General features: G+C 40.5%; 2 protein-coding genes across 4 annotated transcripts in view; both read right to left on the bottom strand.

The window, feature by feature from the left end:
* Positions 1 to 36,581: 36,581 nt before the first annotated feature.
* SLC38A1 (solute carrier family 38 member 1) lies at positions 36,582 to 100,533 on the bottom strand. Of its 2 annotated transcripts, none has more exons than XM_068560471.1 (17): positions 100,010 to 100,533; positions 87,998 to 88,112; positions 83,446 to 83,651; positions 73,646 to 73,721; positions 73,239 to 73,354; positions 51,276 to 51,349; positions 49,735 to 49,827; positions 49,347 to 49,428; positions 48,282 to 48,364; positions 46,839 to 46,897; positions 46,601 to 46,717; positions 45,275 to 45,354; positions 42,062 to 42,162; positions 39,445 to 39,563; positions 38,782 to 38,923; positions 38,582 to 38,679; positions 36,582 to 36,795 (listed from the first exon to the last, which is right to left on the bottom strand). In XM_068560471.1, exons 3-17 carry the CDS (start codon positions 83,565 to 83,567, stop codon positions 36,694 to 36,696), a joined length of 1,464 nt encoding a protein of 487 aa, XP_068416572.1. In that variant the 5' UTR covers positions 83,568 to 83,651; positions 87,998 to 88,112; positions 100,010 to 100,533; the 3' UTR covers positions 36,582 to 36,693. The 2 variants fall into 2 exon arrangements, with proteins under 2 accessions (XP_068416572.1, XP_068416573.1); XM_068560472.1 differs by lacking the exon at positions 36,582 to 36,795 and adding an exon at positions 37,064 to 37,106.
* Positions 100,534 to 142,836: 42,303 nt separating this feature from the next.
* Positions 142,837 to 144,179, bottom strand: part of SLC38A2 (solute carrier family 38 member 2) — a 14,146-nt gene continuing 12,803 nt past the window's right edge. For both annotated transcript variants that reach the window (XM_068560469.1, XM_068560470.1), the window contains one exon: positions 142,837 to 144,179. This exon is cut by the window's right edge and continues 1,689 nt beyond it. The gene's annotated coding sequence lies outside the window, so the exon portion shown is untranslated.

Consider the following 144,179-nt stretch of genomic DNA (forward strand, 5'->3'; position numbering starts at 1 on the left):
CAGGAGTGGGATTGCAGGATCATATGGCAACTCTATTTTTAGTTTTTTAAGGAACCTCCATACTGATTTCCATGGCAGCTGCACCAATTTACATTCCCACTGACAGTGTTGGAAAGTTCCTTTTTCTCCACACCCTCTTCAGCATCCAGCATTTGTTATTTGTAGACTTTTTAATGATGGCCATTCTGACCTGTGTCTTCTTTTGGGGTTTATTTTTCATTATTTGAAAGTACATTCTTCACTAATTTTTTCCCAAGATGATTCATGCTTGATAAATTTTTTGAGTCCTTACATTTACAAAAATGTCTTTGCTTTCACACTTGAGTTATATATAGTTTGGCTAGGTTAAAATTTAAGGGTCAAATTTTTTCCTCAGAACTTTGAAGATGTTGTTCCAATTTCTTCTTGATTTCAGTATGATTGATGAGGTGTGATGTTAATATGATCATTGTTCTTCTGTAGATCATCTGTGTTTTACGCTCTAGAAGCCTTTAGATTTCCCTCTTTATTCTTTTCATTGTGAAATTTCACAAGGATGGATCTAGATGTAAATTCTGTTTTTCATTTGTCCTACTTGGAACCTGGTGGATACCAACATGAATATCTTCTTTCTCTGAGAAACTTTGTTTTGCTAATTCCTCATTTATCTCCTCTTTTACATTCTCTCTGTTCTCTCTTTCCAGAACCCCTATCAAATGGCTCTGGGAATCACTGAGTCAGTCCTTCTTGTTTCTTAATTTTTCTTTCATATTCTCTTTGTCTTTTCACACTATGTTTTTCTTTGTTTGTTCTTTTGTTTTTTTTGTTTTGTTTTGTTTTCTGTTTTTTGGGTTTTTCTTTGTTTTGGCTGTGTTGGGTCTTCGTTGCTCTGTGTGGGCTTTCTCTTGTTGCAGCGAGCAGGGGCTACTCTTCGTTGCGGTGCGTGGTCTTCTCATTGTGGTGGCTTCTCTTGTTGTGGAGCACAGGCTCTAGGCGTGCGGGCTTCAGTAGTTGTGGCACACGGGCTTGGTTGCTCTGCAGCATGTGGGATCTTCCCGGACCAGGGATTAAACCTGTGTCCCCTGCACTGGCAGGCGGATTCTTAACCACTGTGCCACCAGGGAAGTCCCTCCCACTATATTTTGAGAGAATTCGTCAGCTTGGTATTTCAAAATGCTGTTCATATGTGTCCATTCTACTATTTAGCTCCCAAATTGACCTTTTAATTTTGATGATCAAATTTTTAATTTCTACAATATTCAGTTAATGATTTAGTTATAATAGCTTACATCTTTCCAGAGATATTTTTATGCGTATTCTACAGTCCTCCGCTCTACCAGCTGAGCTATCGAAGGGTGCACTTTATGCGTATTCTAAAAGCTTGTAAGCTCTTTTAACTCTGTTCAAGATATTTTATTTGTTGAATTTGGTCTTTGTTTTAAGGTGTTAGTTTTCCCCAAATGTTTGCAGAGTCTTAGTTGTTTCATCTTTTGAGAATCAGTAAGTTTGTCTGTTCTATTCAAACACTGTCTATGTGGGAGTGGCAAGATGTTCAGGGATGCAGGTTGGTACTGGCCATTGGGTTTTTTCCTCATGTAGCTTCTCTAACCCTTAGAGGGCACTCTTCTTGGTTTCTTGGCCTGCTTCTCCAGGCCCAGGGCACAGCTTCACTGATTTAGCTTGTGGGTTAATACCACTGTTTTTCTATATCTCCCTGTATCTTTCAAAGTCTTACTGGCTTGTCCACTGTCTCCTTCCTGCTCTTCGCTGTAATTTCCCTAGAGAAGGGGAGAATTGGATGGGAGGTCTCTGCTATTCTCAGGTTGTATTCTTTGTTTTCAGTTTTTTTGTTTTTAACCATGTTTTAGGAACTTGGGGAATTACAAATCTCACGGAAAAAAAAGAGAATGTTTAACCCAAATGTTGAGATTCTTTCCTCTGACCCTATACAGTTACTTCTTTAGCCTCAAGTGCTACTTAAAACACAGGACATGAAGTTAAGAAAACTGATATTTGACTTCCAGTTCTGCCACATTTCTCGGTGTTGCGATCCATTTTTGAACCTCAGTTTCTTCATCAATAAGTTAAGGATAGTAAGAATATTTGCAGCATATGTTCTGTGATGATAAAATATATCAGGAAAGTGAACATACTTTGTGAGCATCAAAGAGCTTCTCAAAATCCATTATTCATCACATTAAATGATGCCTCCTCAGACCTTAGGTGTGTATGGAGGAGGGTAGTAGGAAATAGGAGAACATAAGGTGGAGGAAGAGGGGACTGACACAAGCTCTTGCCCCGGACTTCTGTTTTATAATCACTGCTTTCAATTCCTTAGAATTCCTAGCACCAAGATTTTCTGTGTGTCACATTCAGAAGCACTGCTTCCCTTATGGTATAAAACCTAGCCAAAAGAATCACTGAGAAGATTACCATTTATCTAGAGCTGATAACTGGTTATGGAAGAGAGGGCATAAGGGATGGCTGTTGATACTCAGATAAGATTATAAAATTACATTAACTTTCTCCTAGGACTTCATCAAAGTGACAGTTTTATATGTATCTTGCCCTCAGTGTAGAAGAACTTGGAGTTACCTAAAGTTTCAATCTGAAAATATCTTCTATAAAGAGAGAGGGTTTTTTTTTTTTCCCCTCAATGATACAGAAGGGGTAGAAACATAAACACTTCAAAGGATCTGAAATCCATGTGGGCTGGAGCCCCGGTCAGAGTCCCCAACAGGGTCTTTCTCCTCCGAGGATTCTCATGCTCTGCCTTTCTCTAGGGAATGCATTTTCCCAGCCAGTTCAGCCCAAGATGTGCTGCAGTTACAGGTGCTCACGTTGAGGCTTAATGTCAAGAGGTCCAATGAGTATCGAAAATACTACAATGCAATGGATAGAGAGATTTCCTTCCAGCGCACTTTCATGTAGGTTATAATAGGTGGCCTCAGCTAAGATTGGAAGTCTGTATTTTACTTCTTGATGAAAATAATTTTTTGCCAAAATGTTTTCTTCACGAGTGCGAAATTGTCTAGCCGAATCAAAATGGTGCCATCTGCCCATGCGTTTCTTATGTGGGTGATCATTGTTGTTTCTTAGAGAGGAGAGAATGTGTGTTTCCCTCCATTTTTATTCTTCAGGGATTATTCTGTCATACAGGATTCAGCATGGTTTACCCAGCACTCACTCACTCTTCTTAGGTTCAAATAAAGGATGCGTTTGGGCTAAGGTTTCCCATATTTTAAAATGGAGGCACCTAATGATCGTCAGGATTTGGGGAGGGAGTAGATTTAATAGACCAGGAGAGACTAGACACCATCTGGGGCTATTTTCAGCTAGATCAGCTAGATTGTTATTGACCCAAAGCTGGCAGCTTTTCTGTAGCCTGTAAATATGAATATAGTGAGCTCAGCCAGTTCTCAGAGGCAGGTTCTCATATTGTTGGACATTCCAGCAGTGGTTCCCAGAATGTGAATTTCATGAACAAGTACAATTAAAAATAAAAGAAGTATGGAAATACAAAGAAGACCAAAAATGTTAGAACAGAGGTCAGTCCTTTAAATGGAATAATTTCAAATATATGAAAAACTCACTATAATATCCTTAATTTTCTCATTTTTTCCCCTGACCAATGAAAATTAGATCCTGGGTCAACATATACATAGATGTCTGAGAAACAACTGCCCCTAGTCCTGCAAATCTACTTCAAATCTTTAAAGAGCACCTACCATGTGGGAGCAAAAGGTGAAAAAAACTCTCCATTGTAAACATACTTGTGTAACTAATTATTCAGATCACTTCACCAATAATGTCTTACTTGAATTCTTTTTATTTTTTAATTTTTAAATTTTTTATTGAAGTATAGTTGATTTACAATGTTGTGTTAGTTTCAGGTGTACAGGAAAGTAATTCAGTTACACACACACACACACACACACATATATATATTTCAGATTCTTTTCCATTATATGTTATCACAAGATAGTGAATATAGTTCCCTGTGCTGTACAGTAAACCCTTGTGGTCTATCTATTTTATATATAGTTGTGTGTATCTGTTAATCCCAAGCTCCTAATTTATCCCACCCTCCTCCTTCCCCTTGGGTAACCATAAATTTGTTTTCTATGTCTGTGAGTTTATTTCTGTTTTGTAAATAAGTTCATTTGTATCTCTTTTTAGATTCCACATATAAGTGATATCATATGATATTTGTCTTTCTGTGTATGACTTACTTCACTTAACATGATAATCTCTAGGTCCATCCATGTTGCTGCAAATGGCATTATTTCATTCTTTTTATGACTAAATAATATTCTTTTAAATAAAGGATGTCTTTGTGCAGATATAATCACTCATAAAGCTATTTTTGGCTATTGTTTCAATCATAAGTCTGAATGACCCTGAGGTGAATAAAAGGGTAAACATTTCAGCATCGAGTGTTTTCTTATTCAAGCTGATGATTAGAAACCTCTGTTTGCTGAAAAGGCAAGAAAGATGAAGTAGGAAGAAGAGTACACGTACACCTAGGTGTGCCTGTTTCTTTGCTGTTACATAGTATGTGTAACTAAGAAGCAAGAACTCAGATAAATGAATTGCAGTCTTAGGGCGTGCTCCGGAAAAGCCAAAACGGCATTTCTCTTTTGTCAAGACTGGAAATACGCAAAGAGATTGCCCAATTAAGGAAAGGTTGACTGAAGTTGAGGAAGGTTTCCCTGTTCCTGCCCTTATTGCTCAACAAGCTTAATAGGCTACATGGGAGCAGGGCGGAGGCTGGGTGGGGAGCAAGGGACTGCTTCATTCTAGGTATTATTGGGTAGCTGCCAAAGACAGTTAATAAAATAAAACAGCTCAGGCGTCTAATGCCATGAGGTACAAGACTGACGTGATGTTGATGCGGCTCACAGTTGTAGTTACAGCAAACTAATTACCATACGCCTAACTTCTAGTTATATACAAGGGGCCATTTGTGCAGCATCTAGTACTTTCCATATTATCTCACCCTGGAATCTGCAAATTAATAGAGGTGATATATTATTACAGAAAAAGATTGAATCTGACGATGATCTCAGACACTGAAGGAACCAGCTGTCCCACAGCACACGTGATTTTTCATGTTTCTTGGGAACAGGCGTTCTTATACTTCCACTGTCATTAACTTTTCCTGGTGAGCTTTTGCCCTGCTGGCCCTACTTATGTGGCCCAGCAGCCCACAAATCTGACGTCACAGCATAACGCTCCATGCCCCGGCACACTTCCCTGGTGAGAATCTACCCAGCTTCGCCTCTTGACTGTATCAGTCTCTGCCAATTGCTCTTGTAAAAAGAACTCCTTTCTAAAGCACGTGGTTTGTTTGGCTTTTATACAATGGTCTAGTCACAAACTCTCTGTGACAGCTCCACCTTGAGTATCCCCTTTGGGAATTCAGAAGAGCTATGGTTACATTTGGACTCTCTTTAACTACAACATTCTTTTGGCTTTTACACTGGCCCCAAACCTGGTATAAACAGTGATTCTGTACTTGCTGAGTAGAGTTTTCTCGTCCGTTTCTGTTGTCAACTCAGAGGAAACATGGGATATGGGCCCACAAGTAAGATCATCATCATGATAATTGATAACCTGTATTCCAGGCTTACTGTGCTAAGCGATTTATAATGTGGTGTCCCATTTATTCCTCCACAACCACTCTATGGGGTGGCTATTATTATTCCCATTTTATGGTCAAGGAAACTGAGACTGAGAAAGATTATACTTTCTCCTAGACAAGCCATTTGTCCTTGGGTCATGTGGGAGAATCCTGGAAGAGAGGACCAGGCATTATGTGTGTGCACACACACAAACACACACACACACACACACACACATACCGTAGTATAGCTTTGCTCCCACTCAGACATGGTATCAGTGCTTGTAAGGGCGTCTTTGCTCTGCTTAGGGCACCAAGTAACTCCAAGAGACAGCCTTTTCTTGATGCCTCACCTGGTGGTGGGCGGCACTAATGAGCAGTTTTGCTCAGGCCAATTCTCCACCACAAGAAAGGAACTTTGCCTCTATCCCAACCACCTAAGGACCACTCTCCAAAAGGGAGGCCAAGGCAGTTCCCTAAAAGGCAGGGCATGCTGGATGCCTCTTTGGACAGGATGAAAGACATATTTCCCATCTTCTTCTTCTTTTATGTGGAGGTTTGATCTAAGGTTTTGCTTACAGGCGGTGCCGTGGCACTGGTGTGTAGGTGAAACTTCCTTAAGAGGACAGCCTCCTTTGTCAGTAAATGCTTCCCTTCACCCACTTGACATATAAGATGGACCCTCCTTACCAAATTCCTCTCTGTAATAAATGGTGTTGTGAGGTTCTAGTCTAGATTTAATACATTTCCAAAGTAGTCACTCCCCCACCCAAAGTCAGGAAAATTGGACAAGTAGCCATTTTTACAAAACGATTTTGAGAACTCAAAACTAGAAGTCTAATACAGAATAAATAGAAATTCCAAAATGACAAACATTTCAGCATGCCTTTCTAAAATGATGTTAAAGAGAGCTCTTTCTTCTAAAAGCAAATGAGTTCTGAAGACACAGGGTGCGTTGAAATGTTCCTGTTCTCTGGAAGGGTTTTGGAATTCTGCTTGATTGTCAGAGGTAACTGGGATATTATTTAGAAAGTGAGATAATCCAGTACCAAAAAAGGGTCTGTTTAGAATTATCTCAGTGTCTGCTGAATTCTCTTTAGCTTCAATGATAAGAGAGGTGAACTTGGCAAAAAGAGCTTCCTTCGAAGGCCCCTTTCTTGAAAGCTGAATCACTTTATTTTAGAGAGGAGCTGGAATGATAGGAATTCTATTACCTAAATTTCCTCTATTGAACCTCTCTTTAAGACATATTCTGGAAAATATTAAGATTATCTAATTATTTGTTAAAATCAAATTTATTTATAACTTTTGGAGGAACTTCCTTATGATATGACCTTACACCTGTTTACTGCTTAGTCAGTGGGTTGCAAGGTGTGAACAGAAAACCAGAATGGAGTCAGTATTGCTAAGAGAGCCCTCTAAAGTGGAGATTGCAGGCCATTGAGGAAGTGTGACTTATGCACATCTCAGTACAAGTGGAATCTGACATTTTGACCACTTATTGTCTTAATGCAGGCATCCAGAACATCTACCCAATGTTCGAGAAACTCAAGATACTTATCAGACCCTTACCCTAAAATAACTCATGACAGTCTATCCATTAAGGACAAGTATTTCCTTTCTTGTGACAAAAATCCACCTCCATGGCTTTTTTCTTTATAAGCCGCTGACTCTTTCTCTTCAGAATACTTTCAGTTTTACCTGAATCAATGTCTCCCAAATTGCAATTATTAAGACCCGAATAAACTCTTTTCTTATTTGCAGACTTTATGTTTCTTGGTCAACATTAAATAGTGTCAGACAAATGGGATACAGAATGACCTACCCCATCCCCTCCAGCACCATCACAGATTCAAGTAAGGTACCTACAAGAGTCCATCGTACTCTATTGTCCCCCGGGTGGTCCCAGGTCATGGCGGTGAGTCCTGCTGTACCCAAACCGCCTGTCCTGGTAGAGGTTCTAGTTTATTGGAGTGCCTCTATTGCAAGCTTCTGTTCTGGTGAGTAATTACTCTTAGAATAATGGGAGGTTTACTCTTTAAGGGTAAGGTTACAGAGCAGCATCTTTCTGGAACTTCTGATGGTTTTATGTACAAGAACTATGGGCCCTCCTGCAAATATTTGTCTTGCTGGATTATGATTACCTGGAATGATTTACAGTTAAATTGGCGACTTGGGGCTCCTTTGAAATTCCAAAATTAGTCTATTTGTGTAGTCAATTAGCAAAAGGTTGCAAGAAAACAAGAATGGGAAGCCTATGTCAATGGGTATTTTGAGGCCTCCAAACATAATAATTAATCCACTATTGCTTCCTTAGAGAAACTAACTTACAATTATCTCGAAGGATTTCCAAACTGGAAAAATCCTCTGAGGCTTCTGAGAGCTCTCTCTCTCTCTCCAGCTCCCTCTGTTCCTTCCTGCTCCTCTGAATGTCCACCGTAACGCTCTCCTTGCTCTCCATCTTTCTCTGAACCTCCTTTTTATAAAATGGCGATTGAGTTCCTGCAGAAGGTTAGTCATGCTGCCTCCACCTCCCACCCCCTGTAATGACAGCCTCTTTTAAAACCATGTGTGATGTAGTTGGATGGGTGGATTAGCCTATGATGGCATTGAAGTTATATCTCACACATCTTTGCAAAACTGGAAATCCAGCCCTACAGGCAGTTCAAATTCCACCCATTCCTTTTCATCGATCCCCACACCTCCCTTATTTATTTCAAAACTATTGTAACCTCTCTGGGAACTCTTATCTAGACCATCTTCAATTCCTAAGACTGGAAAAAAAAAAAAAAAGGAGGAAAAGAAGTCTTTTTAAACACAAAATGCTAAAAGGACTCTCTTGCCCAAACAGCTTCCTTAAATTTCTTGTCAAGGGCCAATACAGATCTTAAAAGTCTTCTCCACAAATAGTAAAAGACTTTAGCTACCTGAGTGAGTAGACTTAATTTATTCCAATTGTTATTATAAGCTGATGAGTTTTATATTATACCTGATTCATGATGAAAGTTTTAAAATGAAAACTATGAGATCTTTATGCCTACCTGTATGCATGTATGTCTATATATGTACATTATAGATAGGGTATTTTTAACCTCTGGATGGTGTTGCCAAAATTAATTTGTGAAAGAGCTTTATTTAATTGGCTTAAAAAAGCAAGTGCCTATATAAAACTCTCAGAACTGTAATAGAAACTAACCCAAATGAATTTCAGATTCATGTCATCTGGGAAAATATTTGGTGTTAAAGCCAGTTTAAGTTTCTTGGTTTAATTAATATGAATATGTCTTTAGAATTATCAACATTAAGTATAATATTTTTATTGTACCTAGGTTTACTAAAAGGCAAATAAGTTTACATTATCTGTAATAAAATTTGTCTGCAAGAAAAATAATTTGGGATGATGAATTATCATAGGCAAATTAAATGTAAATGGGATAAGAGTTTTAGGTGAACTCTTTAACAATAATTATGTTTTATTGTATGTCTACTTAAAAATAGTTTCCCCAAATCTTTTTGGTAACTTGAAACTTCAGAGTTTTGTTAAGTTAAATGATGGGAATTCATTGAATGCCTAGGTCATTTCCAAATAAGATAAAATACTGAAATATTAATTGCTGAACAAGTCTAAGGTTACCTACTTTTGACCTCTTATTACAGAAAGACTAAATGTGCCTGGGTCTATTAGTTAATATGTATACCTTGTGTGTTATTGAAAGATTGTATTATGAAGTAGCATATGGTTCTAAAAATTATAAAATGCATTTGTAAATTCGCCAAGCCCCAAAATGTTAATACAGTTCACAACTGTTTACTCCTTTATTTTCACTAAAAAATTAAGATTTCAAAGAATTAAGAATCCAAATTAATATATGTAATTAAAACTACTAGAATTAATAAGAAAAACCTTCCATGCAAAGAAATTTTTTTAAAGGTATAAGGAATGGAAATGCATTTTGTTAAGGGAAAGGAAAGTGAATTTGTCCCAAAGCTGGCAATTTCTAAATGGGAAAGAAAACAAGGGACAAATAAAATGGCCATAGAAGTTGTAAAAGGTTTGTTAAAAAAAAAAAAAGGAATCTTTAGGAAGGAATTTTATGTGTGGTCAGAACTTGCTAAAACTGGAATAAATTTAATTAAGCAAATGAGTTTTAAAATCAAAAGTAAGCTGGTACAAAATTTAAATTTGGTTTTTCTCTCTGTTTTTTTTTCTATTGGCCTGCTTTTGATAATAAAAGATTATGAAAGGTTTTGTTTGTTTGTTTGTTTTGTCTTTTCTTTTGTTTTGCCTTCAAGTAATCCACATTAAAAAAAAAAAAAAGAAACAACAGAGGTTTTATGTCTTGTCAAGTTAATCTCTTATGTTCTATGTTCTTTATCAGGTCTTTGAATACTTAAGTAAACCTTGTCCTCTGGATATTAAAAGAGCTAAGATTTCCTCAGAACTGTATTTTGAACTTTCTGTATTTGCCTATGAGGTCTTTAACTGTTATTTTGGTTAAACGGATTACTAAGCATTGTTTCACAGGGATCTATGATCCTATTTGACCAAGTGTTTAAAAAACTTTTGATATTTTTGACAAACGTCCCCAAATCAAATTCTAAATGAAGTCTTTTTGACTTAGAACTAACTTTGAGATATGAGATGTTTCAGAGGGCTCTTGAACTATCTCAAAGATATTATGGAAAGGGAGATTTTAAGCTAATTAGGCTTATTTGATATGTTAAATTACATGGGAAGCATTGTCAAATAAGAAATGATACTAAGCCTTCTTTATGTTGTGTCTGTAAAGGTATATGTTATAAGTGTTTCATAAACTATGTGAAATTCCTGAAAATCTGATATGTCCTGGTATAATGTCAGTCATAGTTCTAGTTATTAGTTTTAAATGTTGTATGCCATAGAAATAATCAAATTTTCTTGTCAATTGCATTGTAACCAGATCTTTAACCATGCCATTTTATGTCTTTTAGCATTTGTAGGCAGTTATTGTTTTACTCTGATGTTTTTGCAAAAACGTTTCATCTTCAAGAAAATTCATAGAAAGGATTTTTTGACAAATACAGGTTTCTGATAACTTTTGGATCATACCACTGAAATGGGTAAAAAATTACAGATGCCTAATAGAAAAACTAATGGCTTCATAAAACTGCTAACAAAAGGTCAAGGTCAAGAACTAATTATAATTATAATGACTTTTTGTTTTAAACATTGCTGGTTCTTTTATGTTTTGCTTTTCCAGATTTAAGGAAACTTTTTCTCTCAAACTATCTATGATTTGCAGCAATTTGATAAAGTATACCTTTGTAAATGAAGATGAAACATTTATCTCTTTCTCCCTACCTGATCCCTCCAGAATTCAGAAACTCTTAGTAAGTATTCTTATTTTCACGGCAATATAGTTATTTGCATAAGTTCAATAGGAATCCATTCTCCTTATAACAGGACATGATTAGAAACATTGGCTATATTACCAAGGCTTTGACTTTGAGTATATATAAACTCAGATATGATCATGCAGCTTGAAGGAACTAAGATTGACTTTATGGCGCCAATAAAGCCCCTTGGAGAAGCAGCCTGGTACCTTGCTTGCAAGATTCCCAACATCCTAACCAGGTGAATAAGGATGGTCACTTCCTGGCAGGTACAGGAACCTCAAGATATTTGGCGTACCTCAAGAAGAGAGTAATTCACCCAAGTCTATAGGTATTGCAGACAAAGTCTGATGGAAAGTACTTGGACTGGCTTTCCTGGCCTCAAGAGACTATCAAAAATTCAAGCTAAGATTCTTTAAGAAAAGTTCCAACAAAGCAGATTTAAAAGAGCCTATATGATCAATCGCTGTTCTTATTACACTTATGTAAATAATCAGGCCAAGTTTATTGAAACCAAACTTATTTTGTAAGCAAATAAGTCTTAATTTGACTACTTTTGGTAGAAATTAGGGTTAGTTTTGAGAGAAAACTTATGTTTCAGTAATACACATTTGTGGGTATTAGATTTTAGTGCTGTTAATTGTCTTCGAGGTTTTGGTATTTACCTGTAAACTGAACCAGGTCCTAAATCCTTCTAGTTTCCTCCAGTATGTGGCTATGATTCTCCATACTAATGTTTCCAGTTTTTCTCCTTGGAATCATTGAGAACTAAAATTGCCCTTTTTCTGAAGCCATGCAAGCTAAAATTGGACAACTTGATAAAAACCTCAGAGAAATCACTGTAACTGCTCATGTATAGACAATCCTCATGACTGTTGCTGTATGAGAAATTCAGAGAGTTTACCTAAACACCCGATGACATCATCAGAGACATTTCAAACTGCAAAAGATGCTTTGAACCTGACATTTAGAGATCTTTGTCAGTTGGCTCCCCTCTGGACTTGGTGGCTTATAGAGATCTGGATTGCAACTAATTATACTGATCATAATTCTAACTTGTTCACTCCTTGTTGTTTTTAAAATGTTGATACTTTGTATTTCTTGTTGTTGTACTATGATACCTTCCACAGGAATAACGATAGCTCAATGTCTGGAGATGATTAACCACTCCTATAAGATTCCTCCTAATGAAGAATCATGAACTTCTCCTATTTTGAATGCTGTCTAAGACTCACTTCCTAGATGGCTCCTTGTTCAAATGTGGCCATAAAGTCTCTAACAGCATACCTCTCACACAACCACCTTTTTCTCTCCTCCATGGGCTATGACTCTCTGGGAATGAGACTTCTCAGTGCTGGGAAGTAGATGCCTATGCCAAATAACCAAATGGTTGATCATCAATGCTTTCTAAAGAAAGATCTTAATCAAAAGGGGGAAATGTGAAAGGAAAATAAAAGTGGAGTCAGCTCTCTAATATGTGGCTGGGAGGCCACTGAGGACATGTGACTTATGCATATCTTAGCCTGGGTGGAACCTGATTTTTGAACACTTATTGTCTTAACATACGCATCCAAAACAATGTTCCAGAAACTCAAGATACTTATCAGACCCTTACCCTAAATAACTCATAATAGCCTATCCCTTAAGGAGAAATATTTCCTTTCTGTGTGAGAGTACAGCCTCATGGCTTTTACCTTTATAAGCCCCTCACTCTTACTCTTCCCTAGAATATGCTTTAGGTTTTATCCAAATCTGTGTCTCCCAAATTGCAATTCTTAAGATCCCAAATAAACTGTTTTCTTATTTGTAGCCTTCTGTGTTTGTTGGTCGACAGAGGGAAGCATAGCCAAGGACTGCAGTTCATTAATGCATTGTTCCATTAAATAATGGATGATGTTATAGATAATAGTCTGCCTAACATGATTTGGTCTTGAGGTAATTGATATTGAGTCATATTTTAGCTTTAAGTTCTGCTGTGTTCCTATATTGGTGTGAAACTGTCCATTATCTCCAGAGGCAATCCTTAAATTTGAAGGAATTATTGGTCTGGAGTTGGAAGCAGGCAGCTTAAAAGTTCAGCAAAGGCTTAACCAGGAGAAAAGGGCAATTTGTATGCCTGGTTAGGATATGGATTGGTGATTCTTATCCCATACCTAAAAGTAAGTGAAGTAGAATAAAACGGGTCACAGAAATTGTTGAACCAAGTAAATTCCATCCATGACTTCTTAATCAGTCCTGAATATGTATTCTTTTCAGAAAAAAATCTTCTTTTTATGTTTCTAAAGAGTGAAATTTAAAGGAAGAGACACAGAATAAAAGATGAAATAGTATAGACAAATTAAACTAGGGCAAAGTAAGTCCCTTCACCTATGGTAGTGGTTTTCAAACTTTAGTATGCATCAGAATTCTCTAGGGAGCTTAGTGAGTATGCAGATTCCTGACCATACACATGGCTTAATAGATCTTGGGAGGACTCAGAAATTTACATTTTTAAAAGACACCCAACTATTCTCATTCAGGTAGTCCAGAGATCATACTTTGAAAGACAATGAAGCCATACAAGGAGAGATTAATGTTGGCAGATGGCTAATACAGCGTTTCTTCAGGTAGTGAAACTTCATAGTGGATGGGCAGACAAGCCTGAACAGAGAAACTTTGGAACCCATTTTTGGGCTGGGGCTTGCATACTGTTTCATTCCTTCTGGGTTATAAAAACTACATTCAGGAAAAGGTAGGGGGCAACAACAACACTCTACATACACACACACATCTATGGTTTCTAGACTTATTATTATCTTCTACAAATATATTCTGAGATGCTTATTTCATCATTAGTAAAGCCTTTCTTTAGCCATGTCCATGAATAAACCTTTGACCTTTCTTACTTTCTTCACATCCAGATTGCGTAGAACACTCCAAACTCCAACCAGCACTGACAAAGGACCTTCAGTTGAGCCTTACACTGCTCCAAGATTGAGAGAAGCTGCTGGCTTTTTTTCCCCTTTCTCTACATCTACCTCTCTGCTTTGACAAGACTCCCCTATCCAGGTGCTTCGAGGTAGACTCCATCTATAATCTCTGACCTGAGCCAGTTCATGACCCCATGTTTTTGAGATTAGCAGGGTGCAAACAGATTTAGGTTCCTACCTCAAACCAGCAGAACTTAATATTTAAATCACCTTCCATTCATTCAATAACATTTGAGTGCTACTCGATATTTGAGTGCCTACTATGTACCAGGTATTGTTCTAAGCACTTGGGATACATCAGTGAACACACTAGAAAGATCCCTGACCTTGCAAAGCTTATATTCCAGCAGGGAATAACAAACAATAACAACAACAATAAACATTATTAAGGCAGTAATTGCTATGAGAAAATGAAAAAGTAGAGCAAGGGATGTGTGTGTGTGTGTGTGTGTAAGTTGCGGTATTACACAGAGTGATCAGGGTAAGCCTTATTAAGAAAGTGAGAATTGTGCAAGGATTGAAAGAATGGGAGTGAGTTAGCCAGAGGATATTTGTGGGAAGAGCTACAAACAGCAAAGACCCTATGACAGAGATGTGACTTGCATGCTCAAAGAGCAGTCAGGAAGCCAGTGTAGCTGGAACAGATTGAACAAGCAGTATAATAGAAGGAGATAAAATAAGAGGTAATAATGGGGAAAGTCAGGAATAACTTCAACATTTTTGTCTGATCTACTAGGAGATGGGAGTTGATATCAACTGAGGGAGGGAGGGCGGGCTGTGGATGGAACAAGTTTAGGGAATAAGGGGAAATCAAGCAGTTTGTTTTGTAAATGCCAGACATCCAAGTAGAGATGTTGGGTAGGCACTTGAGTATATGAGCTTGGAATTCAAGAGAGATATAAAATATGGGAATCATCAACATATAGATTTTATTTAAAGACATGGGACTGCTTGAGGTTATAAAGATGTAAATGAAGAAGAGGTTCAAACTATGATCCCTGGGGTGCTCCAAAATTAAGAGGATAAGTTAAGAGAAGCAAATAGCAAAAGAAACTGAGAAGAAACAATGAGAGAGGTAGTATGAAAACTAAGAGAATGTGTTACGCTGGAGAGTATTAGGGAGAAGGAGACAAGTCAGGTTGCTGACAGGTTAAGGTCTGAGGTTTGACCATTGGAATTAATATTGGTGACCCTGACAAAAGCAATTTTGGTGGAGTAATGGAGGTAAAGCCTGACTGAAGCAGGTTCAAGTGGAATAAAAGGAAAGTAATTGGGGACAGTAAATATAGACAATTATTTCTAAGAATCTTGATACAAATGGAAAGGAAAAATGGCAGTTGCTAATGAGGAGTTAAGAGAGGTGTTTTGTTTTGTTTAAATTTTTATTGGAATATAGTTGATTTACAATGTTGTGTTAGCTTCAGATGTATAGCAAAGTGAATCAGTTATGCATATACATATATCCACTCCTATTTTTTTAAGATTCTTTTCCCATATAGGCCATTACAGAGTATCAAGTAGAGTTCCCTGTGCCATACAGCAGGTTCTTATTAGTTATCTATTTTATATATAGTAGTGTGTATAAGTCAGTCCCAATCTCCCAATTTATCCCTCCACCCCCTTATCCCCTGGGGACCATAAGTTTGTTTTCTACATTTATGACTCTACTTCTGTTTTGTAATTTGTACCTTTTTTTTTAGATTCCATATAAAAGCAACATCATATGATATTTGTCTTTCTGTGTCTGACTTACTTCACTCAGTATGACAATCTTTATATCCATCCATATTGCTGCAAATGGCATTATTTCATTCCTTTTTATGGCTGAGTAGTATTCCATTGTATATATGTACCACATCTTCTTTACCCATTCCTCTGCTGATGGACATTTAGGTTGCTTCCATGTCCTGGCTACTGTAAATATTGCTGCAATGAACAATGGGGTGCATGTATCTTTTCTTTTTTAAAAAAATTTTTATTTTATTTTATTTTTTTAATTTTTGGCTATGTTGGGTCTTTGTTGCTGTGCATGGGGCTTTCTCTGGTTGCGGCGAGCAGGGGCTACTCTTCATTGTGGTGTGTGGGCTTCTCACTGCAGTGGCTTCTCTTATTGTGGAGCACGGGCTCTAGGCACGCAGGCTCAGTAGTTGTGGCACACGAGCTCTAGAGCGGAGGCTCAGTAGTTGTGGCACACGGGCTTAGTTGCTCTGCGGCATGTGGGATCTCCCTGGGCCACGGCTCGAACCTGTGCCCTCTTCATTGGCAGGCAGATTCTTAACCATTGCGCCACCGGGGAAGCCCCGCATGTATCTTTTCGAATGATGTTTTTCTCTGGGTATATACCCAGGAGTGGGATTGCTGGGTCATATGGTAGTTCTATTTTTAGTTTTTTTAAGGAACCTCCATAAGAGAGGTGTTTTCATGGCTGATTTTTAAATGGTAGAAATATAAACATGCCTGTATGACTAATGAGAATGACCCAACAAAGAGAAAGAGGATCAATACTATGGGAGAGACAAAGGAAAACTGCTAGAGCAATGTCCTTGATTAGATGAGAGAGTCTAGGTCCCGTCCACAAGTACAGAGACTGGCTTTGTAGGGAGTTCAGATAGTTCACCTGTGGTAACAGGCAGGAAAGCTGAGAATATGGGAGGTGATGCTGATTGGTGGGTACATGAGATGGTGTGATGAAGTTTAGGGAAGTTCTCTTCTGATGCTTCAATTTTCTCAGTGAAGCAGGAAATAAAATCATCTCTTGAGATTAGAGAGGAAGATGGGGTTTTGGGGTTTCAGAAGAGAAAATGTGTGAAAAAGTTGTCTGAGAGTGGGAGAATGAGTGAACTTGTTATAAATGGTGCGCTCATCTGTAGCCAGTAGGGGCCCAGTTGTGGTTCCTGGTCATAAATTTAAAGTGCAACTTGTCAAGAGTTTGTGGTTTTTCTCCAGTCATATTGAGCTACATACACAGGTGCAGGCACAGAGTAGGTTTTCAGTTGGATTTAACCTAGGGAGAAAAGTGAAGTGACTCTCAAGAGGAGTTGATTGAAGACAGTTTAACGGAGGGACAGTCTTCAAAGGTGTGGACAACATTAAGGGAACCAACAAGGATGATGAGGCACCCTAGGGTTAGCAGCAGCAGGGAGCCATTGCTCCCCCAAGGCTGAAAGGGCGAGAGGAGGCGTGGTCATCAGAACCCCGTGAGTGGTACGGCTGCAGGAAAAGAGCTTGTCGATCTGGAGCTGTTGCCTTAGAGAAACTCAGCCAATGCTGAGCTGCAGACTGACAGGAAGGGAGAAGGGAATTGATACCCCTACCTCTCTTTCTCCTGCCCTCCACTCTCTTACCAGTTGCCTCTCATTGCTAACTGGTAGCTAAAGGGTAAGGAAGCCATGCTGAAGCATCTATAAAGGGCAGCTCCTAGTGCACAGAGCAGAGGGAAGAAGGATGGAGAGCAGATCAGAGAAGGATATGCGGCCAGACCAGAATTGTGCGTTTGCTAGATGAGTACACTGAAGTGAGAAAGAGCAAGTAAGTCAAACCAGTACATAAGAGAGTCATTGTAATTGTTGCCTGTGGGACTCAAATGGGTAAAGAAGGAAGAGAGGACATGCAGGGCATGAGGGACAGTGAGAATACAAGGGAATCGCCATCTGGTGAGGGTGAAAGATACCTGCTACTCAGGTAACAGAAGGAGTGATGATAGGAGGGAAAGGTAGGAGGCGGTGGTCAAATAGTGGGATGCATGGAGTTGAGATTATGGAGGAGTTGCTGTTATTGATAATGACAAGGTCTAGCTATTAGGACGTGAGTGAGTGGGTGGCTGGGGTAGGGTGAAAAACAAAATCATTGAAGGTGGGGAGGTCAAGTGACTAAAGGGCCAGATCCCCTGGACTCAGGAGCTCTTTCCAGACCACCACGTAGTGTTATCACTAAGCTGGGCCTCCTGTGGCTCCGCCCACTTGAGCCTCAATTGATGGCACTGGCTTATGCCTCATCCTGGTTCCTAAGTTCCAGTCAGTACCCTGTTTACTACTGTGGTCCCCTCTAGAACTAGAGACTTGCCCTAGAGTCCAGTACAGTTGACTGAGGCACTACTGTCTTTGGAGAAGTTTCCTGGCTGATGCCTATGGCTGTCCTGACCTGGGAAACACTTCTGATTACCTGTTGCAGAGTTTCATCACTAGAAGGTCCCTGGCCACTTTCCCCTTGGACCCTGTGGCTTTGACAGATGGCTGATCATGACTGAAGCTGGTGTGACGCTCCCTCTGGACCTCCCTCCCCTCTCCACATCTTCAGAGTCAGCCTTGGCAGCTGGGTGGATTCCCGCAAGAGCCTATCTTCAAGTAGAATTCTCTCTACCTCCCTACCTGTCATTATGCCTGAGTCAGAGGACCGAGTTATGAAAGTATCAACACTACTGAAGGGAGGATCTATAGATGGATACAGTAAAAGTGACAGGTACTAGTCACATAAGCAGCCTTTTCAAAAGTAATCGTATGTCCAACTCCAAATTTGCATATCTAGAGTTTCCTTCATAAATATTTTCTTTTTGATTCATAGCTAAAGACTAAGCACTTTGTTAACTTTTCTGGCAAAGGAAAATCATAAGTTAAATATAAAGCACATGATATAAAGCAGAAATAGCTTTCAAAACATACTGTAATTCTTTTAGAGCTAGAATTATTAGCTCTTTTAGAGCTAAATTTTAAAAGAAAAAAGAATGTCAGTGATACTTTGATACTTTGACAATGCTGGGAATGAGGTACTTCTTCTACCTGACATAATGAAATGAGGAATCTGTAGTCTGCTAAGAATCAGTTAAGAATGGAGACTAAGAAAAATACTCAGTTTATAATAGTGACAAAAACTATAAAATTCTTAGGAATAAATTTTAAAAGGAAGGTATAAAACCTGTATGAAGTGACTGTAAAATCTTTCTGAAAGATGTAAAATAAAATCTACGTAAATTGAGAGATATTTTTGTTTGGGATGGGAGAAAGACTCAATATTTTAAAGTCTATTATTCCCAAATAAATAAGATTAATGTACTGCCATTCCAACCTGACTTCCAGCAGGAAAAACCTGGGAAAATTTATTTTAGAATCAAGATACAAGATTAAATATCTGAAAGTAACTAAAATTTTTAAAAGAAGGATTGAGAGGGGCTTGCCTTACCAATTATGAAAGCATGAAATGACTGTGCTAATAGTCGTTAGCACTATGTTGTGTAACTGAAATTTGCTAAGAGAGTAGAATTTAACTGTTCTCTCTCACATACACAAAAGGATAAATATGTGAGGTGACGGGGTGTTCATTAACTAGATGGGAGGTATCCTTTCACAATGTATATGTATGTCAACTCATCATGATATTACACTTTATCTTACGATTTTATTTGTCAATTATACCTCAATAAAGCTGAAAAAAGAGGGCTTCCCTGGTGGCACAGTGGTTGAGAATCTGCCTGCCAATGCAGGGGACGCGGGTTCGAGCCCTGGTCCGGGAAGATCCCACATGCCGCGGAGCAACTGGGTCCGTGAGCCACAATTACTGAGCCTGCGCTCCTGTGCTCCGCAGCAAGAGAGGCCGCGATAGTGAGAGGCCTGCGCACCGCGATGAAGAGTGGCCCCCACTCGCCGCAACTAGAGAAAGCCCTCGCACAGAAACCAAGACCCAGCACAGCCATAAATAAATAAATAAATTTAAAAAAAGCTGAAAAAAGAAAATGCAGTAAGTTGAAAACATTTTGAAGACAAAAAATAACAATAAAAAAATAAGACAACTGTAATTCAGATGGTTTTAGCACAGGATTAGAAAAATTGACAGGAAGAATAGAAAGCCCAGAAGCAGATCAAGATATACTTGAGAACTTAATAAATAAATGGACAAAGAATGGTTTGTATAATAAATGGTGCTGACTTAATTAACCATTCATCTTTAAGAAAAGTTCTACCCCTACCTCCCATATACACACAAATATACTTCACATGGATTGAAGACCTTAAATATTATAAATAAAATGATAAACACATTCAATGAAATTTAAGAAGATATTTTCATTACTTGGTACGAAGAGAGAATTTCTTTATAAAGACTAGAAATACAGAACAACCTAAAACCATACAGTAAAAAGAACTATATTTGACTATATGAAAGCAGAAAATAAAAGGATTCAATATATCCCAAAGTCCCAAAACAAACATGAGAGACTGGGGAAAAGTAAATATTTTATAACACATGTAATAAAATGTTCTTTTGTCCTTTTTACACAAACTGATTTTTAAAAAATCCTATTGAACAAGGAATAAAGAATATGAACAGGTATTTTATAGGAAAGGAAATGAAAACTGCTAATAAATATATGAAAAAATGATCAATTTTATTAATAGTTTAGAAATTTAAAATAAAAACAAGATCCTATTTCTTGATTACCATTTGGCAAAACTTTAAAAGAGTCCCAGTATCCAGTTCCAGTAAAGATGCAGAAAAGGGGCAGATATATGTTATTTGTGGGTGCATGGATTATTACCAATAATTTAGAAAGTAATTTGGTAATTTCTATTAAAATTAAATAACCATAGACCTTTCGGCCCAGCAATCTCACTTTTGAGATTTTTATCCTAGAGAAATAATACACCGATTTTCAAAGACCTGCAGTCTTACATATTTATTGTAGCACTGTATGTACTGGTAAAAACTGTAAACATCTGTATGTCTGTCAATAGGGGAAAGACTGAACAAAATTATTTCCCTGGCTTATCCATACCAGAAAATGCTACACAATTATTCATAGAATGAGTTAAATCTACAGGTACTTTGTTGGAGGGATATCCAAGATCTACTGTTAAGTGGGAAAAAAAATAGGTAATATACACTGTGCTCACAGTACAATGTATACTATTCTAAGTTTTGGTTGTGTTTTAATTAAGTCATTTAATCCCCCAGCAAGTCTATGGAGTGGTTCTGTTATTACCTCGATTTTATAAGGGCAAAGCCAAGCATCAAGATATTAAGTAACATGTCTGAGTTTGCAAAGCCAATACATTTGAATCCAGACAATCTGATTTTAGAATTCCTGCATATAACCACCACTGAAAGTTATACTTCTGATGTTTAGTATTAGTCCAGTAGTCTAAAGACAAGTCAGCCCTACACCTATACAGATTTGTATGAGCATAAGGAAAAAAGGTTTTAATTTTGGCTGCCTCAGGGAGTGGGATTATAAGAGAAGATTATTAATCACTTCTTCCTACATCTCTATCATGTTTGACTTGTGAGGAGGGGCTTATAATTTTTAAAATACCTATAAAGAAAAATATTTTAAATTAAATTAAAAAAATTTGCAAAGGGGGAGAAAAACAAATCTGGGAACATGATATTGAATGCTGCATCTGATTATTACACTTTAAGGAAGAAAATGACTTAATGTAAACACATTAATTTATTCATTCACTCATTCAACAAATATTTATTGAACACCTATGCTGTTCCAATTGCTGGGGATACAGCGGTGAACGAAATAGACATAGACCCTTACCTCATGGAATTACATTCCAGATAGGGATAGACAGATCATAAACAAATAAACAAGCAAAGTAAAGCATTTCAGATGGCGACAAGAGTTCTAGCAACAAAATCAAAGTAAGATAAGGGATATAGGGAGTGAGCTATGAGTGTTAGGTGAGTTGCTATTTTTTTAATAGAATGGTCAGAGAATGTCTTAGGGATAAGGTGACCCTTGAGAAGAGACCTGAAGGCAAAGAGGATAACTGCCATGTGGATAACTACGGGAAGAGTGCAATAACAGAAGGAATAGCAAGTGCAAAGGCCCTGAGGTCAGAGCATGCTTGATATGTTTAAAGAACAAGAAGGCCAGATTGGGGTGAAGGTGGAGGGACAAAAAGATCATGAGAAGATCACGTAGAGAAGGACTTTAGCTTTTTCTGAGAGTAATATGGGAAGCCATTGGAGGATTCTGAACAGTGACATGATAGGATTTATGACTTGAAGAATATTTAGTTGGCCATTTCAATTTGAAGGTAGTACAGTATTTACCATTCACTCCACATAACACACGCAAACACTGCAGTGTGTCCCTTGAGAGCATTATTTGAAAAGAGGATGTGGTCTGGAGAGTTTCCAGAGAAGTCTGAGAGGGCGACTGAGTGGAATTGTTGAGAGTGCTTGGAAATCCTGTCCTCATTTGCTTGGACCCTGCTGACAAAATGTGCTGTTCCGTGTGGTTTGTTTTGTGGCTACCCTATTCAAAGAAAAGAAACCTTGGAAAATCAGACATTTTATTCCAGGAGTATTGTTTTTTGATTTTGAGTGAGGGGGAAAATGTCCCCAGGACTTAGCTAAGGCCTGACGCCCTTCCCCCACAAAGAACAAAAAACAAAACCAAACCCCCAGGACTGTGATTTGTCGGGAAGCTCAAGAAGCTCAGATCATTTATTTTACACAGTGTGGCCTGAGGCAAACGCAGTGTTGAAGGTCGGGTTCCCCAGAAGCAAATTCTGAGACAGAATTTGTGTAAAAGTGCTTTATTAAGAAGTGTTCCTATGAAGAACCCTCAGGGGGTCAGGGAGTGGGAATGGGAAGGGAAGGAGCCAGGCAAGGAATCGTGCAGGATCAGATCACAGATGTCTGAAGGAAAACTGCTCCATCCCCCATGGGAGCTCTGCAGACAGCAGGCACACCTCCACGCCATGCATCTCATCCCGCAAGGTTACCAAGGTGTTATACGTCACCCCTGTCAGTCACTGGTCACGTGCTGTGTGAAGGGGAGCAATGCTAAATTCTCAGGCATATGGATCACAGAGTGGGCGCCACCGAAAATCTCTAAGAGAAAAGATCCAGGAATAAGGACATTGTTTGCCAAAGGGGTCTTCGAAAACTACGAATGAAAAGTAGATTTCACACTTTCCTTCATGCTCTTCCAAACCATCATGCTTTTCAACAGGAAAATACACCTTTACTACAAATATAAACTTCCATGTTTGAAAAGTGCTTCCCCAGGTAAGCAGGTAAGCTGCTTCCCCAGGTGGAAAAGACTGCTTCTAAACAACTTAGAAGAGCCATCTTTTCAACAGGTAGGGACAGTACATACTACTTCCTCTGATGCCCAATTTCCAAGCCCTGAGCTAGTCGTACAGACCTAGGTTTTTGGTTTTTGTTTTTTAATTGGAGTATAGTTGCTTTATAGTAGTGTGTTAATTTATACTGTACAGCAAAGTGAATCAGCTATATGTATACATATATCCCCTCTTTTTGGATTTTCTTCTCATTTAGGTCACCACAGTGCACTGAGTAGAGTTCCCTGTGCTATACAGTAGGTTCTCATTAGTTATCTATTTTATACGTAGTATCAATAATGTATATATGTCAATCCCAATCTCCCAATTCATCCTATCCCCCCCCTTCCCCCTTGGTATCCACTCATTTGTTCTCTACGTCTGTGTCTCTATTTCTGCTTTGTAAATAAGATCGTCTATACCAGTTTTTTCAGATTCCACATATAAGCGTTAATATATGATATTTGTTTTTCTCTTTTTGACTTACTTCACTCTGTATGACAGTCTCTAGGTCCATCCATGTCCCTACAAATGACCTAATTTTGTTCCTTTCTATGGCTGAGTAATATTCCATTGTATATATGTACTATATCTTCTTTATCCATTCCTGTGTTGATGGACATTTAGGTTGCTTCCATGACCTGGCTATTGTAAATGAACATTGGGGTGCATGTATCTTTTTGAATTATGGTTTTCTCAGGGTATATGGCTAGTAGTGGGATTGCTGGGTCGTATGGTAGTTCTATTTTTAGTTTTTTAAGGAATCTCCACACTGTTCTCCATAGTGGCTGTAACAATTTACATTCTCACCAACAATGCATGAGGGTTCCCTTTTCTCCACATCGTTTCCAGCATTTATTGTTTGTAGATATTTTGATGATGGCCATTCTGAACAGAGTGAGGTGATACCTCATTGTAGTTTTGATTTGCATTTCTCTAATAATTAGTGATGTTGAGCACCTTTCCATGTGTTTGTTGGCCATCTGTATGTCTTCTTTGGAGAAATGTCTATTTAGGTCTTCTGCCCATTTTTGATTGGGTTACTTGTTTTTTTGATATTGAGCTGCATGAGCTGTTTGTATGTTTTGGAGATTAATCCTTTGTCAGTTGCTTCATTGGCAAATATTTTCTCCCATTCTGAGGGTTGTCTTTTCATCTTGTTTAGGGTTTCCTTTGCTGCGCAAAAGCTTTTAAGTTTAATTAGGTCCCATTTGTTTATTTTTGTTTTTATTCTCATTACTCTAGGAGGTGGGTCAAAAAAAGATATTGCTGAGATTTATATCAAAGAGTGTTCTGCCTATGTTTTCCTCTAAGAGTTTTATGGTGTCTGGCTTTACATTTAGGTCTTCAATCCATTTTGAGTTTATTTTTGTCATACAGACCTAGTGTGTTTCCAACTGCCTAAGGAAAAAGGCGCCAGCTAGTGGTCAGGGACCCATCCTGCTCTCAGATGTGTTTTGTTTGGCCTGCATAATAAGTCTAAAAATTGGACTTGCAATATTTGTCTGCAAAAAAAAAGCATCAAAAATTTTGCCCACAAAAAAAGTATCAAAAATTAACATGTGTCCAGAGTGTTCATATTATGAATAAGAGGCTGAGAATCAAAGATAGAAAATAATCTATGCTTAGGAGAACAGTGAATATGGCAACATAAAATATCATAAAAGGGATAGGAATTTCACCTCCTAGAGTTTTCTTAATAAAAATAATAAGCTGAAGGTAATACACAGCCAATCTGGACTGAGTTAGTAAAACCAGTTTAAAGGGCATTTTGAGGAATTGGATGTTTATCAGCATTTAAAAAGGAATGATAGAATAAGTTTGCTAAATTAAATACACAGCTTTTGAGGTTATATTTCTACTGGGAAGAAATCATTTGCATCTCTAACAGACAAAAATCTATAAATTAACATTAAACGTGTGATATTTAAAAATTATAATTTGTACTATTTACATATTGTATATAAATATTACATATTTCATATGTAATTATGCAATTATCAATAAATATTACAAATTACATATATAAATATATAATTACACATTACATTTAACTATTACAATATGTAATTATGTATGTTGTAATATTATAACTTACAGATTTATCACAAAATCTGGGACTTTAGTCAGTAGTACACAGCATATCAAACAGAAGTACTTCCTCTAGATGATTAAATAATCCATGGGTGGCACTGCTAAATAATGTCCCAGTTCAATATTGTGTCTTCTCTCTGTCTTATTTCTAAGTTTTGGATAATTTAAAAAATATCTCTGGCTGTGCCACTAGAGATTATGATGGAATTGGCCTGAAGAAATACTCTGGCATAATTTTTTTTAAAGCTGTCCTAAATTCATAAAATATATAAAACCTACCCATCACCATTTTGGAACTGGCTATGAAGAACCAAGCTGTGGTTGAACAAGAATCTACCAATTAAAATGTTCTGATGCATAAGATCAAGAAATGTCTCTAATTTCTATGTGTGATTGGAGCTAGGCTAACTGGGAGCCTGAATATGGAAAATAGGGATTGGGGCTGGGTTTACTTGGGGGGGTTGGTGTTAACATAAGGACTGTTCAAGAGTTTATTAAGAAAAGAGAAGAGATGAAGAAACAGCCCAAAGGACAGAAGAAACAGTAAAAAAAGACAGACAGGGATATGAATTCAGATGAAGAGACATGATGAGAATCTGGCAGTATGTTGTTCATTTATTTCTGTTACTTCTTGTGGGTTAGAAAAATCCACAGGCATGGAATTGATGGGCAAAAGTGAAGAGCATTTACAATATTAATAGATATTGCGAAAAAAATTGCAACAGTTTATACTCTCACCAGCTGCATATGAAACTGGCTGTTTCTTACATCCTTACCAGAACTATAATAGCAACTGTTTTAATCATTTCTGATATGAAAGTAAAATTTTAAAAGGTATATAAATGTTCTACATTAGATTTATTTACTTATGAGTTAGATTATTAGATTGAACATCGTTTCAAGTGTTTATTTTATTTCTCTTTCTGGTAGATCCTTTTTACATTTTTGTAGCCCATTTTTCTGTTGGGATTTAAATATTTTTCTTAGTGATTTTTTAAAAGCTTTTGACTATTTAAGGAGACGAGCTCTATGCTATGTAGCCAAGGACTGGGTAGGCAGAACTTTAAGATACTTCTAGATGCTTCTTTGTGAATACAGTTTAGTAACTTTCGAACAAGAAAAAGTCAGTGGAATGGCCTCTCTAAAGTTCTAAATAGGAGTCAAACAGACAGGCATTACCTCAAGGGAAGACTGTACCAGAAACATTTTTGTGGTTTAATGTGACTGTCCAAAGCCAGACATCGCTTGGGGTATTGAAACAATGACTGTTGGAAAGAGTCAGGCAAATTTGCAGAGGCACCACAAAGATAGTATTAATTCTCCTACCCAATACCTTCCGTTTTGAATTTTACTACTTTTAGAACCTCTCCCATAGATTCCCCAAAGGGAAACTCACCATGAGGGACATCCAGAGTGGAGACCTGGCATCAATATCAGGTTTCAGTGCCCATGGGTGGGGGAAAGGGAGAGCACTGGCTCTGATACAGTGTGCAGCTGTAATTGGAGCCCTGCCTAAGCCAGACAGCCTGGAGGGCATGAGTTGGGAACAAGCTTGTGGCAAACAGCTCTACCTTGCTTGGGTTCCCAAGGTGGCAGTCACCATAGCACTGTGTGGATTAGTTACCCTTCCTCCATGGCTTCAGCCCTGGTGGAGTTGTGGACCCGTGAGGGCACCATGGTTAACAGTAGACACAGATTAACAAACTGTGCAGAGCCAGTGTTCAATAGTGACACCGTGTGGTAGCAACAGAAACTGCACTGCAGTGGGAAGGAAGCCTGCTATGAACTGATTAAATTCACCAGTAAGTTTCTCTTTTGCCTGGAGTTTGGAAGCAAGCACTTCTGGAGCCAAATGCCTCGAGGGTTCTTGGACAATTTGGAGGGGAGGGAGTATCAAGAAAGAGACATGGGGCATCCTGGTAATATGACCAAGGGAATACTTTGAATAATTTCGACCTCAAATTTGAGAGTCAGGTCATACCAGTTGCAACCCATGTGTAGCAAATGTTAGTTTTGTCTCTCATTTGGATTTTTGGTTTTTTGCCCTTTGGCACTTTTGTAAGTCATAGAGAGTTGAACAATTTTATAGATCAATTACTTCCCTTGTGACTTCTGTATTTTTGTACAAAGAAAGGCCTTCCCCTCTCCAAGATATTATGTATATGAGATACAAATCTACAGACAGTGATAGAAAAACTGTGAAAGCCTTTGAAATAGGTAAAAATGATTACTGGGTGTCCTTTCAGTGGAATACTACACAGCTCTTCAAGGTTACCTGGAAGGGTACCTATGATAGAGTGGAAACCATTACTTACCTAGTAAATGAACCACAGCCTTTCCATCTCATTATCAAGTAGCCTCTTCTATTTCTCCTTGAAACTTGCCTGAGGCCCTGTTATAAGCTACAGGCCCAAATCTGGTTCTTTAGCAAAGACACACAGGCCCAGCGACTCGTGAAAAAGGAGTGTGCCAAGTGCATTAAACCATTAACACTTCAAAGAATCGACTCCTGGGTACGAGCTTCTGAGCTGACATTACTTAGACAACTTTCAAGCTGTAGCTGTGGAGTGAGTGTGGATTTACACGACCGCTTTTAGTCCAGAAGCAGACAACTTTATGAAAGCAGAACATTAACCCAAGATCCAGCAGAGCAAAATTGCAAGGGATGGAAGGAGATGATGAGGGAAATCTTACTGTGGCTGTGTTGAGGCTGTTTTAATACTCATTTTCTGGATATATAAGGAGGCCATTTCTCTTTCTTCTTAAGCTGTCTTTAATCTACAACTCAGTGGACTCTGCTTTTGTAAAGTGAAGTTAAACTCATTCAACTTCCCTCTGCCTCCAAATTAAAAAGCTCTGAGTTCCTTTACTTTTTCACAGCAATAGAGTTATTTGCATAGTTTCCTTTCTACCAGTATATAGTTGGAAAAATTGTGTATCAATTCCTTGTAATATCATATTTGTGAATGATGCTCATTTAATCAAACACCTCTAATGAACAAAGGTTGATTTTACTTATAAAGCCAATGCCTACAAAACCATCCCAGGAAAGCTGGCCTAGTACCATCCTTATAGATGGTAAGAAAGGGCACTTCCTGGAAGGGCAGGATCCTTGGCAAATTTGGGGGGAACTCAAATAGAGAGGAATTCATCCAAATTTCTAGACAGCGCAGGTGAAATGTGGTGGAGTTTCTTGGGCTTGCTTTCCTAGCCTTGAGCTGGCAAATAATAGAGACTTTTAAAAGTGCAGTTCTGTGCTCCAATAGCTGTTCAATACTGCATGCTTCTGGATTTGCAAAGGAAACCCAAGAAAGCCTATGTGGTTAATTAACTCTTGCTGCACCTATGCAAATTATCAGGCCAAACCTAATGAGGCCAGCCTTTTTTTTAATAACCAAGAATAATCTTTGAGATTTTTATGGTTGAAAAGCAGACAGTTATTAGGAAAATTGGAAAGCATTTGAAAATTTGAAAGGAGCAAAAAAAATTACTGGGTTTACTACCTATGTAATACTAGATGTCCCTTCTGAGTTATCTGATTCTAAATGAATATTGCTTTCTTTTTTTTTTTTTTTTGGCCTTTGAGCTATTTTATAACCCGGTAAATTGTAGAAAACTGATAGAGACAGAAATGATTATTGCCCAGAGAAGCAAATGAATTCTGTCTGAGGGAGATGTAATTGATTTCCCTCTGTGAAGGCCAGTTTTGCATCTATTAGCAAATTCATTTCAGCATCCCTGATTGCTCATATATGTGTCTGTTCTTTGAATTCTCCTTTGGGCCATTTTAAAACATCTTAATTGTTCCTTTATTAATAATGAACTAGGGCTTCCCTGGTGGTGCAGTGGTTAAGAACCCACCTGCCAATGCAGGGGACTCGGGTTCGAGCCCTGGTCCGCGAAGATCCCACATGCTGCGAAGCATCTAAGCCCGTGCGCTACAACTACTGAGCCTGCGCTCTAGAGCCTGCGAGCCACAACTACTGAAGACCGTGCACCTAGAGCCCGTGCTCCGCAACAAGAGAAGCCACCGCAATGAGAAGCCTGCACGCCGCAATGAAGAGTAGCCCCAGCTCACCGCAACTGGAGAAAGCCCGTGCGCAGCAACTAAGACCCAATGCAGCCAAAAATAAATATATAAAATGAATTTAAAACAAAAAATAATGAACTAGATAAATATTTTGACACACTTTGTATGAGTCATATTTCTACATTTGTAAAAAAATAGACATATTTACCTGTGTGTTTTAAAGTCTTTAATTTATATGAGCTTTTTTTAGATATAAGGGGCAATACAAGGATATAGCTTTATTATCTTCAAAAAGCTAGTCATTTTTTCACCATTTATTGAGTAACCCTTATTTTCCCCATTAATTTGAAAGGCCACTTTTCTCACGTTATTTGTGTTCTCTATTATGAGCTATTTATTTCAGTATAAATCTGTTTTAAGTGTTATTGCTTTATAATACATTTGGATAATTTGGCAGGTTATTATGATGTTGCACTAACCCTACCAAAGAACAGAGTATCCTGCCAATTTGGATTAGTCTAAAATTTAAACTGATGAAAGACAAAACATTGGCATACCAAAAATTGACTCTGTTATTTGGGCCTCATCAACCCTTTCCAGACTGGGCTAACCAGACAGAACCGAATTATAAGTCTAGAAGGTAAGCAAGCAGGTTTTCTGAGTTGCAAAGTAACCAGTAAGTCCATAGTTTATTCCATTTTGGAGGGGTAGAACAACCCACACCCAGACAATTATGTGTAAAATAGGGCAGAAGAGAACAGTATTAGTAGACACTCATGGAACTGTAGTGGAAGAAGTCAGAACCATCAAAACCACAGCAGGACCAGACCTTCTGAGTTATAACAAAACCTGCTCATATTCTCAAGCCTTCTGCATGTAGGCACTTGTACAACTGCTTGGGTTGGAAAGTGATGACGACTCACACCCTTTGTCCCTGGGGTTTTGATTAATTAAGAAATAGAAACAGGAGGCACATAAGGATAAAAGTATCAGCCTTATTGCTAACGAAGTCAGATTGGAGTCCACAGCTTGGACTCCTGGGCCCCAAATTTCCACCATGAGACCCACACGGGCGCCAAGGTGGCCCTGCAGAATGGGCTGTCTCCTGGGCAGCCCAGGGAGAGTCGAGAGCAGCCTTACAGCCAGTCACACCATGAAGGCCCAGGTCGTTCATGCACTAACCCTGTCCACAGAGGAATTTGGCTATCAGACTGTGGCCATCTTGCCATCTTGGTCTGATAAAACTTTCCTAAGTTCATGGGGAGGAGCCAGTGATGGACATGGAAATCAGGCTGCAGGAGATTTCCCCTCAATAGTTCCTGGAGAAATGGAAGCGTCGATAGGATTTCCTATTTTATGGGTGGTTGCAGTGTGGGTAGAGGAAGACTAGAGTCCCTCCCACAAGATGGCACAGAAATTGATATTCATAAAGATGAACCTGAGTTTAAGAAGAAAATATTATGTTCAGCCTACTCTGATGGTGAAGGACGGAAAAGATGTAATGTGCTTCAGTTCAGATAGATTTCTATCGGAAGTAATTTTTAAAGTTTGGGCACCTGAATATAATCTTCCGTGAACTCTCGGTGTCCCAGAACACTGACAAACGTGTCAAATCTGTCTCCAACAATCCTAAATAGTGTGTAAGTACCTAAATACCTCCCTTTTTAGTACTGCACCCCAGAAGAATGAAGACAAAAATTCATAAATACTTTTATTCCACATTTTTAATGTTTAAAAACTATGTTAACAGAGCAGTTATAGAACAGAACTTCTTACATGTCTTTATTTACACCACATCCTGGGGGAGAAAAAAAAAAACTATGTGTTTGATCAACCATGAATGGCAAAGTTTTGTGACTTGTGACTCAAATCATCCATCTGAAATTCATTTACAAGGTTTTTACATTAATAAAACAGTGGTGTGCTACAGGCACTGGACTTAGATGAAGTCTAAAATACACTGAACTCTAGTGAGCGGATTACATACCAATGATCAAGATTCAAGTGTTTTGGGAAAAAATGACTTAACACAGTCTATGTTGGCGTTGACACCGAAAAGAAAAGGCAAACATGCAAGACTTGCAAAAGCTTGATAAAATAATGGGTTTTTTTTTCCTTTCTTTCATATTTGTGCTCATAGTTAATATTCAGGTCTTTCCCTCCTTTCAGAGATCCCAAAGTTTGGGAAATGCAGCAATTCAATTTTGAAAAAAAAAAAACCCAGAAAACCGTTCTCCTCCCCAACTTCTGTTTTCGTAAATGCTGTGTAGTGGTATCAGTGTTAAACAGCATTATGAAGAAACAACTCGTTACTTTGGGTATATCTATTTCTATATGGCAATAATTTGGGTCTAAAATGTTCCTTATTTGTATCTCAGAGGACTAGCTTTGAAATAATTGATCTTAATACCAGTAATAAGAAATCAATGAAACTATTTCTCAGACATTTCTCTCTCTAAACAATTAAGTAAGATTTGTAGGTTCCAAGTTTACATTGAGAGAACTATGTTACCTGGGAGAGAAGGTAAATTTTTCTAATTCCCAAACAAAACCGCTAATATCTATGAAAACATTCTTGATACGCAGATACTAGCGACTTCTATTTCAATGTGGATCAACAACTGCAAAAATATACAGCCTCCTATTTATTTACAATATATTTACATACAAATGAAGTATTTCCTACAAGAAGCCTCAACTGCATAGATTCTTCCTTTTAAAAGCACAAATTCAAGCCTGTATGCACATGGGCCCAGTTTCACAGTCCTTCCTCCAAGAAAATCCTAAAGATCTGAGCCTTGTGAATTTTACATGTTTTTCAAGAACTTTCCCTTTAAGATTTAGTGGTATTTTTCAGTTGTCAGCTACCCCATCCCCAATTTGTACCTGAAAGCCTTAGATAACTATAAATAATTCACCGTGTGTATTTTAGAGGAAATGTATTCTGCTGCTAAAAGATTCTCAGATCTGCCATCTCTAAGGAAACATTCATTAACATCATTACATGATGCAGTCTCAATCGTCTTTATTTTGAAAGGGGCTAGAAGTTTACTGTGAACTGGAATGGAGGAATTACATTCTTAAAGTTTACACCCTTTCTAAGCCTCATGCCACTTACACTGATAAACAGAGGGGAACTGACTGACGGCTTTTGCACTAAGGCATAAAATCATGTATCTGATCATTTCACCGACCTCCGCCCCACTCCCACCCCAACAAGACATGCTGTCCAGCACTCTGATCCACTGAAACCGAGCTGAGCACTAACCTTTTTGGAGCAGTTTGTAGCCCCTCACGCAGTGCAGCACTTTCAGTAGAGAATTCACTTTAAAGGGAGGACAGGATTGATGGCCACACACTGAACCCAAACATTCGGGAGAACTTACTCCTGACATGAATTCAGTACTTCCTCTGAGGTTGCATTTAAAAATGGTATATCATTTAATTCCTTTCAAAAAAGAAAAAAAAAAAAAAACCCAAACCCAAAACACCTCACTTTTATTTCTTCACAGCTGCCATAACTGTAATCTTATGGTGTGTCAGCCCGCGCGAGCCCCGTTTACAATGATGCACCTGTACCAGCATTTCCAGTGGGAAGGGGGCTGAGATGAGGCCCCTTCCTCCCACCCCTAAGTCCTGCTTCCCACTTCTTGTCCGTGAGTCCTAGGAACCACCCTCAAGAGAATTATGGGCAGGACTAATGAAGAGGAAAAGGAGAGACAAACTGGCTCACTGGCAGGGCTTTTTAAAACACGGTTTGCTGGGCCTCCACCCCGAGGGTTTCTGATTTTACTGGGTCTGGGGTGGGGCCTGAGAATGTGCATTCCCATGAGTTCCCAGGTGACGCTTCTGGTCTGGGGATCCCCACTTTGAGAACCACTGGCTTGGAGGCTTGACTCCAACTCCAGAAAGAAGCCAATTCTGGGGTAACTGTCTGAGGTGTCCTCTGAAATACTGTGACACCTTACCGCAGCCCTTTGTCCACCCCAAGCCCCATGGCCATGACCCATGGATGTCCTTCTCAACAGGGTCTGCAAATGTAAAAAAGGAAAAGTGGGTAGAGAGCTTTTTTACCCCCATTCGATTACTGGGCAGTTAAACCATGGTTTACTAGTACTAAACCCATTAAAAGTGCTGTGTGCTGGCTTCCATGACTGGCATGTGGGAGAAGCTATGCAGTGGCATCCTTTTTGGTAGCGGGAGGGAAGGAGACGAACTCCAGGAGCAAGAGGTCCTACAAATAGAAGCAGGCAGGCCAGGCCTGAGACTCCAGAGAAAAGAAAGGGTAGCAGCAGAGAACGTCCCTGGCGGTTTACGGCCCACAGGAGGACCCTTCATCCTCCGTAACCCTCCTCCTACCACGAGGTCTCTGGTGGCCCTGAACTTGGTCCCCCTCCTTTGCTGGAGACCTAGCTTCAGGCCGCTCTGGGCACCTCTAATTGGTGATGTGTGTGACTGGAGTGGGCAATCCAGATTCCACTAACAACAAGTGAGGGATTCTTGGCAACTCTGAACAAATACCCCCTAGAAACAATATTATATTTAGTGCATAGGTTCTTTAGCAATCTTGTTATATTATCCTATTTCAGCTAAACTAGGGCTTAGATCATTTTCTCCAGCTGGTCTGGGGGACCTAACCATCATGTATAAACTGGTTTCTAAAGGAAAATGCCTTCCAGGTTGCAAACAACTGACAGTTTTACAACGTGGTCTGCTTACAAACTGGGGGCTGCCCCTGCTTAACAAGACTGGACTTCTTTCCCGTATATACTCTGCAACCCCACTTCCAGTAAGTAACATGAAGGAAACTAGGGATTTACAGTGTGCTGTGTTATTATAACTAGAGAACGGTTCATAATCCAAAGTACGAAGCTGGCACTGTTCACTAGTGCTGAGATCCTACCTACCAAAGGAAAACGTGCTGCTCCCAAAGGCTAAGGTATAATATTCGTTAGTCTACTCATTTAGCAGAAAAACTTCTACAGCACTTGACTGTGTTACTTAAATTCTACCTAACATCTGTGGTACATATATTTTTGGCTACCGGTTCACTGTTCTGAATAAGAAGAATAAGAGCAGTACACTTTACAGCTAATCCCACACAAATGATGTAATTAGTCAGTGATACTTGCCAAATTACAGTAGGATCTATTGTATTCAGTCAACAATAAACTTAGATAAACATTACAAAGAAGATTTTAAAAACCTGTACCTCCTCTAAATAAGTGTATTTTAAATAATAATAAAAATTCCTTGTCCTGACACATAAAATCCAGAGATTCAAAAATATCACTACACATCCCAAGAGCTAATGATCATCTTCTAAATGGACTCTGTGGGCATAAAATGAATTGTTATAAATTAATGAAGAAAATAGAAAGCAGCATAATGTAGCTTGCAGGCTAAAATTTGTAGTTTTTTTAATGGGGGGTCATCCACTATCTGGCTGTTTCATTATTTGGTGCCCTGGACAGCTCAAAGGGCCAGCCAACTTGCTTTGTTGAGTTTCTCTCCTGCTCATCTAACATGGAAGACACTGCTGAGAAGGACAGAGATGGCTGTGGATTTTACTAGGTTAGGAATTCATATATAGGTAGGTACTCCTATCTAAGCACCTGAACTCTGACCTAATGTGCATGTAATTCTGGAGCATTATGGTAAAAGCTATGATGATCCCACTAAGGAATGCAGGCAATAACTTCTCCTTTTCCCCCAAGAGGATCACGAGAAAGTGCTCTGATGCCTGCTTTCTCTATGGGACATTAGTCTGTAAAGGGGAGGGGACATCTCCGTGTTACTCCCGGTAAGTGTGGAGACCTCTGGGGGTCTCAGTGGGGGAGGAACAGAGCCCAGAGCTAAGTGCCTGGAAACTCTGCCAAGAGTCTGCGGTTAGAGGCCACTCATCTCTGGATAAGAAATCTGTGCTTGGTGAACTTACGTGTCTGCGGAATTCAACCAGGATGCAGATAAAACACAAGCCCTGTTTCACAGGGTACCCACACTTCTCACTGTGTGATACGGACAATCCAATCATAGCTGACGGCCCAGCTTAGGCGGAATGCGGTGCTGGGTTTCTATACTGTCTCCTATGCCTTTCCAAGCTACCTTGTCCCAAACTCTCTTCTTTTTCAGCCTCTCTGTAGTTTCCTTCACTTGCTTTAGGAGAGGGGCTGGGGTAAGAGTGTGAGGCAACTCTGTCCTCCTGGGTGGGTCACGTCAGGCGGGCAGTAATGGCCCACCCTTGACTAGGGGCGAGAAGAGAGATAGCACAGATGCCAAAGTTCCCAACTGGGGGAAGAAAGGTACACAGTGATTTCATCACGTGTTCTTCTCAAAGACCATCTCTGAGGGTTCGTTTTCTTTTTTCAAGACTGGATGGATGGCTAATGGAGAAGAAATAGGAATGAGGCTTATTTAAGGTACAAAAATCTTATATTTGTAATAACCTAAATTTATAGATATAAAACAAGTCTTTTAAAGACCCCCCTAAAGTACCCAATATAAAACAGGAATTACTTATCCTAGATCATCCTTGGTTAGATACACATGATTCTCTGTGCAAAAAGCTGGTGGACATGAGTAAAAGCTGCTGGGTTTGTAATTGAAGAAAATGTTTTTCCCCCTTCAACAATACCGATGTAGGGCTGAAGGCTATCTGCATCCGAGGAATATTTCCTTAGGCATTTTGGACAATCTTTTTGTAGGACTCTTGCTTCTCAGTTTGTTACAAAGGTATCATGGTTCTTCCCCAATAGAAGTTGACTCAGATCAGAGCAACTCTGACAGAAATTGTCAAGGGGGAAACAAAACTTCACTTGCTAGATTACCCAGATGTGTAGATTAGCATGTTTACCAAGGTAAGAATCATTCCCATCCCTTTCCCAGCTGAGAACAGTCGCCAGACAATATCTCTGCACAGAATGGGATGCAGTGCCAGCGAGGCCATGGGCTGCTGAAGCTCGGCTGCCAGGTGATCAGAGCTGCCTCAAATATTGGGCATCCTCTGATCCAGCAAGGGTGCGCGCCCTGTGACTCTCATATGATTATCCCTATGTGCTATGTTAACCAAAATAGGCAAATTATTTACGAAACCATTTTTTTTCTCTGTAAAGCAAAATAAATATATACAATTCAAGATTCTTTTCTCTTCTAAAAAGGTACAGATATTATAAGCTGAACATCAGTAGGAAAATTATGTCAGAATCTGGATGTGTAATAAATAAACATGATGGATGATCATGTCTTCCAAGTTCTAAGAGACGATGAAATCACAAAAAAACAGAGTTAGGAGAGTGAAAAATAACTGACGGTGAAAAGTACTGGAAAATATGATTGCGTGAAATTTGGAACAAAAGAAATCCATAATCCTTAAAATTGATCCCCAATCTTGGAGGGACATGAACCATGATAGAAACAGGTCTCTGTTTTGTTACCAAAGTGTTATTCCATTGTGTATCTTGTAAATTTCTGTTTGCTTCTGTAAACTTGCAAAGGATGTGATGAGGGCTTGCTGATGAGTGGTAACTTGACTGTTTCCTTTTCCATCTGGTCTCAGTGGCCTTCATCACCACTTGATGAGCAGGCCCAGTCGTAGATAACCAAGGGAATGCTGACCAGGGAAAACAACACCCCCAGACCCAAGAAAAGGGCAGCCTGGAGTGACAGAAAGGCAAGGGTTATTTTCAGGGAAGCAAACATTTCCCACACATACCTGGGAAAAAACAGATACGCTTTCCCTCTCTTTTTGAGTCCCTCCGTATTTGGAGTTTGTTACAACTGTTGCTGAACTGTGAGACTCTTTCTAAAACTGTGTGCGTCTGATTCTCCAAGGATGGGAAACTAAGAAAAACCAGCTATGCAGAACCATCCTCTGCATTCTGTTCTTTGACTTCACAGTCACCTCAGAGTGACTCTGTTCTACAGCTGACGGTATCCTCACAGCTTCTTTCAGACTAAGACGACAACTGAAAAAAAGAATGGGCTTAGAAAACATACAGGTCACTTTATTACTCTTTACCAACCAACCTAGGTTATCTCTGGCAGGCAAACATTTCTGTTTGAAAAAGTGTTAAAAGGATATCAAAAAGCAAAGTAGATTTGATCGAGTGAAATAGGAAATGGGTGTCCAAAACGAAGTTATTTCAAGGGTTGATGAAGCCCACAGGGGGCAGGTTACTAACTCTAGAATCTGGAGAAGCCGAGATTATAAACTGCTTGGCCTTGAGAGTTTCCCATGAGAGCTGAAATTCAGGGAGAAGGATGAAGCATCTTGAGAGCCAGGGGGGCTGGACTAGACTCTGGATGAGGAGACAGAGGTAAGGGATGGGGAGGAGGTGAAGGGTGGCATTGGGAGGGCTGCACACAGGCTCACCAGCACCGGTCTGGTGTAACTCCCACTGGGTCCCCACATGGCCTGGATCCCTTGTCTAATGCTATTTGGTAGATCCTCCTAGCAGTTTTAAAATGGGAGCAGGGTTGGAGAGGCCCAGAGAATTCACGGGCAATAGGTCTCCATCACTGTCAGATTTAATCTTAGTTTACTTTACTGCTGTGCCTGAGTGACTGCTCCTTCCTCTCTGTCCCCATGAAGTCCCCGCTGGTCAGATCTAGAAGGATTGGGGATTTATGGCTTTAGGGCTAATCCTGCTGGGGAAGGAGGTGCTCTACCAGCATCAACGCTGCTTCTCCTAAATGCACAGCAATGATCCCCAATGCCTAGGTCTCTCATCCGGGTCTGTTGGCTCAGGTAACATGTAGATTGGAGTGCTTACACTATCTGGGAGGGCGGCTGAGAAGCCTTCTCCGAAGCCAAACATAATGGTGCTCCAGAAGGTACTCATGTAGCAGCCACTTCACCCCTGCTTCCCTCACTGTCTCCAAGTGCACCACCTTCAAGATGCCCTTGAACTTCACCAGACCTGGAAACAAGAATCCCAATATAGAAAGGTAGTTTCTGAATCCAGGTCTGTTGCTCCAAAGCATTTCTGTCAAATCATAAAAAGACTCTTTACGCTAACTCAGCCATTTAAATTAAGGCATTGCAGGTTCCCTGGGCTGTAGCATGGAGTTACAGGGCTAGGAGTTGTACTGAAACAGCAGACTGCATAAAATCTTTGAGCCCCTTTCCACTTCAGGTCTTGCTAAAGACAAGGCATTACCCTCCAGAGATACAGGATGATAAACGTCTGATCTCTCAGCTGGTCCTGCCCTCACAGAGCAAGAGCTAAGGCACAATAAGAGCAAAACCTGAAAATATTTTGAGAGAATGGAGAAGATTCTGACATGATATTTTAAATTTCCCAAATGGGCAAACACTAGGACTGCTGCCTACTTTGGAGATCACTAAAAGTAGTATTAGTTGGTGGAGATGGACTATTTATTTGATATATTTCAGTGAAAAACTAAGCAGAAAAATGAGAGTGGCTGGCACGAGACATACCCAAATTTGTTGAGTTCCTTTATCTCCATCTTGGCTTGTGATTTTTAAATAAAGAGATGAAGGAAGAATGAAAATAAGCATATTAGCAGACGTAACTCCTGAAAAATAAGAAAAAAAAAAGTTTGAGGTTGTTATTGTGAAACTTCAGGTTTCTAAACAGCTACTGTAAATAGAGTAAGCAGTAAGTCAGAAAGCCATACCTACGACTCCAAAAATATCCTTCATGGAGGGTATGAAGATCACCAACAAGTTGATAATAACCAGGAGTATGAAGGTCACCAAGACATGACGACATAAATTAAACTTTGTTTTCTTAGCCAGTTCAAATAAAGAAGAACGAACCTGCAGGAAAAGAAAACAAAAAATTCCGTAATGCCCACAGCATGCTGCCTTTCACATTTCTCAGCAGTGACTGAAAGACTGGTGCACAGGCATTTGGGACATGTTTTGTCACACCTAGTGAGTTTATAGATAGCTTTAACCGTCTGGGAAGCAGGGGGGCTTGACTTAAGATGGAAAGTCTTTTTCTTTACGAATAGGTAGTTTTCTTTTGCAGGGGGATAATTTCTGTTTTATCTATGACTGAGTGTTCTCTTCTGGTTCTTCTATATTTCCCTGTCATGGATGACTGGAATTCAAACAGTCTATCTACATTTCTCTGTAAAGAAGAGGGACAGATAAATTAGAACGAAGATTCATTCCATCAGAAGGTTACCCTAACTCACTGATCCCACTTTTTTTCCAAAGAGCCTTGGGATCCTTCCCTGATGCAGTTTCAATGATGCAGGAGAGTTCCCTGCAGCAGGTTTGCTCTGCAAGGAGGCCTCAGCTTTTCCCAAGTTGCACTGAGGCCTTTTACTCACCGTGAAAAATAACACCGGCACTGTGAGGATGACAGCGACAATGACAGCCAGCCGCACGGTCAGGATGAGGATGTCATCTTTACTCTGGTACTTGTGGAGGAGGTCCGAATGCACATTTTCTAAAACGAGGGAAAAGTAAGAGGGTGTTAAAACAAGACAAAAGCACATCACGGAATGACGGGTTTTCTGAGCCACAAAGAATTTGTAAACTAAAGGGCAAGGAAAGCAATGTTCTGGGTATCGAAGTGTCTATTCAACAATTTATAAAGTTGAAAAGAAAAATCCCCTGTGTGAGAGGGCACCACCTGTCCGCACGTACCTGTAGCAAAAAGGAATGTACAGTAATCACTAGAAGAAGTTACACCAAGTGGGGAGCTTAATATACACTACACTAAACCTAAGAGTAAGTTGGGGGCAGAAATACCATACGGTTGAAGCACAAAGCCCTTCTTCATCTAGGTTCTCCCCGACTTGATGCCATTCATCAAACAACACCGAATAGCCTCACTCTCGCTAAGTGGACTGCAGGCCCCCCGGGGCCACTTTCAAACTCTCCTCTTATAACTCAATGTCCAAGCGGCAGAGGTACCCATGGAACTTCACCATGGTGAAGTTCATCATTCTTCTCTTCCAGGTATGTTTTCCTCGTAAAAAAAGTACTTAGCTTATACACCACTTTGAACTTTTTCTCAACTCCGAACTTCAGAAAGTGCCATTTCAAAGACAACCAAAGCTAGAATGGCAGCCACTGAGAGCAAGAATGCTCACTCGTGTCTTTTTCATCAATGACTTTTGAGCAGTTAGTTGTGATTTGGGTGTGCTCGTGAGAAGAGGTGAGCTCAAGGTCCTTCTACTCTGCCGTCTTATCTCCAACTCGAAAATGCTCACTCCTTTGACAAAAGATAGTTTCCCTCCCTTCTCAAGGTTCAGGGTGTGGAATTCCAATTCTAGTCTGGGCCAGAGATTGGTCTCAATTTTAGAAAAAGGGCCCTAGGTTATAATAAAAATCTCCTTAGTTCTAACTTCCTTGATTCAAAATTCATAACCATCTAAAAATAGCTGAGTTTTTTCTTTGACCTAAGAGTATGAAAGGGTTTGGTATTCTATTCTATGTGGGAAAAAAATGGATTTGGCAAGAAAAATCATAGCTTGCACAAGGTTGCAGTGAGATCATTCAACTAACATTAGGCGCTCTCTCTCTCTCTCTCCCTCCCTTTACCCACTCTAATCCCTGCAACTCTGCAGGAAACTTAAGAACATCATCTTTTTTTTTTTTTAAACTCTCATATCATTTTGTTTGTTTGTTTGTTTATTTATTTATTTATTTATTTATTTTTGGTGTGTTGGGTCTTCGTTTCTGTGCGAGGGCTTTCTCTAGTTGCGGCAAGCGGGGGCCACTCTTCATCGCGGTGCGCGGGCCTCTCACTGTCACGGCCTCTCCTGTTGCGGAGCACAGGCTCCAGACGCGCAGGCTCAGTAGTTGTGGCTCACGGGCCCAGCTGCTCTGCGGCATGTGGGATCTTCCCAGACCAGGGCTCGAACCCGTGTCCCCTGCACTGGCAGGCAGATTCTCAACCACTGTGCCACCAGGGAAGCCCAAGAACACCATCTTTATGCAGAAATTGAATGTGGTATTTATGGACTCATTAGACAATGCTATTCTCCATCGTTTGTGAAAATGCTAATAAGGGAATTCCCTGGCGGTCCAGTGGTTAGGACTTGGTGCTTCCACTACTGAGGGCCCGGGTTCAACCCCTGGTTGGGGAACTAAGATCCCACAAACCACGTCGTGCGGCCAAAAAAAAAAAAAAAAAAAAATGGTAATAATACAACTGTATAATCAGGGTAGCCTTCCTCTCCAGGATGAATTGATCATCTCTAAATGTGTTTAAATTTTGAGACATTTGTGTTTATGAAAAAATGCCCCCAAGAAATATTAAATAGAGAATGTGAAATTTATGTATTTAAATTTAAATTAGGTCCCAAATTATAATGGTAATGAAAGATGTTAAATAAAGCTGCAGGATGATTGGAATAGAAGAGGATGAAGAGGTAGTAAAAGAAGGTAAACTATTCATACAGGGTCAATAAAAGTTACAAATGAAACCTTGTCATTTCTTTCAACTTTCTATGTCACTGCTTCAAATCGTTGCAAGGCTCCACCTGCCGCTGAACAATCAGGTGCTTTATTTTTAATTAATGCAGAGTGTCATGAGTGTAGCACTCTGCTGTTTCTCACTTTCAAAATCTGTCTCTGTCTCTCTTTTCTATTAATGGAATCTGACCCAGTTCTCAGCAGCAATTAGGAAAGCCTTCTCTGATTATAGTTTTAAACTTTCCTCAGTAAAGGTGGCGTGCTTATAAAATGCAATTTCTTTTAAGGACAGTATTAGGAGAAAAAATGACAGTATATTGTTTCAGTAATTATTCTATTGTGCAGTCTGCATGAATATGTAAAGGAACCACTGCCATTTGCTTTAAGTAGAAGAAAAGATCAGCAAAGTCAATGGACAGATTTGTTGCTTTTTGGGCTATCATATTAAAAGTTATTTTGATATTGATTTTTACTAATTTACTTACTAATACCTACATTTAGGTACTGACAGAAGGTACTTACCATAGAATGTCAAGTAGCCAAAAATGGCAGTCAAGAAATACATAACAAACATGGCGAAAAAGGAGATATTTGAAACCATCTGCATCTTTTTCTGTGATCGACTAAAAACAAAGATAAAGGAATTTGAAAAATTAAAAACCACATTACTGAATGTAAGCACCGGTGTTAACACTGAAGAATGGAACTTAACTTTCTATCAGGCTGGGGCTGGCCTGACCAGCTGAAATTACCCTCAGCAAATATGCCAGTTTATAATAACTTCTTTTACACCAAATGGGTATTGTGTGAGAGAAAGCCATGTAACAAACAATCCCTTGAATGTTCTTCCCCATTCTTTTGAAAGAATATCGAGTTCTCATCTGAAGAGCAAAGAGTATTTTTTAACATTTGTTTGATACTATCTCTACACTCAGCATGCACAGGAAAAAGGCAGAATAAATTCCAAAGCTGTTCTCTCAGCTCAGAGATCGGGGCAGAGCTACAACTTGACCTCGGTGTTCAGTTGCTAAAGCTGCTATTTAAGTTCCGGTTTTCCCACTGAATAGCCCCAGGGAAGCCTGAATGTCTCCAGAGCAATGAGTGCCTAAGAGCTCACAGCTGGGATAATGAAGGGCTCTCTCTTTCTCTCTTAGGTCAAGTTTACTCTGGGAGTTTGCATGAACCTCTAAGTTTCTTTAACTGCCCAAACAATTAGTCTACAAGACTTGTACTCAACAGTCGACCACCAACAGTCACAACATTTGATTGTGTCATAAAAGGGAGTATGGAAAACGAGAAAAATTGAGAAGTACCCACGTGAGGAAATTACAAACTAAAAGCTGAACTATTAAATTTAAAAGATGCCAAAGACGTACTTAAACACCCTAAATATAAGGTCATAAGGTAAGCCTGATGAACACATAGATAGGTAGATGTAAATACTGATACTTCAAAGTTTACTCATATATCAATTAAATATGAAAGAGGAAGAATAATGAGTGAATTCAATGCTAAATAACATCATCTTTATTTTTGTTTCAAAATGGAAACAGATAGCTATATTGTATATCTTTCTGAGTTTAAGACTATATACCATGATGCCTACTTCAAGAAACAAGAAAAATCTCAAATAAACAATCTAACCTGACACCTAGAGGAACTAGAAAAAGAAGAACAAAGTCCAAAGGAAGGAAACAAAGATCAGAGTGGAAATAAATGAAATAGAAACTAAAAAGTCAATAGAAAAGATCAATGAAACTAAGAGCCAATTCTTTCAAAAGATAAACAAAAATGACAAGCCTTTAGCTAGACTCACTAAGAAAAAAAGACAGAAGGCCCTGATAAATAAAATCAGAAACAAAAGAGGATAAATAACAATGGATACCACAGAAATACAAAGGATTACAAGAGAATATTATGAAAGCTATACGCCAACAAATTGGGCAACCTAGAAGAAATGGACAAATGCTTAGAATCATATAACCTTCCAAGATTGAATCATGAAGAAATAGAAAATCTGAATAGACTGATCACTAGTACAGAGATTAAAACAGTAATCAAAAACCTCCCAAAAAACAAAAGTCTCCAGGACCAGAGGGCTTCACTGGTGAATTCTACCAAACATTCAAAGAAGATTTAATACCTATCCTTCTCAAACTGTTCCAAAATTTTGAAGAGGAGGGAATGCCTCCTAACATTTTATGAGGTCAACATCACCATGATACCAAAACCAGACAAAGATGACACAAAAAAAATTGCTGGCCAATATCTCTGATGAACATAGATGCAAAAAATCCTCAACAAAATACTAGCAAACTGAATACAACAATACATCAAAAGGATCATACACTGTGATCAAGTGGAATTTATTCCAGGGATGCAAGGATAGGTCAACATTCACAAATCAATCAATGTGATATACCACATTAACAAAATACCCACTTATGATAAAAACTCAGTGAAGCGGGTACAGAAGGAACATACCTCAACATAATAAAGGCCATATATGACAAACCCACAGCTAACATCATTCTCAATGATGAAAAACTGGAAGTTATCTCTCTAAAATGAGGAAGAGGACAAGTATGCCCACTCTCACCACTCTTATTCAACCTAGTATCGAAAGTCCTAGCCAGAGCAATTAGGGAAGAAAACGAAATAAAAGGCATCCAAATTGGAAAACTGTCCCTATTTGCAGGTGACACGATTTTATGTATTGAAAACCCTGAAGACTCCACCAAAAAACCATTAGAAATAATAAACAAGTACAGTAAAGTTGCAGGGTACAAAATGAACACACAAAAATCTGCCATGTTTCTGTATGCTAACGATGAGCTAGCAGAAAGAGAAATTAAGAAAACAATCCATTTACAGCTGGAACAAAAAGAATAAAATACCTAGGAATAAATCTAACCAAGGAGGTAGCTACAGAGACTAGAGTAGTGGTTACCAGAGGGGAAGGGGTTGGGGGAGGACAAAATGGGTAAAAGGGATCAACTGTATGGTGATGGATGGAAACTAAATTTTTGGTGGTGAGCAGGATGTAATGTATATAAAAGGAGAAATATTAGGTTGTACACATGAAACCTATATAAGTTGTAAACCAGTTACCTCAAAAAAAGACACTATGCCATGATGACTGTTTTTATGTGGAAAGTCTGATAACAATAGGCTAAAAAGAGAACCCATGAGGGAATTTATAAGCAGGGCTTTCGTTTTCTCTAGAACAGCAATCAAAAACAAATCCATACAATCATTGTAATAGTTTGAAATGAACAACAATATTCTTTTGTCCAGTTTGTGGTCTTAACATTAATTTCTTCCTGCCTGATTTAGCAGCCTTCTCCAAGTACACCAAAAGGCAAATCAGATGCAGTGTATTTAGTGGTTCACAGATGGGTCTGAAGATTATTATTATCCACTTGCAGAATAATCATAAGTAACATAAAGCAACACAAATACTTGAACTCTCTTGAGTAATATAGAATTTGAAAAACCAAATTAACAAAAAAAAGCCCACAGAGTAAGCCACTTTATACATTTATGGCCAAAATATACTGCAGGTTTGTGATTTTTCTTGCTCAAGAATGGCAGAAAGTAAATGTTGAAGCTGGGTGATGAGTCGGGGGGGGGTGGTTCATCATATGAGTCCATTTATTTTAAATACAGTACTTGCCTATTAATGAGAGGCCCTAAAATGATTCAGTTTGCAAAAAAATTAAACAAATCTCTTACTCTTTAAGCTCGCTGTAAATTGGCAGGACAGACGGGTGGCAGACAAATGCAAATGCAATTGTTGGTAAAGCGTACACGGTCTATTTGAAAGAAAAAATATAAATGTTACGGAAAGGCATTTTTACCATAAAAATTGTACAGCTCCAGTATTTCTGAGCTGTCTTTTCATCTGACAGCCCTTCAGAATCCCTGGATTATTTGGTTATTAGGAGAGCTTTGGTATCGAAATAGGCGCAGCTTCTCTAAGAGAGCTTATCTAGCTTGAGACATTAGGCACTTGGCAGAGAGGGGTTCTAGAGCTGGGCTCACCCACAGTGTATTTTACAACCTCCAGGCACTGCGTCACCCCGTATTTATGTGGCGCTAGCGGGTTACATAGCACTTTCCTACATTATTTCACTGAATGCCCACAGCAACCCTGAGGCAGACCAGTGCTGTTCTCCTGACTCCCTCCAAGACAGGCTAGGCAACACGCCCAGAACTTCCACCTCCATTTTACTGCGCTTTGCACTATATAGGGCGCATCCATCAGACTTAAATATGGCATCTAAAAAGAAAGTTACTTTCTAAAAAGAAAATCACTTCACTGCTTTGGCTGTATTCTTGAGAGTTAAAAGACAGCGAGAGAGAGAACGAGCTAAATTAGTTTTCTTAGATAAGGTTTTTTAAAACTCCCAAATTCAATATAGTAACTTCTTATGCAAAAAGAAGTTGGCAGAGAAGGAGGGAAAAGTAACATTTCTCATGCTCTAATTTTGCCCAAGCACTGTACCAGGCACATTCTAACAAAACCCTGTAAGATACAGAATAGAATAGTCATTTTACAAATGGGGTTGATAATTTGCCTGAGGATTCAAATCCAAGCCTGACTGGTTCCATAGTCCATCATTTCCCAATATGTCGTATGAACGTTCCTTTAGTGCCAATTTGTGGTGGTGTCTATATTTCAACTGTGCATACTGGGGAAGTCTGAGGTGTTCCTTTCTGTCACCACAAGATAAGAAGCAGTGGGCTAAGGATGTTAGTTATTAATCTGTTTTTAAAGATCTACAAGGAATAACAGAGCTGAGACAATTATCCAGAGTGAGGTTTTCACAGGGAATACTTAAGGCTGTCCTACACATAAACTGGGTAAAAGGGAGAATGAAATATACAATTTGTATATTTCTCCAAGGTCCCTAAATGGATTGTGGCAGTTGGAAGCAGTGATACAGTGTTCTTTTGAGAACAATCACATCAAAGACAGTTTAATCAAAAGAAGTTTGAGAAATAAAAATGCCCTTAGTAAAAATGCTCGTTTTTATATTTAAAGGATAAGAAACTTACCTTTGAATTGAAGGTAACATATTTTGGCGTACACATGTCAGCATTTGTTGAATTAGCACTTATTGTTGAATTTAGCTCTGGAACAATGCAGGGAATTTGAAATTTCTTGTATATAACCTAGTATTAAAAAATAAAGGAGAAACAATCAGACTTTATCAAATAAAGCCAAATAATGCATAATTATTACATAGCATCATACTATGGCAAAACCAAGCCAACCATTTCAATCAGCACTTACCACAATTAGGAAAAAAACCATACAGCTCAAGGAAAATCCACTAGTATAGCCAAGATAGCCTAAAAAAAAAAGTTTAAAGAATTCTTATTATTTCATCCATCACCTCTTTCAATGCATTATTTCAAGCATAGTTTGGGGTTCCAATAATATTCATACATGCTAATATTAATACAAGATTATTTGATAGTGCTACCTTACTTGGCAAAAATGGTGACTTTAAATTAAAACATTATAGCATTATGTGTTTTGATTCCAGTTCTTCCTGACACACTAGATAGAGAACACAGATTCCCAGAATCCAGGGGAAAAGAACTTCCCAAATTTGGCCATAGGTCTCTGTTGCTGTACTCGGATGGATTCCTATGGCCAATTCCCATTTACCCCTTGATCCATTCAATAATTCTTGACTATGCACATATTGTGTAAATACTGAATATACACAGAGGAGAGGAAGTGGTTTCCAGCGAGAAACTGAACACCTGAGGATCTCCACCTTGCTCCCCTTAGAATACCTGGGAGATCTCCGAACACCGTAATCTCCAGAAAGGCAGAGTTAAGTGGTCTCTGGGGGCTGCACTATTCTCACCCCTGGGGGAGAAGAGCCCTTCTCCACTTGCACTGAAAAGAGCTACATGTATACACACAGAAAAGCTTAAACACAGACTCAGAAACCAGATAATTAAGTAGCTTAAAAAAATCTACTTATAGGTCTCACAGAACAGCTACAGAGGCTTGGTATTTTTCATACAAAACAAAAAATTATGGTTAGCAATCATTTTGGGAAGAACATTAAACGTCTGCCTTGAATGAGCCCAGAATTAAAGGAAATGCATTTCAGAGGCTTTGGACTGGACGGCAGTCTGGCTGCATTATTCCACACACGAAATGTCCATAACATCAGGGACCCTGGTCTCCAACTATAGGCGCGCACACAAAAATGTCAAAACCAAATGGATATGACTTAGTGATTATCTACCACTTTTGACTTTTTGCTTCTCTCTCTCCCTTTAATGAAGCAAATAATTGAGACGGGTTAGCCTCTGATAATTTAAGAGTGATTCATAATACTTTGGGGTAAAAATATAAGCAATTTTCTGTCTTGATATCAGATGTGAAATTCTGCTCGTCTAAATAATCAGAGTATGTAAGACCTTGTATGAGCAGAATTCCATTTTCTGGACTTTGTGCTTTTGGACAGAGCACTGTCTGTTGCTGGTCCCAGGACCTCCCTTCTTCCCTCCACGGCTTAGTAGAGGGATTGCTTAGGAAGTCACATACCAACCAGTGTTTTTATCCCATATTAAAGTCAAGCCTGATTAATACTTGTAATCACTCATTTAATCTTTACCCTACAAGTGAAAGCAGAGGGCAAAGTTGTTCGTTTTTATTAGGTTTCTGATTCATCTGGGTATTGTAGAGACTATGAGAAAAGCAAGCTCTTACCTAAGTTCTTCAAGAGACACAGAGGGAGAATTATGCCAAAGGTAACTACCACCACCAGAAGACGGCCATCCACGTACCAGGCTCTGAAAAGCATGTGAACAGTTAGGTCACATTTTCTTAGAAAGTGACTTTTCTTTCCTCACACGTAAAACTTCACAATATTTAAACTTTGTTAACTATTATTAATGTTTACCATTAACTTTTATCATTATTCAGGTTTTATCCAACCACTCTGACCCAACCACTAGTCACTTACTCTCATCTCTCTCCCCATGCAGCAGCAGAAGAGATATTGCTTCCCCCCTCACTCCCACTGGCTAAGCCTGCCATTCCTCTGAATTATTTACATCGTTTCAAAGCTGAATGCACACATCACGTTCTGTCAGATTACAACTTCTCTTATCAATTATTTAAAGAGAAAGTTCCTTTCTGTTTTGCTTGGCTAATATCATCGAAAAACAAGTCACCACAAGTAGCCATTGCTTTCTCCCTAATCCCTTGTATTTGACCTTGAATCCTGATGAAAGAACACTAGGAACTCTGGTTTCTATGATTCTCCCTTGAAAGAAAACAGAGAAACTAAGACTGACAAGAACTGTTAAACAAGAGGTAGTCAAAACACAGGATGTACCAAACGCAGCTGCAACATTTTCCAAGGTTAGCTACATCTTTAATGAGGTTGGCTCATGTCAATTCTGCTCCCCAGATGCTCTGTCCCTTCTTTAAGGAAGAGACTCGGGTCTTAATCTTGCTTGTTCCACTTCTGTGTCAAAAATACTCCATATCTGTTCTACTTCATAGAAACTGGATGTAGATTTCAGGCTCTTGGGAAATTGCAGCACCGAGCGTTTTCAGCATGACCAATGAATCTACCTTTTAAATGCTCAGATTCAAATGGCTCTGCCTGCTTCCTTCATTTATATACCCCCCAGAAACTACAAACCAAGAAAAAACAGCCTAGGGAAAACTCTGTTTCTGCCGCCTTCATAAAACAAAAACGTTGGTTAGCCCACATTTCAGTTAAAAGCATTTTAGTTATCTCACAAACAACGGTCTATAACTTACGAAAATGTCTCTTCCTTTCCCATTAGAAACTTTATGGCAGAGGGTAGTTCGTTTTTTACTATGAAGAGGTAGCTCAGCATTGCTAGAGGAAAACGAGAACATTTTTAGAAAGAGGATACTGAGGCTCATGTTGCAAGCTATATAAAAGGTCACCAGCCTGTTCCTAGACTAACCTTCAATAAGACACAAAGACAGCTGTAGACACTGTCCCAGTATCCTTGGTTGTTAAGTGACTACTGTCTCTGCTGGACTTTCCAAGCGCCATTTTAGCAATGAGAATGATACTGCTTGAATTATGTTAAAATTCACGTGGCCACCCAACCAGCAGGATTAGAAAGAAATAATCGTGTTCACAACTTTAATGTATAGAAAAACACGATCTTTTTACCTCCAGTGTTCTGTAGGGAGGTGGCTCCGAAGATGACAAGTTTCCCTGTGGTGCCAAAGACCTGTTCTCCCAGCTTTTCATAAACCATGCAGCCTGTTTAAAAACCACAGTTGAGAACAGAAGAAATGACAGAGTTCCCTACGTTCAAAATAGCCAAGATTTCATCATTCTATTGACGATTCCCCAAGTTATTGTGTCTTTATCAAAAATCACACAAATAGCCTTCTTGGCTTTGCAAGGGTTAAGGCATTCTCATTACAAAACAACCCCTTGACATTTTTAAATGTCAGACATGACCACCATTTTTTCTTTTTCAGGTTGGCTACAAAAGCACTGCAAATAAACGATGAGGTCATAAGCCTTATTTTTTTTTACTGTCTCAAAAGTCTCCCTACTTTACTGGGGGGGAAGTTCCCACTCTGATCTTATTCTCAGGTCTGGTGTGTATCATTAAAATAAAAATTTGATTTAAAAATAAAAATCCTGATGCTTGGGAAGAAAAGTTCCTTTTGAATGAATTACCTGAACTGATTAGGCTAACACGGAATTATCTTAGTAATATTCCAACAATGCCTCATGGGTCCTAAATATAGTAACGAGCTTAGAAACATGTAATAACCACGACATCAGAATTCTGACCTTTGATAAAATTTAGTTCAGAGATTTGCAACTCACAAAAGAGGGAAGCAGGTAACTCTGTCAAGAGAATAATTTGGCCATAGCAAAATTCTACAGTGTTCAGCCGGCTCATGTCAATAAATACTAAAATGTTAAACCGTTCGTTTAAGAAAATGGGTTTATATTTCTTTGTAACAGTTCAGCTCACGTTTTTCAAAAGGTTCACAGGAAGCAATATGGGTCAGACTATAATTAAACTTTTGTTTATTCTCTCATAAGACTGGTGTTTAAACTAGACAATGGTTAGATCTGCAGTTTATTACAAAATGTTCCAGTTAAATGGAGTCATCTACATACAATAATAGTCGGCCAATGTGGTTTTAGCTAAAGTAAAAGTCAAAGTATTACAAACGTAATCCAGTGTCCCAGGAACAGAAAATAAACACTTCAGGTATTACACTGCCCAGAGAACCTGAAGTCTTTTCACAGCACACTCACTCCCACATTGCATTGGGAATCACATTTTCTCCTTGGAATATGCACGAAAGAGAATGAAAGCTCTGTTTACTTTTGAAACCTTGGAGGCTATAATATAAAAACATGGGATCTGATTTTATAAAGACCTAAGGAAAAAGCCGAGGCCTTTAAAATGAAGTCATCTTAAACTAGAAAAGCAGGTATAATTGAGGGTTCTCTTTAAATGGCAACGTTATTTGCTCATTGTTCGTAACAAGTTAACTTATATGTCGCTCTATCTATTTCTCTAGGTAAATTCCTCTATAGGTCTTCCAGTGACCACAGGTCAAAGTACTGTTTTTCTTTAATAATCAAGTTGCTGAAGAGGGAGAGAATCATTTGTTCGCAATATCACCATGAGAATCAACTTCCCTGGCTTTACAAAACTACACGTGCTATCAGCTTACCTGTTTCCTTTGAACAGATCAACAGAAGGTTGATTGAATATATAGACAGCAGTGTTACTGAAGTCAAAAGTACCCTAAAGCAAAGAAAATAAGTCTTGTGATAACTATAAAGAACACAGACTCTGACCTTACGTTGCATTGGGTTGGCCAAAAAGTTCGTTCAGGTTTTGTGTTCACACGTTACGGAAAAACCCAAATAAACTTTTTGGCCAAACCAACAGAAAGACCAAGGCTGATTTATATGTTATACGGTTAACACTATTCATTGACAGGATCCAGATACTGGAACCTATTAGTCACACCCTCCTTAACATCCTCAATAAAAACGTTCTACCAAGTAAAGAAGTGCTCATTAGAATGTAACTCCAAGAATTCAACTGCTTTACATAATCCTAAGCGTAAACAGAAATAGCTCTCTGGGATCATTTCAGTTGAGGTGACTTTAAAACAACATTGTGAAAGAAAGCTTTTGTGGTCTATGGTACACTTGCTGTGACACCCCCGTGAGGAAGTGTGAGAAAGGGGGGGTGAGGGTGGGAGTGGGGTGAGTGGGGATGTTGAGGGAAAGGTGTGCAGTGACCCTTAGGTCCAGGACAACGTGACTGTGGGCACCTTGCTTGATGTCTCCCATTCCTCGCCTATAACAGAAGGCCAAACGGTGTCTAGGTTCTTTCCACCTAATTACTCTATGGCTATCTTTGAATCTATACGTTAGACCACTGAGATAATTCACTTTTTTTTGCACCCGGTTCCTCTTAAAATAATAATAAGTTTCCCTCTCTTAACAGATGGGAAAAGTTTGACAATCAAGCAGAATGAAAAGACTTTGTCGAACGACGAACTCATGTTTTTGTTTTAGTACATCTGGCTCATTATCAAACCTTCCTCGAGAAAAAGCACAGTTAAAATTATGTGGGAGATGGCATAGATTATTTCTGAATCATTTGGTTAAAACAGACCTAAGAATTGCAAATAAAGCTTATTTATTTAAAGAACTAAATTCCAGTCCCCTAGATGAGACCGCTCACTTCCTGATGTAGGGAAATACGTCCCAGGAACAATGCATTACTGCAATTGATTCCATGTTTGAGTAATTAAGGCAATTATTTTTCTAGCAAGTACTGCTGAGCGGTGCTTGGCGCCTTGTGCAATCCTCTCTGCGTGGGCCTCTTCCCAGCCCTTCCCCCGCTCCGCACACTTGCTGAACCACTGCTCAGATGTCACCTCCTCAGGTACCTTCCCTTGCCCCAGGCAGAAACACTGCTTCTTAGCTTTCTCTTGTCTCGCGGCATTTTGTTTCTCCTCTGTTTCAACCATGGGGAAATAAACGGGGGAGTACAGACAGCCAAGGGCAGAGCAGACAGACCGCCAGAGACTGGCCAGAAACCGTAAGAGTGACAGGGCTCGGCAGAGGTAAAACAAACACTGGGAGAAAGAATGGAAAATCTAACTCTTCAGGTGAAGGTCCAACTGACCAGCTAATAAAGGGGAATTTAGGTTAAGATATGATTGTAAGGAAGTACATTCGGACATATATTGACTCAGATCCCTGAGTAAGAGGGCGAATAAGAGGGTAAGTCCCTTATTACCTATTCTGGTTAAGGGACACGAAAAACTGAGAGTCAGCATTTACTAAGCAATCCAGCAGTTTTGAGATCTGTAATGGAACATGATTTGCTATGCTCTGCCAGAGAGTAAGAGACAGGACACAACTGTGGTATGATTTTTCCTTCATCTTATAATATTTATGTTAAGGAAGCAAGCCTTGAGTTTCACTCAGAGTTCACTCATGTTGATACTGAACCGTAAGTGGCAACTTCCACATGTGCCTGTGACAGGCCACAGGGGATTTCTGTGGCAAAGAAGATCCTGGGCTACCAACTGGGGATAGAAATGGATGCCATTTGAGGATTAGCCATGGGCTCTTCTGAAGTGACCCTGTCCTCTGTTGAACTGACTCTCCTGGGACTGACCTGGGAAGGAGAGGACATATCACCACTGGGCCCCAGGCTAATGAGTGAAGAGTATGACCTTTCGAAATATGTACGTTGTAGGAGGGATAATTACTAACATCTACCTAATGGGTAACCAGAGGCCCGCAGCCAGGGAGAACTGGGTCCTCAGTAGCGAAAGAAACATTCTACGGAAACATCTGTTCCCCCAGCCAGTAGCCCTGGGACCACATGTTCTTGCACGTAGCGGCTCTGAGCCATTCTTTTGGGTGGGCTTCTCTGTAGATGATACTCAGCTGGCCTGTGGCCCTTGGCAAAAGAGAAAGGATTTCTTCATAAACTCGTCTCACCTCTTTTTCTTTCCCAAGTGGGAGAAAAGTGTTGATCAGGGAAGATTTTAGCAGGGAGCTCACCTATCTCCTTCCCCACACTTAACAACAGCAGAATGAGACCCTTCCACAGAGATGACAACAAGCCCCTTGCTCCCACGTCTGAAAGACATCACGCCGCACCCCCGGCCAAACGACCCATAGTAAGTCTGACAGCCAATCCCTGAAGACCCTTTTCTCCATCCCTCCCAACATACAGACCTTCCCTTCCAAGACTGAAAACTAATATAAAGCAAAAACCTTTTTCTATCAGGTCACTAAAAGGCAACTTCTGTATGTAAAATTCTATGACTGCTTTAGCCTATAACAGAATCTAGCATTAATGGAATTGAAATTTAGAAAAGTATATCTCCCTATTTAGATTCTTAGAAAGAAGCAATAAAATATCGAATTGGTTATCACAGATCCTAGAATAGTTTAAGAGGATCCAGTCGGAGCTGACATCTAAAAGAAAGAGCAGGGAGAATGACTCGTGAGACTAAGGACTTATTTGAACATTTCTTCTATTTTGAGCATGACTGTGCCCCTATTTACCCAAGTAAATATTTGTACATATAGTTTGGTTTCCTGGAGGAGAAACATAAGCTGGTATTCCTATGCTAAGAGGAACAGAAGTGATTCATTTTTTTCATTTCATCTGGGTATCACGTAAGCTTTCACACTGCTAACCACTGACCAAAAGTTTTCATATGGTTGGGGCAAAAGCTGCTCGCTGAAAAAGGCATGTTTCAACGGGAACCAAACCTCAACAACAGGCAACCGAGTTGTCAAGGTATTAATAGTTCAGACTGATGTTCAGCCTTGAAGAGAAGGGGACCTAGAACATATGACTGAACACGGGCCCTGGGGAAGCAGTGGCGGGAGAGTTAGTCTTGCGAAGAATGTGTTCAGGGATTTTGAGAACCCTCATGTGTCAGCGATACTTTGAAAAACATGGTGCAGGGACATTCCAGTAGATTTTGTGTCCCCTGAGAAGAAAGAGGCTGGTTAGGAAACAGAATTCTAGACTCCTGGACTGGGGAGAGACCTTCAGAGACTACCCTGGCCAGCTTTTCAGGCAGGATGGGAAACCTCTATGCTCTGTGCCAACACACAGGCATCCAGGTCTGCAAAGTCTTCTGTCAGGGGACACATATGCACCCCATCCTGCTTCTGGAAAGTGCTGTGCACTGGAACTGAGGCTGAGCTGAAACTACTGCTGCTATGTTTATCTTGGGTCCTTATTTTACCCTCTGGACCTACTTGAATCTACTTGAAATCTAACCCCTCTTCCACCTAAAGGTCCATCTGACGGTGCTCATTTTAAGATGGTGCTCTTTAACTTAAACTTCTCCAGTACTTTCAGCTGTTCATCCTGTGATGGGAGTGTTCAGCTGTTTACAGCTCAGTCGTGGTCCAGTTTCTCAACCATCCTTTTTAACGGCTGGGTGCCAAGAAAAGCACGATGCTCTCACATTAGTTTTTTTTTTTTTTTAATATTTATTTATTTATTTATTTATTTATTTATTTATTTTTGGCTGTGTTGGGTCTTTGTTTCTGTGCGAGGGCTTCCTCTAGTTGCGGCGAGCGGGGGCCACTCTTCATCGCGGTGCACGGGCCTCTCACTATTGCGGCCTCTCTTGTTGCGGAGCACAGGCTCCAGACGCGCAGGCTCAGTAATTGTGGCTCACGGGCCCAGTTGCTCCGCGGCATGTGGGATCTTCCCAGACCAGGGCTCGAACCCGTGTCCCCTGCATTGGCAGGCAGATTCTCAACCACTGCGCCACCAGGGAAGCCCCCCTCACATTAGTTTTGATCCAGACAGTGCAAAGCACAGTAAGATTATTAACTTGAGTTGGACATCCTGCTTTTTTTTTTTTTATTCTTTTTATTAGTAATGTTGAGCATCTTTTCATGTGCCTCTTGGCCATCTGTATGCCTTTTTTGCTTTAATTTTTTTATACAGCAGGTTAGTTATCTATTAGTTATTAGTTTTCTACGTTATACATATTAGTGTATATATGTCAATCCCAATCTCCCAATTCATTCCACCCCACCCCCCTACCCCTGCTTTCCCCACTTGCTGTGCATGTTTGTTCTCTACATCTGTGTCTCTATTTCTGCCTTGCAAACTGGTTCATCTGTAGCATTTTTCTAGATTCCACATATATGCGTTAATATACGATATTTTTCTCTTTCTGACTTATTTCACTCTGTATGACAGCCTCTATGTCCATCCACGTCTCTACAAATGACCCAATTTCGTTCCTTTTTATGGCTGAGTAATATTCCATTGTATATATGTACCATATCTTCTTTATCCATTAGTCTGTTGATGGGCATTTAGGTTGCTTGCGTGACCTGGCTACTGTAAACAGTGTTGCAATGAACATGGGGCTGCATGTGTCTTTTTTTTTTTTAATTTTATTTATTTATTTTTGGCTGTGTTGGGTCTTTGTTTCTGTGCCAGGGCTTCCTCTAGTTGCGGCGAGCGGGGGCCACTCTTCATCGCGGTGCGTGGGCCTCTCACTGTCGCGGCCTCTCTTGTTGCGGAGCACAGGCTCCAGACGCGCAGGCTCAGTAGTTGTGGCTCACGGGCCCAGTTGCTCCGCGGCATGTGGGATCCTCCCAGACCAGGGCTTGAACCCGTGTCCCCTGCATTGGCAGGCAGATTCTCAACCACTGCGCCACCAGGGAAGCCCGCATGTGTCTTTTGGAATTACGGTTTTCTCTGGGTATATGCCCAGTAGTCATCCTGCTTCTTTTAAGGCAAACTATTTTGGTTTTCATTTTTATGGAAGCAAGTCACACTTTTCATTCTTGTTGAGCTTCTGGGGGAACTGCTGTTAGGTCAGTCTTCCTGGTTCCAACCTGTGTACTTCTTTTTTTTTTTTTAAGCCGAGTATAAGGCTCTGCACTTATTTTCATTACCTTTTATCTTTCTAGCCTTGTGATATTTTTTAAATTGTTGATCCTTTTTACTTATGTATCAACTACCTCATCCAGCTTCCTATCTTGAGTCTGCCTTCATCCAAGTCACTGGTTCTTTCTGAACGGAACAAGACCATCTGGAAAATGGCCCACTGTCCAGCCAACTGCTCCGGCCAGACACCTGGAGGTCATCCCTGACTTCTCATCTACTCACTCATCGCTCATCTCTAATTCACTGGCAAGTGTCCTATCATTTCTCCCTCCAAAATATATCCCAAATCCATTCGCTTCTTTTTTTTCCATCTCCACAGCCACGACTCTAATCCAAGCCACTGTCATCTTTAATTTCTGGGCAACTGTGATAACCTGTTTCCCTTTTCTTGACCCCTCTCATCCATCCTCCATCCAGCAGCCAGAGGTATCTTTTTGTTCTATTGCTTTATTATGTTTCTTCACCACTAGGCTGTAGGACAGGCCACGGTGGTTTAATTCACAGTCATGGCCTGTCCTACTTACCTGTTTACTTCCAATACCAAACACAGCACATAGCAGACTCTTAGCTAAGTATAAGTGAATGTACAAAGATTAGACTCTCATTTGTGAGCCACGGGAGACTGCCAAATATCTTGCTAAAATCAAGGTACACTCTGCTTAAGCCAGTTTGGTGACCTACCGGTTCACTCTTTTTTTTTTTTTTTTTTTTTTCCTGAAAAAGAATTTATTTTTATTTTTATTTTTCTTGAATTTTTAAATTAAATTAAATTTATTTATTTATACAGCAGGTTCTTATTATACCAGTTCACTCTTATCTCAAGAGATGAAGTTAGGTTAGCACGACTCTTTAGGAAAACCTTATTTGCCCCCATGGAGCAGTATTTTCTGCAGTAATTTCATGCAAATAAGCTATTTAATAATCTGCTCTAGAATAATGCTTGGGATATACTTTTTACTACTTCTGAAAGCTGGGATGAAGTTTGCCCGTTTCCAGTCCTCTGGCAATACTCCATGATGTTTTGTTTTAAGTCGTATGTTTTTTAAACCAAAATTATTTATTTACTTTTGGCTGCGTTTGGGTCTTCATTGCCACGCGCGGGTTTCTCACTGCAGTGGCTTCTCCTGTCGTGGAGCATGGGCTCTAGGCGCGCGGGCTTCAGTAGTTGTGGCTCACGGGCTTAGTTGCTCCGCGGCATGTGGGATCTCCCCGGACCAGGGCTCGAACCCGTGTCCCCTGCGTTGGCAGGCAGATTCTCAACCGCTGCGCCACCAGGGAAGTCCCTCCATGATTTCTTAAATATTCCTAGATATTCTTACTCTATTTGCTGCAAGAAAATTTTGACTCACACATAAAAACAATGAACATCTAAACATCTATCTTAAAAACATTTATCTGTCATTGCTTTGAATCATATTGATAGGACTATGATTCTTGTTCTTCTATAATTTACCCAAAGATTATATGGATAATGTTATAAAAAATTTCATTTTTTGAAGTATTTTATGCTAATGAAATGGAAAGCTGCGACAATAAATGGAACCAACACACTTAAGGTGATTGAAATGTTCTATACCATGGTTGTGGCGGTGATTCCACAACTCTATTTGGGTAAACTCATCAAATCCTATCCTTTAAATTGGGAAATTTTATAAATTATGTCTCAAAAGAAAAAAGAAAAAAACCCAACCTCACAGCACTGTAAGGGAGATGAGACTATCTTTTAACAGCCCAGCTATATAACGAGAAATCATACGACATCCTTCAACCGAGCGTCAGAGCCCTTGAAAGAGATGAAGATGAAGCAGCCGTCACCGCTGCGGATCCAGAAATAGCTCAGATGGGGGTGTTCAAGGCTGCCACGCAGGTGAGGGCTTTCAACTCTTCCAGGACCCACTCCTCTCAAAAAAGAGAGAACCCTTACCAACCCTCCCAGCATGACTCTCCCTGTCCTCTCCTTTGCCAGAGTTTAAAGCAGCTATTCTCAAATTTCAACGTGTATATACGTATCTCCTTAGGATCTTGTTAAAATGAAGATTCTCATCCCGTAGGTCTGGGATGGGACCTGAGGTTCTGTATTCCTCCCAAGCTCGAAGGTAGTACTGATGCTGCTGGTACATGGACGGCACCTGGAGCAGGCAGGATGTGAAGCTGCCAGCTCTGGTCCCCGGGCATATCCATCTCAGTGTTTCTGTTTCTCACAACCTCCGAACCAGCGCCACCACATCGCCCGCCAGCCGCCTGCAGGTATTCAGCGTGAATACCTGCGACGTGGATCCCACCGCTGTCCAGGTGAGACTGCACTGAAGGGAAGCATTTACAGCTGAACCATTACCATTCCTGTGAGTCCCTGACCGGCTCTCAGTGTGAGAGCGAGTCCTGTCTGCTTCCTAAGGGTAGTAGAGCATTACTTACCTCACCAGGATATATATTTTTGAATTATTTTCAACTCCACACCCTTCCCCACACCGCCATGTCTTTCCTTCCAAAAGGGACCAAAGGCTCACCACACTATATAATCCTTCCTCTTCTAAGCCTGGTTGAAAGTATAAAAGTTTTTTTTTTAGTAATGTCCAGAGACGCTTGTTTTATTTCTTACCAGGTGATTGCATTTCAGGCTGGTGACATCAAGTAACAGTCTAATTATCAACTAATTTTGTACCTCTGAACTACAAATCAACAATACAACTCAGCAAGGAGCAGTGGGGTCAATGTCTAACTGGGAGGGGCTGGGTTTTCCAAATAAATGGTCTTGGTTGACAGGGTGCCGTGAGTGGAGCCAAGGGCAAGGCCTGAGATCGTTTGGGAGACCCTGACACCTGGTTGAGACAGGCTGAAACCCTGTGAATCCCTAGGCCAAGCCCTCCATCCCAAATCCTAAGAGCACAGCTATAATCTTCCTTTTTGTGGTCAGTTCAGCCCAAACAAGGAGCTGAGCTGCGCCTAGCAAAGTGGATCTGGGGCCTACTTTTAGCTGATCTGTCCTCCACCTGCACTCCCAACCTTAGGGCACAGCTCTTTCTGCAGGTTCTTAGGAAAAAGCTAGGCTTCTGGTAATTTCTTGTCTCTTTTTAGTTCTGCTTTGAGAAGAAAATGGAACATCGGTAACCAAGGGTGGGCGCAGGCATCTCAGCAGAGCTCCAGTGGCCCCGGAGCCCACAGCAGGGGTGAGTCAGGTCTACGCTGGTGAGGGGTGCTCCTCTAGGAACACAGGGCCACTGCATCCTCCTGGGAGAAGGTCCAAGGGGAAGAATTCATTAATAACATTCCAAGCTAGTAGGGGCTGTTCATCTGAGAAGGCAGAAACTGGGAGAGGGTCAAGATCAAAGAAGAGGGCTTCCCTGGTGGCGCAGTGGTTAAGAATCCGCCTGCCAATGCAGGGGGCACGGGTTCGAGCCCTGGTCCGGGAAGATCCCACATGCCGCGGAGCGACGAAGCCCATGCGCCACAACTACTGAGCCTGCGCTCTAGAGCCTGCGAGCCACAACTTCTGAGCCCACGTGCCACAACTACTGAAGCCCGCGCGCCTAGAGCCCGTGTTCCGAATCAAGAGAAGCCACCGCAATGAGAAGCCTGCGCACCGCAACGAAGAGTAGCCCCCACTCACCGCAACTAGAGAAAGCCCACGGCAGCAACAAAGACCCAACTCAGCCATAAATAAATAAATTAATTTAAAAAAAAAATATATTAAAGAAGAAAGAGCTAGAAGGGAGGGATGAGCAACTCTTTCTTATCACATGGGAGGCACTCCATCCAAGTAAGCAATTACTACGTGAATCATTACCGTAGTTCCTCTTCTTTTTCTCACCAGAAAACTACACAAGCTTCCTTTGAGTTCTGGAGATCCCCTGCCCAAGAACCGACTGACAAGCTGGTGTTTTTCTCTGAGACCAAGACAGACCAAGTCATTTAGGAAAGGCTGGTCTCAGCAGCATCTCTACACCGAGGCTTCACGTGGCCACGGCTCCCACCGCGCTCAGCCTGCGCTCACGGGTGTCTCTGAGCCATAGCGCTCTGCAGATGCGTGCTGGCACCTGAGGCAGGGCCAGAGCACCCATGCTCCGCCCCTTAGTGCCCGCAAAATCCTTCTTGAATTGAAAAGCATCCTAACGTTCTAATGCTATTTAGTCACGCAAGTACCTTTGTTTCTATATTCTTTGATATCCTCAGTGCCTGGGAGAGTGTCTGGCACATAAAACGTACCAATAAATATTTGATGAATGAATGAATTATTTGATTAAAAAATATAAAACTTTTACCATCCTCATGATTAGAAGAGCCCACATAAAAACTACCTTGCTGGAGGAAAAGTGGTCTTTGTTGATCGTTCTGCTTTTATCTAACATCATCTCCCACCAAACCACAGCCCCTCACTCCCAAACTCACAGACATAGATGCTGATCATCTGCAAGGAAATGTAAAACCCCAGGACAAGGCAATTGGACAAATGGTAGGAAACATTCTGTTTTCCGGCCAATCATCTTTCTCCAGTCCTTCCCCGGGGTGCGGGTCTCTCCCAAGCTCTCTTCTACCTCCTCCCTTTCTTCCACATTTCCAGGCTGTCTCTGCCCTCCTGCACTTTCCTCCCCACTTTCTCATTCACCTCTTATCTCCACTCACCCTCCTGCTCTTCCACTGCACCCCTATTCTTCCTATGAGAAATATCTCTATGAAGCGAATAAAGATTTAAAAACACTGCTGAAGAGAGTGCCAGCGGGGGATGAAGGAAGGGCTGGAGAGCTCACTGAGGATGAAGTTAAAGTGTCACCCATCTGTATGATGAGAGAGCGCAGATTCAGGGCTTTTCCGGGCTCGTGTGACAGAGCACCAGTAGAGGAAGGGAATTTCAGGTGTGGGGAAGACCTGAAGGGGTTTAAGGGAAGGACCGTGGCATCTAAGCTGGACAGGGGAGGAAGCACAGAGGTCCTCAGTGACATTTAAGGCCAGGCGCAGAGGGAGTATCCAAGGGGGAGCCCTTGGAGGGAAGTAGAGGAGACTTCAGTCAGAAGCGGTGTGTTTGGCGGGTACGTGCAGGTAGGTGGTGCAGCCTTGTTCCTGGGGGGTGCCAGTGGGAGAGACTTACGTGGAGAGGAAAGGGCACACAGAGAAAGTTCATTTAACAAGAGCTTAGATGGAAGAAGACACGCCTGAAAATTAGGAGAGGGGGACAAGCTGTTCTGAGGCTCTAATTCATGGGGAAATTATAACTATTTTGACAAATTCAAAATTATCTTTTACATACAAATGTACTCCTAGAGCTTTCATTTACTTCAATGAGAATTCAGTATAATTAATAAAACACTTTATTGATCACCACTAATAATAAATTTAAGCGTATTCACTATGTTGGGCCCACACTAAGCACTTTTTACAATATTTTACTTATGAGTAGTACTATTACTACCTACCTTACAGATAAGGAAACTGAAGTTCAGAGAGGTTGAGTATTTTGTCCAAGGTCACAAAGTGAGCATCAGAGCCCTCAAACCCTGGTAGTCTGACTCGAGTCCTTACCCACCATGCTCTATTGTCTGCCAAAGTCAAATGTCCACGGGAGAATGCCAGTGTAAAAAGCAACACCCAAGCAGAAGACAAAAAACTTAGAGTAAAATATATCAAAATGTTAACAGAGCTTGTTTTAACAGTAAGACTTCGGGTGATTTCTTTATACTTTATTTTATGCATTTTCAAAATGGTCTTTAATGATTATCTTTTACAATAACACTATTAAAATGAAAAATAAAGGAACCTTTCAAATGAAAAGTATTATTATTCCAAACCCTTTTTGGGGTGTGTGCATTGGTTTAAGCTCATCAATATAGTCCTTATTTCATTTAAGGAGCTCAAGAAATGCTTATGGAAAGGAGCAGAAACATCTAATTATTCAGACCCAAAGCGGACTTCTTAGTCACTACACCCTAATTAAATTTCAACAGTCTGAGGGTCAGAGGACCAGCACACTAGGATCTAGTAGCATGTGCTTATTTGTAATATTTACAAATTGAACTAGAGAATGAAAGGGATGGTTTTTAAAGGCTGGGCAGGGAACAGGTGAGGATCAATTATTTGTATACAATTCCATTTCTTTCCTTGTAGGCAAATCGAACTTCTGTGCTGCAAAGTTTCTCTTGAACTAGCCTCACTATTGATTAGATATTTTGTTTTGTCTGAGGAAAGGAATACACATCGCTGGTGACCAAACCAAATAGTATCTAATATAATCCTAAAGAGAAAGAAGTGTTTAAAAGAGATTTGCGGAGAGAAATCGCATTTATCCGTTTAGTTGATGCTTTGAGAAGTTAAGAAAGTTAGGAGGAGGGCTGAGTTTAAATGAGGAAGTTGTACCAGCAGGAAAGAAAGCCAGATGCCACCACCACTTCCTGTTTTTGCCTACAGCCCTTGGTAGAAGGCTGTGGGTTTTGTGGGCACTCCATTTATAACTCTAGACATGGCTTCCTTCCTCTTCTTCCATTCTACAAGGATCACTGGTTTCCCTTCTCCTCAAACCTAGATCCTTACCTTTCAGAACGATGCCCCCTTTATCACACTCTAAAGATGTGACTCCCGAGTGACAAGAATTCCATATAACCATTAGGTAAAGGAACATGCTGTACTTGGTGGGCATTTTGGACTTCCATTCCAGTAGGAATGATGGATTACGGGCTCCATTCACACTTTCCAACTCTGTTTCCATGGTAACAATGCACATTTAAGGAGAGATGGGAGAGTTAAGAGGAATGCACCTTTGTTGCCCTCCCTTCCCCCATCCCACCCCCAACTGGTGTCAACCTGGGCAAGTTACTCAGCCTCTGTGAATCATAGCTTCTTTATCTGTAAAATGGGGATGATAAATAGGGTTGTTATAAAGATTCCATGAAACAATGTATACTTTATAACTACCTTCTTTTTTTTAACCCTTTAAAAAAGTAAAAGCCATACAAACAGAGGCTGCAGGTGGCTTTGGTTTTTGGGCTATAGTCTGCCGACCCTGATACAGATGCAGATCATTAATACCATGTCCCTGATGAAAGGTGAAGCGTGTGGCCATAGAACAAAGCAAAACTAACTGGCCGGGCTTCCCTGGTGGCGCAGTGGTTGAGAATCCGCCTGCCAATGCAGGGGACACGGGTTCGAGCCCTGGTCTGGGAAGATCCCACATGCCGTGGAGCAGCTAAGCACATGCGCCACAACTACTGAGCCTGCGCATCTGGAGCCTGTGCTCCGCAACAAGAGAGGCCGCGACAGTGAGAGGCCCGCGCACCGCGATGAAGAGTGGCCCCCGCTCGCCACAACTAGAGAAAGCCCTCGCACAGAAACGAAGACCCAACACAGCCAAAAATAAATAAATAATTAAATAATTTAAAAAAAAAAAAAAAAAAAAAACAACAACCAAAAAAAAACTAATTGGCCCACATCAGGGCAGTTTTCTAATCTACTAAACCAACTACCACTCTATGAGTAAGAAAAGTTCGAGCTACTCTTGAAAATCCAAATTTCTGGACTATTTGGATCTACTGTGCAGATACACATCTGTCCTACCGTAACCCAGAAGAGTAAATGTTAAAGGCATTCTACACATCACGGCCGTGAACAGTACTGTTAAAACCTTAGACAATTTAGTTAAGTTGCCTCTTGCAGACTAAGAAAAACACGGGGCTCCAAAATGGGGGCCACGCTGCTGTCCTTGGGTAGTACCGGGGCACCCGATGCAACACAGCACAGGCAGGACTGAGTGAGCTCAGTGGACACGCTCTTGCACATGCGTACACACACACACACACACACACACACACCACACTCCTACGTCTCTGGGGCCAAGAGAATGGATTTCTTGGAACCCCCTTATCAGACACATATCAGATGACTCATCAACTAAGCATAACTGCTCAACTTTTAAAAACAGTGGGTGGGACCCATCGCCTACACTTGCCAACTCTGTTTACAAAACAGGCACTCATTTTTTAGCACAACACCCCTTCCCCCTTTCCTATTTGCCCATTTCTGAAAAGTTCTCCATCCAGTGAATTTCAATAGAGTTCAATGGCACTGCCGCTGTCCTTTCTACATGTATTTCTAATGCTGGCAAGCCTGAATGTGCCATTGCTCCCCTTCCAGTATTATTATTCCCAAACAAGAGGCTCTGATGCCAATGATTTTTGCTGCCAGCTGAAGGACAACAATTTTCTCTTCAAAGCATTTCTAAGGAACGGAGACTATAACTCAGAGAATTTTGAAAACAAGTAAGTGACCGACGTTAAGACGTAAGACGAGTGCGCCTCTACCCAGGGACCTCCTCGGATCATCAGAAGGGCAGCGTTTCCTATTGACTTCCTCTTCATCGCCCTGTTTTGGTATCACAAAATCCAATTTGGTCTTTCCTTAGGAGGCAAAGAATTGCCTGCTTAGGAGCCCACAGAGAAGACAACTTAACATTTACCACGAATGACTTGATAGATATCACACAAACCATCTTTGTTACTGCTAAAAGCAAAATTATCACCCTGGTGGGTGTGATTCAAACTTTTGGGAATATATGGAAAGTAACAGAGCAATGACAGTTCAAGAACATGCAGAGTATTTGCAAAGGTACACTGCAATCTCACTCCAATTTGGTAGAATTTGCTGAAAATGATTTAGAAACTCCAGAGAGCTATGCTGAGGCAGTTATCTGAGACTGCAAACCTCTTGAAAGAACAAGAAGCCCATTTTTGTGACACGATAGTAACGATCAAATAACTATAATATCTGAACAGGACTTAGGGCAATGTGTTGATGGTTCTGTTGTTCTAATTCCATATCTGCCTACCCCTTATGCAGGCTGAATTGTAAAACACAGAATTTAAAGAGAGAAGGCACCTGGTAGTCTGATCTTTGTTTATAGAGTCTTCATTTTATAGATTTATCTTTACCGGCATGGCTATTTACTGATTTGTTTGTAAACACTGTGATTATGGACAACACAATGTTGCATCTTTTTGGTGGTAGGATAATGATAAGTGATAATGGTCCACAAAGGTAAATATTGAGAGAGAGAGAAGAATTCACCTACAATTGGAACAAACAATCCACCACAAAGTGAAGGTAATTGCTGTAAACTGACAATGACAATTACTGTCCTTTTTGCAAACAGCAATTTAGCAACAAACGCCCTTTTAGCAATGCAGTGCTAACCTCTTACAGTATTCCTTAACATTCTCTAACTATTTTGAATTTTCAAATGAAGGAGGCATTCCCAGGAAAGTAACCAATGGGTGGTGAGTCCCTTCCTAAACTTCTATAATTTTCATTACATCTCCAGAGCCTACTTTAAATCTGAGGGTGAACTAAACCTCATAGTTGATGTTTTCCCTCTGATAAGTGTGCAAAATTATGAGAGCCATTGTTTGCCCTAAAGCCTTGTAAGACGACTATGCTAATTTTTACATATTCTTTCATTTCAGGGAAACTTTATTGAGAATCAGCTATAGGCAAGCACTGTTCTAGATCCTGTCGTGGGGAGAGAGACAAGGAAGACATTAATCCTGCCCTTGTAGGGCTCAGTGTTCAACAGGAAACAAAATATATACACCTAAATAATGGAAGTAATACTTGCTATTAGAAAGATAAAGGCTACACCAAAAAGAGAAGGAAGGGAGATCTTTCCTTCCACCTGGGAGGATCAGAGAAACACTTTTGGAGATGGCATCTGACCTGGGTCTTACGGGACCGTCAGGATTCAGAAGCACGGGGACAGCACGGGAGGGGGGGTGGCAGAAAGGCCGAGGTGATGGGCACGGTGCCGGCGGCCCCTACAGAAGAGAGGGAGGCTGGTGTAGCTGATGCAGAGGCAGTCTGCAGGGAGGTGTGGTGAAAATGCAGTTTGGAGCAGGCGGCACTGTACTGATTGCTCATTCTAGCTCTTGTGGTCTAAATAGCGACACCGAAAATATTTTTTTCTCAAGTTTTCTGCAGGAAAGAGAAAGAGGAAAAATCTAATCACAGTGGTTTTAAGTTCTCTAAAAAACAGTTTTCTCAACTAGTTTCTTCCCCTAAAGCACACGGTAAAAAGACACTTTAAAGAGTATAAACTTTCTACTCCCACTCCACCCCCAGACCCTGTGTCACCATCCAGAAGTAGCCACTGTCAACAGTTTTCTTGTTTACCCTCCCAAACAGTCTGTGTAATATGTGCACATATACGCAATCTACCCCCATCCTCACTTCCACCCAATATTGTTTGTTTTTAATTTTTCAATACCAGTACATATAAGTCTATTTTACTCCTTTAAATAGTAGTCTAATATTCCATTTTATGGAACTACTATGGTTATTTAACCAATTCCCTAATAACGAACTTGGTGTTATTTGACTTTGCTATTTCTTGGTTTTTAATTCTTAATTACAAAAAGTTTAGTTAAAGCCCTGGAAGGAATTAAGTTCAAGGGCAGCGGGAAATCTTAAATAGCACATGAGGCAAAGTCAGGCACAGATATGACAAATATGAAGCAGTTCAGAAAGTTTACTGGTTTTACAGTATACTTGAGGCATGTATTTTACTTGCTGCGACCAGGAACTTGACCACCCCTGATACACAATTTCGTACCCTTGGTATTGCTGAACTATTTTCATTACAATAAAGGTGACGGTTCTTGGTGGAACGGTAGTAAAATAGCTCAGGAACACTGACTGATTTTACAAGGTGATTTTAAAGAGCTAAAGGACTAACTTGCAAGTATCCACTGATAAGAATAAAATTTGTCTCAAGAAGTACATTAATAATGTAAGTTTGGCTTCTGAAGGCATCACTAAAAGGCAGTATAGTGTTTTAGATCACTTAGGTTCTAGACTCAAGAAATCCTGGATGGAACATGGAACCCTGGCTCCCTTATTTTCTAAGTTGTTATTAAGCCTCAGTTACTTCATCTGTAAAATGGGGCTAATATTTACTTCATAATGTTGTTGGTGGGGATTAGATGAGATAACATGATATATATAGTTACCGTTCAATAAATGTTAACTATTATTTGGTAACTACCTAATTAATACTTTAACAAACACTTAGTACATAGTGTTACTATGTACCAGGCACTGCTGGTACTCTCTCCATCTCCGTCTCTCTCTCTCTCTCTCTCTGTCCCTCTCTCTCTCTCTCTCTCTCTCACACACACACACACACACACACACACATACACATGCTCACTCATTAGTTTTTTATAGCAGCCCTACAGGGTTGTACTAACTAGTAAATGTCTTCTTGCGTGCCACTTTTCAAAGTGTGCTTTTAGATACATTATCTTTTTTATTCTCACAACCACTACCCCAGTGAGAAAGAAAATGGAAAACACCAAAAAAAGGCAGGAATTATAATCAACCAAAATAAAATTTAAACTATTGTTTCATTCAAACTGTAACGTTGTTTCACAATTATCATTTCAAACAGATTGTTTACAAACTCAGTGTTTATGATAAACTATGACATCTCTTTGAGCTCCCAGCAATGTCATGAATTACATTCTCATTTTTCACGGTTTTAAACTTAAAGGTTACATGATTAAAATAATAATAAATAATAATGATACATGCTAAGAAGTTATGGGAAAATATAAAGCATTTATTACTTTATCAGATTCCATACAGTGTAATAAACCTCTCATTTACCTAGCACAGTGAGGAGATCACATGCCCTTCAGAGATTAATTCTCTATAAAATGTATGCGTTTAATAGAAATCTTTAGAAAATGTAACTTTCCTATGTGGGGAGATGGTAATGTGAAATAACAAACAAAACAAAAGCCATCATTCTTCTGTGCTAATGTTTACTTTTAATTCCTACTTTTGCTATGATGGAGTTACGGGGAATCTGGAAAAAAGAGTAGCAATAGAAGAGGAGGATGCAGTGGAAAAGAGATTTCTTCAGCACCCTTTGCCTTTCCCTTGGATCCCACTCAGGAAAACTCAATTCAATAGGTGCATTTTACCCTTACCTGTGCCTCAGCACATCCCCAAACTGCTGCCTCAGGGAACAGCCCCATCTTACTTCCAACAGAGAACATATACCTTCAGGACAATTGTACACTGAGATTCACCACTAGCATACTTCCGGTTCCTCAGATGCAATTATAAAATTATCCTCAGGGTTTAGGATAACACAAAACCTCACAGCATTCTTATCATAGGGCTGAATTCACTGAATCGAACTGAATCAGATGTGTGTTAAACAGGAATGACAGCCATTATAGTCTGGTCCAAAAAATGAGCCCCAAACTCATCCAGCAAAAAGAAATCACCCCAGCAAGTTTCCAGATGACTCCAATCAACAGCCCAGCACCCAGCCTCAGTGAGACACAGAGGAGCCTTCCCAGCTGCTTTTCTAAAGAAGCCTGGAGAGCCTTGGGCTCTTTCTCTGCGTTGGCCAATGTGAGTCTGGAACGGGGCCCTGTACCAGATGAATTCTCTTCATGCTGCCAACTGCTTCTTGGCTTGAGCAGTTGTGGGAGCAGCTGGTTTTATAACACAGAGTGAGTCCTTGTTCTGAGGTAGGAGAGTTCTGCATTCTGTGAAAAACTTGTAAGTTTGGGTCTCTATACAACTACCTTCATGAGCTTTAACCTGAAGGTTTGGTGTGTTGTGCTTGCTATTCATGCGTCTTGCAAAGAACCAAACAACCTATGAGAGTTTTATCCAGAGGAAATCTTCCTGCAACTATAAAAGTCACCTTTATCCAATTCTTTGTCTCAATCAGAAACTGAAGGGTCATGAGATAAGAGATCACTTATCCCTGAACCAGTATAACTGAAAATCAACCAAATTCCAGGGATGGTCGGTTGAATACAAGAATTGACTCCTGCTCCCCTCACCCCAATAATCCAGTAAAGGGATTGCTTAAGGCATAAAACTGCTAGGATAGTAAGAACAGGAGAGAAGAGACAACAGTAACAAAAGTTCAGAAGCTGGAAAGTGGACAGAGCTGAATCTTAAATTGGCAGTGGAGAAAGCCAAGACCAATCCAATTTACACCACAGGATTCCCAAAAGGCCCTGGTGGCATTACTGGAAGTAGGGAACAATGGATAGGATGAGCTAAAATAAAGAGGATCTGTTGAACTTCTTTCAAGAAATAGCTAGATTCCCCAGACCAGGCACCTACTCTGTAAAGCAGGGTGACTGCTCCTCTCCCATCGTGGCAAAAGATACATAAATATACAGAAAATACATTCTCTGCAAAGTATAAAATGTAAGTCTCCGAGTGAGGGACTCAGCACAACTTGTGAGGGAGGGGTTCTGTAATGAAAACTAGGATTGGGTGGACACATGCACAGAGATATTCACCCAAGCCCTTTCCCCCAACTTGGTCCCCAGAAAGATGGCAGCAGTGCCCAGACCCTACAGGCAGGTGACTGGAAGATCTTCTCTGGGTGATCTGAACAGCCAAGAAGAAACTGACACGGCTGGTTCCCCAAGGAAAGGGCTACTGACAGCACCTCTAGTGAATCTATTTCCAACAAACCCCACTCATGTGTACCAGGCTCCAATTAGCCTTGTTCCAGTCTACCCCCTGCAATTCTTGAATACAGCAGACAGAGAAGGACAACCTGACATCTAAGGAAAGATTCTAAAATGAAAGAGTCCAAAACAAACAGAAAAATCAACTTGCATCACAGGGATACAATCAGCAGAACTCAGATTATGGGAAACACTATAGGACAAATGGTCCAGTTTCTTCAACAAATAAATTGCGCAGAAAAGAACAGAAGAAAATGGGGGAACCTACAGAGTGAAAGAGACTTAAACCACATAACAACCAATTGTAGTATATGGACCTTATTTGAGTACTGATTTAAACAACCCAATTGCTTTTTAAAAATAAGGTAAGCAGAGCAATTTAAATATTGTTTGGGTATTTGATGATATAAGGAACTGTGGTTAATTTTTTGGGTATGGCATATTATGGTTATGTTTTTACAGTCCTTATATATTAGAGAAATACACTGAAATATTTATGGATGAAACGATATGATGGCTGGGATTTGCTTCAAGACAAACTGGGTGAGGGGCTGACTAAACAAGCATGGTCATGAGATGAAGGGAATGCAGGGATCTTTTAGACTCTCTACTTGATGTTTGAAATTTTCCATAACAGAGAAAAACCATCATTAGAATCCTCAGAGAAAACAATGAAATTGTAAAACAGAAACAAAATAATATAAAAAGGGAACATTCAAAGAAAGTTTAAAAGCCCCTGTAAATAAAAAAATAATGAGAAATAAAACATTCAGTAAAGAGTTGGAAAAAAATTGATGGCATATTCCAGAGAGTACAGTGAAAAACTTTAGAAATGAAAATAAAGAAAAGAAAAAAAAGTTAGAGGGCTAGTCCAGAAGGTCCAGAATCTTGGTAACAGTTCCAGAAAGAGAGAAAAGAGAAAGAGAAGGAAGGAATTCATCAACACAACAATGCAAGAAAATGTCCCAGAACTGAAGACCATGAATTTCTAAAAGAAAAGATGTACCAGCTGCCTGACACAATGGATGAAAAAAGACACACAGCAAGACACAGCATTGTGAAACATCGGGAACAAAGAGATTTGGCAAGTGTCCAGAAAAGACAAAATAAAAACAAAAGCCCTGGCTACATATAAAAGATGAGGAATCAGAAGCATTTGGGACTTCACAACAGAAACAACTAGAAAGCAGTGAAGCAATGCCTTCAAAATTCTGAAGGAAAATGATTGCCAACACAGTGTTCTATATCCAGCCAAATTACCAATCAATGGTGAAGGCAAAATAAAAATATTTTTCAGCCATGAAGGCCTCAAAATGTTTATTTCTATTTACGCTTTCTCAACAGCAAAAGCAAGGAAGTAAATCCAGAAAGAGGAAGAAATGAAATACAGGGAACAAGGGATCTAGCAGAGAAGAGAGGTGGAGGGGATTCATAGGATGGTGACAAAGAAGAGATTCCAGAATAAAAGTTTACTCTCCTTGTCTCAGTTCCCTTAAACGGGAACTGAGAACTGACAGCAGTACCTGCCTCATAGACTTGTCAGGATTCAGCACAAAACACTCTGAGCAGTTTCTGGCATAGTGAGAGCCACAAGAGTTGTTCTCGTTACCATCATCAAAGAAATGACTCTTTATCCTACGTTAACATATAACTACTTGATATATTACAATGACTAAAAAGAAAGAAATCAGTGTAAAACACATGTCCGAACCAAACATATTTCCAGCTTTGGAATGACTGAAAATTGTCACAGAACCATAGGGTTTTGGAGGTTAACAGGGTTCTGAGATTTTTCTAGTGCAATTTCCTTGTTTCAGAGGGTAGGGAACTGAAGCTCAGAGTTGCTAAGTAACTTGCTGGACTATACAACCATTCAGAAGAGGAGTTGAGACTAGCAGTCAGGCGTTTCATGTCAATGCACTGAAAATCACAAGGGTAGCTACTCAAACTCCATCTATGGTATCGTCACAGGGTCAGAATTTCACACATACAAAAGAGTATCACCACAGAAATATTTTATCCAGCTCCTGTCATTTTACCCTAAAACCTGCCACTTGGCTCATGATATACGTAAATAGAAAGACCACCTAGAAAGATCCAGCTGGGGAAATAAAGCAAGGAGGCTACAGTTGGGTTTACCGGTTAGGTTGACAAGGGGAAGGTAATGTATTAGATTCACTGTCCTGCACAGAGTTGTTTTGGTTCTAGGAAGGATACCTCTAGTGGCTTGACACACAAAAGTATGAATATTAATCCCTAGTGCTGTGGACCAATATGGTGCAGCCTGGATGGGCATTTCTGATGCCTGAGTAGTGGAATGGGTAGCAATGCAATTCTATCACAGTCTTCTAAGTCTTTCTAAAGGAATAAACACAATTTGCAGGATTAGTAGACATTTTGGTCACTGCTTCCAAGGAAATGATGGATCTGGCAACGAGGTCTACTGGGCAAGCCCAATGAAGAGTGTGAGTGTCGTCAGGGGTGAAAAGGCAAGATCCCAGGAGAAGAGAATTTCCTCCTAGTCTCATCAGGAAAAGCACCACTGGTACTCCTTTGAGGTCTGAGAGAGAAATCAGGCTGGGTGGGAATTTTCCTGGTATAAATTGTATGATCTGTCTTCATCTCATTCCAACTGAAATGAAGCCCTCTGTACATCTGCAGAAAGTCTCATTCAACAGTTTGAGATGAACTTATTTCAAAAGAAAATTGCCCATTTTCTTTTCACTGCATCTCAGGGGGAAAGTACAGAATAATTTCTCATCTTTAAAACACTGAAAACTTCTATGCTTCTTGAATATTTCTTACAAACAAATCTGCAGTTACCTTTGGATATAGTACGTGTTCCACAGCAATCCAATACCCAAGTGGTGACTGGATGGATTAAACACCTCAATATTTTCACCATTTATTGATAGCTGAGATTTAAAGTGACAAGTCAAGAGTCCAAAAATACAAAAAGTGCTATTTTCAAATCGTTTATCCTTTCTGCAAGAGCTTATTTTGGTATTTTTGATTAATAAAAAGATTTTCTCCTTTCACTTTCTTATAAACATGAGGTGCTTCTTGGAAAATCATTCAAACAAACAATATAAAAGGATGCACTGTAACTTAGCCAAGTTAGTAAAACATAAAAAGAAATAAGAACTATTTCAAAATATTTCCAAAGTCTTCTGTGTATGAACAGAAACATACAGAAAATACAGTTTTTAAATGAAAAGTACGGCAGGGTCAACACTCACAGAAAAAGTAGGATTCCGGTATTTGCCAGGGCGAAGGCGAGTCCCAAAATCCCACTGCCCATAATGGCGTTGCTTAGGTTAAAAACAGACATGCCCAAGGAGGTTGTTCCTGGAATCTGAACAGAGACAGTGACACTAAGCAAAAGAGTCCTCAAGACAGATCATCACGTCAAAGCCTTTAAAGAAAGCACTAACAGGAACCAACAGGGAAATGAAATTCAAGGAATCCTTTCTTAGTGGTCTAGTTATTTTTGTTTAAATGGGTTTCAGGAGAAAATACATAGGCTCCGAGGAATAACCTGGTGAATAAATAGCTATGTTTTTGGTACTATGCTGGATGAATTAAACATCTGTCACAATTTATGTCATTTAAAAAAATAAGCAAACTTTATTATAATGGCACTTACATAGTCATCACATTTCTTTTTTTCCAAATGGCTGTTCGTGAGACTCCTTCTACTTTCACGATCAGAAATAAACTTGCTGTAAAGAGACGTATCATGATTAAATTTCATGATAATGGCTTGAAACTTAACATCATGACTAAATGATTTATTAACTTACCAAAACATCACGCATGAAAAGTTATCAACCAGTTACTTAGGAGTTTTTTTTTTTTTTTAATTATTTATTTATGTATTTTTGGCTGTGTTGGGTCTTCGTTTCTGTGCAAGGGCTTTCTCTAGTTGCGGCAAGCGGGGGCCACTCTTCATCGCGGTGCGCGGGCCTCTCACTATCGCGGCCTCTCTTGTTGCGGAGCACAGGCTCCAGACGCGCAGGCTCAGTAGTTGTGGCTCACGGGCCTAGTTGCTCCGCGGCATGTGGGATCTTCCCAGACCAGGGCTCGAACCTGTGTCCCCTGCATCGGCAGGCATACTCTCAACCACTGCGCCACCAGGGAAGCCCTACTTAGGAGTTTATAGTTGTATTCAACCACTCTCCCTACCTCGTTTTTGTTTTGTTTTGGGTGTTTTTTTTTGCCAGTTTTAGTTGTCCACATTCTTGTTTTACCAAATAAACTAAACGTGCTCCAAGGGCAGACACTTTGCCTCATTCCTTTTCATATCCCTCAATCTACTTAGCACAAAACAATGTAGATGGCAGGTGCTCATCTTGAGAGGAAATGAAAGACAACCGTAAGTCAAAAAGAGCTATAGATTTTGAATCATTTTAATACTAATAAATTAAAACACTACATGCAATGCAAGTTAACTTTTACATAGATTGTTCTCTAATGGAAAATGAGATAATGTCAAGAATACTAGAAAGCTGGCATTGAAAAGAATATTGGAGGCAGGATTCCTTCTGAGCTCACATTCCTGGAGCACAAAGTTATTACATAGGAATTCCCTCCCCCCGGCAAAAAGGAAAACAACTCTTTTCCCATCACACATTCTTTTAGCACCTGCTTATATGCAAGTCACTAGACCAGGCAATGTGGGAGATATGGGGGTGTGTAATAAGTGATGCAGCGGTAGCCCACAGGAAGTTATGGTGGAGGAAGCAGGGCATATGGGCCATGGTTAGGGGCAGAGCTAGTAGGGCTTAAAGCAAGCATGGGATTCAGAACGTGAGTTCAAATTCTCACTTGCTCTGAGGGCCTGAGTATGCTACCCCAGTTTCCTGATCTGTGAAACGGGAATGACACTATTACATTATCTCAGAGTGTTACTGGGAGAATTAAATGAGAGCACACGTAAAACATCAGTACAGCTCCAGACACAGAGTAAGAGCAACACATGGGAAAGATTCAGACAGGGTGAGTGGAGTAAAGTATGTACAAATATACAGGAGGAATTCAGAATGCTCTAAGAACCAGCAAATATATTCGGGATTAATATCAGAACTTTAAGTGCTATTGTCAAAGAAAAGTCTATTCATAAGCAAACTGCTACATGTATTAGTTAAGACATGTTAGGGGTGCTTTTTGGCTCTCCTTCTGGAAATTTTATTATCTGGTCTAAGTAAGAAATAATCAGTGTGGGGCTTCCCTGGTGGCGCAGTGGTTGAGAATCTGCCTGCCGATGCAGGGGACAAGGGTTCGAGCCCTGGTCTGGGAAGATCCCACATGCCGCGGAGCAACTAGGCCCGTGAGCCTGCGCGTCTGGAGCCTGTGCTCCGCAACAAGAGAGGCCGCGACAGTGAGAGGCCCGCGCACCGCGATGAAGAGTGGCCCCCGCTTGCCGCAACTAGAGAAAGCCCTTGCACAGAAACGAAGACCCAACACAGCCAAAAATACATAAATAAATAAATAAAGGAGTTCCTTAAAAAAAGAAAAAAATCAGTGTGTTTTCCACTAATAAATATAAAGCCACTTGAATTGGACTATCTTAAAGAGGCATATATCTTTAAACTCCACATTATATTTTCATATGCTTTTTTTAATGAGGCTATATTTCACCATACACCATGTTTTAATGAAAGATATATATCATTAATGTTGGTTTTACTTGTCTACCGTTTTCATCTTTAATCCATATTCTTCAGGTTTGCATTATTTCGCCAGGAGAAACCAAAGGCAGGCAACATAGACACTATGAACTTCCCCTGAGGCCACCACATGGTACGAGCAGCACAGCCTGCGGTTTATTTCCTTCAGCATCTGCCTTTGCCTAGGACCTGTCCAGTGACTGTCAGAGATGAAAAGGAAGTGAAGAAAACCTTGGTCTCCTGAAACCCAGGAGCTGACATTCCAGCTGAGGAGAGACCAGACCAGCTAACACCGGAATAGGAACATCAGGCCATGCAAAATGGAGATGAGATAAGGAAGCCAGAGAAGGAAAAACCATGATTGGGTGGGATTAGCCAGAGGAAACGAAAAGGCCGAGGCCTGAGAAACAGCATTGCAGGGTCTTCGCAAGAGAATGACACAATGAAAGCTGTGTCTTTGGAGACCCATCTGGCAGTTCTCTAGCCTTGGCTCTTCTTTTGCCCTTAACATTTTAAATCTTTCCAAAGAACTGAGGTTTACAGATCTGGCTGGAGAGGGACCGGGAGAGCAGCCTTCCTTTTCACCCAGGCGGCCCACGGAAATGGGGGTGCTGGACTTTCCAAACTGAAATAGACTCATACTTAGTGTGGCTGTTAAACGAAAGACTGTACGTAATCAGGCTAATGTTAACAATCAACTCAAGTCTACCAAATCATTATCCAGAAGGTCCCCTGTTTGCCTTTCTTGCAGAGAGACTTGCTTTTCAAAGAGAATCTCCATTATTTTTAAACTAAGGGGAAAGCCCGAACATTTTCAAATAAACTAAACCAAACACCAGTAAACCTCCTATTATGGCAGATCTAAGTTCCTGGCCTGCCAATGCTCCCCAGACTTGTGGCAGAAGACTGATAGAGAAGAACCGGATCAAGGCACCTGGATGCAGGGGCATTCAACAGGGTCAAACACTGCAACGGAAGGGGAGGAAGAAGAGGCCCCTGCATGCTTGCCAGCTCTCTGCTGCAGTGCTTCTGCAGGATGAGAATAATGCAAGTGACTTGCAGAGCTGTTGTGATGAGTAACCATGAAAAAGCACATTAAAACACATTGTGCTTTGGGTAGTTTGTTTTTTTGTTATTGAGCTGAATGAGCTGCTTGTAAATTTTGGAGATTAATCCTTTGTCAGTTGCTTCATTTGCAAATATTTTCTCCCATTCTGAGGGTTGTCTTTTGGTCTTGTTTATCATCGGATGAATGGATAAAGAAGATGTGGCACATATATACAATGGAATATTACTCAGCCATAAAAAGAAACGAAATGGGGTTATTTGTAGTGAGGTGGATGGAGTTAGAGTCTGTCATACAGAGTGAAGTAAGTCAGAAAGAGAAAAACAAATACAGTATGCTAACACATATATATGGAATCTAAGGAAAAAAAAAAAAAGGTCATGAAGAACCTAGTGGCAAGACGGGAATAAAGACACAGACCTACTAGAGAATGGACTTGAGGATATGGGGAGGGGGAAGGGTAAGATGTGACAAAGTGAGAGAGTGGCATGGACATATAGACACTACCAAACGTAAAATAGATAGCCAGTGGGAAGCAACCGCATAGCACAGGGAGATCAGCTCTGTGTTTTGTGACCACCTAGAGAGGTGGGATAGGGAGGGTGGGAGGGAGGGAGACGCAAGAGGGAAGAGATATGGGAACATATGTATATGTATAACTGATTCACTTTGTTATAAAGCAGAAACTAACACACCATTGTAAAGCAATTATACCCCAATAAAGATGTTAAAAAAACAAACAAACAAAAAAACACATTGTGCTTTGAGTGCTTCCCGATTCTGCCTCTTTCTGTCTACTTTCTACAGCAAGACTTGACAAGTTTTCCCAAAAATCTTCACTGGTGCTCCCACTGAAAAAGTTTCGAGTCCAAACTGCTCGCCCTGCAAATTCCAGGTACTGCTGAATTTGATTTTGCCTCACTGTTCAATCTTAGCTCCCCCTGCTTTTCCAAATGGTCTTCCCAAGAGGCAGGGAGGATCAAGATAAGACCAGGGCATTCTGAGAATAGAGACTGAAAAACAAGTACCGCTAGGAATCCACTCTCCCCTCAAGAGACCCTCCGTCCTCCTCTCTGCCAATGCCTTCCTGCCCGTTCACAACCCTCATCCTCCATGAGTCTGCTGATGTTCTGGTTTGAACATAGTTTTCTGACTCTGACCTATTTACGATTTTTCTGTAGCACCGACTGTGGCACTAAGCTCATCTTGCACCCAGAGTGGAGGTGTCATGTTCTCACTGCCTTAGCTCCTCCTTCTATGTACCTGCCCATGTGTTAGCAACTCAGAGGAACCCTCCATAAACCAAATGTGCCTCTTCCATTGAGGAACCAGGGAGTAGCTTAGGCTGCAGGGAAATCTCGCTCGCTTTGTATTTCTGCAAACTTTTTTTTAAAAAGCAAAATAAAACCAACCTTTTCTTTTTGTAATGGAAAAGTCCATTTATAATAACTAGGTCAAGCAGCTTATCACAAGTTTCTGTTATCTCACCATTTTAAAAATGCAATTTCATGTTAAAAAGCACTGACCTCTGGCAAAGACCTCTTTATTGACTTAAAAATGAGCTATTGGAGAAGGTGCCTTTGACATGAGGTCTTGGGAATGATAAAAGTATTATTAAAAAAGCATTTTTCAGTGGGTCGTTCTGTACCCATAAAGCAGAATCTGATCAACTCTTAAGTAGCCAATTGTTCTGTGAACAAAACAAAACAAAAATCTACAGTGGCTGTCATGCTGACCCCTTCAACAGATAAAGCCTTAAAAAGGATGTAGGCATTATACTGAGGTAGTGTGAAGGGAGACAAGCAATATACAGCAGTTATTTAAAGCCAAAAATAAATCAACAACAACAACAATTCAGTTAAGGATGGGTTGTACAATGGGAAGATAATCTTCCTATTTTAATCTCTACCAATCAGGTTCTTACTAGATTATAGTGTTTCACTGGAGGATTTATAACACAAAAGAGATGAGTGGTTGAACTTAAATGACCTTTCCTAGCTCTTTCCCTGAAAGTCTAACAGTCTATAAAAAAGGAAAAGAGAAAAGGAGGAAAGAAGCATGTAACCGAGAGACTGGAAAGCATGAAAGAATTAAAGAAATAGCAGGCATTTAAAGAGAAGACTGAGAGGTGAGAAAAGCCTTATCTGGTGGATAAACTCTACCCAAAATAGGAGAAAACAGATCTTCGTTGTAGCAGGAGCCATTAAAGCCAGGGAAGAACTTTCTGACATGAAAACTGAATATGGGAAGAAGTTATGGTATCTTCTTCCCTAAGGTATAGAGAAGACGTTAGAAGAAGAGAAGGGGTAACTTTTCAAGGGTCCTCCCAATGATACAACTGTAGTTCATGAACTCCGGAAGACATACAGGGACCAAGGGAAAAAAAGGCTGATGTAAGGTGTAGTGACAAGAGTTCCTCATTAAGAAATACCTTAATGAAAGACTCTCAAATTTTGTTAGAAGCTTCCTGGGTCATAACAACAATATCTATTCATGGAGATTAGAGCAACAGTAGATAAATATTAAAATATGTGAATATTTGCCTGGCTACAGCTAGGATAATCTATTACTATTTCAACGACTTTAAGATAACAACAACCAACAATCATCCCAAACCTAAAACAGTATTATTAGTCCTTGGGTGGAGAAGAAAGAAGCGCTTGCCAAAGAAAGAGGGTTGCACTTTTACTGTTAGAGACTTTCCTCGTACTAAAAGACTTACTCTTGCCAGACACCATGTCAAGTGCTTTACATGAGTTTTCTCATCTCTTTTCACAATAATTGCATGTGGTCAGTACTATTTTTAGCTCCATTTTGGAGGAATTAAGTAACTTGACCAAAGTTACATTATACCTAAACCGCTGAGCCATGATATGAACCTAAGCGGGCTGATGGTACAGCCTGAGTCCTTAACCTACAAACAGCATTGCATTTAATATTCCCCAACAATCCCAGGAGGTCAGGTATTATTTTTATCCCTGTGTTACAGGGATGGAACTAAGGCTTAAAGTACAAGATCACACAAGACCTATGGATGGAGCCAGGATTCAATTTAAGTTGAAATCCAAACCACGCACTTAACTGCTCTCTCTGTCTCTGTCTCTCTCTTTCATTTAACAAATACTTTGTAATGTCTGCCCTGTTCCAGGCACTATTATCATATCATTACAAGGTACAAGAGATATAAAAATGATTAAGATGGGTCCTTCTCTCAAGAAGCTCACATCTAGAGGAATGTCTAGAGCTCATTACTCAAAGTGTGGTCCATGGACCAGCTGTAAGGGCATCACCTGGAAGCTTGTAAGAAACTAGAATCTCAGGCCCAGTACCAGAGCTACTGAATCAGAATCTGTACATTAAGAAGGTTTCCAGGTGTTTCACATGCACATTAAAATGTCAGCAGTACTGGTCCAGTGGACATTTCAAAAGCCTTTGCTTTGTAAAGCAATTATACTCCAATAAAGATGTTAAAAAAAAAAAAAAAAAAGGCTTTGCTGTTCCAGGTATAGGTTTCTATGACTATAACCCACGAATTAGGGCATGAAATAAAACAACTGAACTGGAATAAGAGCAGGTGTCCTAATGCCCAAATGGCTCTACTCTATTTTTAACTAAACTTAATAAAATGATTCTTAAGGTATCCTAGAAGGGAGTTTCCAGGCAAAGCTATCAGTTACACGCCAGCTAATGAGAAGTCAACATTTGTTTTCAACATTTTCTCTAGCTTCCTAAAAAAAGGCACTGTTACCTAGAAGTTCACTGTTTTGGGAGATGGTTCTCCTAGATTCATATAATTGGGCCTACCTTCCTCCCACCAATGTGAAAAAGCTAACAGAAGAGTCAGAAATATTAGGTGTAGCTTTGCAGAAATCACGGGGCGGGGGGAGGGGGGGGGTGTCTTTTTTAATTTTTATTTACCTTTTTGGCTTCATGCTGTAATACGTTGTTTTTAATTTTCATTGTTCTAGAGCCAGAAATGAAGCAAAATTCATAAACCATGTCAATGAAAGAGAGGAGATAAAATAAAGCAATAAATGCATCACATCACACTTGCGACAGTGGAACCAAATTCCAAAAAACAAGAGGCTGTACAGCCCACGTCTTAGTCATGGTCTCTGGGGAAGTGAGCTCCCCTGGCAGGCACCCCAAGGGGCGAGAAGGGGTGCCTCCTCCTACCCCAAGAGGTTATCACCTCCCAAACAATACTTTTTCTTAGTAAAACTTTTAAATATGAAGTTCAGATCCTAAGCTGAATATTATAAAAGACTCTCATTTTAAGGTCCTCAAGGTTTACACTGCTTTGGGAATGAAGCTTTGTTATAAACCTAAAATGTGCTACTTGTGAAATAGCTGGAATCCCATCCACCACCGTTAACTGGAGGTCAGCAGTGACTACAGAACACCCCAGGGGCCCAGAGCAGAAAACAGCACCGGTAGAGTTTAGCAGAGTTTAATTGATAGTAGAGACTATCTTTTTCATTCACGCCCGAGCATTTTAATCAGAGGCAGCAGGACACAGAGGAAAGACAGGGATTTCAGACAGACCTGTGTGTGCCCTTGAGCAAGTTATTTTATTTCTTTGAGCCTCCATTCTCTTAGGGTACACTGAATTTTTAAATTTTCCTTATTTGCAAAAGAATACATTGAATGATGTTATAAGGATAAGTGGTAATATATGTAATCACACCTGGCACTCAAGAAAGGGTAGTTATTCTTAATAATTACACAGAAAAGGTGAAAGAAGCAAACTTGAGTTCAACAATAAGAAATATCACATGGTGAATGATACTTGGATGGCAATGAGGAAGTATTTGGGCTGGAGACTTAACCTCTGAGAATGTGTAAGGAAGAGAACAAGGAGGAGGGGCGGGGCTGGAACTTCTGAGTGTCTGTAAATGATGGCAGCCCAGTCAATTACACATTGTATCAGAATGCAGAGCAGATTATCAGAAATGATTTCGGTGAAGATGCCTGGTTAGCTGACATAATGTTTTCATCTTCCTCCCAATTTCCTTTTGGCCCCCACTCCTGCAAGTGTAGGTTGGTGTTCCAGTAAGTAGTCCCCGTAGAGTCCACTCTCTCCTCCCAGCCTTTTAGGAGGCCTCGGGCTTCAAACAAACCTCACCACTAACTCCCAAGTTGGAGAGCTTCCTGCTAAGGGATCCATATAAGCTGGCTGTAAAATCAGAAGGTCAGAATTTGCAGCAACATGGATGGACCTAGAGAGATTATCACACTAAGTGAAGTAAGTCAGAAAGAGAAAGATAAATTCTATATGATATCACTTATACGTGCAATCTAAAATATGCCACAAATGAACTTATCTACAAAACAGAAACAGACTCACAGACACAGAGAACAGACTTGTGGTTGCCAGTGGGAAGGGGGTGTGGGAGGGATGGATTGGGAGTTTGGGGTTAGCAGATGCAAACTATTATATATAGAATGGATAAACAACAAGGTCCTACTGTATAGCACAGGGAACTATATTCAATATCCTGTGATAGGGCTTCCCTGGTGGTGCAGTGGTTGGGAGTCCGCCTGCCAATGCAGGGGACACGGGTTCCAGCCCTGGTCCGGGAAGATCCCACATGCCGCGCAGCAACTAAGCCCGTGCGCCACAACTACTGAGCCTGCACTCTAGAGCCCGCGAGCCACAACTACTGAAGCCCGCGTGCCACAGCTACTGAATCCCGCACACCTAGAGCCCGTGCTCGGCAGCAAGAGAAGCCACCGCAATGAGAAGCCCGTGCACCGCAACAAAGAGTAGCCCCCGCTCGCCGCAACTAGAGAAAGCCCGCGCGCAGCAACGAAGACCCAACGCAGCCAAAAATGAAAATAAATAAAATAAATAAATTTATTAAAAAAAAAAAAATATATATATATATATATATATCCTGTGATAAACCATAATGGAAAAGAATATGAAAAAGAATATATATATATGTATAACTGAATCACTTTGCTGTACACCAGAAAATAACATGACAATGTAAGTCAACTATATTTCAATAAAATACATTTTTAAAAATAATAAAAAAATAAAATCAGAAGGTCAGAGAATGCTAAGGGTGAGAGCTGCCAGGCCAGCATTCTTCTTACCCGCCCCCTACCTTCCCTCACTCACTGTATCTCTTCTTTTCTTTCTCTTTCATGTACTATTTCTCCGTTTCATGTACTATTTCTCCATTTCATGTACTCTTTCATCTACTATTTCTCATAGAGCCATTTGGCTCTGTGTTATTATTACTTAAAATCCATGTTACAAAAGATGCTTGTAGTGACGTATTTGTCGTTTTAACATGGGAACGTTGGCAAATGCGACTTTGACCATTCCTTGATTAACATGTGGGCAAGGCCAGATGACTGTAGTACACATTCAGATATGGCACGCGGTGAAATTCCAACAGTTGGTCTGATTCATAAACACAGAGCTTTTGAAAAGTTAAGGCTGGTTGGGGTCCAATGTATTTATACATTTTTATTAGACTCAATTGAAAGATTTGAAAGGATGAATAAATTACTTTCCTATTTGCTTCATCTGCTATTGCAGACGATGCCCAACAGATGTCACATATGAAATTCAAATTACATCTTCAAATGGAGCATAACTTTAGTAATGAATAATTCAAGAGAATAACTGAAAACCAGAATGATATTTTAGAGACATTTCTTTCATTGGAGAGAAACTGTTCGTGGAAAAATACTCACCTATTTATCTGACCATTTTCTACCTCGGTGAAATCATTGGAATCATTGCTAATGTTATCATCTTCGGGCACTGTCATGTTTTGCAATTCAGTTAATTCGAGTCCACTTTTGAAATGCATCATGTTTAGAAAGTACCTGTCGTCCAAATCCTCCTTTTCTGAGTGTATTTACAAATGGATAGCAGCAAAAATATAAGGGTCACACCCCTAAAATACAAGACAAGGAAGAATAATTAAACATATGAATATCACCACTGATTACACATAAGCTATTACCCACAAATGATTTGCTGATAACATAACTTTTACATTTTGCTATTCAAAGCATTAAGGCAATCTTGGTACATCAAGTTATAGAGGCTGTACATTTTCTGTCTTTCATAAATCTTCCTGCATTTTTAACTATAAAATGAGTCATGTCCCATAATCTTTATGCTCACGTTCATAGGAATACCATGTGATCTGTAGGCAGTAGAGATGCCCTTTTATGAAGCAGTGCGTTTAAAAGGAAAGCGAATAGGTTATTTTAATGCGTCAGACCACAGGGCACACATATAGCTTGGTACAGACTGAACAGACAGACACAAAAGCACCTCTGATTTAGCAATCCCAGTTTAATAAAAATGCAAATCCTCAATCAATGGCATCATGCAGGATCAACCACCCAACCTGGAGGTCAAGCAGCAAAGGACAAATCTGTGTTTTGAAATTTAGCAAACAGTTTATCCATCAACTGCAAGAGATTAAATCAGTCTCTTCAATGAAATCACTCCATGTCAGGGAGTTAGGGAATTAAAAACTCATACTCAGGGGATTTAGGTTAATCCACCTGAAACTGTATTTCCTCACAGAAATGAAAGACTTGCCGAGTTCACATTTTCTCCCACATAGATGACTGTGACTTAAATTTCTGAGTGGTCACCAATAATATATAAGGGGGTAAAGAGTTTCAGACACACAGCATCACAAACCAAAAAGCAGGTGGCAACAGAGGTGTGGTACTGTGATTTATTATAAAGAATACATATTTGGTCTCCGTTCCTATTTCTGGTTCACAGCTCCCCAAACCCTTAGAATTTCCTAAGTGTTGAGAGTGACAAATGTCTTTTGGTATATTAATGAGGTGACTTTGGGAAAGCACCTAAGGATGGGGGCTGGTTGCCAGTGGAGCCAAACATGTGATTAGAGGGTTGGAATTTTCAGTCCCACCACGTGATTTCCGGGGAGAGGAGACAGGCCAGAGCTTGAATCAATCACTAATGGCCAATGAGTTCATCAATCATGCCTATGTAATGAAGCCTCCATAAAAAGCAAAAAAAGGAGGAGATTCAAAGCATATCCATACTAGGGACCCAGAACACCACGTACTGGGCACCAAGCTCCACAAGGACAGAAGCGCCTATGTTGAGGACCTCGCCCTATGTATCTCTACATCTGGCTGTTGATTTGTATCCTCTGATATCTTTTGGAATAAACTGGTAACCTAGTGAGCAAACGGGTTTTCCTGAGTTCTGTGAGCTGTTCTGGCAAATTAATGGAACCCAAGGAGGGGGTCATGGAAACCTCTGATTTATGGCCAGTCGGTCAGGAGCACAGGCAATAACCTGGGCTTGTGATTGGTGTCTGAAGTGAAGGGCGGGCTTGTGGCATGGAGCCCTTGACCCGTAGAATCTCATTCTATCTACCGGTGGATAGTGTCAGAATTGAATTAACAATTGATGGTGTGGGGAAGCCTACACACACACACACACACACACCCCTTGGAAATGGGTCCAGGAACCCTTTTAAGAGGTAAATGAAACTTCAAAAGTAAGGCCTGTAAAGGTATAGGGGCCTCACTAAGATAATCTCGGTGAGGCGACGGGGATCATGGAATGAAGCAGAATGTCAGCGAGATTTTTTTTTTAACCTCCAATGGATGATCCGCCTTGGATGATGTTTTGATATTTTGTCTGATCCTGAATTCCATAAGATAACCGTAACCTAGTTAACAGTCAAAGCTCCAATGTGCCCATCTAAGCATCCTAGTTTATCCGAAGAAGCATTTTGCTAACTGATAATATTTTCAGGACCCCTAGAAAGTACCCTAGAATGACACTTCTTTAAGAATTTCCTTCTTCTCAACCTAGGGGCAAGCAGACCTACTAGAGAATGGACTTGAGGACATGGGGAGGGGGAAGGGTAAGCTGGGACGAAGTGAGAGAGTGGCATGGACATATATACACTACAAAATGTAAAATAGGTAGCTAGTGGGAAGCAGCTGTATAGCACAGGGAGATCAGCTCAGTGCTTTGTGACCACCTAGAGAGGTGGGATAGGGAGGGTGGGAGGGAGACGCAAGAGGGAGGGGATATGGGGATATATGCATATGTATAGCTGATTCACTTTGTTATACAGCAGAAACTAACACACCATTGTAAAGCAATTACACTCCAATAAAGATGTTAAAAAACAAAAAAGAATTTCCTTCTTCTCTTCCCCACAGCCAGGCCCCACCTTACTCCTTTCCATTCACACCGTCTCCTGTCTAGAACGAATCTTCCCTGGTTCCAGGATCCTTTACAGCTTCCACAAGATAAATAATGTCTAATACCTCAGATTCCAGGAGCCTCACCCTTCCTGCAGGGCAGGGCTTCTCCTGGAAAGCAGGAAGCCAGGATGGGAGATTGGAGCTCCCTGAACTCCTGGTCTAAGGCTACCCTGGCAGCTCAGGGCTGATTCTTCCAGCTAGGGTGGTAGTGCTGGAGCCTGGGCCATGACTAATTGATTTTAGTGTCTTCACACAGCAGCAGCATTTACAGCCTGTCTTTACTTTGCAGAAGTTGGAAGTGCATTAGAAAGGTTAAACCCCCTTGTCACCCCTCGGCCCCCTCTGAAGAAAGCTGCACAAATGGACTGGGCTGGGTAACCCCTAGGAGTCTTGCCACACTGGGGCTCTTGCCTGTATGACTCCCTCAGAGGCTACTAAAGTGATACTGTAGGGCTGCTAGAAAGTTCACTCAGTGGGGACTTCCCTGGTGGTCCAGTGGTAAAGAATACGCCTTACAATGCAGGGGACGGGGGTTCAATCCCTGGTCAGGGAACTAAGATCCCACATGCCACGGGGCAACTAAGCCTGCACGCCACAACTACTGAGCTTGCGTGCCTCAACTAGAGCCTGCGTGCCGCAAACCACAGAGCCCACGTGCTCTAGAACCCCGCGCCCCACAACTAGAGAAGAGAAAGCCTGCACGCCACAACTAGAGAGAAGCCCGCGCACCACAACGAAGAGTCCCGCATGCCTCAACAAAGATCCCGCGTGCCGCAATTAAGATCTGACACAGCCAAAGAAATAAATTAAATAAATTAATAAATAATAAAATAAATCTTAAAAAAAAAGTTCACTCAGTGGATGGCGTTTCCAATCTGGGTTAAGGAGTCCTTTTCTCTCTACAAACTTGTAGGAAACAGGGCACTAGACAAAAAATTTCTGAGGAGAGGAAAAGTTGACTAACAACAGATCTGGAATCTACTGTTTGAATGTAAACTTTCGTATCAATATATGTGTGTGAATACAAATATATACTACACACACACACACACACACACACATGTGCAATGGACAAAAAAGGAAAAGAATAAAAAGAATAGAGTAAGTTCTGGCCACTAAAATTATGTCAGTATTAGGCAAATGCCAGTACTAAGTTAATCACATAGGATACATTTTTGCCTTTGGCTTAAAGAGAAATTTATTTTTTTCGCAGTTCCAGAAGTCCAAGATTAAGGTAATGGCAAGTTTTATTTCTTCTGAGGCCTCTCTCCTTGGCTTACAGATAGCTGTCTTCTTGCTCTGTCCTCATATGGTCTTTCGTATCTCTGCATGTTCTCTGTATTGTAACCTCCTTTTCTTTTCTTTTTTTTTTTTTAATTTAGGATAAATTTTTATTGTTGTGAAATAACCTATCTGAAATCTAACTTATTCTTGAAAATAAAAACTGGAAAAATGGGGAAAATTAACAAAGTTAGTGACATCTGTCACTAAGGTTGAGGCCACACTTAGGAAGTACTATCCATTCAATTTATTATATATTTATTGAGTGCTAGGTGACAAAAGGATTTTAAAAGTCTGAAAAGGATCTGAGGCAGTTTCACAGAAAAATCACATTTGAACTAGCTCTTGAAAAAGAAAAAAAAAATTTTTCTGGTTCTAAAGCTAATATATGCCCACTGTAGAATCTTTAGAGCAAACATTGTACAAGAAACCCCACCACTCAAAATGGGCCACTGTTAGAGTTTCATGTGCTTCCTCCCTTCTTTTCTTCTTTTTTTCTTTTCCTTTCTTTCTTCCTCTCTAGCTCTCTCTCCTCTCTCTTTTTTATTTAACACTGGAAATTTAGACTGTTTTCAGTCTATTGTTTTTCATGTAATATTACATAGTATGAATTTTGAAGAACAGAAGTGTTTTTTAAAAATACATTAGTTCCTTATTAATAAATAATACAGGTCTTTGTAGAAAAATTAGAAAATACAAGCTTGCAAATGAAAGAAAGAACAAATAAAAAGAAAAAAGTCACCCGTTATCTCAGCAAGCAGAGATGATCACTGTATATATACTGGAGTATAACCTTCAAGGGTTTTTCTACGCACATAGATATAGTGCCTGACACACAGTAGGCACTCGATAAATATCTGTTAAATGAAAAGAATGAGTACAAATTTTTAAAAAATATGTATACATTTACAAAAATGGAAATCATACTATAGAGTTTTTAAAACATATTTTTTCACGTAACAAGATATGGTCTCCTATCCTGAGTTATGTCCGTAAACACGGGTCTACACCATTACGGCAAATGCTCCTTACCGCTTGATTGTGCCATAAATTGACATCCAACCTACTACTGCTAGACAGTCACACTGCCTGGTGGACAGGAGACTGACAGGTGGAGATGGGCCCTGAGCTGAGACTTTTCAATGAAGGAGAACACGGCCAACGACAAAGACACAGGAAGTGCAGATTGAGTTTAAGAAACAAAAGAATTATAGTTTCACTGAAAGACTGAAGCAATTATCAGACTATACAGTTAATTAAAAGACCGAATGGGGTCATCATGTGACCATCTTGACATTAACCCAACCACAATTACTATCTCCCAACATTTATAATAGGTTACAAATGACGGTTTACTCAGCACAGAATATTTCTGATCCTTTACTGCAATCTTGTGAGGTATTCTTAAGATGCATTATTATCTTGCCATGCTTATTGGTACGTTTTACTAATAGTACCAATGTAAGATACAGAAACTTCTTCCCTACTCTTCATGGTGATATGCATCAAAGGAGAGGATATTTAAAGAAATCTTGTTTGGTCTTATGTTGGTCTTACGTTGCTTACACCCTACTGAAACAAGCAAGACCTTCCCATATAAAGTGACAGTATACCATAAAACATTTGCATGATAGAGACCAAACTGTACAGTAGAACAAAGAATAAGTCCAGAAAGATTTCAGAGACATGCATACATACATAGGTACATACAGGAAGGAAGGAGGGAAGGAAAGAAGGAAGGAAGGAAAGAAGGGAGGGAGGGAGGGAAGGAGGCGGGTGGGGGGAGGGAGGAAGGAAATTGGAGCCTGGAGAAATCAGGTAAGGTTTTACAAAGAACTATGAACTATGTTGAACTATGTCTAAAAATAGGCAGGATTTAGACTGGGGTAGGGAAGGCATTCCTTGCACTGGAAACGGCACAGGCAAAGACATGGAGGCCAGATGTGCAGAGAACACCCACTCAGATGAATCTAGCTACAGCAGAGGGAGCAAGGTACATGTTTTTGAGCAATAAGAGGTTATGTTGGTTTAGCAAAAGCTGGTTAAAAAATTGTAGAGAGAAAATCAAACCAAAAAATATACTATAACTCAAACATTGTCCAAAATTACTTTTGGGGATAAATAAACAAAAATACAATTTCAATCGCTAAGACACTGTGTGATGGATTGACCCACTCAAAATTTGTTCCCACTTCTTTCTAGTCCAGTTCTGCATCTAGAGGATGGAGAGTTGAAAACTACATTTCCCACATTCCTTTGCAGCTAGGGGTCTAGAGAAGATTTAGATTCCACCAATCAGAGAGCAAAGTGGTGGGGCCCAGGCACCCATTTTGCTGGTACAATTCTAGCAGATGCCACAGACAGCACTGGAGCCAACAACTGTGGCTATGAATTCCTGATCATCAGATTTGGTCTAAGTGACGTGCTCCTGGAGCATATGTTCAAACAATGAGAAACTGGCTTCCTGGCTTCCTGATGCGAGGCACAAAAGCAGCCCCTAAAGCCAGCTGAGTGGTGGTGTTCTGGTGATTCTTCCTAGAGACCCAGACTAAAGCCTGGTCTGCCATCTTTCCTAACAATTTTACAGGCCTTAATTCCCCATATTCAATCCCTTTTGCTTAACATACATAGAAAGATCTCTGTTAATATGCAGCTAAACCCTGACTGATATTCTTAAATTTATTTTTTCCTCCCTCTGAAATATTTTATCATGAAAATTTTAAACATATATAAAAGTGGACAGAATAGAATAATGAACGTCCACGTAGCAACTTCAACAAGGATCATTTCAGGCCAGTCTTGTTGAAGTTTTACCCCCACCATCACACAGAATTATTTAACAAAAGATCCCAGATATCCTATCATTTGTAACTATTTCAGCACATATCTCTAAAAGGTCAGATCTATTTTTAAAACAGTATCATCATATCATGATCACACCTAAAATGTAACAAGAATTCCTTAATGACATTAAATATCCAGTCACATACACTTAATTTCAAAATTGTTATGAATCACTATTATTTTTTTTATTCTGAAGAATAAGATCACACCTCTCCCAGCTCAGCTCCTGAAGATCAATTATGACAGCTAGGTCAGTGGTTTTGAGAATGTGTTAGGCGTAAGGCCAATGACGGTCCTGGTCTTCCTGCCATCTCTTCCCATAACCAACTGAGCCTATTTACACACTTGAGGTCCTTGACTCACCGGGCTGTTCACTGTATTTCAAAGGGCCTCAAACAGGCTAAACAGGTTAACTAAAATGTCAAGAGTCCTTGCTTTTGGCAAGATTGCCTTAACTTGATGTGATAATCCTAGATTCTGACTGGCAATATTATATATCTTTGAGTAAAAAAAGCGGGAAGTGAATTAATATTTTCAAGTTGTAGTCAAAACTCACTAAACAGTATACTTAAGAACCAGATGTTGCATTCCATATCAGTTATACTTCAACTAAAATAAAAGCTTAAAATTGATAGTCTTTGAAAACCTGGGGTCCTCGGGAGGTGGGGAATGGCCTTCAGTAGTGAAAGGCTGGGACCCAGTAAGCATTCTCAGAAGAAAAGGTGTTTTCTCTCTTCTTACTCAAAACTCATATGACTTATCCAGCGTTCATGTCTCAGCTCTGCTAGGGTTTGGCCTCCCACTTTCTCTCTACTGGCTTCCCTGACTTCTGTCAATCACGCTCAGCTTCATATCTGGAAAGTAACCTTGAACTATCACCCCTCCCTCCTGTCTTTACTGCCAACAGTCTGAACAACTTGCCTCTGTCCTCACCACTCCCCTGAACCCAGGATCCACTGGCAAATCCGGGCTTCACCCTTCAGGAGCTGTGGTGACCCTGGGCAAGTAGGTTAACTTCTCTTTACCTCAGCGTCCTCATCTGTAAAATGGAGATAAAGTGGTACCCACCTTACAGAGTCCTTATAAAGATTCCACGATTGGGTCCATGCTCGGCCCGATTCTGGTAAGCGAGGGTGACTGTCGCTGCTACTATTGCTACCTCTTCCTAATCAAGGCAAGTGGCCTTTTCTCCGTCCTCATCCCTTCACTTCCCTGCACAGGAGGGTCACGGTTTCCCGACCTCCACCGGCTTGCTCCTCACCGCACCCTCCTACACGCTGCTTCCTGCCTCCTTTGCCAGCTCCTGTCTGCCTCCCACCCTCAGTGTGAGGGCAGCCCTTCTCCCTCCACTCTTCCCTCTGCACACTCCAAACTCTTTCCTTTGTAAGTTTCAAGCCTGAAGTGTCAGGCTTCACCCCACAAGGGCATCTTTCATATCTTTTTCCCCCCCAGGCCTTTTCATTTTACAAAACTAGAAATCCTCTGCGTTTTGAAATAGGATCTTCCTCATAAATACTACTTGCTAATGATCACGTCACTTAACATGGCACGTGTTTCTTCATTTGTAAACTGAGAAGGCTGCAGGGGAGAGGCAATCTCTCAGGTTCCCTCCTGCTCAGAAAAATTTCCACAAATTCTTTTCAGACCCCAGCTGCCCGCTGGACCTCTCCACGTGGATGTTTGCCATGACCTCCAACTCCACGTGCCTCACTGAACACATCACCCGACCTCACACATCAGCTTTTCTATTTCTGTTCACGATAATGTTCGTTCCCCTCCTCACTCAGACATGGAACCCGGATATCTAATCAGTCCCCAGGTCCTGTCAACATTCTTTCATACCGTCCCTTCCTTCCTCTCATTCCTCCCGGCTCCACAGTCCTAGCCTGGCCAGTCGCTTCCCCCCCTCCCCCGTGCTGCCTCCTGAGCCCTACCCACTTCAGGAAGACGCAGGTTCTTCCTGAAAATCCATGTCTTGCACATTCCTCTTCCCCCCCTTGCCAATCATAACTGTTCCTAATAGCTGAATCCCTGGAACCTCAAATTCAAGGCCCAGATTGCTCTTAACTCTCTCTTTAAACTTCTCTCCCACGATGTTCCTTCTGAACCTTGCATTCCTGCGATGGATCTACTTATAAGCAGTTTCCTGCTTTGCTTCCACCATCTTGGTCCTAACATACTTCCCACAAACCCCTTTCCCATCAAGCTCATGCTCATTTAAGTACAACATTTCTTTCAAAGCCCATCTTGCTGGCTTGCATGCTTTTTTTTTTTTTTTTTTTTTAATTTCAAGCCAACCTTCTCTGTGAGGTCTTCCTCCAATGACCAGCTCGTGATTGATTATTTACCTGTGATGAATTCTTACGGCGCTTTTGTATAGATTACTCATTGGCTTATAGCAAGGGTTCTTATATATTTTCATGATCTCCTTATGGAGTTAGCCAGTTCCCTAATTATTATACATTTTCAACTTCTCGAGGACAGGGACCACAGCCCTCTTAGCGCCCTAGCACACGGTGATAGTAAATATGTGAACAATAACGGTGATGACTCAACTGAAAAAGCAAGCTATGATAATCTGTCTATAGACAATACAGCAGCAATCCTCACAAGCACAATTTCACAGGAAAACATAACAAAAATGGGAAGTTAAAGGAAGCGACACACGCAGCCCCACAGCACAGTTTTCATTAAGTCTGCCACTTAATTTCTTTTACATTTGAGCCGGGCATGTGAGAATTACGTGAAAGTGCATTTAAAACTGTAAAGTACTATATGAATGGAAGGTATTTATCATGAACATCCTGGCCACTATGCCTGGAATGTTTGAGAACTCTTGGCACGATTTCTACAAGTTCAGAGAAAGGGTTGTATTAGAGCAGTGGTTCTCAACTGGGGACCATTTTGGCGCCGCCCCCCCCCCCCCCAAGGGACATCTGACCATGCCTGGAGACATTTTTCGTTGTCACAAGTGAGAGGGTGTCGCAGGCTTCTAGTGGAGAGAGGTGCTGCTAAACACCATACACAGGGTGGCTGTCCGCAACAAAGCCTTATCTGGCCCCAAATGCCCAGAGTGCCGAGGGTGAGAAGCCCCATGTTAAAGGAAGCTCACCAGAGGATAAGGACTGAGCATTTCTGCATGGGGGCAGAGGTGAGCTGCTCACTTCCTTGGACAGACTGCCCCCTGCGTCCTATCTTGTTTACAGTATCCCAGCACCTGCTCCTACCACCCCACAACGCTGTTCAGCTTCCCAGATGATCTTTTATTTTCTTAATTTTTATTTTTTTATTTAACGATTTCATTTTATTGGAAAATATCTGACTAGGTAATACATGTACATAGTACAACATTCATAAAGTACGAAATAGTCTACAGTGAAAAAAAGCCTCCTTCACTCCTTATCCCCCAAGAAGTTCCCTCCCATGTTTTCTTCTATAACTTTTACAGTTTTATTTTTTACATTAAAATCTTTGACTCACCCAGATGATCTTTTAAATGTCTGTTATCAACATGCCCAGCCTATGATGTTGGGGAGTTAACCTACCCATATTCAGATGTTTTGAAACTATTCTGATTTCTCAAAGTCAGAAAATATTAATAAACTCTGGAAGTTAATGAAGTTAATCTGTAACTCTGGATAGAAGAGGACTGACTGTATATTACATTACAAAAACTAAAGTTTAATTTAATTAAAACAGTGAGTGTCTTTGAGCAGTGTGAGTACCACAAAAGTAAAAATCTTTCTCATCAACTGAAAATTCATGGATTTAAATAATTACATACAGAGTTTAAAGACAGCTTGTCATATGATAGCCTTTGAGAAATTCTTTTTCTTTGCACATGTATGTTTTTGCTATAGTAATATCTCTGATCAAGGATTACTATTGAACTAAAAACAATGAACAGGAGTTTTTTTTTAAGGCCTAGCTGTTATGACAGCTAACTCCCAACAAAATACTCTAGGAAAAACAGAAATAATGACAATTTGAAAGCATCACAAAGTGCTTTCAAATTGCATGTGAGGAGGTTCATTTATAAATATAAACATTAAAAAATATGCCTTTATTTGAAAAGAGAAAATGTAATAAAACACACTATAACTAAATACCAAATGACGTTATAGTCCTTGAACAAGTTTTTTCTTCTCTTTGGACCTTTGTCTTAGACAGAATCTGAAGTTCATATTAACTGATGCACTCTCAAAGATCTCTCCCAGTTCTAAAATCCTCTGAATTTATGATTCTGTAGACTGTTTCTTAATGAATCACTTTCATTTCAGAGACAAGAAGATGAGCTTGTGGACAAGTCTTTTGAATAGGTGACTTTTAGACTAGGAGTACTCAGTTCTGACTACACATAGGAATCACCTTGGGAGCTTTAGAAAAACAACAGTGATAATCTGCCCCCCTAACGCACACCAGTTTCTGATTCAATTGGTCTAGGATGGAATCTAAGCATTGATATTTTAAATGCTCTGTAAGGGATTCTAATGTGCTGCCAACATTAAGATCTACAGATTACTTTGGGTCGGCCAAAAAATTCATTCAGGTTTTTCTGTAAGATGGTATGGGAAAACCCGAACGAACTTTTTGGCCAGCCCAACACTAAGGGTTAAAAACAAACGCAGCAGGAGCCCAAGTTGGTAAGCTGAATGAGCAAAGCAGATTGGGCACAAGAAACTGGAGGCCATGTGTCTCATCTGTTGCAGTAAAAGTAAGACAGATCTTTTGATTTCTTTTCAAGAAATGCCAGAAATCCAGGTTTTAAGTGAAATTCTGATACTGTACTTAAACGTTGACAACTAATTCCAAACAATTTTACGAGAACATGGAGGGCCCACAAAACATACCCACAGGTTTCATTTGGTTCTATAGCCACCAGTTTGCAACATAAACAAAACCGGTTCAATAAACCAAGCCCAGCTTTTCCTCTGTGCTCTGTCCTGCTGCTCTCCCACTCAGAGCCTCCCACTCCCAGACCTTGGGCCATAACCTCTCCCTTTCCTTTTCCTTTCCATTGTCTCTTTCTTTTCCAATCATCTTTGTCACTCCTAAGAGATGGAAACTGACACCCACACATTAAATCTTTATTTGGCCCTGGCTGCATCACTGGATGGGCTCCTATGCCTGGGAAAATTCAGGTTATAAATTGTAACCTGAGGCTGTGACTCCAAGATGTCAACAACTGGTGAGCTTTGTCAAGTCAGGGGAAAAGCCAGTCAAGCTCATAATTTCACATTACCAAGACTTTATCAAACAATCTATGGAAGTCTTCATTTAATTTCTGCTTTTGTTTTGCTTGTTTTTAAATCTAAACCACTGCGTATGAGAATTATCCCTGGTGTTGTTTTTTTTGTTTTTTGTTTTTTTAAATTCCTATGTCTGGGCTCCGCCGCAGGATGACTAAATCTGAATCTCTGGAAATGGAGTCTGGGCATTGGTAGCTTTTAAAAGACTCTAGGTGAGTCTGATGTGAAGCTCACGTTGAGAATCGTTAATCTCTACCCATCTCCTAAAACTGCAGATTAGCAGTGTGTTTAACTCCAGATGACTATCATCTTGAGTTCTTTTAACGTGTTCAAGGATGTTCTCACCTCTGTTCTCACTGTACCTTCACAACTCTGTGAGTTTGGCAGCTTGGACACTATCGTTAGCATTGGACAGATGAGAAAACGAGGCATTAAAAATGTTAACTGAGTTGTCCCAGTGGACCCAGCTAGTTGTTGGCAAAGACACCCCGTAGCTTCACCTGAGGCAGGGTTCCTTGATTGCAATGCGGCTGCTTGCAAAGTTTCCCCAAACCATGGGGCTTCCCTATGACTGAACTCCTTTATGCTTAGTAGTAACCCTAACACACAGGAGGTGAGTAGAAAAACCAATGAATAAAATGCGATCAACTTCCAGAAATAATTGTAACAATGTTCTTTCTTTTCCTTATCATACTTAACGCTTCCCTTATTTTATTTATTTATTTTTAACATCTTTATTGGAGTATAATTGCTTTACAGTGTTGTGTTAGTTTTTGCTGTATAACAAAATGAATCAGCTATATGCATACATATATCCCCATAGCCCCTCCCTCTTGCGCCTCCCTCCCACCCTCCCTATCCCACCCCTCTAGGTGGTCACAAAGCACTGAGCTGATCTCCCTGTGCTATGCAGCTGCTTCCTACTAGCTATCTATTTTACATTTGGTAGTGTATATATGTCCATGCCACTCTCTCACTTCGTCCCAGCTTACCCTTCCCCCTCCCTGTGCCCTCAAGTCCATTCTCTATGTCTGTGTCTTTATTCCTGTCCTGCCCCTAGGTTCATCAGGAGCTTTTCTTTTCTTTTAGATTCCATATATATGTGTCAGCATACGGTATTTGTTTTCCTCTTTCTGACTTACTTCACTCTGTAGGACAGACTCTAGGTCCATCCACCTCACTGTTTTTAAAAGACTCGATTTAGGGTAAGTGTTCTAAGGTGTCCTTCTCTGAAGTCTATGATGCTATTTGGAATGTGCTTCCTTCCACGAACCTGCACACCACCTTTCACAGATGCACATTCTCCCAGGGACTGAGAACGTTCAGGTATTTTCCATTAAGGTATTATTTTCAGAAAAGTATTTTCAAATGATTAAATATTCATTGAATATTAGAGATAAGGGGAACTTTCCTGATCAGCTTCCCCCATCTCCTCTGATAGATGAGAAACCTGAAGTCCCTTTTAATTCAATATATACGGACCACTAACACTGTGCCAAGCACTGCACATCCATTATCCTCGTTAAACCTTCTGAATAACTCACCATACCACTACCACCACGTTTAACAAATGGGGGGAAAAAAATGAGGCTCAGAAATGCTAAAAAAAAAAAAAAACTTGCTCAAGGTCCCCAGGCTGGTAAGTTGAGACCGGCACTGATTCAAAGCGTATGTCCTTATCTTCCACCTTCCATCACCTGGACTGATGATGGTGCAAAAAGTGAAAGATAAATCTTTATGAAAAGGTGAGGTGGTCAGTGGACACATTTGATGAGGTAGAAAAGTGGCATTTGGGCTAAGCCTTCACAAATATATAGCATTTCAGTAGGCATTCCAGTTTGGAATCAACATCAATATTGAGGCAGAAAAGTGAAAGGAAGGGTATAGGGTGAACTGGGAGAAAGAGGTGAGGCTTGTGGAGGGTCCCGAGCGCCCAGCTAAGGAATTTAGACTTTAATTGTAGGCAACTGGAACCCACTGAAGGTTTTCAGAAGCAAGATGAGTTTTAAAAATAAGTTTTAAAAATATAGATCACACGGAAGTGTCGAGATTGAATTAGGGGAGCAGAGCTTGGTACGGAGGAGATCAACTAGAAGCCCATCACACCTCCTTTGCCGGCTACTTCACTCTTTACCACGCTGTGCTGTGCTTGCATCTGCTCCCCTGAGCGCTGGTTTCTTCGGGGCACCTCCATGTCCGTTTCACCGTTCTTGTATCCCAACCGACCGCTGCAATTGCCCTGTCTAGGTCAGATAACAGAGACCTGAACCCGGGCAGTGGGAATGGAGATGAAAACACATTTGTGGAGCATTTGCAGGCACCTGGTAACTGCTCAGAAGCGGAGAGAAGGTAAGAGAGAAGGAGAAGCAGAGTAGAAAAAGACTCTGACATTTCAACTTAACAGGGGAACAAATAATGAGATACAGAAAGAAAGGGACGGTCAACAGTAGCACAAAGCGCTGAACAAGATGTTTTGGCCAAGGTCTCAATCCAACAGGCATTTATTAAGCAGTTACTCTGTGCTGGGCATTAGGGGAACAATAATGAATTAGACTGGTCTTTGCCCTCAAGTCTCACCCAGAGGGAGGAAAAGACAGCCTAGCAATAACCGGGTTCCTGGCCTCTTAGTCTCAGGACAAATGTCCCCTCTCACACAGGCCCTCCTAGAGGGTAATCTGTCTCAAGCACCCTCCCCCATCACATGATCCTGTTTTATTTCTTCATTGCTGGAACAAATCTCCAAAATTCATTTATAGGTACCTTTATTGTCTGTTTCCCCCAGGAGAATGGAAGTCTCACAGAAGCAGGAACTTTACCTTGTTAGTTGCTAACTGCCACATAAACCCTCAGTAGGAAAAACTCATTGAATATGTTGGAGGGAAAAAAGAAAGTGAATAAACGTCATCAAGGTTAAGACCTCGAGCCAAACTAGGTGAGTTTCTCGATGCCTAAGGCGACATACTGAGAACTGAAGTAACTCTGAAAAGTAAAGCCATTTTGAGATTGGGGTCCAAACTGAAATCCAGGGGGCCCACCATGGATCAGAGCCCTGACTTGGCTGTTTCACATAGATTTCAGGAATACCCACCCAGCGAGAGATATCTAACAAGGAGGCCAGCCAGCCGCCTGGCTCAGGTTTTATTTCAGTTGTCCTTCTGACGTCAGAAGAAGCACGAGTTGCTGCACAGTTTCTTCTATCAAGGTGACAAATTACAGCCTTGTTGGGCCCAGCAGTCTGCAAACCATAGATTTATTCTCTCCTCCCCCTTACATTAAACTTTTTTAAACCCACGGCAGAGATGTCAGATTCCTTTCCAAATGCAAATAAATCCTGTTTCCTAGCTCTCGGGTCTTTTCTCACTCATGAAATACATCACCAGGGATTCGTATGCGAAAGCATGTGATCCTGGTGGCAGTTAGGTTTTCACCGTAGAACCAGTGCAATAAAAACCGGGTCCGCGCCGCAGGGTGAGACACAAAGGACTCTCAAAATTGTAGCACCACCTTCCTAAGCCGAAGACAGCCTGTGAAAGGCACCCGAAACTCCGTGACGCGCTTACCGCGAAATTCCTTTTGCCGCCCATATGCACTTGTGCCTTCTCTGACTACAGTTCAGCCCAAACCCAGGGTCGGGCGACTCCGCAGGGAAGCGGCGCCCAGGCAGCCCTGTAACCCGGAGGTCCCAGTGGGTGCTGAGGAGCCCGATGCTCCGGGAGGCGGATTACGGTGGGGGGCGGGGGCGCGCACCGGGGCGACGGAGAACTTTCCTCCGGGCACGGCCGCGGCGAGGTTAAAGGCCTTTTGTGGCAACGTTTAGGGAAGCGAGCGAGGTGCGGGGGTGGAGGGAGGAGGTGGGAATGCAGCCGAGGACCTTCCGCGCCCGCGCCCCGCGCAAGCGGTGGCCTTTTGTTCGCCAGCTCCAGCGGATCCCAGCTCTCCGAGCGGCACTTCTCTCTTTCTCTCCTTCTTCATTTGGGAAAGAACCTCTCTGGGGCGGGAAAGGGCAGTGAGTCACTGCCAGCATCCTTTAGCAGTCACCCCACCACCACCTCCACCCCACGGCCCGCATCCTCCCACTCCTATTCATACTGAGAGCGGGGCCGAGCTCGAGAAGGGCCGGCAAGCGTGCTCTCGTTTACTCGGGCTCCGCGCCTCCGATCCCCGGCCCGCGGCCAGTTCCCGAGACCCAGCCGGCCACACACACAGTCCCGAGGACATCACATGCCCTCCTCGGGGACCTGCGGACACAGGAAATTCCCCGCAACTGCCCGGCATTCAAACACTCCTCGGGTATGCAGTCGCGCCCTCACCTCGGCTGGGCTCTCCAGACCCTCGTGGTCCCTAACCCTCGTATGATTGAACCATATCAGGTGCCACAAGCTGCCACTAAGAAAACAGACTCCAAAAGTAAGCCAGAGCCCATGCAAAGGTGAGATAAGGGGCTCCGGCACCTCCTTACACTGTCGTGGGCGGTCAGGAGAACCGGGGATCTGGACTTTTCCTAAAAGCAAAATCCGAACGCATCCGGCACAGCCGCGCACTCCTTCCTTTCACGCCGCATGGATGACTTCTGCGTTACCGCCTCCTCTCCCATCTAACATATCCCTTTCCTCCCCGCCGCCGCTCCCTCAGCTCTCCCCGGGAACGCGAAATCACCTTACCTCGGGCCATAAAGGAAAAGCGGCAAAAGGAGACGTCAAGGTGTCCGCCCTTCCGGGATTTTCCCCCGGCCGTGCGATGTCCTTTGTGTCAAGGTCTGGCTGCCTCAGCGGAGGAAAGGTGGCCTCCGTCAGTGAGGGCTGGGCGGGGAGGCTCAGCGTGGCGTGGCGGATTTCCGAGGAAGGTGAAGGGCGGCGACCTTCAGGCGGAGCGGCGTGGCTGCCCCAGCCCGCGCTCTCCTGTCTCTCCTCCTCCTTTCGGGGCCGATTGCATCAGAATCTCCCCCCACCACCAACCCCCACCCACAAGGTGCTCGCCAGCGTCGCACTTACATCCACATGCTCGGCCGCCGAGGGTCTCGAATCGCAGTCATTCTCCTATTGGGGGGCGCGTCGCCCCTGTGCATCCATGGCTCGTGACGGTTTAGCTGGGAAAGTCAGGCTATTCCTCCGCGTCCAGCGTGCCGTCGCCTCCCCTCCTGCACGCCCGCTCTGTAACCGAAGCTGCGTGTCACTCAGCGGTGCCCGTCACATGGTGCCGCTGCCGGCGGCCGCCCCTTGCTGCCTCCTTGTCGCCGCCCGCCGAGGATGCAGCCACCGCGGCCGGCGGAGACTGAGCATCCGGGAAGAAGGGAGGCGTGAGGGAGGGGTTGCGGGGCGTGCGTGTGCGGGGCGCGCCGGCAGCGGCACCGGGAGCAGAGGCTGCGCGCAGCCTGGACACCTGCCCCACGCCCCCCTGGGGCCTGGCAGCGAGCCCAGAGCCCAGCTGCGGCGGCGGCTGGAGAGCCCTCGGGGATGGAGGAGGTGGGGGCGGCTTGGAGGGCGCGGAAGGAGGAGAGGAGGGCTGCGCCCTGCGGGACTGGGGGGCGCTTTTGGGGTCAGCGCCGGGGCCGGGGCGCGGGAGCGAGGGGAGTTGCATTGTGGGAAGGGCGCCGCGTGAGGATGGCCGTGGGAGTGGCTGGTCCGCGCGCAGCCCCGCGAGCCGCTAGCGGCGCGGGAGCCGCGGGTATCTAGGGTGCGGCGTGTCGGCTCCCCCGGGACGGCGCCGAAATGGCCGGGGTCGGCGGGGAGGGAGCCGAAGCGGCCGGGGCAGCGGGGAACGCGGCACCTCTGGAAACCCTTTGTCCGCAACCCCCAGTGGGAAGCACCTCCTCTCTTCTGGATCCAGCACCCGCAGACCTCGCCAGCCCTCCCCGAGATCTGTTCTGGGGGGCTCTGTTTCGGGCATTGGGTGGTTTTGCTGAACTGCGGACGCACTCTGGCCCGGCGGGGAGACCCCACGTGATTCCGCTCCGGGCTCGGCGCGTCGGGGTTCAGGGAGCCCGGCGCTCCAAGTCGGGGGCCAGCGGGGAGCGAGGGCGCAGGACGGAGGGGCCTGGGACAGCTGGGCCCGTTTCCCTTTCGTTTGCTCACTCTTTGTTCCAGGCCCAGCCCCCTTGAACTGACTGGGCACTTCCTTGCAGGGGAGTGTGTTTCCTTAAAATGGCGACAGGAAATCCCACCTGCGCGTCAGCCAATTACACTGTCAGCGCAGCGCGAATTTGCGAGGTGGAAACTCGAGCCTTTTATTGACAGGAACGGTTCCGTCTCCGTGTTCCATCAAAACAGGAAAGGGAAGGTGAATCATCTTTCAAAAATTAATCTACCTGGAGCATTTCAAGCGGGCAGACCGAGTAGCCTCTGTCACCGAGTGGCTATGGCTTTTTAGTCACCGCTGGAAACGCGAGAATACAACCAAACTCCTCGTAACTGACTAAAATCCTCGTTCCGTCCAGTGGCAGAAAACGGTCTTCGTTAGTTCAACAATGGCTATCTGAGAACTCTACTCTGAAGGCCAGCTCTTGAATAAACCTGAGAAACTGAAAGGCAGTGCAAACAGAAGGGAAGATAATGGGCAGCCTCGTTCAGACAGACCTGCCATCAAATTCTGCTGCAAACACTGCGTCCCTCCCCTGCTTAACTTTTGTCTTTAGTCATGTTTCCCGATTTGTAAAAAAGAGTGTTAGTAGGACCCATGTCATAGTAATATTCTACAGGTCACCAGAAAGTTGGTTCTTCTCCCTCTTCCTTCCTAGAGGAAGCTAATTTAGGATGCGATTACTAATTATAAGTAGTGTGCACCTTGCCTGGCAGAGATAATTCTTATGAATAAGGTAGGAAATCTGAACAGGCAAAGTAGGTAGATTGTGAGCATAGCTCCATAAGCCAGTTGAAATGTTTACCTTTTTTATCATCATGTGTATTCACCAGTGTTTGGAGAGCATCTGATCGCAAGCTTATCTTTTGATTACAGTTTTAACTTATTTGCTAGTTTCTGTGCACCAAAGACTGCAGTTAAGCAGCATTTTAAAAACTGGATTCAATAGTGATGAGTTGGGCTTCACTCCTTGCCAACTACTGTGCTAAGCACTTTACATATAGATATTATTACATGTAATCCTTTCAACTACTCAATTTGGTATTATCCTGTTCGTATAAACAAAAAAGCAGGTTTGAAGAGGCTAAGTTGGCCACGTTCACTTAAGACAGTAAGTGGTGAAAGGGGACGTAAGGGAAGTGGTTCCCATTCAGGCCTGAATTCAAAGTCCACCCTCAGGCTTAACCGTGATGCTACGACCATTTGCAAATAGACACTCTTGGGCCTTGAGTGCGCAAAGATCTTCACCCCTCATCTGGATTTTAGTTGACAACCTGGAACTGAAGTGTAGACATCAACATGGAGGCTGAAGTGAAGAAGCTGCCGTGGGGAGGATTGGGGGGAAGGAGAGTGTGGGCGGTGTTGGCAGGACGAGTGCCTGGTCATCGCAGTGCGGCTTTTCTTCCAAAACTGCTGGTAGGTGAAACTGCCTTTCAGCGGTCCTTTCAGTAGCCCAGCACTTAAACCCAATTGCTGTGGTCTCAAATGGGGGAAAGGGATGTCGTGATGATGACTGCTATTCACTGTGTGCTTCCCGAGAGACAAGCAACAGGATAAGCACCTTACAGACGGTCTCTCGTTTAATCCTCACATCATTCCTAAGAGGTTGCAGACCATCCTAACCCCTGATTCAGAGGTTAAGAAATTTATGCCAAGTCCACCCAGCTCTGATTGGCATATCTAGTCTTACATCCAGAGCTGACGCCAAAGCCAGTTTTCTATGCCTGGCTCTAAGATGTTCCCCGAGGCTGCAACAGCCGCCTTTGGAGGACCAAGAGGTAGGACAAGTCCCAGGCCCCTGTGCCTTCACATGGGGACCACATCCCTATTGCCAGAGAGCTCAGGAGTCAGTTTGCTCTGTAATAGGTTTCTGAGCCCCAAGAGCATTGTCGTTCGTATCTAATGTTACTGTGGACCTTTGCAGTTGAGTAGATTTCCCCAAAAGATATTCAGGTAGTCAGGACACATTAATGGGTTATACTGTGGACTGCCCTATGGAACTGAGAAAAGAAAAATTCTGTATCTGAAAGTGAGGTGGAAGCAGGAAGCTCTAGTGTGAAAGGAGAACTGAATCTCCTCAGGTCACCTGGGAGTTTTCTAGTAGCTCCATAGGCCCTTTCTGGATGGTTCCAGGAAGGAGGGGCAGCTTTGTGAAGAAAGATCAATCACTTCCCAAAGCAGATTCAGCCTGAACTTGAGCCACATCTGCTCTCATCCCAGCTTCACCCTGTACTCACCCGGTTGTACCTCTTCTCCATCTGGGTTGCCCAATAGGACAGCTGTGAGCTTACAGAGAAAAGGTGCTTTCCTCCATGGGTTTTCAAAGCTGTCCAAATGTATCTGGTCTGATACCAGTAGACTTCTTGTGCATGAATTTTGAAATAGTACCAAAACTACCTTCTGAAGACGTATAGCTGTTTTTCCTTTTCAATTGGTTATAGGACAGTCTGAATTTTGACAATGGTGAAAAATAGAAATGTCAATTGGTGCGGTTATTGCAGAATAAGTGTCCTGAGCAGTTCCTATTTGTAACAGAAGTAGTACAGCCATCTGAAAAAAATCTTACCTCATTAGAAACTAAGTTATTTATTTTGAAATCAGTCTTTTATTCCTATTTATAGGGTCTGCCCTAAAACAACAGATGGTCTTTAAAATTATTAGTGTTTCTTTTGACTGATGCAATCACATTTCTTTGCCTGATTAACCCTTTTTACCAACTTTGATGTTCCTTGGATCTCATCCATAGATGACAATATTTTGACAATAAGAGTTAGTTAAAGCAGCCACAGCAAAAAGTAAATTTGCAACTAAAAGAGTCCCCAGTTGTCTGGCCTATCCTTCTGCAGATACGTGGTGCCATGTTTCCTACCCCCTTGGTAGCACTGTGACAGGGCCTGCTGTCACCTCTTCCAGCATTGCGATGGACGTTCTACCTCATCAGATTTGTAACTGGCTCTGGCAGGAGGTCAACAGCTCCCACTGATTCTAAACTGAATTTAAATTAAAATCCCAGAGCAGGCTTCTTAAAAAATGTCTATTGTTTCTGATTTCAGCCCAGGTCAGCTTTGTAGGGTCACAGTTAGGGAAGCAGGGACTAGGGTTTGTTAGGTATTGTGACTATATAGCAATACAGTTTCATTCATTTAAGCTCAACTAAAGAACCAGGGCCAGTGATCCGTCCCAGAAGTTTAATGTCTAATTTACCCGACATGTTTGCATTGTTATGCAGGTCAACTTGAGTGGATCTCCCTAGCATGTTACCAGACGAGGTAATGAGACCCATCTGATGATCGAATGACTCTGTGTCTCCAGAGTATTCACCACAGTGCTTTGGCACATAGTAAGTGCACAATAAATGGTATCTGTTACTATTCTGCACACTTTGCAGAAATAAGCACACGACAATGAATATTCAAAGCCCAAGTTTATAGGCACAAAGTATTCTCTAATGCTCACTCCATACTGAAACAGCTGTCAAGCCCACACCTCTCCTCCCGTTCTTCCCACTACGGGACTAAGGAGACAAGGTATTTATTAGAGAATAGTTAGTCCTTCAGGTTAACTCCAAACCTTACCATTAAAGTGAGAAAGCACAGTTTAGGCTCTACATAAGAATGTATTAATTAAAAAGTAGAAGTGTTCCCAAATCGAGTATCACATCTATACTTTTTAATGGTGCCAGTGTAAGTTAACACAACTTTATGTGAGGTAGCAATTTAGTGATTAAGAATGTGGGCTCTGAAGCCAAATTTTCTGAGTTCTAATTCTGGCTCCACAGCCTACTAGGTCTGTGGCCTTTGGTGAGTTGCTTAACTTCTCCGTGCCTCAGTTTCCTCATCTTTAAAATGGAAATAAACAATAATACCTACCTTATACAGTTATATGACATATGTTTGTTAATATGTGTAAACACTTAAAGTAAGTCACAACCTATCTTAGGTATTTAATAAATAATAATACTAATTACCGGAAAATAATTTGACAATAAATAGGAAGAACTTAGATCCCATTGGTGTCACTTCTGGGAGTCTGCATCCTAAAAATAATGCACAGAGATGTTCACAAATAGCACAGAAGGTAAGGGCACAGGCTTTGGAATCAGGCAAGTAAAGGTAAAAAGCATGTTTGAGAGTATTCATTCAAAGCAAGGATAACATAAATTCATAAATGACAGATCAAAATTAAATACTCAGGTGGCTGGCTAGGGGAGACCTATAAACCCTCTGTAAACCCTTAGAGATACTTTGGGAAACAGAATACAGGGCTGACTGTTCCTTGGTCCTGATCCGATGTGGTTATTTTTAGTTTATTAGTTTGGGTGTCCGAAGGCAATATAGCCGGAGAAAGGATCTTCATCCAAGAGTGAGAGAAATCAAAGTGATAGCAGGGAAGTGATGAAAGGCATCAAGGGAAGTGGGGATATAGATGAGAAAATGAGAAAGTGAATGACAAGATCAGAAGGCAGGAAAATCTGAAACAAGCCACAGATACATAGCGTGAGCTAGTTCAGGCCAGGACGAGGGCAGGGTCATCTCAGGAAGTTGGAGGGGGGCTATTTGATGCTAAAATCTTGCTGGGCAGAGATATAATTTTTGTCTTCTCTGCTGAAAAGGTAGCTTTGGGGAGGAATGGTTGGTTTTTGTCTTCGTTTTTTCTATTCCTTCTGGGAAGCAATAAAAGGGGAAGAACTCTATTCATTACTTGAGTAGAGTCACACGCTTTACTAAAATGTTTCTCTTCGAAGTAGTTGTTCTTAAAATAGGAAAAACCCAGTAATTTTCAGTGTGCTTGATTCTGAAGGACTATTTATTCTGTTGTATTTTAGACATCCAATGCTATTTCATAATCACAAATGGGGTAATTTTAATAAGAGATTTATTGATATGTTTATAGTTAACTATACACACATACACATATATGTACTTCTAAGATAAAATACTCAAGGTTTTTGATTCAGATGTAACATGTCCAAAACTGAACCCATCCTTTCTTCCCCCAACCCAAACTCTCCTCTCCCCCATAGAACCCATCTTGGGAAACCGTACCATCGTGGTCACAACTGCTCAGGCGAGAGGTAAGCGAGTATCTTAGTGTCTCCTTCACCCTTCACATCCAACTGATGCATTCTTTGAACAAACATTTACTAAGTGCCAGGCATTCTGCTAGTCTTTCATGGAGCTTGGAAAGACCAACATTCCACAAATGATCTCGCCATTGAATGTACAATTTATAGATGGAGAGAAGTGCTGTGAGGAAAAGGACTCAGTATGGCTCTCTAGGGTAACAGAGGCACATGCACTGGGCTGGGAATCAGAGGAGGCTTCCCAGAAGACATGAGCCTTGCTTGGATTCTATCCTCTTTATGCTGAGGGTTTTAATAGGGAGGGGGTGATGGACATGATCCAGTGAGCATTTTCAAAGGAATAATCACCAGGAATAATCGCTCCACCTTCTAAATACTCCTAGCATTTGTTCCTTTTCCTAACTCCTTACAGCCATAACTAGTATGAGCCTCTAGTAACACACCTCTGGGAAAAGTTCTCTTCAAAAGGCATTGATAACGTACCTCATCCTTAGAAACATCTTGATTTTACTTCTGCAACATAATATGTACTTGTATATACTTGTCAGTAATACACCTGTATTACTGTCCTGTTTATTATGTACATTAAAAACATTCACAAAACTTAAAATTAAATAGCAGGATTTTACACTTATTTGTTAATATTTTTTATTACTAAAATATAGTTCTAATTATTATTAAAATATTAACATTTTAGTGAGATAAGTTTAATTCAATATACTTTATTTTTAAAATCTTAGTTTAACACTCTGTCATACAGCAATTCACGAGTTTGGTTCCAAATTTGGTTAATTTTGACTCTTGAATTTAAGGGAAAAGGGACCTCACAGAGACACGGGGACCCAATGGAGGCAGTGTACTGTTGGCTGTACTTATCAAATCAAGCTGTTCAGTTCTTAATCCTATCCACTAATTGACAAAGATTTATTTTTTCACTGTTACTCTACAAAGGTACACTTAGATGGAGGTCATCATTCATGGTTATGGAAGTGAGCCATGGGCCCTACTTGATAATTCTGAATTTGTCTTGATGGACTTCTTATCACATTTGATTAGATGGTCATTGCTTTACCTTGCAATGTGGCTGACCAAAGAGCTCTCTCTAGGAGTGAAAGTGTCAGCTCTACTTTTTCTTATTTCCTTATGCTTGTATTATTATTATTTTTCATCTGAAGTTTCTTTAGAGGAATCTTTTAAATCTACTTTGTCCATTTTTGGAGGACACATTAAAGTAGATAAAACAGAAAATATAATTTGTAAATTCACTCAGCCAAGCATACAGAAATGCAATACATTGCAATATACTGAAAGGGGACGAATTAACTAAGGCACCACTCTCACCTTCTGTGCTCCTTCCTTAAGGTACCTGGGATGCTGCAGTTGACGGGGGCCGTCTAATGTGTGGGCTGAGGGAGAGCCATCATTGATCTATTCATCTACATAGGAGGTACAATATTTTCTCCCTGCAGCCCACTTTGTTACCCCGCCTTAGCCTTCCGCAAGAGCCTCCTAGCTGGTCTCCCTCCAGCCACTCTTGGCCACATAATCTCTCCACAACAGTTTAGAAGTCACTTGCCTGAGTTGGCAGTTTCTGAAACCCATTGAAACGATTTATTCAGAGACTATCTTCCCCACCGGTCTGCAAGCTTCATAAAGGAATATGGCATGTTTTTAACTGTTTCCAAGCACCTCAGACATAATAGAAGCTCAATAAGTATTTGTCCAATTAATGAATGTACGAATGAATAAATAGAATACCTTTACAGTTAAGTAGCTCTAATTCTTTTCTATTGAATTTAAATTTCAGGTCCTTAAAATGACAAGGAATATTAAAATATATATATAAAATATTTATCAAATATACATTTAGCTAAGTTTTTAAAGTCTGAGAGCCTATATATACAAATCAAATGAATAGCCATTTTTGGAATCTTGTGATGAATAAATTACCATTTTAAAACATCAAGGGTAAGTGTCTATTGAATGACACTTTTAAAAGGAAAAAAGGAACGTCGACCTGTGTTTAAAAAGTAAAGTAATGTATTAACCTATAATGGAAAAGAATCTGAAAAGGAATATATATGTGTGTATATATATATATATATATATATATATATATATATATATATATATATCCCTGAATCACTTTGCTGTACACCTGAAACACTGTAAATCAACTATACTTCAAGAAGAAATAAAAATTTTAAAAATTACAAAAAACTTTTAAGTAATGTACTTAGTTTAACAGGGTTCTAGTTTATGGGAATTATCTGGAAAATTCAGAGCCCCAACCACCTAAAAATGATCATTCCTTAATAGCAAGTGTGGTTTTTACTTCCAGACTTACCTGGATAAGTGCCAGCATTCTCTAAGTCACATTTGCTGTATGAAATTAACATTTGTAAATGGAGTCTAATTAAATTTTGTGAATTAGAAAAACAGTTATAAGTTAATTGTCCTGTTGTTCCTCCTTGTTCTTCTTATAACAGTTAGTATTTAGACATCATCCTATAGTTAAGATACAAAGCACTTAGCAATATCACTTTTATAATGAATTCAATAGTTCTTTCTCTATATTCAATATTGTAACTTTGATCAAAAAAGAAATGCACTGATCTTTCCTTTTAAATTTTGAAAAGGAACAGAATGAAAGAAAATTGTCTTATTGCTTGGCATTTGTTCATTCGTTCATTCATTCATTTGTTCAACAAATGTGCTCAAAGTTAATTCCTTTGGCAGTGTTCTTTATCTGATTTTCTGTTCTCCTTTGGAAACTTACTCCTGCATTTATTTTTCTACTATGGTATTTTCATCCTCTGCTCTACTGACTGTAAAGTATTCAAGCCTCTCCCATCATTAAAAATAAAGAAAGAGAGGATGGAGAAGAAGTGGGGTGGTGGTGGCGTGGAGGGAAGAAATTTCCTTTGATTTTACATTTCTCTCTGGCTATAGCTCTCGTCTTTCTTCCATTTAAGGGCCAAGATTCGAACAGTTAACAATATGTTTCCAATTCTTTACCTCCCATTCACTTTTTAAATACACACACACACACACACATACACACAATTATAAAATTTATTCTCGCTGTGGAAAAGTTGGAAAATGCAGTCAAATGTAAAGAAGAAAACCCAAATCATTCATAAGCTTACAGACTCTAGATAACCACTATTGACATTTACTTCATTTTGTATATGTGCATACCATTATTACAATCAGAATCATGTCCAGTTTTGTATTTTGGTGACATTAAATTTTGATCATTTTACTATGTCATTAAAAATTCTTCAAAAACATAAAATTTTTAGACTACAAAGTATTCCATCATACGGTTTTGCAATCATTCTCATTGATTTCAGATTTTTACTTTTTTATATAAGTGTATAAAACTTTTCCCTCATCTCTGATTATTTCCATAGATAAATTTCTAGAAGTGGAATTCCAGGGTTAAAATGTATCTATGTTTTAAAATACTTGCTACAAATTTAAAATCACTTTCTAGAAAGAAAGTATGCATCAAAACAATAGTATATGAAACTGCTCATGGCATTGAATCTTCAGCATTCTTGGGTATTATAATTTTACTCACTTTTATTAATTTAGTAAGTGAACAAGAGTTTCTGGGTTTAATTTGCATTTCTTTTGTTACCAGTTTTATTGAACGTTTTAAATGTGCTTATTAGACCTTTTATTTCTTCTCTGAATTGTGTATCATGTGCTTTACTCATTTTCTCCTAATATTTTAGTGTTTTTAAATCCATTTGTGTAAGCTTTTTATATTTTAAAAGTCATAATTGTAGCTACAGTTTCTCCATTTTTGTCTGCCTTTTTTTTTTTTTTTTATGTTCAGCTGTCAAAATTTTTATGTCAATGAACTGTTGAGGTTTTTCTTCTTAGACCTACAAATTCATTTCTTATACAGAGAGAAGATAATATACACCAGAACTTGGCTTTAGTTCTTATGACTTAGATATTTTTCCACCCATTTAATTCTTTAATCCATCTAGGGAGAGTTAAGAATCTAAACTGATTTGTTCCAAATCACTAACCAATTATTCCACTACCCGTTGTGAAAATGCCCTCTCTTCTCTCCTCAGTTGTGGTGCCTCTTTTATCAGATGCTATTATTTATTACTGTTTATTATTCCAGATGAATTTCGAATTATTAATAAGTCAATAAAAGAAAACAATTAAACTTTTGTCACACCTATAATTCAATTTAAACACACACATAAAATATTTACAATGAAAACCTAAAATACCCAAGGATTCTCTTAACACAAAATGTATAGGCTATCTTTTTATATTTTTCAAAGTATAAAATTTTGCTAATATATAAATAAAGATCTGAGTACAATGAGAAATATACCACACTCCTGAACAGCCTGAAGATAGCAATTTTTCCTAAATTAATTTATAGAATAGGAAATTTGCCAACCAAATCTTATTTTTTAAAATAAAAATATGAATTGTCCGCCAGAGGGCAGGCAGCAGAAGCAAGAAGAAGTACAATCCTGCAGCCTGTGGAACAAAAACCACATTCACAGAAAGATAGACAAGATGAAAAGGCAGAGGGCTATGTACCAGATGAAGGAACAAGATAAAACCCCAGAAAAACAACCAAATGAAGTGGAGATAGGCAACCTTCCAGAAAAAGAATTCAGAATAATGATAGTGAAGATGATCCAGGACCTCGGAAAAAGAATGGAAGCAAAGATCGAGAAGATGCAAGAAATGTTTAACAAAGACCTAGAAGAATTAAAGAACAAAGAAACAGAGATGAACAATACAATAACTGAAATGAAAACTACACTAGAAGGAATCAATAGCAGAATAACTGAGGCAGAAGAACGGATAAATGACTTGGAAGACAGAATGGTGGAATTCACTACCATGGAACAGAATAAAGAAAAAAGAATGAAAAGAAATGAAGACAGCCTAAGAGACCACTGGGACAACATTAAACGCAACAACATTCGCATTATAGGGGTCCCAGAAGGAGAAGAGAGAGAGAAAGGACCCGAGAAAATATTTGAAGAGATTATAGTCGAAAACTTCCCTAACATGGGAAAGGAAATAGTGACTCAAGTCCAGGGAGCGCAGAGAGTCTCAGGCAGGATAAACCCAAGGAGAAACATGCCGAGACACATAGTAATCAAACTGACAAAAATTAAAGACAAAGAAAAATTATTGAAAGCAGCAAGGGAAAAATGACAAATAACATACAAGGGAACTCCCATAAGGTTAACAGCTGATTTCTCAGCAGAAACTCTACAAGCCAGAAGGGAGTGGCATGACATATTTAAAGTGATGAAAGGGAAGAACCTACAACCAAGATTACTCTACCCAGCAAGGATCTCATTCAGATTCGATGGAGAAATCAAAAGCTTTACAGACAAGCAAAAGCTAAGAGAATTCAGCATCACCAAACCAGCTCTACAACAAATGCTAAAGGAACTTCTCTAAGTGGGAAACACAAGAGAAGAAAAGGGCCTACAAAAACAAACCCATAACAATTAAGAAAATGGTCATAGGAACATACATATCGATAATTACCTTAAACGTGAATGGATTAAATGCTCCAACCAAAAGACACAGGCTCGCTGAATGGATACAAAAACAAGACCCATATATATGCTGTCTACAAGAGACCCACTTCAGACCTAGGGACACATACAGACTGAAAGTGAGGGGATGGAAAAAGATACTCCATGCAAATGGAAATCAAAAGAAAGCTGGAGTAGCAGTACTCATATCAGATAAAATAGACTTTAAAATAAAGAATGTTACAAGAGACAAGGAAGGACACTACATAATGATCAAGGGATCAATCCAAGAGGAAGATGTAACAATTATAAATATATATGCACCCAACATAGGAGCACCTCAATACATAAGGCAACTGCTAACAGCTATAAAAGAGGAAATCAACAGTAACACAATAATAGCGGGGGACTTTAACACCTCACTTACACCAACTGACAGATCATCCAAACAGAAAATTAGTAATGAAACGCAAGCTTTCAATGGCACAATAGACCAGATAGATTTAATGGATATTTATAGGACATTCCATCCAAGAACAGCAGGTTAACACTTTCTTCTCAAGTGCACGCGGAACATTCTCCAGGATAGATCACATCTTGGATCACAAACCAAGCCTCAGTAAATTTAAGAAAATTGAAATCATATCAAGCATCTTTTCTGAGCACAACGCAACGAGCAAAAAAACCCACAAAAAAACCAAAAAAAAGGCTTGCTGGTTACAGAAAGATAAAGAAACATCCGAAATGTTCATTCGGAGGGGGCTAGTGAAAGCAATTATGTCTGCACAGTGGAACACTCAGCAGCCTTCAAAAAAAAAAAGAATCTGCCTGCCAATGCCGGGGACATGGGTTCGAGCCCTGGTCCGCAATGATCCCACATGCCGTGGAGCAACTAAGCTAGCGAGCCACAACTACTGAAGCCCGTGCATCTAGAGCCCATGCTCTGCAACAAGAGAAGCCACTGCAATGAGAAACCTGCGCACCGCAACGAAGAGTAGCCCCCACTCCCTGCAACTAGAGAAAGCCCACGTGCACCAATGAAGACCCAACGCAGCCAAATAAATAAAATAAATATGTAAATAAATAAATAAGTTTATTTTAAGAAATATGAATTGTCTTAACCATGCACAGCTAAGACACCATTTTTAGGTAAATTACATTTCTTTGTCAGGTAAGCATAAATAGGAACTTTTCATGTACTCGGTTTCTAGCCATCCACAATATATTGGTTGACATTCTTATTCTATAGGTAAACATGGTAGACACCACTCGTGTTTGTTACATGGAGTAAAATAGCATCTTGGTCTAAGTCACCAAGAATGTTTGAAAATCAACCAATTAGACATCTGTCATAGGTTGGGTTCCCTGGGAAACAGTGTGAGACTGAGGTTAACGAGCATAAGGTTTATTAGGGATGCTCGTGGGATCCACACTTGAGGAAGGGAAGGAAAGGAAGTAAGATTAGGGAAGAGAGAGGAGTTGGGCTATGACACAGTCTCAGCAAAAGCCTCAGCCGACCCCACAGGGAGCTCAAGGCTGTGGTGGCCCTTCAGAGTTGTCTTGAGTTAGGGTGAGGGCCCGGATAATTTTACCTCCATATTGACCAGTCATGGGATGCAGGCTGCCTTGGAAAAGGAGTGTGACCTCGGGCGAATCAGCCTTCTTTCACGGAGATACTTCTGCAAGAGGGCAGATAAGTGAGGGCTTCTGACAGCAGCAGTCCTAAAGGGGGAGAGGGACAGTGTCCTACGGTGTCCCCTGTAGCATAAACAAGTAGTCCTCATCATTTCCACATCGTGTATCAATTATCAATGTCTATTCAATAAGATTTGTAACAGTAGAAAACAATTCTTGATAGAACTATTTTTTAAAACACACAGCCTAGTGCACTCCATGTCATAAACAGATAAGACAAAGAAAAGAGGGACTTCTCTGGCGGTGCAGTGGTTAAGACTTCACCTTCCAATGCAGGGGGTGCAGGTTTAATCCCTGGTCAGGGAGCTAAGATCCCACATGCCTCATGGCCAAAAAAACAAAATATATAACAGAAGCAATATTGTAACAAATTCAATAAAGACTTAAAAATGGTCTACCTCAAAAAGGAAAAAAAAAAAATCTTAAAATAAAAAAAAGAAAGGGTTCTAAGGTTCTCTTGTCTGACTCTTGGGCATGAAAAGCTATAATGGAAGCGTTTGGATTTTGCTTTCCATTCCCTTTGCTTTTCATTGTCTTCTTTAGTGAAGCAGCAAAGTAAAAAGAAGCCAGGGAGAAATAGTAAGGGATCAAGGTTCGCATATATTCTTGAACAGGGAATGTTGATAGTAATCTAGTCGTATTAAGAAAGATAGCTCATTTTTCTGACCTTTATGAAGTGGGGTTGGGGAATGAGGGGACAGGTGGAGATGCAGGGGAGAATGGGAGGGTTGCAGACGTGCCGACTGAGGACGATTGCAGGGGAAGGAACAGAAGGAAAAATGACCAAACCCCTACTTGTGCCCACCTCTAAGTCACATGCTTGCGTGTTGTCTGTTTCGCCTTCACAACAACCTTTGAGGTAGACGCTATTAGCCCCAGTTTTCAGAAGGAGGATGTGAAGGGCAGAAAGGGGGTATAACTTAGTCAAGATTTTATAGACAGTAGCTGAGCTAGAATTCAAACTCCCAACTGTCTGCTCTCAGTGCCTGTGTTTCTTTCCGTTATATGCTGTAAATATGAGGGATAGAACAGGACCAAACAATTAGAAATCATCCTGCCATTCTAGCGTCACTCAGCTTTGTCAGCCATGTGGTTTAATGAACATTTATTGAGTGATTACCAGGCACTTTACTATTTGTTGGGATTAAAAAGAGATGAGGAACATACAGTATTAGTCACGAAGATCTACTGTGCTTATCAGCCCTGTTAATTACTAGCCTATTGGTTTTGCCATTTTGTTCCTATACCCGTGGCAAAGTAATGGAAATGGTCATCCAATTAATTTCTTGGATAGGTTGCCCGAGTTACCTAAACGCATGACAAGCTGACATTTGAAAGACATTAAAAACATAAGGTATGCCCTGAGGTGGATCTTTGGAGATGAAAGGAGAAGCTGCTGGCATGGACGGAGGACTCCTTTTTCTAATGGAGGCAAAGTAAAAGAATGTGATGTAAGGGGAGTAAAAATGCGAGGTGAGGGGGACACTCCTGAGTTGTTTGTTGACTTCAGTGAAGGACCTAAGAGAGTAAGTTAGAGGGTGTACGTTCTTTCTCTTGTTATAGAGTCCTGGTTACAAGCATGGGCTTTGCTGCGAAATATACGCCAGTTCCCGTCTTGTCCACATGTGAGATACATATGTGGGCAAGTGACTTATCTTCCATTATCTTGAGCACCTTTACTTGTAAACACACTTAACTCCTGTGCTGAATTTCCCTGGGAAAGGGACCTGACTTCTGTAACAGAATCTAAGGTCAAGATAAGACGGGAGGAATGCGCAGCTTGTGGTACAGCCAGCACAGGCCACAGGGTAACCCCAGTGCCTTCTTCACCTCCCTTATCGGCCTGCTTGCCTTCCTTCCATCACTCCCACCCGCCATTGTTCCCCCGGGGCCTCCCCTGTGTCCAGTCCCTGGTTTCAGTGAATTTCAGCAATGAGCCTTCGCTTAAGTGTGAACTCTAATTAAAGTATTTGCTGATAACTTCAGGTAGGAGACCTCCCAGGGGGCCTTCTTATTTTTTACAGGAGGAAAGGTCAATGCCTACTTCGTTGCTTCCGCCTCTCCAGCCCTCCCCCTTTCTCCTTAATTTCTGTCCTGTCGTGGGACGAGCCCACAGCAAGTGGAGTAGTGGGACGTGTGGTTTTGTTCTTGGTGCTGCTCCTCTGGAGGTGCCGGGTTACACGTGCAAGGTTTGCCAGGACACAACCCACATCAGCTGTACTGCTCCCTTCCCAGGTGATGGGGCAAAGCAGGGCTGCTATTTTCGTTTAGAAAAAAGTTATCGCCAGGTATCTAGTCCGTCTCTTTGGCTTTTCTCCTATAAGACACTTTCACATCTTTAGCTGGGGAAAAGAAATGAGCCAGAGGACACATTAAAAAGAGGAAGGAGACATAGGTCTAGGTGAGGGCCTTGACAAGTTCTCTGAACAGACTAGATGTGCCTTGGATGTGCCAGTGGCCATGCAGGTGTCAGCTAAATGAGTGCCCAGGTAGATCTTGAAAGCATCACAGGAACATGGCATTTCAAGCTGGGATGCTGGAATTTCCTCCGTAGCAACCCTAATAAGGGGGCTTCTTGCCTCTTGGGGCTATTTATTTCATTGTCAGTTATCCTTTCTCCGCCCTTCACCACCCCTTCTTCTCCTCTCCTCTGTCACATGACAAGCACTCCAGATATTCGAGAGCAGCGTCTTGTGTATCCACCATCCCCTGGGGCCGGTGCCACCCCAATTCTGCCTTGTTTTCTCTTCCTCAGCATAAGTACTCAATCATTCCTTGTATGTGTGTTGACAATATGATCTGCACTTTAAAATTTCAAGTATATAGTCTGTGCTCACTTTGGCTGTCTGATGTCAAGGCTCCTGTCCCAGATTTTGTTTGGAGAAGATGTTACTCTGGATTGCTGGGCTACTTACTCCTGCAAATTCTCTAATTCTGACCCCCTAATCTTGCCCTCTTCCTCTCCCTTCAACCCATTACAACTTCCTAAATATTCACTTGGCACGGGTACCTGTAAAATTTGCTGACCTCCAAAGAACTCTAAACATTATTCTAAACTGCCGATGGACATGGAATACAGGCGTGACCAGAATGTGTTAAGAGAGGGTACAAATAATAAATCCTACATGACAGAGTGGTACAGAGGGAGTGCAGAGTGAGGGTGTAAAGTTAATGTAAAAGAGGAAAAGTGCATCCAGTCCAATTTATACCTGAAATCCCTTAAAACTTTGGGTCTTTATTTTCCTAGATAAATGTTTGCCTTTTGTAGATTCTATTTGATTCCCTATCTCTTTATAAGTTAATATTTTTCTGCGGTCCTCAATTAATTGTTCAACTTCTTTCTTAAAAATATCTACTGAACCCTTGCTCCTCAAGAACCAACACCACAGGCACCACCTGGGAGCTTGTTAGAAATGCAGGATCTCAGACCTATGGGATCCTAACCGGATCCTCAAGTGATCCCTATGCCCACTGAAGTCTGAGAAGCGCTGTATTAACCCATCACAGCCGCCTGCAAATACTCTATGCTTCCTTGTCAGTGGCTGAAAAAATCTTAAAATTGTGTTCCAAAATTGCACCAACATATACTGATCGTTTATCCTTGACTGCGTGCATTGATTTTTCTCTTAAAGTTGCGTATAGTCAGGGACACTCAAGACGGGGGTGATGTAAGTACTCTACCCCTCCAAGAAGCAGAGGGGTAGAGTACCTTACTGTACTTCTAGGAGAAGATGGAGATTTAAATCTTTGTCTTAGGATAAAAATGGTGATGAGGAAAGGAAGGGGCGTGGGCAGAATCTAAAGTAACCTCAGGACTGGAGCTGAAAGGGTGGACTTGGAATGGCCATATTGGGTAGCAGTGAGAATGAGTTACCAGGCACTAACCTAATACCCATGGTTGGAAAGCAGAAGCAATGTAGGGGCAGCTAAGAGACTATCATGTGGACATTTGGCAAAGAAATAACATGTCTAAAAAGGATGTTGCAATTTCTTAAAGAAGTTGTAAAAGGTGGGCTGGTACTTTTCCAAGCCTCAGTTTTTCCATCTGTCAAATGGAGGGTAATTTCTAGTGTGCAGATTTTTGTAAGGAATAAAAACAAACCACGTAAAGAGCTTAGACCAGGGTCGGCACATAGGAAGGAGTGAAATGGCACAGAGGTAGCTAGAGTTATTCTATCACTACTCTTGAGAGACTGAAAGCAGAGAACATATCTAGGAAGCTCTTCTAGTAGTAATAATAATAGCAACAGCGATTAAGTGCTCACTGTGAGCTGGGCACTTTTCTAAAAGTGCTTTACAGAAAGTAGCACATATATGCCTCACCACAGTCCTCTGAGGTAGGTACTGTTATCCCCATTTGTCAGATTGAAAACTGAAGGACAGAGGGGATCAGTGATTTGCATAAATTGCCCCAGACAGAATTCAAATGTGCAGCGTGACTTCAAATCTGGCATTCTCCACCACCACGCTACTCCACTACATGTGTTCCAGTGAAGACAAGGAAGAGAGGTATGGAGGGAGAAATAGAAAAGAAAGGGATGAGCAAAAACCCACCAGGGAGGAAGAGTGGCAGTGAGTGAGCAAACAGCCCTGGATGAATAGACAAGGGTCCAAAATAACTCTGAGCTGCTGAACAGAGCTGGGAGAAAAATGGCACCCATGCCAGAGATGGAGGTTTGTTTTGGTTTTGGCTTACCATACTTGAAATTTTTAAGGTTTGATCAAAATCTCTGGGATCATTTTGAAGCTATAAATAATTATTTTTGAAAACTAAGATTGCTTTTGTTTTTTTGAACAAAGAATACTCAGAACCAGCCATTCACCTGAAGCCTGTGTGTTCAGTGATTAGTTCTGTACATAGGTGAGCATTTCTCTCAAGTAGCACATATTTAAAGAGCATAAGTGGCTTTTTTTCACACCCCATTTAATTTACACTGGTTTTACCTTCCTACACAGATGGCCTGCTTTTCCTCTTCCTGTGCTTAATTCTCACTGAAGCCAAAGAGTGTTAAATGCCCATGAGGATTCAGTGGCGTTAAAGAATACAGGAAGAGGAGTCAGATGGTGCCAGTACTACAACAAACCTGCAAGGAATGGTTCCTAAAGTTATGATATTATGCACAAAGCATTAAAAAGATATTTTGCAGCATCGTTAATAAAATGGGAAGATGCAAGTAATGTTAACTGAAAATAAAAGAGGAAACTAAATAGTATATGCAGTATAACTCTCAAATGGTGAAAGTAAAATGTATATAAATGTATGTTTATATTTATCACATATTTTTAAAAGGCTGAGTAGTCATTTTATAATCAGAAAAATCCCATGCTTTTAAAAAAGAAAAGCAACATTTAGAGTCTCTGTTTTTCCTGTTAGGTGTTTAAATCTGAATGAAAGCTGCAGTTTCTGCTGAATTTTTTGCCTAGTGGGGGTGGAATTAGTCCCCAAGATTTCTGCAGTTGCCCTGTTTTTGGTCTGTTTGGGAGATCCTTAAGTTCAGGGGAGAAGCGAGGAGCTCATCATCATCACCAGCTGTCAATTGTTTAGCGACACTAAGTAGAATTGCTCTTCCTATTAAGTGGAAAAGTCAGCCCAGAAGGACAGGAAGAGAGGGTGGTGGGAAGGAAGAACCTTCAGAAGAGCCTTCCTCTTCAGCATTTTTCAGTGATGATTACGCCAGGGACTCCGCCAGCTGCAGCCTGCAGCTGTGTTTCCAGCTGTGTCGGGATAGGGCTGGAGGATGCGTATGTCAAGTGCCCTAGCGGCCCTTTTCGGGAGCATGCAGACTAGTCAGTACATCCAGTGGAGCTGTGGCTGCACTGAAACTCTAAGAAAGGGCTTTCTGGACGACTTTCAGAAGGCTGAAGTTCTACCTTTCAGGTGTCAGAAAGATCAAGTGAGTCCATGTACATAGAAACTGAAACTTACAAAGCACTATATTGATTCACTTGTTGAGATGATTTCTGTTCTTAAGCTCTAAAACTTTACAGCTTAATCATGGTGACTTTCATAAATGCAGCAGACAAAATCTTTTTATTGCTCAGCATATTTTAAAATTCTGAAAATAACATTACAGTGACCATAAAGAATGCTTTAGAGCAAGAAAACTATGATCCATCACTGAAGAACCAAATTATTTCCATTTGGGGGGCTTTAAAGTGTTTATGCTTACAGTACAAGAAAGTTACATTACATTACAGAAATTCTGAAGAAAAAATATCATCTCTCTAAAATTCCACGACCCTAAGGCAACTGTTGTCAATTATGTGTATTCTCTTCCAAGTTTTTTCCTGGAGGCAACATCTTTAAAATTTAAATTGTAGTGGATATAATAAATTTGTAATCTGATTTGCTTTTGCTTTTCTGTTTGACGCCATATTAGGTAGGAGTCAGTTTAGGGTAATGGTTAAAAATCTCATGCTCTGGAGTCAGGTAGGTGCTTCTTTAAGGCGTTCTCCTCCTATTAACTGGAAAGGGGAAGTCACTCAGAGAGATCACTGAAAGAGGGCAGGGGAAATGAAAGAAGAATCTTCAAAAGAGACTTCAAAGGGGGATAATACCCACTTCACAGAATTATTGTGAGACAGATATGAAGTAATATCCTCAACATTGCTAGTTTATGGCCTGGGACATAGAAATCATTCAGTATATGGTAGTTATTGTATCATACATATGTTGTTACATAGACTTTATGCTAATTATTCTAATACCAATATAAGATTCCATAGATAAGTGTACTATAATATCTCTATTATTGACCATTAATTTTCTTATAATTTTTCAGTATTATAAATAATGCAGGACATGGCTTTCCTTATATTTTAGATTGTCTCTTGAGACCATACACAATTTAATGGAATTACTACATCAATGAACATTTTCTTGGTTCTTGATACATTTTGCTATATTGATTTCCAAACATGTTCCAACTTATAATGTCATTATCAATATTTGAAAGCAATAGTTTTACTGCACCATTGCCAGGATTAAATATTAAAGTTAATTTGAGTGTGTATGCATGTGCACACATACATGTGTGTATGCTCACTAATTTGGTAAGAAGCTAATGATGATGTATGAGGATTTTTGCTAAGCCAGGGCAAAACCTCTGATAAGCTGGCATGTGGAATTAGGAAGCAATGCTCCCTCGAGGTACTCTTCATGATCTGGGCAGACTAAGTTTCTAACAATGGTAGAAAGTTCCAGAAATTTAATTCCCATGGGATATGCAGAACAGCTGCCCAACTGTATCTCCTGATTAGCTTTGGTCCAAGAACTCAGTGGGAACGAATTAGTGTTCAGCTCATGAATGGGGGTCAGCAGGTGTAAAAAGTTTTAATGGTAAAAGAGAGAACCTCCAAAAAAGAAAGGAAGGAAGGAAGGGAGGGAGGGAGGGAGGGAGGGAGGAAGAAAAGAAGGAAGAAAAACTAAACTTCAGGAAGAGGCAATTGAGCCTTTGAGGAAAAAATTCTCTTTGAATAAAGGTATATTGTGACAGAGTAGCTCAACAGCAAGGTCTCACTGCTGAAAAGAGTTGGTGCTTTCTGAGCACTTAGAAAGAGAAGATGATAATAAAAAAAAGGAAAAACATACCACATGTCTGCTGTAGCAATCTTTCTCTGAAACAACTGATCAGGAAAAGTGGGTATTTCCAACCAACTAAAGAGTTAAAAAAGCCCTAGAGTGGGTGGGCCAGGCAGTAGTCTGTGGGCAGCAGAGCATTAGCCATTGGGGGCACAGGGGTGGCTGAGACAGGGACAACAGTGCTCTGGGCACCACTTTGATGACATGTGAGGCAGTGGGCCTGCCTGTAGCTGCTTGCTGTCCTCTTTCTGAATTTCTGCTTCTGATCTACTATGGTCTTGGAAACTACATACCCAATCTTGTCAGACTTATTGGTAAAATAACAATAAAAAGTCTCTAGGAGGAGGATCCTGGGAAGGTAGTGGAGTAGGGAGCACCAGAAATGTCTTCCCACCTAGAAAAAATTGGACTGGCAGAATCTGTCTGACGTAACCATTTTGGAACTTTGGAATTTGTTGAAGGCTTGAAACTTCCAGAGGAAGGTGTGGATGTTAAATTGCAGTTAATGTTGGTTAATTCACCTCACAGCACAGTAGCAGCTACCCAGTACCCACCCCCCAAGACCCTTGGCAGGCAGCCATGCACACATTCCAGGAGAAGGTTGTATGCAGCTTGTAGGAGCCAGAGTGAGCAGTACGGATCCTGTCTTACAAATACTGGACATCTGTACTATGATTACTGATTACTGCTTCTGAGCACAGAGGTACAAAGAGGTGGGTGGCCATTGTTGTCGCATCTCTCCCTATTGTTGTAAGTTCCTCCCCCTATTGCTGAAGTTACTTCCAAGGGATTTAAGTGCCAGCGTCTTTTTTTCCAATCATTTTTTCTTTTTTCTTCCCTGCTGGTAGCCAGACATTAAAGACTAAGATATTCAAAAGTAACTGCAAAAGTGGGGGACATTGGAAAGTTATTGCACATGCCCAGGGAAAGGCATAGACTCAGAAGAGACCTGAGAAGATCTTAAGTTTACTCCTCAGGCCAATCCTTGGCACAGAGACATCCCACAACAATCAACCAATAAAGAAAAACAAAACCAAAATCCATCAAACCCTAAGGAAGGGGAAGAATCTGATTTCCAGAGTTACTATATTATTAGATTCAAATGTCCAGTTTTCAACAACAACAACAAAAAATCACAAAGCATACAAAGAAACAGGAAGGTAAGGCCCATTCAAAAGAAAAAAATAATCAAAGAGAAACTGTCCCTGAGAAAGGTCTTATGGCAGACCTATTAGACAAAGTCTTTAAAACAACTGTCTTTGAGATAGCTTCATCCACCAGAGGGCAGACAGCAGAAGCAAGAAGAAGCACAATCCTGCAGCCTGTGGAACAAAAACCACATTCACAGAAAGATAGACAAGATGAAAAGGCAGAGGGCTATGTACCAGATGAAGGAGCAAGATAAAACCCCAGAAAAACAACTAAATGAAGTGGAGATAGGCAACCTTCCAGAAAAAGAATTCAGACTAATGATAGTGAAGATGATCCAGGACCTCGGAAAAAGAATGGAGGCAAAGATCGACAAGATGCAAGAAATGTTTAACAAAGACCTAGAAGAATTAAAGAACAAACACCTAGAAGAATTAAAGAACAAAGAAACAGAGATGAACAATACAATAACTGAAATGAAAAATACACTAGAAGGAATCAATAGCAGAATAACTGAGGCAGAAGAACGGATAAATGACTTGGAAGACAGAATGGTGGAATTCATTGCTGTGGAACAGAATAAAGAAAAAGGAATGAAAAGAAATGAAGACAGCCTAAGAGACCTCTGGGACAACATTAAACGCAACAACATTCACATTATACGGCTCCCAGAAGAAGAAGAGAGAGAGAAAGGACCCGAGAAAATGTTTGAAGAGATTATAGTCGAAAAATTCCCTAACATGGGAAAGGAAATAGTGACTCAAGTCCAGGAAGTGCAGAGAGTCTCAGGCAGGATAACCCCAAAGAGAAACATGCCGAGACACATAGTAATCAAACTGACAAAAATTAAAGACAAAGAAAAATTATTGAAAGCAGCAAGGGAAAAATGACAAATAACATACAAGGGAACTCCCATAAGGTTAACAGCTGATATCTCAGCAGAAACTCTACAAGCCAGAAGGGAGTGGCATGACATATTTAAAGTGATGAAAGGGAAGAACCTACAACCAAGATTACTCTACCCAGCAAGGATCTCATTCAGATTCGATGGAGAAATCAAAAGCTTTACAGACAAGCAAAAGCTAAGAGAATTCAGCACCACCAAAGCAGCTCTACAACAAATGCTAAAGGAACTTCTCTAAGTGGGAAACACAAGAGAAGAAAAGGACCTAAAAAAACAAACCCATAACAGTTAAGAAAATGGTCATAGGAACATACATATTGATAATTACCTTAAACGTGAATGGATTAAATGCTCCAACCAAAAGACACAGGCTCGCTGAATGGGTACAAAAACAAGACCCATATATATGCTGTCTACAAGAGACCCACTTCAGACCTAGGGACACATACAGACTGAAAGTGAGGGGATGGAAAAAGATATTCCATGCACATGGAAATCAAAAGAAAGCTGAAGTAGCAATACTCATATCAGATAAAATAAACTTTAACATAAAGAATGTTACAAGAGACAAGGAAGGACACTACATAATGGTCAAGGGATCAATCCAAGAAGAAGATATAACAATTATAAATATATATGCACCCAACATAGGAGCACCTCAATACATAAGGCAACTGCTAACAGCTATAAAAGAGGAATTTGACAGTAATGCAATAATAGTGGGGGACTTTAACACCTCACTTACACCAATGGACAGATCATCCAAACAGAAAATTAGTAATGAAACACAAGCTTTCAATGGCACAATAGACCAGATAGATGTAATGGATATTTATAGGACATTCCATCCAAGAACAGCAGGTTACACTTTCTTCTCAAGTGTACACGGAACATTCTCCAGGATAGATCACATCTTGGGTCACAAACCAAGCCTCAGTAAATTTAAGAAAATTGAAATCATATCAAGCATCTTTTCTGACCACACCACTATGAGATTAGAAATGAATTACAGGGAAAAAACCGTAAAAAACACAAGCACATGGAGGCAAAACAGTATGTTACTAAATAACCAAGAGATCACTGAAGAAATCAAAGAGGAAATCAAAAAATACCTAAAGACAAATGACAATGAAAACATGACGATCCAAAAGCTATGGGATGCAGCAAAAGCAGTTCTAAGAGGGAAGTTTATAGCAATACAAGCCTACCTCAAGAAACAAGAAACATCTCAAATAAACAATCTAACCTTACACCTAAAGGAACTAGAGAAAGAAGAACAACAAAACCCAAAGTTATTAGAAGGAAAGAAATCATAAAGATCAGAGCAGAAATAAATGAAATAGAAACAAAGAAAACAATAGCAAAGATCAATACAACTAAAAGCTGGTTCTTTGAGAAGATAAACAAAATTGATAAACCATTAGCCAGACACATCAAGAAAAAGAGGGAGAGGACTCAAATCAATAGAATTAGAAATGAAAAAGGCGAAGTTACAACAGACACCGCAGAAATACAAAGCACCCTAAGAGACTACTACAAGCAACTCTATGCCAATAAAATGGACAACCAGGAAGAAAAGGACAAATCTTAGAAAGGTATAAACTTCCATGACTGAACCAGGAAGAAACAGAAAATATGAACAGACCAATCACAATGAATGAAACTGAAACTGTGATTAAAAATCTTCCGACAAACAAAAGTCCAGGACCAGATGGCTTCACAGGTGAATTCTATCAAACATTTAGAGAAGAGCTAAAACCCATCCTTCTCAAACTCTTCCAAAATATTGCAGAGGAAGGAACACTCCCAAACTCATTCTATGAGGCCACCATCACCCTGATACCAAAACCAGACAAAGATACTACAAAAAAAGAAAATTACAGACCAATATCACTGATGAATATAGATGCAAAAATCCTCAACAAAATACTAGCAAACAGAATCCAGCAACACATTTAAAGGATCATACACCATGATCAAGTGGGATTTATCCCAGGGAGGCAAGGATTCTTCAATATACGCAAATCAATCAATGTGATACACCATATTAAAAAATTGAAGAAGAAAAACCGTATGATCATCTCAATAGATGCAGAAAAAGCTTTTGACAAAATGCAACACCGATTTATGATAAAAAACTCTCCAGAAAGTGGGCATAGAGGGAACCTACCTCAACATAATAAAGGCCATATATGACAAACCCACAGCAAGCATCATTCTCAATGGTGAAAAACTGAAAGCGTTTCCTCTAAGATCAGGAACAAGACAAGGATGTCCACTCTCACCACTATTATTCAACATAGTTCTGGAAGTCCTAGCCACGGCAATCAGAGAAGAAAAAGAAATAAAAGGAATACAAATTGGAAAAGAAGAGGTAAAACTGTCACTGTTTGCAGATGACATGATACTATACATAGAGAATCCTAAAGATGCCACCAGAAAACTACTAGAGCTAATCAAGGAATTTGGTAAAGTTGCAGGATACAAAATTAATGCACAGAAATCTCTTGCATTCTTATACACTAATGATGAAAAATCTGAAAGACAAATTAAGGAAACACTCCCATTTACCACTGCAACAAAAAGAATAAAATACCTAGGAATAAACCTACCTAGGGAGACAAAAGACCTGTATGCAGAAAACTATAAGACCCTGGTGAAAGAAATTACAGATGATACAAATAGATGGAGAGATATACCATGTTCTTGGATTGGAAGAATCAATATTGTGAAAATGACTATACTACCCAAAGCAATCTACAGATTCAATGCAATCCCTATCAAATTACCAATGGCATTTTTCACAGAACTAGAACAAAAAAATCTTAAACTTTTTTATGGAGACATAAAAGACCCCGAATAGCCAAAGCAGTCTTGAGGGAATAAAACAGAGCTGGAGGAATCAGACTCCCTGACTTCAGACTATACTACAAAGTTATAGTAATCAAGACAATATGGTAGTGGCACAAAAACAGAGATATAGATCAATGCAACAGGATAGAAAGTCCAGAAATAAACCCACGCACCTATGGTCAACTAATCTATGACAAAGGAAGCAAGGATATACAATGGAGAAAAGACAGTCTCTTCAATAAGTGGTGCTGGGAACACTGGACAGCTACATGTAAAAGAATGAAATTAGAACACTCCCTAACACCATACACAAAAATAAACTCAAAATGGATTAGAGACCTAAATGTAAGACCGGACCCTATAAAACTGTGAGAGGAAAACATAGGAAGAAGACTCTTTGACATCAATCACGGCAAGATCTTTTTTGATCCACCTCCTAGAGTAATGGAAATAAGAACAAAAATAAACAAATGGGACCTACTGAAACTTAAAACTTTTGCAAAGCAAAGGAAACTACAAACAAGATGAAAAGACAACCCTCAGAATGGGAGAAAATATTTGCAAACGAAGCAACGGGCAAAGGATTAATCTCCAAAATATATAAACAGCTCACGCAGCTCAATATTAAAAAAACAAACAACCCAATCCAAAAATGAGCAGAAGACCTAAAGAGACATTTCTCCAAAGAAGACATACAGATGGCCAAGAAGCACATGAAAAACTGCTCAGCATCACTAATTATTAGAGAAATGCAAATCAAAACTACAATGAGGTATCACCTCACACCAGTTAGAATGGGCATCATCAGAAAATCTACAAACAACAAATGCTGGAGAGGGTGTGGAGAAAAGGGAACCCTCTTGCACTGTTGGTGGGAACGTAAATTGATACAGCCACTATGGAGAACAGTAAGGAGGTTCCTTAAAAAACTAAAAATAGAATTACCATATGACCCAGCAATCCCACTACTGGGCATATACCCAGAGAAAACTGTAATTCAAAAAGACACATGCACCCCAATGTTCATTGCAGCACTATTTACAATAACCAGGTCATGGAAGCCACCTAAATGCCCATCGACAGATGAATGGATAAAGAAGATGTGGTACATATATACAATGGAATATTACTCAGCCATAAAAAGGAACGAAACTGGGTCATTTGTAGAGATGTGGATGAATCTAGAGACTGTCATACAGAGTGAAGTAAGTCAGAAAGAGAAAAACCAATGTCATATATTAACACATATATGTGGAACCAAAAAAAGTGGTACAGATGAACCAGCTTGCAGGGCAGAAATTGAGATACAGATATAGAGAACAAACGTATGGACACCAAGGGGGGGAAATGGTGAGGGGTGGGGGGTGGTGCTGTGATGAATTGGGAGATTGGGACTGACATATATACACTAATATGTATAAAATGGATAACTAATAAGAACCTGCTGTATAAAAAAATAAATAAAATAAAATTCAAAAAAAAGAAAAAACAACTGTCTTCAAGATGCTCAAAGAACTAAAGTCCAGAAATGTGGAGAAAGTCAAGAAAACAGGTATGAAAAAATGAAAATATTAATAAAGGGATAGAAATCCTAAAAAACAATCTGAAGCTGGAAAGTACAATAACAGAAATTTAAAATTCACCAGAAGGTATTCAATTCAATTGAAGGTATTCTACCTTCAATTCAAAGGTAGATTTGAGCAGACAGAAGAAAGAATCACTGAACTTGAAGATAGGAAAATGGAAATTTTCAAGTCTGAGGGACAGAAAGAAAAAAGATTGAAGGAAAGTCAACAGAGAGAGCCTAAAGAACTTGTAAGACACTGCCAAGCAGACCAACATACATATTGTGGGAGTCCCAGAAGGAGGAGGAGGAGGAGGAGGAGAGAGGCAGAGAGAATATGTGAAGAAATAATAGCCAAAAACTTCCCATATTTAATGAAGACATGAGTATAAACATAGAAGAAGCTCAATGGCTCCAAGTAGAATAAACTCAAAGAGACTCACACCAAGACACATTATAATCAAACTATCAAAAGACAAAGGGAATCTTGAAAGCAGCTAGAGAGAAGTGATTTGTCACATACAAGGGATTCAATAAAATAATCACCAAGTTTCTCATCAGAAACTTTGGAAGCCAGAAGGCAGTGGGCTGATGTATTCAAAGTGCTAAAAGGAAAAAAAAAAAAAAACTGTTAACCAAGAATCTTATATCCAGCAAAACTTTGTCAAAAGTGAGGGGGAAATTAAATCATTCCCAGATAAGCAAAATCAGAGGGAGTTTGTTATTATTAGACCTGTCCTGCAAGAAATGAAAAAGTTAATTTGCAAGTTGAAATGAAAGGACAATAAACAGTAACTGAAAGCCATATGAATAAATAAAGAGCTCAATAAAGATAAATACATGGGCAATTATAAAATCTATTATTACTGTAAAAGTGGTTTGTAACTCCACTTTTTGATTTCTACATGATTTAAGAGACAAATTTTTTTTAAAGAATTATTTTTCTAAAAGCTAGTTTTGATATTATTTGCAGCTTTGGTTTATAACTCCACATTTTGTTTTCTATATAATTTAAGAGACTAGTTTATGTTTTTGAACTACAATATATTAGGATGTAATTTTATGATAACAACTGAAAAAGAGGGGCAGAGTATTTGTATGTTATTAAACTGGTATATATCCAAATTAGAGTGTTATAACTTTAAGATGTTGAAAGTAATCCCCATGGTAACCACAAAAGAAAGAACAACCTAATTCAAAAATGGTCAAAGGACTTGAATAGACATTTCTCCAGAGAAGATACACAAATGGTCAACAAGCATATGAAAAGACGCTCAACATCACTAATCACTAGGGAACTGCAAATCAAAATCACAATGAGATAAGACCTCACACTCATTAGGATGACTACTATTAAAAAAAACAGAAAATAACAAGTGTTGGCAAGGATATGAAAAATTGGAAATTTTGTGCACTGTTGGTGAGAGCGCAAAATGGTACAGCTGCTGTGGAAAATAGTGTGGCAGCTCCTCAAAAAATTAAAAATAGAATTTCAGTATGATCCAGCAAACCCCATTTCTGAGTATATACACAAAATTGAAAGCAAGATCTTGGAGAGATATTTCTACACCCATGTTCATAACAGCATTATTCACAATAGCTACAACATGGAAGCAAGACAGGTGTCTGTCCATTGACAGATGAATGGAAAAACAGAATGTGATAATACATACAATGGAATATTATTCAGTCTTAAAAAGGAAGGAAATTCTCCAGTATGTCACAACATAGATAAACATTAAAGACATTATGCTAAGTTAAATAAGCCAGTCACAAAAAGACAAATACCGTATGACTCCACTTATATGAGGCACATAGAGTTGTCAAATCATAGAAACAGAAAGTAGAGTGGTGGTTGCCAGAGGCTGGGGGATGGAGGGAGTGGGGAGTTATTGTTTAACAGGTATAGAGTTTCAGTCTTTAAAATGAAAATAGTTCTGGAGATGGATGGTGGTAATGGTTGCACAAAAATACGAAGGTACTTAATAACAGTAAACTGTACACTTAAATGGTTAAGATGGTAAATTTCATGTATTTCATTATGTATATTTTAGAACAATAAAAAAAGGCTCTGAGAGAGAACCTGAGGGATTATCCTATAAGCAATGTGTATATATTTTAGTGTATGGGGTTTATAAACTCTATTTTGACCACATATTGGTCCTTTTAGTTTCTTTCCCAACCCTTAGTTCTGTTCTATTCAAAGGAGTTTGTCTAATAGCTGAGTTCTAAACAGGTGAGGTCATTTGGTAAATGTTTTTATAGGTTTATTTGCCCTCATCCAGGTTCATAACATATAAAGGCACTATAAAGGAGTAGATAAAAAAGTAGACTCTGGAGTCAGAAAGACCTGGGTTTGAATTTGAGCTCCAGAAGTAACTACCTATGTGACCCTGGGGACTTTTGCAACCTCTCAGTTTACTCACCTGTGAAATGGAGATAATAAGGTACCATTGGAGTATTTTGTGAGAACTAAACAAAGTGCATATGACATGATATGATGATGGTGCCCGGCACCAATAAGAGCCGATGCTTGTTATCATTATACTGAGAAGTCCCAGAAGGAGGTGAGAGCTTTCACTCTCTCTCATTCTGCTTGGTGTTGAGATGGCCATGTCAGCATAACACAGCCAGTTCACTTTGCAATTGGAATTACACACAGACCATTGTTTAACTGACTATCAGATGATATCAACAAAATGAGGATTTGTAATGGATTTTATAAAAGAAAGAATGATTTTTCAATTAAATTTAGAAAATAGGCAAGCAGGGGAAAAAAACTTATTTCCCTTGAGTTTACCTTATAATCACAAACTGGGCCTGAGTGAGCATATGGCTTCTTAGAACAAGGGTAAATAAAGTCATTCAAGACCTAGTTGTGCAAAATTGGATTTCCCAAAAAGAACTGGAGATCAGATATTCAAAAGAGATACTCTTAAAAACAACATTGAGGGGCTTCCCTGGTGGCGCAGTGGTTAAGAATCCGCCTGCCAATTCAGGGGACACAGGTTCGAGCCCTGGTCTGGGAAGATCCCACATGCCGCGGAGCAACTAAGCCCGTGCGCCACAACTACTGAGCCTGCGCTCTAAAGCCCGTGAGCCACAACTACTGAGCCTGTGTGCCCCAACCACTGAAGCCCGCATGCCTAGAGTCCGTGCTCTGCAATAAGTGAAGACACCACAATGAGAAGCCCGCGCACTGCAACGAAGAGCAGCCCCTGCTCGCCGCAACTAGAGGAAGCCCGCGCACAGCAACGGAGACCCAGTGCAGCCAAAAATAAACAAATAAAAATAAAAATAAATTTATAAAAAAACCACAACAACATTGATATTTACATTTGAAACTAATCTTTCTTAATTACTTTTTATTTATCTTTTGGATGAAGCCTTTACACACACACACACAAACACACACTCATAGGTTTATGCATATGTGTGTGTGTGTATTCTTAGTTTGCCTACTTACATTTTTTTCACATAAAAAAAAGAAACATGCAATTGGAAGATAGCCGTGGTGAATTTACCCCTTCATTTTGTATCACGAAAAGAGTGTTTTGGGGCCCTGGGTGACCCTCCCTTTTACCTCCCTCAGCTTCTCTCTTCCTCACTTAGGCTTAAAGAAAGAGACAGTGTAAATGAGTATATAGTATCTTTGTCTCAGAAGAAAGCACACAGTAGAAAAAAGCACGTCAATAACCAATACAAATGCGTATTTAAAACATGATTGCGATTGAAAACATATGTCCAAAGACTTGTACATGAACATTGACAGCAGCATTATTCATCATAGCCCCGTATTGACCCCAGCCTAAATGTCCATCCCCTGATGAAAAGATAAACAAAATGTGTTATATCCATACAGTAGAATGTATTTATATTTTTATATAAAAATATGCAAATTTGTAGTTAGTATATTTAACTCTGTGAATATACTTAAAACTCAGAGTTGTACCCTTTAAGAGGGCAAATTTTATCGTGTGAATTTAATAGTATGTGAATTGTATTTCAATAAAGCTGTTTTTTAAAAAAGGAAAAGAAGAGCCGACTAGGTTTTAATGGAACTGTTGTAATTTTCTTTGTTATCACGTCTATAAATAATTTCACCATAGAAGTGTTATAGCATTTTCATAAAGAACCTGAAGGTTATTTACATAAAGCCAACTTTTTCTGAAAACATCTTCACCTTAGAAATAGCAGTTTTCCGGGAGAAGCAGGGAACATTAACAGCAAACTGGCTCAGACCCTCTTGGAGGATTATGGAAATGTTTGCATTCTCTATTCACACTCGCTAGTTGAAAATTCTGAGGCAATGTTTGTTTTCAGAACATTTAAAGCTTCCTGGAGAGATTGAATAATTCTTAAGAGTAATGCCAAAGCAGCATTATGCATTTGACATGAAGGATTAAAGAGAATGACTAATGAAGTTCTAGCAAAGCTCCTTCCAAATTCTACCTCTGTTCTCTACCAGTGTATATGAGTCTTATTTTCCATGCCCAATTCATTTAAGCAATGAATTCTTCCAGAAATTGAGAAACTAGCAAGCAATGACAAAGTCCACTCTGAAAACAAATTTGAGTTTTTGATTGTATTTCCATTTGATCCTCTCTAAGGATTAAAATGAACAGTGCCATCAATATGCTACAGGAAGAAGTTAGATTGAAATAATATTACAGGCTTTAAGTTATGCAATGTTTTTAATCTTATAAGTGTGGCAACTGATATGTGGGGCTAAGGATCATTCTTAATTATAGAAAAATTTCTACACAGAAAAAATCATGGGATTAGATTCAGAGCTTATTTGGATCATACATTTAATTATACTTATTGAGAAAAACAAATTCTAATCCATAAAACAGATTAGAAATAACAGCACAAATCTCCTTAGCCTGCCAACCAGGCTTAATAACTGATTATTAAGTTATAACATCAGTTATTATCAGAAATTACCTGTAATATTCAGTGAGCTAATTCACTGCTAGCTCTTCTAAGAACATAGGCTCCAGAATAAAACAAAAATAAATTAAAAGAGAGATAGAGACAGAGTCAATCCTTTGCAATCTCTTTAAAGTCAAATGAAATGATTCCTTCCTGGGTCCAAACAGCCTTAGGGCTATGGTGGAAGTGAAGGATAAGAAGATCCTCATTTCCAGGGGCAGCTACCTGTCTTTCCTGATTAGAGACATCTGAACCCAGAACTGCCCCCCAACAAGCCTTTCTGACGTATTTGGAAACTTCGGAAGCCACTTCTGATGGCCCCGCTCTTGATATGACCCAATGACTAGGTACCCACGACATCTGGTCATTGTAGACCCTTTAGGGACTATTGCACCCACTTCAGACACCTTGGGACTCACTACATTAGACCTCATTTTTCACCAGTGCCTGTCCCAAACCATTCTAACATCTGTGGTTCACCAAAGTGATGCACTACTCTTCTACATAGCAACCCTATTTACTTTTATTCTCACTCGTTCTACTTTGCTTGTCAAGGCATACTTTTTCTCTCCATAGACTCAATCTCTCCATTATTCCTTTTGCATGCCAATTTTGGGGAAAAAAATTTCAAATCTCTCCAGTAACCCCCTGCCACCCACAGACTGAGGGAGCATATTAACCTGGGCCTAGCAGAGTAGATCAGTCTGTTGCCAGACATTCTACAGACAGCTGGGCTAGCCTAAGAACCAAGCCTGATAACCTGGTGTTTGCAAACAGGATACCACTTCTCCCACAATACATCCACTTCCACATTAATTATCTGTTTGTCCGCCATGATTTCTCTGAACTTCTCAGCATCACAATTTCTCCAGCACCTGGGTAGTGTCTGGAAGAAGAACTTCCAGTGATCCAAAGAACACAAAGCAGAAAAACAACTGACTGAGACTATCAAAATGGGAGACACCATTAGGCTCTGCTCCCAACACATATATCCCCTGCATATATCCCAAATTGGAAGACCAAAGTATAGAAGTCATCAACTTCATCACCTTCCTAAGCCAACTACACAATTCTCTGTGTAAAGACCCTGACTCTAACCCCTCTCTGACGCATTTACCCCACCAAGACCTCTATTCCTATCATATCCCAGAGGCTGACTCAATAATCTGGTAAAAATACCCAAGTACATTATCAAAGGGATATTAGAAGAATGGCAATAATCAAAAACACGGACAAAAAAAGCATTTTTGAGGCTATGGAGAAATTAGAACTGTGCTAGTGGAAATGCAAAGTGGTATAGCCACTTTGGAAAACAGTTTAGCAGTTCCTCAAAAGGTAAAAAATAGAATTATATATAACCTGACAATTTCACTCCTAGGTATATACTACAAAGGACTGAAAACATAGGGCCACAGAAAAACTTGTATACAAATGTTTACAGCAGCATTATTCACAATAGCCAAAAAGTGGGAACAACCCAAATGTCCATCAGCTGGTGAATGGATGAACAAAATGTAGTATAATCCATGCAATGGAATACTCTTCAGTCATCACAAGGAATGAAGCACCAAGGTAAACTACAAGATGGATGGACTTTGAAAACATTATGCCAAGTGAAAGAAACCAGTCACAAAAGACCATGTATTGTAGGATTCCATTTATATAAAATGTCTAGAATAGGCAAATTCGTAGAGACAGAAGCTACGTTAGTAGTTGCCCAGGGCTGGGGCTGTAGGGGAGGAAGGAATGAGAAGTGACTGATGATGGACTTGCAGTTTGTTGGCTCTTAATAGGCTCTACATTTCCCTCCTGTTGCCTTTTCAGACAAGTGGTGATAAAGGTTCCCTGCTATTGCTTGTCCCAGATTCTTCATCTTCCCTTATTAATTCTTTTAATCCTGTCCACATCTGTTTCTTGTTGGGACAATGGCTAGTGTCCTAGTCCTTTCTCTGTGTATGTCCCTGATTTCTAACTCTGAGGCTTCTTGGTGCAATTCCCAATACCCACTTCCTTATTCTTTAGGGATAACCACATTGATGGATCGGGAGTGGAGAAAAGATTGCATATTTACAACTCTCCCCTTCTCTTTTATTCTACACATATTACTGAGAGATGTCAACTACCCAGGACACAGTGCAGGGCTTCCCTCTATCTAGAGAATTAGTGTCTTAGAGGGACAGAGATAGAAATGGGCTCAGTGGCAGCCTGGCTATGCTCCAGTGGAATTTTAAGAGATGGCCTGGTACTCAAATTGCCCTGAAGTTTTAGGACTTTAGCTATTGTTATTTCTAAACCTAATTGCTTTTGTGAGTGTGGGCTTGTGTTATATAGACCAACTGGCTTCATTTTTCCAGGAAAGGAGTAACTCATCTTCAGAAAACTAAGATAGTTTAGGGTCAAGGCAGAGCCTGACAAGAACCTATATTTATTTCATTATACAAAATACAGATCTTCCATTGTCAAAAGTTTACAATGAGTTGAATCCCTTGTCTTAGCCCAATCAACCCCAAACCACTAAAAACAAACCCTTTGTTAGGCAAAATCAAATTTATCGGCCCATTGTTATGAAGGAGATCACAAATCAGAGAAACTGTGGTGCATCTCACCAACCAAAGTGAACGATGGAACTAGGATACAGAGAATTCTGGGCCAGGGTAGAGTCTGAGTTAAATTTAAATAAATCAGTGTTTTGATAGGCTCCAAGCAAGGTAAGGCAGTGTAAAGTGGCCAACATCACACTCAGACTGCAAAGTAGAGCCAGGGTCTTGTTTCCTTGGGAAAAAGGAAACTAAGATAGATGTGGGACACTGTGTGCAGAAACCCCTTATCTGAGACTCTGCATCTGGGCTGTAAATCCAGATGTCTTCTCTGCATCAGAGTAACTTAGACCCCCCCAGGCAAGAGTAGGTTGTTCCTCTCTTACTGATATCTTTTCAAACAAAAATTTAAATCAAATTACTTACATTTCTGATAGTCTCCGATTTTAGAGAACAGTTTCTCAGGAAGAAAGTGGTAGTCACTTAAAGAAGGGGGTTGTTATGACACTTTACAGCTGCTGTGTGTCCTTGGGGGAAATACTGTTTCCTGTTAACTTTGCAGCTGGCTTTATCTGTGTCTTTTATTCCAATCTGATGAATGGTAGGACAGATTTTTACTGTCCAAGCTATTTTTACTTTCTCATTGCCTTGGTGAATTGCACTGAGCACGTAGCATAAGCAAGAACTAAATTTTTGTAAGATTAAGCTGCTGAGATTCTGGGGGTTTGGTTTGGTTTTTTTTTTTTTTTACCAGAGCGTCACCTAGTCTAGCCTGGATGTCATAGAGAGTTCTGTTTTAATTAAATTCCCATAAAATGAGGTACTGGCTTAGGGGCTGGTAGCAGGTGGCAGAAAACTATTATTGGAGGATGAATGGATGTATATCCATATTATGCACTGGCAAAACATTTGATAAAATTGTCATCTGAGGTAATTTGGAAGGCACATCAAGTCCCTAATAATTTGTAGCCTTAGAAGAAGAGGTTGGAAAATAGAATGCTTATAGCCTGTGTTGGTTGTTAATGAATATGTTTGGCAAGGTATTATAAGAAATAGATGAGCTCAGAAAACAACTGGCCAGTTTGCGAGCAGGAAAGGGAATAGAGAGTGTCTACAAATTTGGGAATTTATAGGGTTGCAAAACGCAACCATTTCTGATCCACAAACAGTAAAAAGTAGCACTGAGCAATGCTCTGATAACAGAGTCTGATTAAAATAGGCCTGGAGCAAGGATCAAATCAAGATACAACCATAGGGTATATTGTTAAAATCTGTATGGGTTAAGGTGACACCTGCTATATCTTTTCAATTGGACAAGATAGGGTGAATGAATTAAGGTGTGTCTTTCCCAACAAAGATAGGCCCAAGGTAATTGCAATTGAGAGAGAAAGAGACAGAGAGATAGAGAGACAATAAAGCAAAGACATGTAGAAAATTCAAGATGTATGAGTAAAGAGAAATTAAAACTTACGTCCTTTCAAAAACTTGTACATAAATGTTTACGGCAGCATTATACATAATAGCCAGAATGTGGAAACAATTCAAATGTCTATTGCTTGATGGATAAATAAAATACTGTATATCCATACAGTGAAATACTATTCATCAATAAAAGGAAATTAAGTGCAGATACGTGCTACAATGTGGATGAACCTTGGAAGTATTATGCTAAGTAAAAGAAGCCAGGCACAAAGGACCATATATTATATGATCCAATTTATACACAATGTCCAGAATAGGCAAATCCATAGAGACAGAAAGTATATTTTTGCCTCTTGCTGGGAGTAGGGTGAGCTGGGGTGGGAGAAGGTGGGGGAAATCGGGAGTGACTGCTAATGGGTGTGGGGTTTCTTTCTGAGATGATGAAAATGTTCTGTAATTACTGGCAAAGATTGAATAACTCTGTGAAGATACTAAAAACCATTGAATCTTATACTTTAAATGGGTGAATTGTATGATATATTAATTTTATCCCCAAATAAGCTCGAATTTAAAAAGGAAGTATATCTCACAAAGAACTGTGGGTGTGGCTATTGGCATATGAAATTGACTGGAATCAGACGAGAATAGGACTAAATTTTTTGAGAGAGTTCAACTGCTAAAGGCACCACTAGCCCAGAAAAGAGAAATTGACTGCTCAGGATTTAAAATAACCCTTGGGCTTAACCTTCTCTGAGTAGAAAATGGGCTGGAAAAACTGCCTCACACCTAAGGAAGAGCTATTCACTAATACCCACTTCTGATAAGGCTAAATAGGATATCATAAAAGGAAGAATCTTAAGGAGGGTTCATTCAAGGAAGATGAAGACAAGTGGATCGAAGAGTCCCTTGTCGGGGCAGAATTGGAGCCTAATTAAATAAACTTATCCTATCCCAGGGTAGGAAGCCCTCCTCAGGTTGGCCCACCAGTATTTTAGAATTGCTACAGACCTGGACTTCCAGGAGTATTTAGTGCATTTATTCTGCCTCTGATCCTCAGTGCATAGTATATTGAGGGCTGATAACTTATCTTTTTGGTTCATAGGACTTGGAGCAAGAAGAATCACATCCAGACCTAATGTAGACATAACAGGGCATCAGCCCCAATGAAGAGACCACTGTACATTGCTCGGAAGTCCTGGACTTGAAGGTTGATACTGTGGATGAGGCTTTCGGCTCATCTCCCTCAGGACCGCCTCTAGCGATTACACTCAGCGCAGTACCTGGCATGTGCTAAGCACTACCTGACGGGAGTTATGCTAAATTTTATAACAAGGTAAGCCAACTGAGGCATGGGCAGGTTAAGGAACTTGTTGGAGATCCCACAGCTAGTAATGGCAAATCAGAACTTGAACCCAGCTTTGCACAGCTACAAGGTCATGCTTTTCCGCCTAGACCAGGAGAGCTTTCCATGAACTGTGGCATAGTGACAACCAGTGTGGAGCAATTCCTGGCATCGTTGATTATTAACTCTTCTTCAATAAGTACCGCAGTGAAATCTGTGCTGGCCTTGTAAGTATTATTGCTTGTGTGTAGTGTGTGTGTGTGTGTGTGTGTGTGTGTGAAGAAAGAGTCTTGTTTCACTAGCTTCTCGCCCACAAGCAAGAAAGAGCGTTCTCTTGCTTGCTTCATTGCCTCCAGTGCAGGTGGTAAGTACTAAATATTTCTTTTTGGAACAGTTTATGAGAGAAGAACATTTTCAAATTTATGAGGCTCTCATGCATTTTGAGAAGAGATTTTCATATTTCACATATTTCCTTCTTTGGATCTTTCTATTTAGGGATCAGTTTAAAAATACAATCCCTCTATCTGGAGCAGAAGTGTTGTGAACCATGAGTTCCACATCTCTTGAGACTTTGAGTCACTTTAAAGGCAAAATACAAAGAAAATGAAAGGAAATTAAAAAGAAATATAGCTTGGTTTTGCCTTGGAACACAACATGATTCCATGATAGGTTACAGTAGATTGGAGACACTGGAAGAAAATGCATCATTTACCAAAACTTAAGGTGTGCCTTTCCCCTCAAGAAAAATAAACTGCTGCTTGTTAGAATTGTATCCTTAAAGTAGGCATCTTCAATATATTTGGTTTTTTTATTGCTTATTTAGACCAGATACCTCACTCTTAAAAACTATGTCGATGTGTGATTTTACCACATTTTCAGTAAGCATGTATATAACTTTGGAAGCTTAAAGTTATACACTTAGGACCTAGGAATAATTCCCCAAATCTTTGAGAAACAGATGGTTCGGAAGATTGGTTTATGATATCTTGTCCTTTTAAAATTAAAGACCTCCAGAACTAGATGTAACCAAAGGTCAACATTTTTTTTTAAGGTTTCTTACCCTACCTATTTAGAAAGACTACAATTTCGGCAACCTGAAGGCAATTCTTGGCAATGGCATCATTCTTGAGTAGGGGACAGGAAATGGATTATTTGACATCGTGTCTCTTTTCCACTTTGATTTCTTCACCTGCTCCACCTTAGATATACCTGGAAGGACTTGAGGATCTCCTCAGCAACACATTCACAGTCAAGGAGACTTGAACTCTATGTGAACTTCGTGTCCATCTTGAGGCTCTTGGATTGTACTGAGATAAAGACGATTGAGTTGTAGACAGGAAGCCAAGGCCACCATCCTGGCAATAAGGAGAGAAAGAGGGGACTCAGCAGCTGAGCTTCAGGCTGGCAGGATTCTTGTTATCTTGGGGTCTCATTCTCCTGAAAGAATTTAGAGCCACGTTTTTTGAACCCCGTTGCATAAAGCCCTAGGTCAAGGCTGCATCTTGTGGATCATTATGGAAGGATGAAGCAGGTGCAAAGAGGTTGGGAGGCTGAGCACTTAGGCTCTAGACCTCACCTCTGACTGTTTCAACCAGCACAGTTTTGCTCTTATCTACTTTACAGGTTGGGCTCTACGTCACGTATTTTTTAAAATAATCAGATGAAAGAGTTAAACTTACCAGAAATCCTTTCAGGGAAAATACTGTACGTGGTTAGAAAGAATACTAAGGTAAGTCATTTAGGAAGGGAGGGAGCAGAAGTGAGATCTTCAAAAGCAGACTGGAAATAAAAAGATATGACCAGTAAACTGCCATCTCAGGAGGGTGGGTCCTGATGACTCCAAACTTTTGTTCATCTGACATGCACTGGCAGATTTGAGGACAGAGTTGAACTACTCATGAGAATAGAGGACAGGCTGAGTATTGGTGTGGGAGGAAGGGCAGACAGAGAAAATATCTAGTTCATAGCACAGCCAGGCCGACTTGGGGGGAAAAATATGTCAAATGGGATTTTCTGAAGTTGCACACGGTGGCATGTGCAGTGTAAAAAGTCCCTTTACTATCTAACCCTCCAACACCCCACACCCCAGGTAATATTTAGTAAAACTTGCTTTGGGGCTTTCATTGTGAATAGGTTCTTCCTGGAGAAGGCAAGAGATGCTGATGAGGTTTGAGAACTGATGATGTAGCGAAAAAAGACACCGTAAGTGTTTCATTTGGTGATTCACCAGAAGGGCTCCATAGCAGGTAATGGTCACTGCTAAGGTTTATTACAGCAAAGGATACGGAACAAAAGCAACAGGAAAAAGATATGCAACAGGGGGGTCCAGAGAGGTTTGTCACGGGCTTCCAAGACCTTCCTTGTCCGAGGCCACACAAGAATGCTCTTTTTCCAGCACTGAACTACAGGGACGTGTGCGGAATGTCTTTGCCCAGGGAAGCCCCAGTGTGCCTCAAGGTCCATGGCTTTTATAGGCCAGGGGCAGGAGGCGGAGGGGGGCGGTGCTCTTGGTCACATAGGCATATTCTGCTCTGCAACCAGGCTTGGCAACCAAGACTCAGAACCCCAACGATGAAATCAGGTGCACATCAGCAATCTTGGTGTTTGTAAAGCAACCTGAAAAGCCAGTAGAGGATGATACGTTGCTTCAAGTGCATAAAACAAAATCGTCAGTCACTCACATAAAGAACATTCTGAGGGCAGCATTCCCAGGAGCTGGCCAATGGTCACTCATGATTCCCTTGAAGACATAAGTAGTAAGCAATCAGGCTTGCTGTGTTAATGTTTTCCTCACACTGCATGGGGGACAACCAAATTTGGCTGGGATTTGGGAAAGGATGTCACAGCCACTGACTCACTTATATGTGGTAGAGGTTAAAGATGGCTTCTGGTACCTGGAGGTAGATCATAGGCTAGACAAGAAAGCCTTCCGGTCGGAGGCCTCTTGTTAAAGACGACTGAACTTTACCTTTTAAGTCTGACTGTTTAATTTCATGGTACTAGTTGTATTTATTTTGCAAGCATTTAGTAAATTTTTGCTGAAATTTTGAGCCTCACCAAAACTATGCTGTGAAGGGCATATTTATTCATTCAACAATTATATTGGAAAAAGGAAATCCAAAGAAACAGTTTATCAATATCTCTGGACTGTTTTATTAGACCAACCATCCCAGTTTGCCTGGAACTGAGGTGTTTCCCAGGATGCAGGACTCTTCCTGTGAGAACTATTTTCCCAACCATAGGGGTGGGTCCCACAGCCGTGGTGTGCTGTATCACCTGCCCACCTGACTAGAGAGCAGGACCCATCATTAGCCAATGTTCATCTCGAGAGGCTGGCTGAAGAAAGTGCTCGGAATCTAACTGTAGAGCCCCATAGGGAAGTCTCCACACCTGTCATTGAGGTCTCTAGAATAAATCTAGCCTGTTTATCTAACTTCTAATTTTCTGAGGTACCCCAATCTCCTTCTAAGAAGCTCTCTCCCTCAGCCACCATTTTTGCTTAAGCTAATTTAAGTGGATCTTCTTTACTTTGTTACCAGAAACTTAACTAAGCCAATTCTCTAGGTAAGAGCACTTCCAAGTTGAGAATCAGCCCTGGTTCTTCCGAGATGTTCCTTGGCTATTCCTCAGGCTTACTGGAAATATCTGGTTCTCTGGTTGTAGAACTGAATTTTTATCCCAAGGGACCCATCCGCCAAATATGTAAATTTCAGATCAATAACTTCGCATGCTGGGTTCACTTCAGTATTATTTTAAAAAATGGCTTAACTGAGAACTGTATGGCTTCTGTTGAAACCTGAGTCTGACACATTACCCCAGCCTCTTTCCCATGGGCACGTTAGTTGCACACAGGTGTTCAATTAAAGCTTCTCAGATGATTAACTAAAAACTCTACTAGTCTTTTGTTCTTGAGGTTTGTTGCAAACTGCTGTACTTTCTAGTCACAAATAATTTTTTCCCTTTTGAACATTGTTAGTAAGTGGATATAAATCTCTTGCATGAAGGTTCCCTTGCCTTTGGAACCACTCCCCAGCACACTGTTTTGAGGTACACCTTCCTCTGTTTCAGCTTTGGATATTTCACTTTTTAAGCCCTAAGTTTTTAAGACTACCAGCAGGCCATACCTGAGCTACCCTGTGTATCTTAGTAACCTTCCTCGCAAGTGTCCATCTCTCAGGTAACCCTCACCTGGTCTGATTCCTCTCCAGCCATAGCACTTCCTCTCCTTTCCTGGGACTACTCCACAAAGGCTGAACTCACCTGACTTCTTCCCAGGCCTGTTTCATCACCCCTTTCTTTAATTGTGCATCAGAAATCACTTGAGTAGCTTTCTGGGAGAAAAGATGCTCTCCAAACCTATGGAATCAGACTACATAGACACGTGCTCCAGAAAACCGCTTTTTTTTTTTTTTTTTTGGCTGAGCCCAGCAGCATGCGGGATCTTATTTCCACAACCAGGGATCAAACCCGTGTTCCCTGCAGTGGAAGCATGGAGTCTTAACAACTGGACAGCCAGGGAAGTCCCCAGAAAGCTGCATTTTAAAAAAGCTCCCCAGATGTGATTCTGATGCACTACTTAGAGCAGGCACAAGCCTGGGTCTTCCAGATGCTAAGCATTTTTTTCATTCCTCCTCACACTTGGTAATCATCATTAGGAACTTAAAAGCAAGTTCAACTTTTTTCTGACCACTCTTTCTTCATTATAGTCACTAACATTATATGGAACCCTACTAAGTGCTAGGTTGCTGTGCTTACAAAATACACCAGACACGACTTATCATTACTTTAAATAAAACACTGCTACTCAGGATTAAGCATGTATTTATTTTAGTTCAGTTAAAACAAACATAGGATGTTTCATTGAAACGGTGTAGCACTCTTTGCCAACAAGTCCTACTGGAATTGTTGGCCTCTAACAGTACAGGGGGGATATTTACAACATATACAGAAAGCTTCACACACTCAGGTTCTCAAAGGTCTTCCATCACACTAGATCATATTTGATTTTATTACACTAGATCATTTTGATAACTACTGCATTTTGAAAATTTAGACCTTATTTAAAGTTTAAACAAGAGATCTGAACTTGCACCAAGTTTTCATGAAAAAAATGTGATGTTCAGCCAGTCTGTTTATTGCAAATACAATTTAAACAGTATTTTAAATTTTTAGTGTTTACACAATTTGTCAATTTGTTTATTGAAATCTCTGTACAGGTACTTTTGGGACAATTCTTACAGATACATAATGTGAATTCATCAAAATGCAGTTAAGAAACTTATAGGAATATATACATTTGAACCCAAGACCCAAACCTGATATTATATACAACCTATTTACAAATACATATGGACAGACAACGTATGTACATAAGATTATCATAAATATTGAAAAATAGGTTAGCTTTAATGGATTAATGCTGTTCTATAAATAACATTACAGTTATAACTGAAACATCCACGGAAGACAGTAATGCAAAATGAGGTGACACGACAGTGGTTTTAATACTGAAGACTGCTCATTACTGGGAATTCACTGTTTAGGAACCTCCAGGTAGACAAGATAGCTCCAAGAAAATCATGCAATGGAATTTACCCTTGGCAGTTGATTTTGAACCTCAAACAGCCAGGAGATTGGAGGAGCCTCCCACATCGATTTGCTGTGAGAAGAATTTTTTTTTTTTTCATTTCTTCCTGGTTGCCTTGGTATTTTCTCCCATAAGAAAGGATGTAAACTGTAGAGAACAACTCTTTACTTGGTATTCCCTGGCCAAGTCTTAAGATACACAACGAGCAATTCTTTCCAGGAATCCAACCAGAAGTGCCAATTCTTGGTCTGAGCTAGAGGTGAGGTTCTGGAGTCGAATGGAGTGCCAAAAGCCCAACTGAATGAAAGCAGTGCTGTAGAATCTGTCTTCTCACTGCCTTTCGAGATGGTCCCCACTTTAATTTTCGCAGAAACAAACAAAAACGGACCATTGGTTTCACCCAATGTAGCACTACAAGACGTCTTCCAGTTCCACAAGGGTCTTTGATTACAGACACATCTTGTCTGTAATTTAGTCACATATAATACAAGAATGCATAACAAAAATCATGTCTGCCACATTTCTGGCCCTTGCCTAAAACTAGAAATGTTTAGTTCAAG

The sequence above is a fragment of the Eschrichtius robustus genome, chromosome 13, assembly GCF_028021215.1.
Source record: "Eschrichtius robustus isolate mEscRob2 chromosome 13, mEscRob2.pri, whole genome shotgun sequence".
Lineage (NCBI taxonomy): Eukaryota > Metazoa > Chordata > Mammalia > Artiodactyla > Eschrichtiidae > Eschrichtius > Eschrichtius robustus.

Coding starts and splice junctions, on each gene's coding strand:
- SLC38A1 (XM_068560471.1), bottom strand. CDS start 83,567: ATGATGCATTTCAAAAGTGGACTCGAATTAACTGAATTGCAAAACATG. Junction 73,355..73,645: donor AAAAGAAATGTGATGACTAT/GTAAGTGCCATT, acceptor GTCTCTGTTCAG/ATTCCAGGAACAACCTCCTT. Junction 42,163..45,274: donor ATTTACAGCGAGCTTAAAGA/GTAAGAGATTTG, acceptor CTTTGTTTTTAG/TCGATCACAGAAAAAGATGC.